This window comes from Limanda limanda, chromosome 2 (assembly GCF_963576545.1).
Source record: "Limanda limanda chromosome 2, fLimLim1.1, whole genome shotgun sequence".
In the NCBI taxonomy this organism is placed as follows: domain Eukaryota; kingdom Metazoa; phylum Chordata; class Actinopteri; order Pleuronectiformes; family Pleuronectidae; genus Limanda; species Limanda limanda.
In genome coordinates, this window is record NC_083637.1 from 24,838,226 (window position 1) to 24,968,367 (window position 130,142).

General features: G+C 42.7%; 1 protein-coding gene across 1 annotated transcript; it reads left to right on the forward strand.

Moving 5' to 3' along the window:
• The first annotated feature begins 14,483 nt into the window (after nucleotides 1–14,483).
• Nucleotides 14,484–94,914, forward strand: xylt1 (xylosyltransferase I). Its single transcript, XM_061091418.1, has 11 exons — nucleotides 14,484–14,762; nucleotides 58,104–58,710; nucleotides 65,924–66,096; nucleotides 66,826–67,028; nucleotides 72,837–72,917; nucleotides 74,300–74,516; nucleotides 75,003–75,179; nucleotides 78,081–78,346; nucleotides 83,963–84,161; nucleotides 90,551–90,884; nucleotides 94,512–94,914. The coding sequence occupies exons 1-11, from the start codon at nucleotides 14,484–14,486 to the stop codon at nucleotides 94,832–94,834; spliced, it is 2,859 nt and encodes a 952-aa protein (XP_060947401.1). The 3' UTR covers nucleotides 94,835–94,914.
• Nucleotides 94,915–130,142: the final 35,228 nt, after the last annotated feature.

Below are 130,142 nucleotides of genomic sequence, written 5' to 3' on the forward strand. Positions count from 1 at the left end.
GGACAACATGAAGAACTAAAAGTGCATATTCCACATTTGTATCAGTCATAGCCATGCTAGAAGCAAGGCTGTGGCTAGGTTGACCATATCGGACAGACGGTCAACCACTTTTGTGCTGACTGAAATATCTCTGCAATAATGTGAAATTTTGTAGTGACATTTAAAGTTACCAGAGAATGTGTCGCATTGATTTTTGTGATCTCAAACAATGACCCTTGAGGATGGCATGAGGATGGCATTGTAGTTGTTTCATAAAAATCGTTCCCACTATTTGATGCACTGCCTTCATGTTTCATACAGATATTGAAGGCCATGAATTATAATAATAATGGTGATCATTCCATTCTGCAACAACATGCCACATTTTCATTTCAATACATTGGTTATAACCAAATACAAACAGATCTTATTTCATTCACGTCAACCGTAACCAAACATTAGTATGTTAACAGGCTAAACTAAGATGGTCAACCTAATAAACCAAACAAATATCTCTATAAACCAATATTGTACTTAATCACAGCCTGATAGAGTTTAGAGGGTTAAGAGAAAATAATTTTCACAATCCAAGGAAATTGTCGAAAGCACATTGTGCAAGTGCATTTAAGGAGTGTCCAAATCCACTTATGCTGATTTCGGGCTCAGAAAGGATCGCAATCAATCAAGTATGTGTTTAGGGTTTAAAATGCAATAATCAAGGCTGTCTTCTATTCACTCAAGAAACCAGGTGTGTTTGCACCTTGCCAAAATGTTTTTCCAGGAAGTAATAAGAGTAGAGGAAGTGGAAGGCACATTTTGCACATGCGTATGTACCTGTGCATATATCTTAATCAACTTCATGTCAAAATAACAATGAAACACTGCAGTGTTAAGTGGCTTTCCACTGCCTCACGATAGCAAAGCACCACTACGAACTTGACAGCAAGCTGAATTCTATTTCAACATGTTGCTGGACATAACAATGACAACTGCGTGTGTCCGAAATTAGCCTTGAACCACTTTGAACCAAGTGTAAAATGAAGCCTTTCATCTCTTTTTTTCCTCACCTCCGAACAGACCAGTAATAAAGCAATATAACAAAAACAATGTGTAATGGTTGACATGTTGGGAGACCACCAGCCGGGTTGTGTGAAACTGTCAGGTCCAAGTTGCTGCTGCCAACACTAGAACACCAGGAGCTGCTCTGTTAAGTGCTTGCTGTTCCACTTTGGCAAGAAATAGGAGAAAAAACAAATCAATTATCACAACAAAAGACAACTGTGACTCACTATATCAGTTAGTTATACAGGTCTGTTCACATCTGCCCCACAGTCATCCATCCACTATTTTAAAATTACACTATTGATTAACTAAGTGTTAATTTCATCAGCATTTAATCTATCTCTACTGTATAAGTGTTTTAGATATATACTTTTTAAATAGCATTGTTCATGTCCCATCCTTTGAACATTTCCAAAGTATAATACCAGTGTAATTTAACTTGGTTCCTATCGCCCTTATTGAAGACTAAATCCATGGATGTATTCACAGTCAAACCTCATTACATTTTGTTAATGTGCACAGATTACATATGATTATGTTGCTCCACTGCTAATTAAATCATCTGAATAGAACGTGAGCTAGAAATGCCCTTTTTTCTTGCAGGCCATGGTTCTAATTCTTCCCCATTTCCTTTTTCAAAAACCGCTTCTCTTTGTTTTATATTCACATACATTGGCAAGATTCTGCTGTGAATAATATGCCATTTTAAATTAAACTTATACTTCTATGTTGTTTCATAAAGCCACTGCACATTACGTTGAAATACATTTTTAAAAGTAGCTTATTTCTGCAGGAATTGGATCTGCTTAAAAATGTTATGCATATTTGTGCCTTCATTCTGAATGAAGTTTTGTTTTGCCTTTTTACTGCAACTCTTACAGTGTGAAATAAAGTCAAAAGGTGAAACAGATATGGATATAAAAATGAGAGAGAGAAATACAGCACAAAACTTCTCTGCTCCAAAGGTGTTGTTATTTATTAACTGTGTGATTATACCATAAAACATAAATACACATAGACATTTATAATTTTTTGCAGGTACATTTTCTTAACCACAGGCATCTGTGACCCTGAGGAGGTAAGATGAACCTGCAGTGGAGCAGACAGCAGTACATATCTTCTGAACACAGCAAATACACTGGTGGATTGAAGGCATCAATAGGTAACCACCCAAATTAGACTGTGCTGTTCCTTTACGGTGCAGCACACCAGATATAACTCTCGCCACCCGAGCAAGTCAACAAGAAATTTCACTCGTCTAAAAAAATGTCATTCTGCTGGCAAGAGTACACAATCTGCCACTTTTGTTGCCTAGCAACAAAAAATGTTATGGATCTGTAAAAGTGATGTGCTGACCTTCTACTAACTGTACAGTGTTCTTTGAAGAGGACACTGGGATCCAGGTCAGCTGCTATGGTATTGACATTACCTGCACAAAGGCACATGAAAAGTCAAATCTGTCTGATTTCAAACAACAGAAAAAATATCTCTACTCTGATGTGCAAATATGTTTCTACATCTTTGGGTCTTTTGTTTTCCTCTTTACAGAACATGTGGTGTTAATGCACTGTCTCGTAGAAAATTTCTCTTGGCTGACTTAATTTTTCCTTATCCGGTTGCCCTTCTGAAGCTGTGGTTTGCACTGGATGGTCTGTTTTCCCTAGTGGTGATTTCAGCTTTTTACCTGATAAGAAATGCTGCGTTCCTTCAGGATAAGCTGTCTGATGTGAGAAAAGCTTGGTATCCTGGAATCCATCCTTTTCCTCGGGAAAACATGCTCACAGTCATACACATGTGCACATTTGCCAGTGGAATCTGACAATCAGCCTCGTGCCTTGGGGGATAAGGTAACTGACTTCAGATCAATAGGCTCAGCTATTAAATGAGCAAATCACAAAAGTAAGCTGTCACCAGTGGGCTAAATGGAACTGTCACAACATGTCTCCAAGAGGTGAAAATATTTTGGACCTCTCAGTAAGTTTGCCTTGATCTTTGTGAGTCCTGGATGTTGTGGTATGTGCTCTAGGACACTGAAGAGTGATAAGTACTAATATTAGTTGGTCTTGGTTTCTACAACTCCCCTTGTTGGCTGCTTGCTTAGCCACACCCCCCGTAGTTACTGTTGCTATGCATTTTCATATTTCTCTTTTGGCAAATTTAGCCATAAAGAACCTGCGAGTATATCTATCTCTCCATCCATTATCTAAACCGCTTATGCTTTGAGGGTTGCCAGGGACTCTGGAGCCAATCCCAGCTGAGATTGGGTGGAAGCTGGGGTACAGGCCAAGTTGCCAACGTATTGCAGGACAGACATATAAGGCAAACAACAATTCATACTCTCAGGCTTTGGACTGTGGGAGGAAGAACCCCCAGAAACCCACGCAGACATAGGGAGAACATACTAATGCAACACAAAATCTTCATTACTTGGTTAAAAACTCTATAGCCAGTTGACTTTTCAATGTTTCATGTTGCTTAGTCTTAACACAAGATCCTAGTCAAATTTGGTGATGGATGGATATGATGTGGAGTAAGCCATGGTATCGAGGCAGATAAATGTGATTGACCAATCATGATCAATAATTTTTTATAGTGTATCAATTAAAACGGAGGAGACAAGGGTTTATGACCTATATACTTCAGCCAGACACCAGGGTGCAATCTAGAATATTTGACTCCACTTTATGGAGGGCAGTCATGTCGTCCATAAACTCTGATATAGAAGTGACTAGAAAATACAGAAATGCTCTAATACCTGAGATAGTAGGCAAGTTTACTACACATGCTAATGAGATGAATAAAGGGTTTACTTCATCCTCATACTTTTACTCTCAAGCATTAGGATTTGAGAGGTTTACAACTCTTGAGATACAGAGTCACTTAGTGTCTAATGCACATTATTTTGATGAGGTGAAATCCGTATGGTTGCTTAACTGTGATTGGACAATCACTGTCCAGGGAAGGGGCTCAATTCCAACAGCTAATTGAAAAAGAACCAACATGACTTCAACTAGATCGTGACATTTTCAATCTCTGACAGAGAGAGTATAGATTAGTTTCTGTAGAACAGTGTGAACACTGCATGAACTTTTTAGCAGGTCTTTACAGTTACATGAAATAGTCAACAAATGGTTCTTCCTGTTCCCACTCGTACAGCAGGATCTGCCGTGCAAAACCCCCGGCCGCTGCCATAGTCTCGGTGTATCGCAGTGGGAGAAAAAAGGCTCCCTCTGGTCTCCTGGGGCATCGCTGTCAAGGACACCTGTCTGCTGCTGTGTTTCTCTGTGTTCCGCCGCACTCCAGTCAGCACGCTGCCAGATTATATAAAACACTGAATGCATGAGAGTGTCCTACAGCAGGATGCCTAAGGCTTCACCAGTCATGCTGTGCAGCGCCCACCCGAGTTTTTCTCCCTCCTGTCCCAGACTCACTCCACCAGCTGGCTGCTCATCTGTCTCCTGCTCTCCTCTTCCCTGTCTCCCAGTTATGTGAACGTCAGAAGACACGCGCACAGTGTGTGTGAGGACGGGCTGCATGCTTGCATGAATCTCCCAGAGAGTTACTCTGGACAGTCGGTGTGTGTGTGTGTGTCTGTGTGTGTCTGTCTCCCTGAGTGACAAAGAGGTCGGTTATAATTAAAATCAGCATTTGTTGCCGCAGGGAATGGTAACCATCGTCGTGGCGACAGTCGGCCCACTCGGTCCCCTAAGCAACAGAGCTCCAGCTAATGAGAAGGGAAGACATGGCTCTGCTGCAAAAGGAGCAGGAGCTGTTCTCTTTCTCTTTTTATTTTTCCTTTTCTCTGTCTTTTAATCACTTTAGATTGTGCTCATAAATGCTTTTGTTTTTCTGCTCCCAGTCCTTCCCCCTCATCTATCTCTCTTTGTGCTCTTTACTAATTTAGCAGCCCAATACGCAAACTGGCCGTGCTTTGATTATGTTTTCTGTTTTCTCTCCCATTTTTACCAACTTCACACCTTCTTTCCAATTACATCTATTTTTGTCCTTCATCTCACTCTTCTTTCATTTTGCTCTCATTCATGGCAGTGAGTGCATCTCCTCCTCCCCTGCTTCCTCCCTTCCTCTTTCTCATCCCTGTCAGGATTAACAACTTTACATTTATTTAATTTGCACCATCTCTCTCCTCTCCCTCATTCATTTATGAAAGGCTCAAAGATTTTCGGACAGTAGGTGAGCACATAAAGACATTTGAAATTCAACACAACATTTATCTGTCTGTGGTCTGCAGCCTTATCTCTGTAGCATTGGCTGTTTGCCTGCAGAAATACCACCAAGTTCATCATTTCTGCTGCAATTCAAATGCCAAAATACTTTCAAGGAGCTATATGACGAGAATACAGATTAAACACTTGATCGTGGAGGAAAGAATACTTAAGCAACTCTTCTTTGTGACAAGTGCCGCAATCCAACAGCATTATGCTCCTCCCCACCTAATGTATGATGGCCTGCAGTTAAGATGTACAGAATACTGTTCCATATTGTGCTGTAGTTTGGATGGACGTGTTCAATTGCGTCTTTGTTCCAGCTCTGGGCCACAGCAGAGGTGGACGGGGATAATTGTAGCAAACAGTTGGGCTGAAAATGAATAGCTATTGCAAGCGAACCACATGCAATCCTGAAAATGGCAGGAATGTCTAATTGCCTTGTCGATTCAAGAACCACAAGGTCAGCAGCTCGCACTCTTGAGAGAATTATCTTCCTGTGGCTCCTTTAGAGTTGTTATTTTGGGCTTTGCATAATATGCTTTGTCTGCGTGTCTGTCAAGGCATTCCTGAAGATGAAAACCACAGTGTGGTGCTCAAAATGATAACCTCTTTTTTTGTGTTTCAGCAGCCAGTAAAGTGTGTAAATTCACCTCCCAATCCTAGGCTCCACAGATGCAAAACTTGTGTCTTGTGTTTAAAATTTGCATCTAGCAATTTTCTTGTTTTACTCCCTCAATTATCCTATGTTGCCCTTCATTCAACATCAAACCAACTATCAATTTGTCAGGAAGCAGCAGCTTTTGTCTGAGTCAGGTCTACAATCTTACTTATTCACCTCAGTGGTTTGTTGCTCTGAAACAAAGGACGGAAGGACCAACATGACTTTCACCATGAATAGCTTTCATTAGTGTCCTCAACATTATTACATAAAGTGTTCTTATGTTCTCTTTCTTTAGTATTAAATCACATCCTGAACTCCAAAGCTTTCTGAGCATTGGTTTGATAGAAGCAGGAAGCGGAGGTATCCAAGGTTGAACTTAAGTGAAGTAAAGAAAGAATCGTGACAAACCTTTTTATTCTGGAGTTGACTCAGACCTGTTAAAAGGTTATGTGGCAAATATTGATGCTTTATTATTTGTATTTATTTGTGTGTGTGGGCAGTTGTGTAACGGCATCTCAATCTGCTTGTGTGTAAAGGAATCTGCAAATTTGTATTCAGAATCTGTGCGTACGGAATCAGAGTTATTAACAGGTAAAAAAATCATCTGTAAATGTCGGATTTGTACATATGTAGACAAATCTGCAAATGTGTGGATAGAGTTTTAAGTAAGAAGTGTTTCACTCTAAGAGATGGAAATACAGACAATTCATCAGGTACGACTCAACCACCGACTGCAAGGCAGGTCTCTCAATTGGCAGCTGTTTCATTTGAGATTTTTGCTACACTTCTGACATGGTAGATCTGCATCTGTATCCACAATGTTATAACCCTAACCCTGAACTGAATATGACAGGCAAAGCGGGCGTTTAAAAAGATAATGTCACTTAACCACGGACATGTTTTCAAAGAGCCTCATTGACAGCAGCCATCATACCCAGGTCAGGTAGTGTAGGGTTAGGGTTTTTTTAACAAATCTACAAATCTGATTATGAACACAACTGCAAATCTCACACACACACACACACACACACACACACACACACACACACACACACACATAACTCAGCACACACACAGACAAATACTGCTACAAAATTTGTCCCATAAAACAAAAAACATTATTTTGGCTGATGGCCTTTAGTAGCACAAAGCTCAATCACTTATTCAGCAGCACAGAGTAAACATGATAAATGCTTGGAGGAGGCAGTCTCCTCTTCCAGTCACCAGTGCATTGAGTGTGTTGTAACTGTCCCTTGTGTGCCAGATCTTGGTAAATGGAAAACAATCCCTGCTGCAGTTTTCTATGTACAGCAAACGAAGCTGCAACCTCAGTCTCAAACAGAGTTGTCTGTTTTGAAGGATTAGGTGAACCAATGTAACAGCTTTAACATCAGCAGGCTCAAACCTTTTACAACAATGGCTCTTGTTTGTCACTGTGTCACAGTTGTCACTCAGAGTAGGGGGGGGGGGGGACTGTCTGCCCTCCTCATCAGAGTCTGGAGTAGTGCGTCTGGTCTTTAAAGCTGCACTAATCAATATTTTTATGCTTGCGACAGCTGAGGCCAGAGGCATGATGTTTTCCGTTTGTCTGTACATTTGTCCGTACAAATAGTTCATCTGTCCATCCCATTCTTGTGAGCACAATATCTCAGAGATGACTTGAGGGAATTTCTTGTCATGTCAAAAAGGTTAAAAAGAAAACTCACTAAACATGTTTCTGACCATAACTCAGGTATTCATACTCAAACTAGAATGGCATTCAGTGGAGAGCTCCGCCAAGAGTCCCCAAAATTCAAAATTGCTCACAATATCAGTAAACCACGCTGGATTGTTTTTCATCAAGATCTGTATTATTCCCTGGGACATTTGGTGAACATTTTGCTCCCTGTTAGCTAAATGTGTAGATGTTTGCTTACAAATTTGGCCAGTAAATCTTGCTTGAGCCAGGCATGTGGAGTTTTAAATATGGGATAACGGAATACGAAATGTAGGTGAAATTTAGAGCGATTCTATTGTTCTTCGGTATCCACTGTCCTGAAGTGTAGCCAACAGCAACTTACAGTTTTTCTCGATTGCTTAAGCACGATTTTCAAAACAGGGCCGTGTTTTCAAAACACTACACACAATTAGTACAACCACACACCCGATTAGCAAAACACTACAGATCCTTTGCAAAATTAAACACTCTTGTAAAAACTATACACTTCTTTTTAAAAACCACACTTTGTTACTATATGAAACACACGTTTCACATTACTATAATCTGTTTGCACGAGTTACACTCTGCTGTGATAAACCTAAAACACTTTTAGCACTTCTACTTCCCTATGATTAGAGTAGGCTACTATCAACAAAGTACAAATATAATGTAAATTCATCAAACACTACACAAGACCAATGTTGCAGACTGAAGAAACTCATTTATTTCTCAACACGACCAAAATGTTGACATAGAGATTCATAATACTGTAATTATTGTAGTTCAAAAAAAAAAAACAGTATACAATAGTACAGTAATTTCACAGGAAATGGTAACAGAAGTGCTGATAGTGCATAGAATACAGTACTGTAAGCAGTGACTGAAACCGTGCAGATGTTTTTGATATGATGATATTTTTACAATACCTATTTTCCAGTCGAAATGTTCTCATCACACTTGCCACTGTATATCGGCTTAGATTTGGCTGTACTCGCAGTCCAGCCTCCCTCAGCGTCAGGCCGTGGTTGACAACGTGGTCAACCAGTGTTGCGCGGATCTCATTTGTTGGATTCGGTCCTCTTTGAGCACCTTCTTGTCTTCCTCTTCCTCTTCCTCCCCTTCCTCCTCCTCCTCGTCCTCCTCCTCGTTCCCCTCTTCCTCCTCGTCCTCCTCGTTCTCCTCGTCCTCCTCCTCCTCCTCGTCTTACTCTTTCTCTGACTCTTTCCATTGTGCTTGGAGAACGATGAACTCACTTACTGCTTTTTATAGTGCTTACACACCTGATTGTTGTGTCTACAATTAAGCAAACAAGTGTTTGCACACCTGATGACTGTGTTGAACCAATTGGTTGGACGGTGTGGTAATTTGACAGTCAGTGCTTTGGTATTGCAAAGACGTGACTTCATGATAGATTTTTGTGTGTAATGTATGTTAAGTGTGTTTAGTGTTTTGCAAATCACTGTGTGTAGAGTTTTGCAACAAGTGTGAGGTTGACAATGTGCTTATAGTTGTGCAAATATGGGCTGATGTTTTGCTTCTTGAGTGTAAGGTTTTGCTAATAGTGTACTACTTTTAATTTTATTGTGTAAGCAATCCAAAAAAACTGTAAGCAGAAGCTGCAGATTTTCCTAAATTCTGAGTCACACATCGGTGCAGTTGTCAGCCTGGCATCGGCCGCAGCCTCCTCTCAGGGTGGGCTTTTGTTTTGTGGGTCAAATTGTTTACAAGTAAATTATAGTCTTTAGTGCATGAATTTACATGATTTTACATCTTATTCAAATTATAAACGTTCTACATAATCATTTCTAAATGTTGAAACTTGTTCTCTGGCTCCTCTTTATTTACCCAAAGACCTGGCAGCGTGAAACAGATGTTTGGGAAATGACTGAGGATCTTAGGCTGATAAAAGATAGAGGCTCTGAGTAAATATTATCGCTTGTCGTCATTGTTTGCCACCAGGTAAGTTGGCATTTGGCCAAGCGCACCCTGCTTTTTACCAAACAGACACTTATACAAAAAAATATATAAAGCTGTATTAGAGCTGCATATATACAATAATTCATTATGAACTGTGTACCAACAGTCAAGGAGATGATGGATAAGTTGCTTGCAAATTTGTGATATAATATTCAACCCGATGAATGAAAGGAATTCATCAAGAACACAACATGTTGGTGTGCATAACACACACATATATACACACACAAATAAAAGCTGGAATAATGTGGATGTCTATATGAACTGAATTTTCCAGACTCATGACCTTTGGCCACTGAAATCGAATCATTGAGTCCAAGAGACAACTGACAAAAGACATTTCCTGAAACAGACTTGAAATATCATGTTCAAGAGGCTATAATGAACTTGACCTTTGACATTGACCACCCGAATAGTTTAATTCATGGGTCTAAGTGAACAAGTGCCAAATTCAAAATGATTAAATTTATCTGTAAGATTACACCTTCAAAAAGCAAAAGGAGTTGTGTGGGAATATTTCTGCCAGGCGGATGTTCCTGACATATTACTAAAATCGAATCAGTTCATATTTCAATCCATGTGAACGTTTGTACCAAATTTGAAGAATTTCCCTTGAGGTGTTGCTGAGATGTTCCATTCATAACACCCAAAACGTGATTTACAAGGTCACTTTGACATGGACCTTTATGCACCAAATTCTAATCATTTCATCCGTGAATCCAACTTAACATTTTTATAAAATTTGAGGAAATTCCATCAAGTGTTCTTCAGATATCCTGTTCACTACAACGAGACGGATGGCTGGACAACCAGTACCCACCGGCTGTATCCAGAGCGCCAGCAGAGTATAATAATTATTGGCAGTTTGATTAGAACATGCACATTCATTTTTTGGGACTCCCACTGTTAACATCAGAAAATGTTCTTATTAACTAATTTAATTAATATTAATATCATTTCAAATGGATAACGCTGTCAGCATGAATATTCGAATGCCCAAATACATCATTATGCAGTTCAAGCTCTCCGATAGCTCAGTACATTGAAGCATACGTAGCACTGAGTGATGAGTGGTCTTTTCGGAGAAGTGCACTACACCATGATAAATGTTATGATGCAGCCTGGATGTGGCCATGACACATAACCTTTTTAAGGCCCATGATTGGCTGATTCAACGTCTGGGCAGACATCATATTAGTCCTCATTTTACAACACTGTGGAGTCACTGGCATCAGTGCTTGAGCCACATTAAACCTTCGGTATATGAAGAAGATTATTTTTTTTTTTCATTTACAAATAAAAGTATGTAATAAAAGTAGGATTCTTTTGATAGGAGTATATTGTATTCATTTAATGAAAGGGCCGTGGTCTTTGGTTGGCACCATGAATGACATCTTGTTAACATGCACCAGGCAAAATTATAAGAATTATCTTATTAAGTATAGGTGCAGTATTGGGCTGTGCATCTGCGAGAGGAGCTTTTTCTGTCTCTGTTACTGGTGGTGTTGGCTTGTATGAAGCTCAGGAAGCTTATTTAACAAGCATCTCTGAATCACTCCGCAGAACTGAGCTGAAAGTTTGATTGAACTAAAAATATTCCCAGCTCAGAGTTGGACTTGACAGTTATTTATGAAGCTTCATACACAATCGCTCAGGAAACGGCAGACAGTATCTTGTGAGTCTGAATGATATAATCATTTTTAACACATCGTGTGCTTTTTCTTAGTAATTAACACGTACAGTCAAGACTAACATCAGATCTACAGACTCTATGCAGATGCGGTGATGGATTTATTTCCTTTGGCTCCCCTCCTAAGACTAATTCATGTGAAAGTTCGGTGTGGATTCATTACAAGGTGTATCCTCTGCGCTACAGAAAGGATTTTATGTGAGCTGTTCAGGGACAAATCCAAGAAGACCAGCAGTTTGAGAAGCATCTTTTTAAATCATTTTAAGAGGCAGAGAAGTGATGAATAGGAATAGTGCCGATGGAGCTCCAAGGTGCAATAAACCCAGTCACAGCTGTGAGGGAGCCAAAAATATCACTGCTGTAGAACTCACCACCAATTCAATGCAAAACTGCAGGAATTTGTTTGTGTGGAGCAGGAACAGAATTGTGTGTTCAGTGTTTTCAATATCATACATTCTGTATTCCCGCACTACAATGCAGCTAAATGTGCAGTACTTCTGTCAGAACTTTAATTGTATTGCAAATTCATGTCTGATAAATATATTTTTGTTTTCATATGTTCCTCTTTTTCTCGATTGTGTCTCTCACAATCAGCTCTTGATCTTAAATAGACTAATCAAATAAACATTGATTAGCTAATTCTGAGCTATTGTTGAGCATTTTTGCCACATAATGGATGTTGGAACAACAAGGTCTTTTTATCAGATGACTTGTACAATGTCTTTTCTGTGTGTTCATCGTAGTGCATGGAACCACATTGGATTTCCTTGTATCCATGACATGCGTATTTTCGGGTTATAATACATGAGGCTCTCCGAAGAATTCACACCAATCGGGGGCTTTTGTTTGCGACTTGTGTAACTCGGGGGGGGGGGGGGGGGGGGGGGGGAACTGGCAAATCTGGCTGAAAATTATGTTGTGTGAACAAGGATTGAGCTGCTTCAGTTTCAGGGACCTGCTGTGGCTTCACGCTGCATGGCTCTCTGTCACACTGTCATGACTTACTCGGACACTCAAACAACTATGGTTTTCATACTATGACAAAAAATCTGCAGTGAAAGGGCTTATGAAGGAGATATAAAATATTGATTGCGACCTTTATTTCCTATGGAGGTTTGTGGCTCCAGTTAGAAGCCTCAATCCACAGCAGTCCGGTCTTTTCTTTAAAAGTAAATGAGGTAAATTGGTTTTATTCCTGTGCTTAAAAATGAACAAAGTGTCCGTCTCTGGCTGATTAAATCGATTTGAGATTTTTGATAAATGATTAGTTTAAGCAACAGGGTGGCATTTTGGTTGAATAGGAAAAAAGTCAATCAGATCTTTATGGCAATTATCGGCCATGTCTTCGGGCAAATCACTTTATTCCTAGCAGCTCCACTGCACAGCTGTAACATACCTCCCGGAAAGCAGGGAAGAAAAAATATTAATATACCTCTTGGATTCCAGCTGGGATCCAGCAAGTGGGGTGTAAATGGAGATAATGTTTCCAAAAACTTACAGAGAAGACAGAAATTCCACAGGGTAGCATAGTTTAGAGGGGGCCCGAGGAAATAATATATCGGGGGACCCAGAGTTCCTGTAGCTACACCCCTGTATGGACAAGTTAATTCACTGTCAAGAAGCCCTAGAGGCCCAATGATAGTCTATGATAATAATAATGGAACAGAGGCGGATCCAGGGGGGCCAAGGGGGGTCACAGGCTCCAGCTGAAATCGGTTTAGCCCCTGCAGTGCCCCTGTCCTGTCCTTGGTCCTTTTTAAAATGAACTAGTAATTTACTAAAGATACTAAAGAAAAATATGACAATTCATTCAGAATAATGTTTTCCTACACTTTTTTGAAGTACTAATGTTCTTGAACACTGCTAAATTGTATTTGCTAAAAGCTATAGAGCTAACAGTAAACAAGGACTGAGGCTATATCCACATTACACTGTTTTCAAATGAAAATGCATCAACTCTGCTAAAGTTTGGAAAGGTTTCTGACCCTGTTTTAATTTGAAAACTCAAGAGCTGTGTTTTAGACTGGATGGGCAGAAACGGATATGTTTGGAAACGATGATGTAGAGTAGACCCATAGGTCCATTCGGTCATGACGTTACCTTCCTTAATGCAAAAGAAAACAAAAGGACATTAGCTGCCAGTGTTAAACACAGCGTGGCTAATCATCCTCGAGCGTTACTGACCCTGTTGCCTTTACTAAAAGCGATTGTACAATTTAACTACGCATTTTACAACGATACAACTGTTGACACGAGTAGAACATGATCTATTATTCAAGCTATCTGCTAGAATTCTGCATCTTAAAACCAAAATGCCCAGTGCACGTGAGTGGTCAGGTGACGTGCGTCTGCAGGCAAATTAGTATAAAACTGATATGGAGTCAAAACACTTATGTGGACAGAGATCATTTTAGTTTGAAAACACTGTTTTCAAATGATATTGGAGTAGTATCAATGTAGTGTTAACTGTCACCTTACTGGATCAGTAATTGTACATGGATGTGTCGAGGGAATTTCACCCAGACATATAACAAATGCTGTAAGAATTCACTGAATCAAACACCACACATAGACAAGTACTTAGTTTTCACTTGCAAGGGAAGTCCGCACCTCTGGTGGGTCGCAGCCCACTTCAACGGTACTTCCTGTTCAGTTTGAAATCAACACTGCTTGTGTTATATTGAGAGCCAGACATGTTGTTGTAAGACTGTCACACTTTGCATCAGCAGTACATTCAGCACATGATAACTTTATATACTTCTAACAGGATGTTGGCCCCTCTGTGTGATTATTTAATCCTAGATCCACCACTGTAGCGGACATGGCCAACACCAGCATTTGCGTGTATTGGATTCATTATCAGAATTTCTATAGAGATGAACATTAGGTCCAGCGTGTGTGTGTAGTTTCTCTGACACAGAGAGGGGACACCGTGTCTGTCTGTGGACACCCTGTCACCCAGCTCCACCACACGGGGGCGCTGTGCCTCTCCTTCCCCACTTTCCTCCTCGCCTCCGCCGCCGTGCAGCTCAGCCTCCCTCCCTCCCGCTCCTCCTCCTCCTCCTCCTCCCTCTCCTCCTCCCCCTCCTCCTCCTCCTCCTCCTCCCTCTACTTGCACCGCTTCCTCCCGCCGCGCTGCGCACAGCCACAGACGGCTCCTCCAGCTCCTCCAGCCCCGGTGCGGAGACGATGGTCGGCGGCGTGTGTGCTCGCAGGCTGGCCCGCCGCTCGCGGTCGGCGCTGATCGCAGCCCTCACGGTGCTGCTGGTGCAGACCCTGATCGTGTGGAACTTCAGCAGCCTGGACTCCGGCGAGGACGGAGGCGCCAGCGTGCGGGAGAAGAGGGACCGGCTGGCGGGCAACAAAGCCGCGGGCAGCGACTACTTCCAGCAGCGGGTCCAGCAGCGGCAGCATCTCCCTCCTCCTCCGCCGCCAGGGAGGGGGGCGGCTCGCCACATCCAACAGCCGGTAAGACCCGCCGAGCCGCCGCCGATGTGATCATGTCATGTAGAGAGAAAAGAGAGAGAGAGATTGTGCTCATCGTGGCCGGGGATGGAGCCCGGAGCGGCTGGCACTGTATGTATGGGCAGGCGGGTCCAACACGTTCCCGGAGCCGAGCACACGATCACACGGCCTCGGCTCTGAGGGGAGCGAGTGCCCGGGTGGTTGTCAGCCTCCGCCGGCTCCTGGTAGGAGGTGTGAGGAGGCGGACGAACCCCCGTGTTCCCCCCGGGGAGGATGCTGAGGAGACGGGCATCCTCCAGCTCCAGCTGCACCATGCCAACCGCTGGGGGACGAGATGTGAAGTCAGCGTGTAGTTCACTCCAGGACAGCACGGCACGGCACGGCACGGCAAATCCCCTCCGCGAGAGAGCAGCCGTGGAGGTGTGTGGAGAGTCCGGGTCCCGGACCGGGGCCGGAGCTTCTACCTGTCACGGTCTGTGTGGTGTTTAGAGTCAAACACAGGAGCTGCACGGCTCAGCAGCTCCTGGGAGAGAGAGAGAGCAAGGCCAAACTGAGACATAATCTCATTTGCCAAGGGTTTTTGCTTTTGATGAGTGCACAGAGATTAGGCTCGTCTGTTGTCTGTGGAAACGCAAACAGTTTTATTGGTAGTGGCAGAAAACACCAAAGGTCAAGATGGATGTGATGGTGGAGCCAGAGCACACATGCACCCCCCCCTGCACAATGAGCATCTTTGCAAAGCAGAAGGAATAAATTAAATTACACACATAGCCTGTGGAGCTGGGTCCATTCTCAAGCGGAGCAGCTGATGCACAGTGGAAATTTGAAAAAATTGCCCACCACCCCAAATCTGAAATGTTTATTTGCAGACTCCTTCGCTGACTGACTGCTCCCTGCGCCCCGGAGGCTTACACACACCGAGAAGCTTTTTGTGTATTTGTACAGTGCTTCTGCGGAGCATGTGATTAATTTCCCCCAACCTGATGTCTGGAATTAAATTCTCCAAAAAATTGAGCCTCCCGCTCGAATGATCTCTCAAGCAGTCAGCCCCCCCCCCTGCCCACAAAATGAATAAGAAAAGAAATTGGACGCATTTACTCCTGGCAAGCTTGCTGCATTTCCCCCCCCCTTCCCTTCGTAAAAGCTGCCAGCCATTCAAGTAGAGCCCATGCTCCTCTCCAGCCACCATGCAACCAGCAGATAACCGTCTGCGATGTGGTGTGATACACTGTGGCCTCGGCCGCACAGTCACTCACTCTGAGCTCCTGCACTGTATCATCTGTCTCCTCCGCAGATTTTACTGTGACTCACTCACTTCCTCTGCTATAGGACCCACACTCGTCCCACCTGCCGGCTTCTCCACAGCACAAAGTCACAGCAAGGACGGCTTCCATTCGGGCCATTTGTTCTGTATACTTTGACAGACTGGGAATCCCGTAGTGAAATATCGGTGTAATATCCCAGCAATGCTCCTGCAGGGACTGTGAGGTTTGTTAGTGAGTTTGCATTAGAAGCACTTTAGGACATTAGTATTTATTTCTCCTTGTGAGGAATATTTGTAACTGTAGGACTCGGCGTAAACAACACAACGGCAGCTGTGGACCGGTTGTTGTGTGACAACCTGCTCACGCTGCGTCAACACCCATTTGTGCAAATATGTGGTGCTATTAAATCACACAGTGGATGTGCACCCTTGATCTTTCAAAGAAGGGCTTACCTCCCCACGGGCCCAAAGCACTTCACACTGCCTGGATAGGAGAGTCAGTCCACCAGCCAGTCAGTCAGCAGGCCTGATGCCAGCCTGTCCACTCTCTCTCTCTCCCTCTCTATGCTCCCCCCTCAACTCTTAACATTCAACCATATAGTCGCCCTCAACTGCTTAATCACTGCATTTTCATTCTTGTGGGTGGTGTGTGTGTGTGTGTGTGTGTGTGTGTGTGTGTGTGTGTGTGTGTGTGTGTGTGTGTGTGTGTGTGTGTGTGTGTGTGTGTGTGTGGACTGGCCCGGCAGAGTGGTCCGGCCTGAGGGTGACGCATAAGCGCCAACTGATGCTCTATAGAGTCTATACGATGCACCACGCCTGACAGAGGGGAGCGCGGCACTTCCAGGATAGAATGAGCCAGAAGCTACAGTGTGTGACAATAGCAGCGTCTCTACGTGATAACTTGTGTCCGACGGAAACATTATGCGCAGCCCAGGATGTGTCACCGCAGCAGGCAGGAGCTGCGGTCGTCATTAGTGGTCGTCTCCTGTTGTGTCTTTTGAGGAAATGGTGAGGCCGAGCATTTGGATGTTGTTGTTGTTGTTGTCGGCCGACAGATTCCACAGCTTGTTGTTCACCTCTCACTTCACTATCTATATATATAAGGACATGGAGAACTTGAAGTTAGCTGGGAGTTCCCACCTGTTGCAGATGCCCCATCACAACTTCCTACTTATCAATTATTCTGTCTTGTTTTGCCTGACAGTGCATGGCTCTCACAATTATAATTAATAAGTGCTTATTAGGGTAGCCCCGGTAATGGATGGGAAAAAGTGCTATTGTGCTGAAATTAAACCAATCTACCTTCGACAGGAGACGGAGTAAAAGCTTTGAAAGGCGTCTGACTCCGAGCTTCACATCTGGTCGTCAGCATTTTCTTTCCATCTGCCACGGTAGTCATATACTGTCATGAACCCCATGTGCCCAGCGGGCGTCCGGCTCACACATGTTGAGTTTTCCTGTTAGTCATGGTAATACATGTAACATTACCTCTGATGTACACTTTTCCCCTTGCACAGGGTTTTCCTAAACGCTTTCCTACGGTTCAGACGGCAGTTCAAATGGTCTGAAAACACACGTTCACCTCAGGTTTCTTCTCTCCATTGTTCCACAGCATGATGATAATACTTACACTACAAGCCTAACCACAAAATATGACACATCATCTCATTATATATATCTTCACTGCAGTTATTTTCCCACAGTTGTACGCTTGGCTCAGGGCTGATTTATACAAAGAAACGCGTGCCAGCGGATATTTTACTTGAATAGTTTGTGACTGCCAAATATCTCGTTCATTTTGTCTCTGAGAGGAAACAACAGTGCAGCACGGCTCCCGGTTCGAATCCCAGCTCGGCAGAGGGTCTTTATGTGTGGAGCTCGGATGTTCTCCCTGTGTTTGCGTGGCTTTTCTCTGGCTTCGTTCCACAGTCCAGGGACACGCAGAATGGAGTTATGTTAATTGGACACTCTAAATAGACCTTTGGTGTTAATGTGAATGCGAGGAGTAAAGGTTGTTTCTATTGTCTCGCTGGCAACTTGTCCAGGGTGTTCCCTGCCTTTTGCCCAATGTCAGCAGGGACAGGCTCCATTTCTCCCCCTTGATCTGCAAAGAATATTAGACCATGGATGGAGGAACTTTAGACAATAAAAGAAGCTAAAAATGTCAGTTTTCTAGCTTTCCACTTGACCATAACTAATATGATATTAATTATTTCGTGTAATTTAAAGAAAACACTTATTGTGACATAGTTGTGGTAACTTTTGTTGCAATGTTTTTTGGGAACTTGACAAGGAAAAGTAGAATCCATTGAAAGACTATCAGAATTAACACTAAAGGGCTTGAAAATGATCCTCACATGCTACCAAATCACAATGCACTTCACATCTGCTTTTCATTTGGGAGCTTCGCTTGAATCCGTCGCTGCTACACCAGCCTGTTCTCCAACCACCAGCACAACCACGACATGATTCATCCCACTGTGTCCATGATCACAGTGCTGACTCACACACGCACACACACACACACACAGACACACACACACACAAACACACACACACACACACACACACATACCAAACTCACACAAACAATCCAAAATTATGTAGATGCAGAGAAGCACCCACATACACTTACATATTTATAGCAACACATACAGTCACATATACACATTGTATAAGTAGTTTCTAGGAATAGCCAGACAGTGAAGTGCCACGACACAGAGCGGGACAAGGGGGCATACATACAATCATAGGTGACACAGCTCCATAGCAACAATGTCTTTGAGTGTGAGTGTGTAAACACAGTGACACCAAAAATCACTGCTTTAGAAGGATTAGGTCTATGTGTGTAGCATCTTATCTACCTTCTTATTCCACTGAGTTGAACATGTCTTCTTCTACGTCCTCGGGTAAACTACACCGCGTTCCACATTATTATGCAGATTACACTTTGCTCAGATTTTCCTAAATAGTAATGCACAGCCAGTCAGTATATTTTTCAAGTCATCAACTGTTAGAGTATAATTCAGATTTTATTGAACAAACCTCCCAATGATAACAGTATTTTTTTCAAAAATAAAAAACTCAAAATGCAGTGTTCCAAATTATTATGCAGAGTTTCTGAGTTTCTGAGTTTCAAGATATTTTATAGGTTGTAAAGAACTAAAAATGGTCATTTGTTGAATTTGCAGCATTAAGAGGTCATATTTACTGAAACCAAAAAAAGTTTTAATCAAAAACATCTTAACAGGTCAAGTTACATGTCAACATAGGACCCCTTCTTTGATATCACCTTCACAATTCTTGCATCCATTGAACTTGTGAGTTCTTTGATAGTTTCTGCTTTAATGTCTTTGCAGGATGCCATAATAGCCTCCCAGAGCACCTGCTTGGATGTGAACTGCCTTCCACCCACATAGATATTTTGCTTGAGGATGCTCCAAAGGTTCTCAATAGGGTTAAGGTCAAGGGAAGATGGGGGCCACACCATGAGTTTCTCTCCTTTTATGCCCATAGCAGCCAATGCCCCAGAGGTATTCTTTGCAGCATGAGATGGTGCATTGTCATGCATGAATATGATTTTGCTTCGGAAGGCACGGTTCTTCTTTTTGTACCACGGAAGAAAGTGGTCAGTCAGAAACTCTACGTACTTTGCCGGGGTCATTTTCACACCGTCAAGGAACCCTGAAGGGGCCGACCAGCTCTCTCCCCATGATTCTGGCCCAAAACATGACTCCGCCACCTCGTTGTTGACGTCTCAGCCTTGTTGGGACATGGTGGCCATTCACCAACCATCCTCTACTCCATCCATCAGGACCATCAAGGGTTGCACGGCACTCATCCGTAAACAAAACAGTTTGGAACTTAGTCTTCATGTAGTCCTGAGCCCACTGCAACCTTTTTTGCTTGTGAGCTTGGTTTAGAGGAACGAATAACAGGTTTAAGGACACTTGCAAACCTCTTGAGCATCCTTCATCTTGAAGTTCGCGAGACTCCAGAGGCACCAGTGGCTTCAAACACCTGTTTGCTGCTATTCAATGGCATTTTAGTGGCTGCTCTCTTAACCCTACAAATTTGTTTGGCAGAAATCTTCCTTATTTTGCCTTTGTCTGAACGAACCCGCTTGTGCTGTGAATCAGTGACAAATTTCTTCACCGTCCGATGATCACGCGCAATTCTTTTGGAAATATCCAATGTTGTGTTACCTTGACCAAGGTATTGCACTATTTGCTGCTTTTCAGCAGCAGAGAGATCCTTTTTCTTCCCCATTTTGCCTGAAACATGTAGCTTGCTTAATAATGTGGAACATCCTTCTTAAGTAGTTTTCCTTTGATTGGGCTCACCTGGCAAACTAATTATCACAGGTGTCTGAGATTGATTTCAATCATCCAAATAGCCCTGAGACACAATACCATCCATGAGTTTAATTCAAAAACTAAAAAATGAATGTTTTTGACCCTTATATCCAATTTGCATAATAATGTGGAACGCGGTGTACAGCTGTGATCACCAACTGGGTCAAACTGCAGGTCCAAATCGTCGCCAGATAATTTTGTCTATTTGAAAATTTTGATTTCATCATATCGGACTGACATCATGGCCACAACATTTATGGAATCACTTCCTCTTCTTTGTGAAGATTGTGTTAATTTTATAACAGACCTACATGTACTGTATGACAAAATAACAGTAGCCAGAGCTTATATTACAGAGAGGAATCTCAAAAGGTTTTTTGGCGTGGTTTGGTATCTTTTGGTGTAACTTTTTGTAAACTTCTATTATCATATTTCGTGTCCTGAACATCCTTCATTCAATTTGCAACAGCTCAGCCCTTCTCTCATGTAGCGTGTTCCTTTGCCACTCACTGTCGACGCTGGTGTTGTATTGTAGCCCAGCGACTCCATCAGTGGGAATTGGTTGTTGAATTGCCACCCCCCCGAAAGTAAATCACGTGGCGGGTCCGGACATTTGAACATACATAATTACAGTCCAGGGGCGACCAGAAGATGCGCTACTGTGTGATTTACAATTTAAAATGTCCCGATCATTACGCCAATAAAGTGTTACTCTGTAAAACCTGTAATGAGGGAAAGTAAAGTACAGCCTGCCTATCAGTCCGTCCATCTGTCGTTATTTCACGCACAGCGAGCTTCTTTTTCAAGTGCTGCTAGTCTCGGAGAGAGTTGGAAACATTTTCACATCTGAGGGAAGAAGTATCCACCTCAGACTTGAAAGAGATGCATCGAAAAAACCCGAGACACTTTGATGTTGAAGGGTAATTTGTATACATGACACCATCTGTCTCCAAAACCTGCAATGGAGAAAACCCCCCGCAAAACATTTCATTATTGTCATAATGCAGTGTCGCGCTAAAACCCTGTCATGATGTTTCACAAAGCTGATCCCGCTCACATGCAAAATATCTGTACCAGCGTGGAATCCGAAAACTTCAGACTGTATGTAGTTTGCAGACTGAGAGTTTGGGTATCCATAGCAGCGCAAACATCACACGCTCACACGTCCCTGCCGAACGCTCCGTCGAGACCGGGTGCGAAATGTTACCGCCGGTCTCTTCAGTGTGGTATCCATGTTGTCTGTTTGCAGCAGAGACCCCAACCCTTTCCCTGTCCTCCTGTCTCTTTGCTGACTGTGTGTAAAGGAGGAATATCTATTTGACAGGTGTCAGGATGTTAGAAATACTACACACACCTGCACACACACATGCACACACATACACACACACTCACACACACACACACATGACTTCAGAGAACATTACATTGACTTACATTGATTTCTTGGAGACTCCAATCTTAATCATAGCTACTACTACCATAAACCTTACCTTAGCATAAACCTAATCTTAACCCAAACATAACCTAAACGTTGACCTAACCTTAAAACATGTCTTCACCTTAAAACGTATTGATTTACAGTTTGGGGGCTTGCTCTTTCCCCAATAAAGAAGACAAGTCCCCATAATGTCCCCATAATGTGACCCTGTAAACCAATTTAGGTCCCCACAACGTGTATAACCTGGACCCTACACACACACACACACAAACAGGTTTACGCAGCTACTGTATCTTTTATTAGCATTTTGCATTGGCATCCATTGTAGAGAGCCTATCTAAATCCTAGGACACACACACAAACACACACACACACACACACACGCTCACACTTTGGTATGACTCAAGCAGTCCTGTCAATTATGCAACGTTCATTATTGTGTTATATTTAATCGGGTTAATGGATAACTGCATCATCAAGTTAATAGCAAACAGTGTGTTGAGGGTTTAACATCAGCCCAGTAGTGTATGTACACTACTCTACATAAAATATATCTCAACAGGTCGGAAATTTAATTTAAACTCTTACTCTGCCAAATCTGATGCTCATTACCACGGACGCAGTTTAATCAGCATTCAAAAAGCTAATGAACTTCAGCAGAGGAGGCTTCAATTAGACTGGTATCTACACTCATTCAACAGCTGCATGTTTTAATTTGAGCATTTCATCAAAAAGGCTGAATGTGTGAATAGCCGTGCTGGAGGAGAAAGGGACGTTGCCTCAAAGATGCAGCATCTCAAATGGGACAATTTGCTTCTTTTTGTAATGCTCTGTGTAGTTATAAATTTAATATTTTCGGCTTTTGCTGGTGCAGCCTTTCTAGTCATATTGATGAAATGATTAATGGAAAAACTAAGGTTAATCAAATTTTAATTAAAAACATGGTAGTTGGTGCTCCCTCTTTGCTGATACTGTCATGATTGAGATCCACTAATGAAAGACAAAAACTTACCAAAAACATCTTATCAAGGTCACCGTAAGACCCTTGTATGCTGCTCATCCCTGTACCATTCTTGCAAAATGAAAAATTATTTGTCGGCTGGTTTGATGCTTGTGGTATTTAGTTGGCGACTTATTTCCATTTTCCACTAAGGCAGTTCAATGGCCAATTCAAAGCCAGTGCCTAATCTTATAACAGTTTTTTTAGTTTCTATAAAAAGAAATTCAAGTTCGACCCTCGGACCAACATTTTGCTAGAAGGAAGAACTGCTTACGCAAAAGGGCGTAGGGCAAAATTATTGTGACCAACAAAACACATAACACAATCCGAAACATTGTGATGAACAATTATAAAAAACAGAGGTTGTGTCTTGTGTAGCAGGCAAAGACGATTTAATATTTTTTGATGCCAAAGTGAAGCAGCCCAGGGACAAACCACCTCCTTGTTCTGTGGTCATCAGCTGAACTAGAGGGAGCTTCATGAACAAAGCCTGTGGTGGAAAATCATAGACATAAAGAGTGAAATATGCAGTTATGTAATGACGTGGCTTTTTGGTGGCCTGTGAAAAAGCAAACTGTTTTTATAAGTTGGGGTATACGTTTTTTTCTAAAGCCAGAAGTTACAGCCTTAGTCACAGAACAGTTGGCTCCTAGCTCTGTGCATTCTTGTGTTTTGGGGGCGTAGCTTTGGCGAGAGAGCTGATGAGAGGTGATGAAATATGTTGGTAAGTGTAGCCTGCTCTCGCTAGCTGTTCCAGGATCAGCTTTATAAGGTTCCAAAGTTGAATTAACTCTGAACCAGCCCTATAGTCTATAGTCTGGCACTGTCACCAGGGTCATCTTGATTGTAAAGGGTGACAGTACATGAAGGCCATATCACAGATAGAGAAGATGCCTCATGTCTTAATTGAAACTGTATGCTGTATTATCTAAAGTTCACACTCGTAATTTCCACGGCTATACTGTACGAACATGGGAACTTTGTCTGAAAAGGGAAACTTGGTGACATTTCAAGAGAGACCTTCACAGAAAATCACCTCTGAGTCTTTTGTAACAGTGCTTTTACAGAGTGATGTGCATGTCTGAAAGGGATTTAACGAACACATAACTTACCACCCTCTTGTCCTTCGTTAGACTGTGTGAATGCTGTGTGTGGTTGTGTGTGTGTGAGTGCGCTTTGTGCTCAGCATGACATTTCTGTGTGCCTCATCTGCAAAACTTCAAAAACAAAGATCATAACTACTGTACATCTCTGCTCTGTCAAGTCTATTCAAATTACCACCAATTAGAGCTGCATCACTCACACACACACGCACACATGCACACACATACACACATAAACACACACCCCATCCTGACATCACCCACGGCTGCTGTTGCAGATGGTTTCATTCCCCAACACATTAATAACGCATCATCCAGATGAATGAAGCTATATAATACCTAGCGTTGCCAATAATCCCAAAGGTAAGAGGCTTAGCAGGCAGCCCTGCGAGAGAGACAGAGAGAGAGAGAGAGAGAGCTGGCAAGACAGGGCAGGGGCCGAGTTTGTTTTATCTGAAGTTGGGTGCATGTGGACATTAAGTGCAGGGCTAAAAGGCTATGCGCACAGACACACACACACACACACACACACACACACACACACACACACACACACACACACACACACACACACACACAGGTTTGGACTAGACCAACACCATATGGAAGAGTTAATAGACCAACTCCCCTGCTGTTTCGTAGTTTCAGGATTATCCCTTTAAAAAGAGATGCTGTATGTTATAAAAAGGGATTAGTGCCAAGTACTGTGAGATACACTACTAGAATAAGATCATGTTGCATAGATCATGATAGATGATAATCACATTAAACAGCTCAATAGAAAGATATATTGTTTTTAAAAATGGCAAAAAAGCATGAGTTGCAGATTCCAGGAGCCTTTGGGGTTAGTGTTAGAAACAATGTAACATGGTTCCTGGTTGATTTGGAGACACCAGTTGTCACTGCTGGTGACATTCAATTCGGTTTAATCCTCCAGGTCACAGAATCTGGGGGCCATCATAACAAACTATTGTTGTTTGAATAAAAAAAGGCTGGCACTCATTGAACATTTTCATCTTTCTGCGAGCATATGATCTGATTTTATGCTGCACATGGCATCAGTCTGCGATCAGCAGGGCACAGTGAGCCGAGTTGGTTACCTCGCTGAGAGGATGGAGGTGTGAAGCCTGTCGCCTGCAGCTCTTCATCGTAACAGCTCACTGTGGCTGCTCCTTCTCCTTCCATTACTCCCTGCAATCTTTCAATCTGATCCTCAGTCAAAAACTGCCCAATATGACCCGTGTGTGGTGTAGATGCATTTTGATGAACAACAGCACTAGGAGCAAATAATATCACAGTCCAACCCACTTTTTATACTAATATTGTACATACATGTAAGTGAAAAAAGGAAGCAGAAATTCTACTCTGCAGTTGGTTGCTTAGTTGCAGAAAATACTGCAAACAAAGAAGAGCAATGGCAAAAAGTAAGAGCAGGGATGTCTTTGCGTCGACCTAGAATAAAGTGGCACTATTAGCTACAAGAGTTAAGAACACTTGTATTTCGCTCTGTGTTTCCTTCACCAATGGTTGTTGAGTCGTGACTGATAACACCTAATCAGGGAGGAAACATTGTCTGCGACATTGTTTTCCGAAAGTCTCCATTCCTCTTTGTCCAGACTGATGCGCAACTCTGCAGTCCCTGTTTCAGGGGCATGAAAACTCCAAAGTATTACGCACACCAGTAAAAACAATGAATTAAAGCTGCAACAGTGTTTGTCAGTGATGGTGAGATTTGGTGATAAATGACTTAACAGACGTTTATTTTAATACAAATCTTTATCTTTATCACATGGTTAGTTGTTCCAGACAAAATGACCCTGATGTCTTCAGGTTAGCCTCCGCTAGGGCTTGGTGATGTTAACTGTATAACAATACGTGTGTGAATACAGTTGCTTGTGATGTGATTCACAAATTATGTGGAGAGTTGTATTAAAGGGAAGATAGTGTATTTTCTCTTTAATGGAGCGTGAGTGGATGTTCCCTTCACGGTGCTGCTGCCGTGCCGGGCAATGGGACATGATGAGATGCTGCATGAGCACGTTCCCATCAGGTCGGATCGCATGCAGCGACAGTTGCATGTCCCTTTTTCGCTGCTGATTTCCCAGTCTTGATCACAGTGTGCACCAAAGCCTCCATATAGTTCCTCCTGCAACATTCCCTATGAATAGCCTCGTGTAGGGGATCATCAGACAGCATGGAGTGGGTTTGTCTCTCAACCGTAATGGTCACATCGCATCGAAAAACACTTGACAGCCCTGTCGTCGGGGGAAGCACACGGCAGATTGCCCACTTCGGTGAAATCGCTGCAGTGCTGCTACATTGACATGCACCACGCTGATCCACGTGTAACACGCAAATGCACATGAACATGCAATCACACCCACACAGACTAATGACACTGAGCGTGAGCCACTGCTTTTTCTATCTCCTCGACGCGCCATACACTAATCCCCATGTATTGTGTTACTGTAATAAGACAGAGTTAGTGACAGGAAGAAAGGCGAGTACGTGGCAGTTCTGGTGAAGACACAGGGTGATGACACGTCGGTTGGGTAGAGATAGGCCCTGTCAGGGAAAGCTTTTGTCCTTCCAGTCCCGTGGAGGAGCAAGAGCAGAGGAACTGACAGTGGTGCCTTTTTCTTCCTCCTCCTCCCTCTCCTCCTCCTTTTTTTCTTCTGCTCACGACTGGAGCTGAATGCCAACAGCCCAAAAGACTTGTCTCTATCTGTGTCTTAGAGACAGAGGGAGAAAGGAAGAAAGAGAGGGAGATGGAGACAGGCAGCGAAAGCGAGATAGATATGCAAGACAGAAGAAAGCTGCATCATGGAATGTTGCGGGGAGAAAAAAAAGAAAAGATAAACGTCTCATCCCTTCTACAAATCCGACGTCGACTCAAATCCTGGCGTAATCCTTAGGGGAACCCGGTTTGGTTTGAAGGCTTGTTATAGTAGCTAGGCCCTGGCTGGCAGAGACTGTGCGGTTGCAAACCATTTCTGGGAACTAGAGTCCAAATGGCCTCCTCGCATGCAGGGAATCAGGTCTGTGATTCTTCCCTCTGTTGGTGTACTTTAGGATTTAAACGTAAGCTGATGTGAAGACGCAGATCAAATGGTTTTATCAAGCATCTCTTAATTGGAGCTTCTCGTTCAGGATTATCCTGAGGAGGTTTAGCAAATCTACCCAATGATCCCAGTTCTCCTTTGTCACCTTCAACAACGTTGTGATTGCAGTGGTTTAATAATTCACCCTGATGGACATTCGCATCTGACACATACAGTGTTTCTATGCATTATCAACATCTGTATAACGTATTGAAGTGGCTGATGCTTTTAAATAAGAAGAACTTTTGTTTGATTCATGATTTCGTTCAACACACACAAACATATGTCATCCACAAAGGAAGAAAAATATGAATAGAATAAAGAAAGAGACATTTTCCATTTGATTTAATATAATGTAATGTTGGATATAGAACTATGTTTGTGGTCTTTGTCCCTTTTGAGAAAGCTTTGAACATCCGGTAAAATTGACCTTACTAACTCTAAAGTAAGATCATTTCTGTATGGCTGCCTTGTGTTTAGACGTTTTTATCCTTTGTTAAATGGATGGTGGGTTGGAGTTTGCACGTTCTCCCCATGCCTGCATTGGTTCTCCCCGGGTAGTCCGGCTCCCTCCCAGTCCAAAGACCTGTCGGTTAACCCGCCTCTTGGCCGATGTCAGCTGGGATTGGCTCCACCCCTTATCTGTTAAAGGATAAGATGTATAAATAATGAACAGATGTTAAATATATAATGAATAGAATATTTTGCGTAGAAACCTTGAGTATCATAAGTTCAGACAATATGATGAACCTTTAAAATGGTGTTTGAAATGTGAATATTTTACTCACCACATCGAACAAGCAAATAAACAAACATGACACGAAAAACTGACAAATATTTAAATTTTCAAATTTTTAAGATAATACATTTTTCATATGATTAGGTTTAGAGTTAAAAAAGAACATGAAAGCAGTGAACCTGAATGACAGTTAACTATAACTATAAAGTCGCTGGACCTAAAACTCAAACAATAAGCTGAAAGATGATAAAATGCTCTGCAGAGCTTAAGGGGAACTGCAGAGGAGGTAATTCTCTGTGGTTTCATCATTGCACGTGACACCTTTCTCTTCTCACACAGTGATTTGATCCACTGACTGTATAAAAATATTGATTGGTTGCAGCTTTAAAGCCACATCAAAGGAAACAATGGTAACACTAGTATCCATGTGGTAGATATTGTGGTAAATACAGTAGTAACCTGGTGTTTGACACAGCTACATAATTGTAGAATATTCAACCCCTTCCATACTCGTACCAGTATGTAGTATGTGAGAGAATCAGGGTTTATGGTCAAGGTCACGTTGATGAATCCCCCCCCCCTTGAGGTCAGTGAAGCGGTTCAGCTGAGGCTGCTTTTGCCTCGGGGCAGACACCGTGCGGGACGTTTCAGGGTACGCTGGAGACAGCCGGGATGTACCAGTTAAATTGTACAAGCTCATACACACCTGCAAACATCCACACGAAAGCCGACACGTCCGTGCACACACCCACACACTCTTCAGAGGCCCCCTCTGTGCTGAAGGCGCACACCTACAGAATGCATTAAATCATAAAATACTCTCCTTCCTGCATCACAAAAAACACTCACCCACACAATCTTCCTCACACACACACACACACACACATAAAAGCGTGCAGATATACAAAGGCCTCTATCTCTCTGCTCCTTCCCCCGTTGCTCATGCAGCACATTCACATACTTTGAGGGTAAATAAACTTCAGGAGCATCGTGGACCACACAAATAGCTGCTCTTCAGTATTCATGCCCACCCATCAGGACCAGCTCGCACTCATTACTGAACAGGTGTTTGCTCCATCAGCAGTGCATTTACATCCCGCCTGTCCTTCCCCCGCCCGACACCACTTTTAGCCGATCCCCTGCATGCGTCTCCTCCACCACTTCCCTCACCCTCTTCATCACTGCGTGCTCCCTCTCCTCCTCGCCCCCGGTCGCCCCTCTCCCTTCTGAAGTGGGGCTGTCTCACCGCACCGCTGAGTCGTTGACTGGTCCTCCAAGGCGCCGCAGGCCTCCCAAATCAGCTTCAATGAGGAGCCCTGCCGAGGCAGTCGCTGTCGGGAAGAAATTGCGCTGTAATTGAGCTGTGTGATAATAATATGTTCTTCTCACTGATTTCTTACCAGCGGTGAATCATCAACACCATCATCATCGTGCCATCACATCAGCAACGCTCCGCAGACGCTTCCACGCCGCCGCCGCCGCCGTCGCCGGAGTTGCCCCCCCCTCTCTCACTCGGTTCACGCTCGCCCTCTCTCTCTCTTCGTCAATTGCCGTCGTTCCACTTATTTTATTCCCATTTCCTCTCTTTCTTTGTCTTTTCTCTCGCTCCGTCCTCGCCACTATTCGCTCCTCTCATCCGTCTCCAGCCCTCCTTCCTGTTTCGGTTCCATTCCATTGAACATAAAGCCTCAGAGGTATACGGAAATTACAATGTATGAGAAAAACGTTTCTGTGTGTGGAGGGCGGGTGGGAAGCAGAGGAGAAGATAATTAGGGCGGCTGATTGTGTGAGCACAATGTCAAATGTTTTCCGAATGCAGTTAATACAAGCTTCACAAGAAAGCTTCGCAAGCTTGGTAATTTGTCTGAAATAGCAAATTTTATTTTTACAATTTGAATTTCAAGCATTTTAATATTTAACCTATAAGTCCTCTCTTTTTTTTTAACTCTGTAGATTTGACTCTGTAAGAAAACATTCTCATGTCTGCATTCCCACACTCACAGGCACATACAACTTAATAAAGGCCTTGATGACAGCTGGGGGAAGTTTTGTTGAAAGTGAGAGAATTGGTAAAACTGTGACCGATTGATGATGGAAATGTGGGCATATATAGATAAAATTCGAAGAAAAAACACAAGAGAAAAAAAGCATGATTAACCCCCCCACACACACACACACACATCCCCCCCCCCCCCCCACACACACACAAACATGCTCCCAACCAGCTAACCTGCATTGGCAGCCTGTCAACCTCTCTTGCTTTCTGTTTAACAAGTTTTGTCTTTAATGCTCTGTGTGTGTGTGTGTGTGTGTGTGTGTGTGTGTGTGTGTGTGTGTGTGTGTGTGTGTGTGTGTGTGTGTGTGTGTGTGTGTGTGTGTGTGTGTGTGTGTGTGTGTGTGTGTGTGTGTGTGAGAGAGAGAGAGCGAAAGCCACCATCGGGGGGGGGGGGGTTACACATGGCTTTCAGTACTTTAACCGTCCTCATGAGAATGGCCTTTCCATAGAAGAGAACCATTAGGAAAATCATTGACTGCTTATTGGTGTCAGCACTCTATATATGTGTGTGTGTGTGTGTGTGTGTGTGTGTGTGTGTGTGTGAGCTCAAACAAAGAACAATACCGCTCTTTTTTCTCTCCGTCTATTTCTCTCTCCCCAGAATGGCTGGTCTGGTTTCTTTTTTTAGGGGGGGTGGTGGTTAAGGCTTGTTAAGGTTTTTTTTAAACTCTCTCTTTGTCCTTAACTTACCCCGGTAACTGTTGTGAGTAAAATCTATTTTTCCCTGGCAAATAGGCCAACATCAATGTTTTTTATGCAACTCTCAGTTTCTCCACTGGATCGATGAATGTGTCTCACGGCATTCAACCAGTACAAGTATACAGTATTTTATTATTATTTATATTATTATTAGCAGTAGCAGTAGTAGTAGAAGTAGTACTTGGTGCAGTCCGGCATAAAATATAGGTCCTGAATAGAAAACTATTAGTATGCTATTATAATGCAAATCACAATCAAAAGTAGGATTTTACTGTTTTATGGTTAAGCTCTCTTTTGTATCCAATGGCAACTAATGATTATTTAATTCAATAAATGATTGGTCATTTGTAGTACTTCTGAAAATATTGCAAAAGTTCTCAAAATGATTATCACAGTAGTTGCCAGGTTACTGTAGGTGAGAGACGGCACAGCCGCACCGTTCCTGTCTACACCTTCACCCCCACTCTCCTATTTCAGCCCTAAAGCATGGGAATGTGTGTGTGTGTGTGTGTGTGTGTGTGTGTGTGTGTGTGTTTCTTTATGGGCTAAGATCTATGCTGTGGAAAACAAAAGCACATTTTAAGGTCAAATCTTAAATGTTCCCAAGTGTTTTTGTAACGGATAAAATAAGTTTAAAGTGTGTTCTCCTTTTGAAGCCACTTTGCATCGTCATTAATTTTTGGAATATTCAAAGTAGGGCCACGCTGTTGATTTTTTGCTCACGCTGCTGGAGGATGGAGATTATCGGTCTCACCATTTTCTCATATAGCTGCAGAATGTATGTGGAAACGCAAATGTCTGAGTCAGTCACACCGGGCATTTCCCTGCCAGCCGCCTGGTAAAGTGCCCGGAAAAAGGTTTGATTGAGCCGATGTGAGACTACAGCTGTAGCTGTCTTACCTGTAGAGGACGCAGACGAAGATGTGAACTTAGAAAGACAATGAGATTTGAGAGCTTTCGGAGATCAGGGCTGACGCCGGTGTCGATGGGCTGTTAACAAAAACACTTTCTGCTCTCTGCAACAGAACTTATATTCCTCCTTCCTCCTGCATACCCAGGCGAAAAATGTTCCTGTTGTCGATCTCCTGCTGCGTTCTTCATATCTGGAAGGCAAACTCCAGAGTTCATGCCCGACATTATCTTGTGTCTGTATTAGCACCTTGATCTGGTGGTAGTTTTACAATACCAAGTCTATATGATACAATATTTTCTTTTGTGACAGCAACAAATAGGCTAACATACTGTACATATATATATATATATATGCAAAAAATAGTAAAAACTAGCTACTGTATAAGCTGTTACTTCAGCATGGGAGAAAGTTTGTCTCTTTATTAATATTAGCCTCTTGCACATTAGTATTAGCCTATTGCACATACACATGTCTTCCAGAGGAACACAGACACAATTGTCTTAACTGCTGAGAAAGATTTGGTCAAGACAATTAGAATTGAGTCGGGGCACGTCTGCAGGCTGAGCACTCTATTCTCTATTTGCCTAAGAGACACAAATGACTGCAATTTACCAGCAATAGAGGAGGACTGTAATGAGTTGGTAACTGTTTGCCTCATGTGAGCGTGTTGCTCTAAGGTGGGAAGAAATAATCAAAGGACTAGGACTATATTTTCACTGGCATTTTGTCCAGTGGCAGCAGTGGAGATTAATGAGTAGGAGGCGTATTAGCGTCTCAGAATTATTCTGCCACCTTTTTTTCATTTTATTTTCCTTTCTTTTTCTTCCTTAATAGAGTCTGCATATAGCCTATGTATATTACATTTGCTGCAATTATTCCTTTTAATTGGGAGGTCGGTGGTTGTGATGGTGCGTGGTACCATTAGCAGTGAATATGAACTTCCATGTTTGTATGCAGGGACAATTAGTACATTTACATTCAAATTAGCACATTTGTTGAAAGATTTCTTCTCTTCTTTTTGAGAAATATAGGTAATTTGTTAGTGTTGTGCAATGTGTTTATCCTATCATAATTTTGAATTCAATATTTTCATAGTTCATTAAGAAAACCAGACCGTGGTTCTTTTAGCAATGAGTAAATTATTATATAATAATTTGATCTTGTATGTGTCTGGCTCTCTGTCCTCTCTGTACTGTCTGAGTTGCTTCTGCACCTGAGGTTAAGCCCCCTTTGGTTCTGGCTGCCTGGACATTGCCGCTTTTACCGCTCGGCTGGATTTGGCTTCTCTATCTTATCACAGGCTCTTTGATATGAGAGCCACATGTGATAAAACTTATCCCCCGTTATTACCAGTGTGAGACCTTCACTTTGGTGGACATCCTCATTACACCGTGTATCAGCCTAGTTTTTTCGGTGTACCGACTGTGTGGCTCGAGTTGAGCATTAACCTGGGCTTGTGACGGACAATTAAATATATGCTGAATGTGTTTTCCTATCATGCTGGTGTCTCGGCCGTGCTTTGAACTTGACGGTTCCCTCATGACCTTGGTGGTAGAACTTGTCAAAACAGTCTCAGCTCAGGGTTCGCTGACTTTCTGACATCGACCACATGTGCTCATTTCAGTCTTGTTCTCAAACTCATCCCCAGCCTATACGTTTTTTTTTGTAATGAATTTAGTTGAATACAACTGTACTCTCTCCCTGGATATCTCAATAGACCATTTCTGTAACATTCCAAAAACCCACCTTGCCCTTGAATTTGCTCAGCTGTGCGGGCGTCAAAACCTCTTTTACATTTGTTACACAACTTTTTCCATTCAGAGCAACGTTAAACACCTGGGCCTTAGGTGTGCTTTTAAAACCTTGGACCTAATCGCATGGGCTTCATCAGCATGATGCCGTCTGCTCATTTCAGTCATTCAAATTTAGATATTGAAAACCTCCAATTGCACTGAACACCATTTGCTGATGAGAATGTGTCCAAAGCTCCCGAATAGAATAGAATTTTGACCTTGAGTTGAGATTGTGATATTTACGTGGCCTGAAACATCGCTTGCAAGTCCTTTTCCAGTGGTTTCAAAGCATTGATAAAATGTTTTCTGCATTTTATCCTTCATTGTAAAGATTCCCTACATTGGTGGAGGCACAGTACGTCATCAGTCAAGAATACTTGTTAAGCACTTTAATATGAATCCTATTTTACCTACCCCATGTATGTAAGTATAGACCGGTGATACCTGGTGTAATTCCTTTACATGTATTTGACTTGAAAGAAATTAAGTAAGGACATAACCCCCAATGTGCTGTAGCGTATATACTGAATTATAAATGCAGTGCCTGATCTCCAAAGAATCCAGAACAATGTTGTGTTACTTATGTTTAATGGATGAGGCCATTGTGAGTTTATGATAGCCCGTGGCTGTACACACTGTGCATGTGTGTGTGCGCGTGTGTGTGGTGTCGGTATTACTTGTGACATGGGGACCTTTGTGTGTTTATAGAGTCTCCTGGGGACTGCACATTAAAATTTAATGGTATGGAGTTTGGTTTTTCATCCCCACACGGAAAACATGTTCTAAGGTTAGGGTAAGAGTTAGACGTGACTGTATAGCCGGGTCAAATCTGGAGAATTGGCTACGGAGTTTGACCGCAGTTTTCCTTTCACAAGTGCACAACACAGCAGGAGGTTTTCTAAACCGACAACGGCAACATATTCTTTGCATTATTCAGGTGAGAGGTGGAGCAGCTGGGTGCAGCAGGTAGGTCACGTGTTTTTCTTGACAACAGACAGCTCTTATCACCACAAACTCTCAAGACATTTTCGTCAGTATCTTCTACGTTTATGAAACTGCTTTTTTATTGGCAAAAATTAGTTTTTAAAATTTTAAAGAAGTACCCCAAACCCCCAAACCCCCATGCGGTCAATCCAGCAGGGGCTCCCCTGCTGTGTTCTCGCATCGAATTCTCCTAAATTTCTACGGATTTAATAGTTGGGGGACTAGGCTCCACAGTCCACAGAACTGTGTTGGGGAACCGTGGAGGAACTGTGGAGTTCAGTGCATGTCCGAAATAAGCTTTAGAGTGAGAGTGAGAGAGTGTGTGTGTGTGTGTGTGTGTAAGTGTGTGCGTGTGTGTGTAACTGGGGTGGGATGAGGATATATGTGCATGCTGCATTGAACATCAAAGGTCAGGAAAGGTGATAGTTATCTCTGTCTCTTTTTGTGTGTGCGTGTGTGTGCCCGTTTTTGTGTGGTGCTACACATGGCATGTCAGCCTGCAGCCGGCCCGATGATTCAGAGGACACAGGCTGCATGACGTGCTCTGTCTTTGACCCTTCTCCACTGCAGCTGTTAATACAACACTGCAGCTGCGTGTTCCTTTATGTCGTAGTTTGGTGCTGATGAGGGCAGCCATGGAACTAAATGTGTATATCCGTCATACACTTGTCAATATTAGTATGCAGTCATTGTGAAGGATATCCACATTTTTGTGTGTTTTTCACATCGGTGCACAGCTGTGTGTATTTAGCGCATGCTGGGTCACCCCAGGCCCTCTGCGCTGCTGCTTTGGCTCCCAGGGGCCCCAAAGGATTTTTTTTTGCAGGGATATGCTGACAAATTAATGCTGCCGGACTGGCTAACTGCTCCTTCGGTGGCACTGTCCACAACATACTCTGAATAGCAAGCGATGGCCGTGAGCACTTTCTCTGTCTCTTTGTTTCCCACGCACACACACACACACACATACCCACACAAACGCACAGAGAGAGACAGAGATAAAACGAGAGAGAGAATATGGCTGACATCACTGAGCAAATCCAGCATTTCAGATGGGCCCAGCTTGAGGAAAAAGCCCCAAATCCAGCCTAAAATCTGGATCAGAAAGCTAATCCTCACCTCTGGGGGATCTGATCTGAGTCGCTGCGGGGTATGCCTATTGGCCATCGCTCCATTCCTCATTGCCTTCTCTTATGCCCTCTTTTTCTCCCCTTTTTTTTCTCTCTCTCTCTGGTTTGCTCTCAAATTTTGGACAGCTGTTTCACACTGTGAAAACTGAGGAAAAGTCGCTTTAATTTAGCCAATAATGCCCCAGTCTGTGCATCTGCTCTGTCAAAGTGATTAGTGCAGCAGAAGCTGTCTTTACTATGGTGACATGCCCATATGGTTTGCGTATGTAGCCTACTAGTAAGCATTAGGCTTGATCTGTCACTTTGTATTAGAATTGGTTTTACATGGTAATATAATTGTTAAATCCTTCCCACAATACAGTGGGTGTAGGGAGGGTTTGTGTATCCGATTCAGTAACACATGCTCACATATAACCATCCAGGATGAGTTTAACTGGTAAACCGAGGCAATGGTTTTCCACAAAGACAATACATATTATAAAGAGCTTATTTTAGTGAATTTGTGTGTTTATGAAGGGATACCGGTTAGTGATTAATGTTGGAGCCCATCAGGAATTGTCTGTATATGAATTTGCATCTTAGGGCAACAGCTAATATTTGGGGGCCACTGTTGTACATATGGGAGACTGAACACCGAATGGCCCCTCATAGATGTTGACTGTACAAATTGAAATTCGCTTTGGATAAAAGCCTCAGCTAAATGACAGTTATGTAATGTACAGAGTGGTAGTCAGCAAAAACATACACTGTTTACATTACATTACATTTCATTTAGCTGATGCTTTTATCCAAAGCAACTTACAATAAGTGCATTCAACCATGAGGGTACAAACCCAGATCAACAAGAATGTTTACAGTCCAGAATATGAGTCAAATGTTTCTCCACACAAAACACAAACAGTGATACTTTTTGTTGGTGTTTTAGGTCCAGACGACATTTTGGCTGATCTCTAACATATGAAAGCAGATAAGTAAAAAATATGCCGATGCAATTCATTCAATGTGTTCTGTCTGCTACAGACAGTTTTCGACCTGCAGGCAACCCACCCTGCTCTAACGGGATCAAACTAGAAACAGAAACCACAAGGCCTCAGGCCCCAAAACCTTGTCCATTGCCTACAGATTCAGTTTGCATATTCACATGAATCACGCTGAAGAGATGAATGACTTGGTAACACGAGACACATTTTATGCCACGTTACAGTGCTGCACAAACCCAAACATGTACAAACAAAGCAAACTTGCATTCACAGTGTGACTGAACCCAGTGAACCTCAGCTATCCCTACACGGCTCAGGAAAGGTACTCCTCCTCGCTGCATCGGTCACACACACACACACACACACACACACACACACACACACACACACACACACACACACACACACACACACACACACACACACACACACACACACACACACACACACAGAGGAGGCTCTGTGTGGCTCTTTAACAGTTTCCTCTCAGACAGAGCAAGTTGAGTCCCGGCCTGGATTCTGTTTGCCACACAGTGCACCGCTGTAGCCTGCTATCCTTGCCTCCATCTTCCAGGCCTTCAGCTATACCAATAATCAGCTACCCTCCACCACTTGCCAAGGCTAACCACATAATTACTGCACTCATCTGGCCGAGTCTGCTCTCGATGCAGTGCGGAGGCATGATCCTGCAGTCGGAGAGAGCCGCTTTAGCCAAACCCTCGAGCATATGAGACTACAAAGCTCGAGCTCAGCCCTTATAACCCTCGCTGCAGTGTGGCGGAGATAGAGCCGACATTCTCAGCTTATCTTCCTCAGAAGGTCATGGATTAGTAATCCTTGGGCCTCGTAGCGATGTAGCCTAGCTCTGACTCATTCTGGTGGATCGGCATCCGGAGCACAGTCAACACACCAGTATTGCAGGATGAAGTGCTCAGAGTTGTGGTAGGAAAAGTCTGATCGGAGGTGGTCGGACTGCGGTGGAACAGGATCTTGCCGGCGTTCGCATTGAGGACTGAGTCGCTCTCTGTCTCTAAAGCAGGAGAGGAGAGCAGCAGGAGAGGAGAGCAGAGGGACTGAGGCAGATATCGACCATGTTTTGGTGTGTGTGGGGGAGGACAGGTGTGACTGTGTGTGTGCCTGCTCCCATCTCAACTGTGTTCAGAGCATGTGAATAAGAGTGGACAATGATGACATGAGTTTCCCCTGCCTACTTCCCGTCCCCATAACAGGAAAAGAAGAAGTATAGACAAAACCAACACAGGAAATACTTTAATTGAGCAGTGCACTTATTCATGAAACATCGGGACTTTCCTGTGCATATCAGAGAGCACAGTGGGGCTGTACAGACTCTCAGATCTAAAATAACTAAATTTAGTGAGTCAACTTAATATATAATCAGTTATTTCAGTTGGCTTTTTTTTCTCCACCTCTAATGATCTCAGTGTCTTATCATCTGGAAGACAACCTCCACACGTCTCAGAATATTAAAAATACAACCTTTTTCAGTGATGGCAAATTATCCTCCATGTGCTGTTAGACTGAATAAATGGTTCAACACAGGTTGTAATCTGTTTGGGATTAATAGGCCTGATCTGCTTTGAGATGAGATTAAATTTTTTTTAGCAACAGAAGTAGATTATGTTTAGAGAAATATTAGTGAATCATTTAGCCATATAGTAGATATATAACCCAAACAAATCTGGGAACAGGATGTTTTATTGTGTCATATTTACATAACCTGTGGCTTTGCCTGTCTCTGTTTGAACTTGTGGAGCAAACCACATACGACTAAGGTAAAACACTGGTTGATAGTTTGCAAGTTGACTGTTTGTATTTGTCACTCTTATTGGATCACCTTAACTCATGGCCGTTTGCTGCGTAATGTAAAATATGTAATTGATGCGTTATTTGTGTGATCATGATTTGCATCTGACTCAGGTCAGGTAGACAACTCCCATGATCCTACACTGCTTCATGACATCAGCAAAAAAGCTTTTGTTATTGACTAGAATAAGAGACCCCTAGAGGCCGAAGTTAAATATAGTTTGTTTAAGTAAAGCATGCTTAACAAATATAGTTTATTTGAAGAGTGAGTGAAAGTGAGTGTGTTGCTGTGATGACACCACTCACCTACTTTCCTTTCAGCTTCTAATTTAAATGACTGACATTTACCTCTCTTACGTCTCTTAAAGTTGCTATTGAAGGCACAACAAAGACTCATTTATATGTAGCAGTAGACTGTTCCTCAATCCAATCCAAGAAAAACATCATCATCCTCATCATGGATAATAAGGTTTAACTAGAGCCAATGGTGCCACGTCACAACCTGAAGGCGCCTGAGAGCCGACAGCTCAGCTCAGTGTGTCGGGGCCTCACGCCTACGATCGTAAAAGTGAATTGCAACCAGAAAGGTAGTTGTGTGTTAGACCCCTTCAGCAAAACAAGTAGTCATAGTAAATGTCCTGCTGGGCCGATGGAAAGCGTGTAAAAGATTTCTGCCTTGTCAGACGCTTTGTAGAAAAGTAATTACCTCTAGTTTCCATTGAGGCTGGAGATAAGCCAAGACTGCTGGCATACTGAAGTCCAACTCACAGAATATACACTCCTCTGTTGTAGGAGAGAGAAAACAAGCTCACGTACACAAGCTGATGAGAAGTATCATAAAGTCTAAAGAACACACTTGTGCAGAATCTGAAGTTATACATTTTCCTGCTGCGAGCACTGTTCATACGGCACAGACACTGTCAGTCGATGTCAGGTGGAACAACTTCATATCTAAAAGTTTGCCTCACTGTTTTTCTTTTTCATAAATCCCGTCGTTGTCCTCCACCACAGAGACACTGAAAAGAGATTTCTTTATTTAAGGCTATTCATTTATTTAAATCGTGATTCAATTATGTATTCACCTCTGCAGTATTTACTTTTGGCAGCAGCAGGATTTAGTCAGAAAAACCGGCGCTTGTCATTAGGAAGATAACCCGCTGAGCAAAACTGTCAAGTGCAAAAAAGGAAAGAAAGGAATAGGAAGAATGAGAGACGGAAGAGGCAAATGACAAACACGATGAAATAAAAAAGTTTTTTCGGAATAACACTGCGTGGGAGGAGATTTGGAGTGACCTAATTAAAATGCTGGAATCCTGAGAGGAATAAATTAAGAAAACGTCAGTTAGGCTGAGCCGGAGGAGGGGAGATTAAGAGGCGCAAGCTTGAATACTGTCTGATTTCTGCTCTTCTTCTCTTTTATCGCTGGTGCATGAGAACATTGGCCTTTAACAACAACACAGTGAGCTGGTGCCCTTGTATTAACCATGGGAGTGCACGTAGAACTTTTGCAGACACGTGAAAAGAGAAAAGGAACGGTGCTGCGGGTTGAGAAAGTTTGAGAAACTTCCTGGGGAAACTTTGAAATGAAAACGGAAATCTGAGAAAAAAGGAAGATAGAGAGAGGCAGGAAGCTGCAGAGCTTCATCAAAATAGTACAACCCTGCGGTTTAAGCTGCTTAAGGTTTCCACATCATTACTGCACAGGTGCACTATGAAAGTCTATTATCATCATCCACCAAACATCCTCATTGGCTCCCACAGCCATCCCAAATATATTCCCTTTGTGCGGAGGCTCCATATGGGGCCAACATGTTTCTGCTGGGCCGGGCAGGACGGGACCATACGGGCGCTGTCAGCCTGGATGTGTAGCGTGTATTAGAACAGATGATGGTAGTGGCAATGTGTCGATTGTCGGCACACAGGAGGAAGGAGATGGGCTGAACAATGAGGCAGAGTGCAATGGGAGGAGGAGGAGGAGGAAGGGAGGAGAGGGAAGAGAAGACAGCTGGTAACCAAGATTGCTGTTAGTTAGGGTTGACTAAGTGACATGTTGACAAACGCCAGATAAGAAGACTCTGTACAACACAGATGAAAAAGGCGAGCATCCTCTGATGCCAGTGTGCTTCAGTAAAGTACAAGATCTTTGATTCCTCTTCTCTTTGAAGTGATCCATTGAAATAACGTCATGTGGCATGCATGAATTTTAGCAATGGATGGAGAAAGAGAAAGTGTCTGGTGCAGCATCCCTAATCTTGAGACTTCACAGCCGTCATTGGCTTTCACAGCTGCTGAATGTTCCTCGTGCTTTGACAACGGGACACACCAGTGTGCACTCTCACACATTGTTTGTGCAATGAGCTCTCACTTTAATTTCAATCTCTATCAACTCGCAAAGTTGGATTTCATCAGTTGTGACAGTGAAAAGGATGATACCTCTAATCTATTGGATGATAATCGCTTGCAAATGAACGACGGTTTCAGTTTGACTTTTTTCAAGTGAGCAAGGAGATGAAAGGCAATTGCCCCCCCGATGCATTTTAGCGCCACATTCCAGCACTCAGACCCACACTGTGTAATCCAGACTTGTAGTGTTGGTTCAGAATGTTATTGCTGAACTCCACAACAACAACAGATCATTTGTTTCAATCTAACAATAGATGGTGGAAACAAAAGAGGATTTTTTTTTTCCACAACTGAAAAACCTTGCGTCAGCTGGGGGAGGCTTTACATAATTTCTGTCATCATTCCTCACACCAACCTTAAAAATCCTGTGGGCTGTTTCAGGTTGTGTGGTTCTCAGCTCGCCTGAGCAGCACCAGCAAGACTGTGTTGGTGGCTATTGGTGATAGTGTTACAATAGCTGTGGGGCTACACTCTACTTAAGTTGTCACGCTTGTATAGACCAGCAAATTTCAGAGTGGAGAGTGGTGGTGTGTGCTAGGTTGAAAGAGAGAAGAGAAAGAGGGGACTGGAGGATAAGATGGCAAACATGGTACCTGAGGGGAGAAGCTCTGACCGACTGCTGCGGCCACAGTTGGTTTTTCTCCACCCACCTGTTGTTACACACTTCTGTTTGCCCATTCAAATTGAATATGGACGTCAGTCAGGCCGCCTCTCTATCTAAACCGTTGGATGAACATTTTGTGCAGACTCATGCTTGAGGATGGGGCTTTTGGGCCAGGGATGAGTCCATACATGTTTTGGTGAGGATGTGCTCAAAGAGAGAGATCCAGGAATGTCTTATTTCTTTGCTTAACATTGAGAGATAAGGCATTTTTCAATATTTTTGTCAATTTCTCATGAAATAACGGATCAGCACCTCTCACAGAAGTCATTCAATCTATGGTGGTGGAGGGGGTCCCTCTCATGTGCAACAGATTCCAAGTGACTGGTAAAATCACTGAGGAGTGAAAGACTTGTTCTAGCGTAAGGGAGAGAACTGTATCGCATATCAATTGTTATATAGACAGTAACAACTGTATTGACAATAGAACATGTAGTTGAACTATCAAGATTTTTTAAACACAAAATATGATTGGAAATGTTTTTTTTATGCTTGGTGGAAAAGTTAGCACATAGGAAATAAATTGTGATAAAGAACAGGAACACTCTCTCAAACACCTTGGCTTCACAGGATATGCTTATACTTCTACTGAAAACAAAGCAAAACCAATTAACGCAATTGAATTAATAAATAAAGGCCAAAGTGTGAAGAAGGAAGGTTATGGGATATTGAGTCAGGAGTGTGTAACTGCAACTTCAATTAAGCTGGAGTTAAAAGAAACATACACTCTTGTTTTTATTAACAGAAATGGAATTCTAAAGAGGCTCAGTTGTATTTGAAATGCTGTTGTCTGGAGGAGCTCAGACAGCCTCTCTCGCTCTCTCTCTCTCTCTCTCCAGTTTCCCTTTTCTCACTTGTGTTTTTTAATCATCGTTTCTCATTTGCGCAGTTCTCTGTATCTTCTCCTCTGCTGCTGTAAGTCTGTGTCTCGTACGTCTCTCTTTGCCTCTTTCTCCTTTTTTTATGCTTCCACTTCCTTTCACACAGTAGCTCTGTTTGCCTCTTCACTTCTCCTACTGTGCGTGTGTGTGTGTGTGTGTGTGTGTGTGTGTGTGTGTGTGTGTGTGTGTGTGTGTGTGTGTGTGTGTGTGTGTGTGTGTGTGTGTGTGTGTCTTTTCCCAGTGACATTTCCGTGCCAGGTGTGACAAATGGCAGGCAGAGAGGAAACATTTATTCCCTGTGGTGAGCTTAATTAGCCTATCAGCTAAGCCTTGGCAGCAGCTTGTTTTGAAAACCACACACACACACACATACACACACACACACTAGCCTGCTCGCAGATTTATCCTCAAGTAAGAATCCAACAACAAGTGCACATTCAGACACAAACACACACACATAGACATGCACACATGCAAAGAAGGAAAATCACTTCAGCACATGAACCGCACAGATAATTGGACGGTACAATTAAACGTTGTCTAAATCACAGCTCCAATCCTTGTTTTTCTTCTCTGGCTTCACATCCACAGGGACTCAACTGTAGCCAACCTCATCTTTTCTCTATTAAAAGGTTAAATCATTTACAAATTACAGCTCTCTTCCAGCAGTTAGCATATGGTGGGTGTGGAGAGGCCATGCAGGGCCAGCAGGCAAGACTGGAGGAGAGGCGGCAAGGAGGAGACAGCATGTGTATCTCCATGTGTGTTAGTGTGTGTGATATTATGAGCATGGTATCGCATCCACTGCAGTTTTACATCATATGCCACCTGTGTGCATCAATGTGTGTGTGTGTGGAAACATCTGTCCACCTGTACTTTTGTCCATGGTCGTGCCAAACCACACATGTGTTGCTGAGGGTGGGAAGTTTGGACAGTGGGGGTCGGGTGGGGGTGGGGGGGTAAGTGTTGTCAAGCAATCTTCCAGTCAATCAAGATGGCTGTAACACAATGCTGCTAATTACACAAATGCAAACACACACAGGCCCATAAAGGGTCTTTCAGCTGAAGGAGCGGTGCACAAGGTCCTTTCTTTGTCTCTTTGCTCCTCAATCCGTGGACAAATTACAGACATTATTGGCTGCAGAAGAGACTCCCTGACTACCTTCGGCTTTTTCTCTCTCACTCTGAGCCCAGGCCATGGATTTCTCCTGAGCACCCCCGCTGCGGAGAAGGAAATGAAAGCCCAAAAATGTTGCTGATGTGTCTCCACGCTAAGCACTGGGTTTTCGGGGCTTTGATGCCAGCCAGGTGGTGGAGGGGATATTAAGGTGCCCTTTAAGGGTAGAAAATGGGGGAGGTGAACATTGTAATTTGACCAGACTGTGTTATGACTGTTTTCGGGTGTGGCCTGGTCCAGCATCCCTGCTGCCAACAAATGGCTTTTGATGTCAGGGTTAAAAGGTTTGGCTGGATTGCTTGGAGAGACTGCATGCTGTTCTTAGTTGGGCTTAGTGCTGGAAAGACAACAACGAGAAGAGAAACACAGTGCATGTTGTTCTCCAGCACCTCGGCAGTTATGCTGATTGGACAGAGTTGCTGCAAAATTGGATGTGTGCTTGTAAATAATTGTTTCAAGGTGTTAATATGTTATGTTCACAAACTTGAGATTACCTCTGGGACCGTCATAGAGAGATCACATGCTAGTGGGAACATGCATACATAGGGTTTTTTCCAGACAAAACCAGTTTGCCTCTGTCATTGTATCAATATAGCTGCCTTTCATAATCTCTACCATTGTAAACTGGTACATACAGTTCTAGTGTCTAGTCAATAATTCGACCAACCCACGGAGTCTCGAGTATGCAGAAAGGGATATTAACACCTTGTCCTACATAACAGATCGTATTCCAGTTTCCTGGTCAAACAAGTGATAACAAATTATATGTGACCCATTAGTCAAGGAAGATAATCCACTATTTCTAGTCTGGGTTTGGCTTTTATAAGTAATGTATCAGCTAGCTTGATCCATTAAATTTGAAAAATGAAAGGCCCATAGAGATATCTGAAATCATAAACAAAAGACCTTCACTTGAATCCCTCTCCTTTTGATTTCCTGAATACTAAGCACAGGAAGTGCATTGCTGCCTCCCGCATCACATTTTGTTGTTTGCAAACAGAAAATGTTGTGAATGTCATTAAATAGAAAATGTGAAGACGCATGTTAATACCAGGTGGCGTATTAAGACCTGTCCACAAGTCATGGAATCGCACTGGATGCATTTTATCGCCAAATATGAACTCCTTAATAGTGGTAACAGTTTAGAAGCAACAAGGATATGCTCATCACCCTGACCTTCATTGACCACCGTGAATTACAATTTACATCACAAAAAATGCTAACAGCTCACCCTAACCCTCATTCATTGTCCCGAGGGGAGGATTTCCACTGACTTCGATAATCCTCTGAGTTTCCCTTTTGCACCACTGTGAGGTTTATATTTATGGATTGGATAGAAGTAGCTCAAGAATCGTTGGATTGAGTGCCCGGAAATGTAGTATAGAAAGGAATTGTAATAACTTTGGTTGGGTGAAAATTACAACTTGTCCAATTTTTTTATTTATGACCAAAGACCTGCAAAACTAATGGCGTATCCATCAGCCTCAGTTTTAATACTCACTAACTTGGTTTATATTTTATTTCTAATAATAGAAGAATACTTATCTTTAAGAGCTAGAGCCAAACGCTTTTAAACTAAAATGGACTGCTCTATAACCTTAATGTACCTCCAGTCATCTGCTACAAATGACTTGAGCTAGACTACTGCTTTAAAGGGACAATGCTGATCAGAGGGAAATGATGCCTGGATAAAAACCTTGACTTGTTAAGAAATTCTGTTGCAGCAGTTTCATTCCATACAGGATTATAATTAATCATTAGCTCCTTTGATAAATACTGTTACTGTAATTGTTGCAAGAAGGGAAACTAATTCGGTCACAAAGGGACTAAAGACTCATTTTGTTTATTAGCAAAGCCAGCGTACAAAATGTTCACCCGGTAAACATTATCAGTAAGCTGTAGATTTCTTTCCTTTGATCCTTAAAATAACTCAGAAAACGGCCTAAAGTCTTAAATCTCCTTCCTGCTTCAGGGTGTGCTGTGCTGGACACTGGGCCCTTCAATCATTTGGAGGTTTTAATGATCTGGGTGTCAGACCAGAAGATCGTATCAGCCGTCTCCGCGCTCATTATTGCTAGCTTAGGTGCTTCACTCCTCACCTTCACTCTCTCCACCTCCCCCCGCTCTGCCTGTAGCCCAATGATCGTTATCTCCCACAGATAAGTCAGATAGACATTTGTGACTTTCGAAAGTTATCAGCCATATTTCTCTCAAACTGTAGATTGGAGACTGGACTTTATTTTTTTTATTTTTTCCTTCACTTTGTGTTTACCGAGCATGACTGTACAAACCAATGAGGGTAACATAGCTGCTCTCATAACAGTCATTAGTTGGTTGCATTTGTTGTTTACATGCAAATCCGTCCTCATGATGTGACTCCCAAATGAATGAATTATAATTGTTTGGAAATTTACATTCATGACAAAATGTTGAACTGCTTTAAATGCAACAGGAATCAAGCAAATGGGAATGCAACAACTGGGCCATTTACACTTTTGGAAAACACTTTGTTCTGCACCCTGACAGATGATTTCACCCCCAATTCTCTTGACAGATACCCAACCAACAACTTTCTCCCCACTATTCTAAAAATGTTTAAATCCTAGGGCTATGTTTTCATTTTAAATTGGAACACCCTTTGTCCACACAGGCACTTAGTTCCATATCAGTAATAATCCCGACCTGAAATCACATCATGTGAGCATTCATGTACACGGGCAGATCATCCACTCTGCAGCTGGTTAATACTACGAATGAGAAACAACGATAGTAAAAAAGCATCATCTTTTCCAAATGTCTCAGTTTTTGTCCGTCATGTCTTCAAACTGAAATTAAGCCATTGTTACTTCAAAATTTCTGTGTTATTGTTTCTTGTAATTGAGCGTAGACGGCATATGTAAATGCAGCAACAGCGATTCATCTAAACCCAAAAGTCAGAGTGCTATTGGGTCCTGATTGGGTCTTATCAGTAATAACCTGACAAAGTGTTTTCTAAAAGTTCCTCTCAGTAACAGATCCACCTGATCATCAGTCCAAGCAAAAAAATCCTTGGACATCTGCTACCAAGCAACCAGCTGTAGACTTGCCTGCTTCCTGTTTGCACCAGGTGACACATGCCCAGTGTATGTTCATAGTCATGTGTTAATGCGTTTTGAAGGTAGCCTTACCTTTTGCCATTGCTTTTCCTCGTTCGTAGCATTTTCTCCTACTAACCGACCAACGGCAGAGTAGACAATCTGCTTCCTGTTTGTGCATGACTTTTCATTTGTTTTCAGAGAATTGAGATTATTTCCAATTCAAAGTTAAAATACAAATTTGGACAGATAGTTTTCATATAAGAAAGCTAATTTAAAACTACAATATTTTCCTCTCCTGTTTACCCTTAACTCTACCTCTCTCTAGTCTGTAGCTTTCAAAATAACCTGCTGCCGTCGGTGCAGTTGGCTGATGGGACAATTAGGCTCCTAGAAATAAACCTCCGGTGATTAAAATTGTGTCTCTCTTCCATCTTTTCATCTTGTTTATCACTCCACCATCAGTCTGCTAGCGCACAGAAATGATATTCCTTTTCGGGTGTTAACAGAGCAGATAGAGCTCTACCCTCTGTGCGTAGTACATATTCTCTTTGTATTGGCAGGTCACTGGCACTTTATGTATTTGCACAATTGTGTTCCCAGAATATGCCTCTTAATGATAGTCTGCTCCTGATGTAGCCGTGCAGCGTTCTTCTACAGAGCTGCATTCATCTTGACAATTGCATTCAAATGAGACAGAGAGAGATGACGTGTGACAAGACTTGAGCCTCATTTGAATCCACGTTAATGCGTGGGGAGAGGTATGTTGTGCATCTGAGTCACCAGACGTACTCGGAAATCAAAACATAATTAATAAATGTAATTAACAAGTGCCTTGTGTCCCCATGAGAGCAGATGTCTAATAGGAAATATATCAAAACAATTTAAAGCGATCCCTGGGAACTGTTATTACCTTTGATAAGAAGGTAATGTTTCTTTCTGACGATCCCAGAAACCTTGAGCTTGACATTTAATTTTGAGCTTTGGAAACAGTTGACAAAAACAATCTATAACTCTCAGCCACGTTAGCATACTTCATCAGCACGATAAAAAACGGTTTAATGTGCTTCAGGGCTCAGTCACAAGACAGCAAGTGGATATTGAGTTGGGTTTTGTTTTGACAAATCATAAAACTGTGAGTAAAAGTTGGTGGAAAGTTAGATCAAGAAACATGAGAAACAGGTTTGAATGCAGCTCTGCAGATTTTGATCCATGTTTTTGGAGCAAACTCATAGGAAATAGAAAGTGTGTTTGCAATATATATACGTAGCTGCTTTCAGACATGCACTGGACTCACTGGCTGTATGTGAGAACTCAAAAGTTAGAGTCAGTTGCTGCGGACTCTGCAGATTTTTCTCTTGCTAGCCCCCAACTAAAGAATCTACTAACATGTGACAGTCGCAAGCGGATGAAAAAAGGTTTCATACACATAGAAGAAACTAGAAGTTCTGCACATGCGAACAGAGAAAGGCAGACTGAATCCCATTTTCCGGAGTTTATGTCTGAAAACGGCCCATGTGTGTTTGCCTGCTAGTTAACATTAATGAAATTTTGATCTGATGATGTCATAAGTAAAGACGCGAGGTATGAATGTCTGCACCAAATTTCATGGTAATCCGCTCGATTAAATAGTTACTGAGATATTTTCTCCAAAAAACAGTCTGATGTTCGGGCTACCAATAAGAAAGATTGTGCTGCCTCGGTCGACATTAGGATTCTCTGTGTGTCCTCTTGAGTTATATTTTATGTAAATAGTTGAACATTTGGAGAAGAAGAAGTAATGCAGTATTATTTCTCCAGTCAAGCTGGTGTTTTTCTTTATTCATGTGTCGCATAATTCAGTGCTTCTGGAGTCGTGTGCTACAGACACAATTTCTGGTTGCATTGTGAAAATGAAACCAGAAGCTTCCACCATTGTGATATATTTGCACATCATTAGCATGCTGTACTCATATTTACAAACACAGGAGTGACACAAACACACACACACACGTATGGATATTTGCACCCTCATCCAATAAAATGGATGACACAGCATTTGAATGGATTTTGCATAAAGCACAGAGATTGTCATTTTCTGTCCCGCCGTGACTTAAAGGGACTGACCCCGCCGACCTCCGCACCAGGGTCACTCTGGGGTCATGCCGTGTCACTGCTATGTCACGCAGATGCCTGGAATCTCAGCTATGTTCCCTGACACTCTCACCACAGACCTTACATCATACATTGACATAGTCATTCCCACAGCCCATTCATGCAGAAGAAAGAGAGGGGATGGGGGTCTTTCTAATCACTGGTCTCTTCCCCCCTCTCTCTCTCTGTTGATCTCCTCCTCTACTCCTCTTTTCTTTTGGTTTACTTTGTCTTGCTATATCCCCTCCTCCCCCATTTACTTGTAATCTCTCTAATACCTCTTTTTTCTTCTACATCACTGCTATTCTTAACCGCCAGTATTTTTGGGCCTCAGTAAAAATTCTGTGAAGGGCTCTTTATCTATGGCACATACACACTCTCTCTCTCCCTCTCTCTCTCTCACACACACACACAGACACACACACACCCCTTTCGCACCCCTATAGATCAGCTGTAGGATCCCACTGTGCTGTCCGACCACGTGGACTCAATTCACAGAAGGGACCCTCTGTTGCGGTGCCATTCAGCAGAGGCCCATGATGTCACAGGGAAACCGCCTTCATCTCCCACATACACACACGGACTCTGCATAGAGACGCGGCTCCTCCCCCACACCCCTTTCTTCTCATCGCCGTGGTGAATGGAATTGCATGGCTGTGCAGTTCAATCACTGTCAAGTGTAAAGAAAAGGGGTCTCTTGTGCAAAATTTCATGATTCACAATTGATTAAATAGGGGTGTCATTTCATGGCTGAACAGGGAGGTGTGCGGAGACGAGGGGAGGGGAGGGAGGGGAAGACTTTTTCATGCCCTTGTGAGAGATATGGCTCAGAAATGGCTTGATGGGCCCCATTCAGAGGCGGTGATGTAAAGTTCTGGGGTTAATTCACAGTGGAAAATATGAGCCCGGCATAAGAGAGAGGAGGGGGTAAAGGGACACAGCGGGGGGAATTTGCCGGTATCTTCTCGCCTCGTCTTGCTAACAGGCTTTCATGCCACTGAGAGATATAGACCTAATACACTGTACGTATGATTTAGATTCCTGTTGTCATCTGGAAACCCCCAGGGTTCACCCAGCAGGGAGAGAGGACAGGAAGTTGGTTTGAAAAGGAAAGAAGACATTTTAGATCATTACATTGTATTCCACAATAGGACACTGACTACAACAGTAATGAGGTTAGAGTGATATATTTCAATACTGTATTGGGTCGCAAACCTCTGAATGTGACCGGTGAGGTTTCTCGAATGCAGCGCTGCTATTCTTAAGTCAGAACTTATTTAAACTTGGTAGGAAGTAGTAATGCAAAACATTTGAGCCCCTGGCACTCTCATCTTTACACCTCAGCCAGACGTAGCGTTATTACAGTTTCCCTTACTTATGTTTATAAAGTCTTTCTAATGGATTGCTCTAATAAAAGAAAGTGTTTTATTTCAGAATTTCCCTGAATCAATATATAAGTCTTGTCATATAATCCACGCATCAGAACCTTACAAAAAATATCCTAAGCCAGCTGCAATTTTTTCTTTTTTGCTGAAAATACAGTGTACTGAGATGGATTTGCAGCATTAGTAGATGTTATCAAGACTTGCTGCAACGGAGATGTTTCATGCCAGAAGTTGGGAATTCCCAGCTGATAAGTAACAATCTGTGTTACATTAAGAAAGCCTGTTTTGTCAGAAGTTCATGACTACAGATGATGTTATGTATTCATCTAGACAAGTTATCTAAAGCTGAGGGTCTGGACTGTCTCCACAATTTGCCCTTCACACACGCACAAAGCAGTCAGATGTTCTCTGCTCATTCACACTCACAACAACACAGATATCTCCAGAGTGTTATGGTAATGGTCTGTATTGATAATTGAGCTTTTATAGTCTTGATGACCACTCAAAGTGCTTTACAGTAATTTTTTTGCCATTCGCCCATTGGAGACCTGCTTTATCCCCTCAGTCACAGCTGCCATAAGTGTTCAGGTGAGGGGCGGTGGAGCAGACAGACATATAATTATTTTGATATACAAATGGTGATTGATGGAAATAGAAATCATCGTATCCTAAATGCACACTTGGTTCTGTGATGGATTGGATAAGCACATCGCACTAATTATCTTGTAAATGAAATGTGGTGTAAATTGCTGACCTGGAAATTTTTTCTAACCCTAACCCTAAATTACAATACAGTGGCATTCACTGTTTTTACTGTATTGTTTGAATATTATAAATAGTACACAGGACAAGTTATCAAAGAGAGACGTGTGTGTGTGTGTGTGTGTGTTTTGAGTAATCCAGCTAAGTAAGCTGCTGGGTTTTCCGAGGGGAGAACAAGACCTCGTGAGACTCAGGCAGACCGGCTTCACTTTTGCCACATGCTTTGGGGATTTCAGCTCCGATGTTGTTCACAGTGTGAGCCTCCTTGTTGTTTGTACACACTCAGAGTAAATCTTTGAGGTTATTTGAGGTTGGATCTCGACCCTATTTCTCTCTTATCCAATTTATGTGAAAAAGCTCTGAAGGCCAATAATCTTGATTTCAACACATTTATTGTATTTTCTCATTTTCCCCCCCTGTAGCATTCTCACAGCTAAATTAAATTATGCCCATTAGTTGACTCATTTACCTTTCAAGCAGTTATCCAATGCTTTTATCCAAAGTGACTTGTAGAAAGTGCAAGCGTAGACTAAGCTTCAATTCCTGGATTCCAGGTACTCAAAACAGCCAAGAGAAAGGGTTTTAATGGATTGAGTGTAGAAAACTAATGTGTGATCATGCTAGATGAAGTATTATTGGCCAGGAAAAGTAAAGTTTTTTCGTCTGCAGGATGAAGCTAATTAAACATATAAGTGGCTGTATTGAATGTGTAGTGAGGTGACACCGAATCAGCACTAAGCTATGAACTGCAGTAAAGTATTTCTGAAACTAATTAACCTCTTTTATTATCTTTAACCTAACTCTTATTGTTTTTTATTCATGCTCGCATACTCCCTACGCTGCCTTCAGACATGCAACGAACTCCTGATAATCTCCTGACATTCTCCAGAGTGGTTGTATGTGACAATGAAAATGTCCGAGCGAGAGTCTCTGATCTTTCTTTACTGAATTTCTCTTAGCAGCGTCCGTGTAAGAACTCTGTAGAAAATGCCAGAATTTGCCAATGTGAGAGCATGAGATCCTCCGGAGGATTCATCGGGAGTCAGCAGGGAAGTGACGTTTATAACACGTGACGGATGAAAAATATACACAAATATATCAGGGTGAAAAAGTGGTGTCAAGATGTCAAAAGCGCATTTGGTGTTGTAGAGAAAACACGTGATCGCCGCAATAGAATTAATACGTTACGACCTGTCCCTGCCTGCTGTTCCACTCCTCACCTGAACCCTGAGGACATTTTTGTGTTTTTCAGAACGCGTCTGAGCCGACAATCTCCTGCTTCGTTGTAACTTTGTGAAGAGCAAACTTTGGAGAAAGTCCTGACCCAATTGTACGAAATACTCTGGAGTTCATGTCTGAAAACGGCTCTAGTTATGTGTTTTTCTTCTTGCTTAATACTATAGCACAATGATGTTATAATCCATAAATCCAACCACAGCAAATATCCTGTTAATACAAATGTTTTATCACTAGGGAAATTCTCTTATTTACTTTCTTGCCAAGAGTTAGATGAGAAGATTGATACCACTCGATTAGTTTAGCTTAGCATAAGCTTTCTTACTGTGACAGGCCTAATCCTCCTTTATGAGAAAGGCGTACTGGCACTACAGCAAACTGCATCTACTTTGTGCTAACCATCAGCCCAAACTACAAATATAAATAGATGATTCTGGGTTATGCTCACATATCAACAGGCCATCAGAGAACATCAGCGAGTGGGCTGAGCATTGGAATGGAAATACATTGTGAGGGAAGCAGAAGTCTTTTTTTAATTCCACTCTGGCCTTGAGGAAACTCATCAGGAAACCAGAGTTAAATCTATTTCTTCTTATGTATCTTTGTGGGTTTCATACAAAGTTTAGCTGTATTTGGAAAAAGAGACGTTTTGAGGAAGAGAAACTCATATCTTCCTTGTGTTTGTGCAGAAGTCTGGGCTTTTTGTGTTCTTGCCCAGTTCAAATCCATGTGTGCAAATATAGTCAGTGAAACCATATAATTACAACCCAAGACTGTCCAAAAGAAAGAAGAGGGATTCATACAGCAGTTTGTGAGATCGCCTCTGCCCTCTGGTCCTGGTGAATACCCACCAGTCTCAACCCTTGGTGATTTGTATCTGGAAGACGTTGATCTGTTGTTCTGTGGCTCCAATCAAAAGTAGCCGATTGCAATAATTTGTCTGATTAAGAAGATTCCCAGAAGAGAAGTACTTTAACTTATTTTACTTTTACAGCTTTATTTTCAGACAATGCCTCTTTTCACTGTCTCTTCTAGGTATTGGTCCACATTTGCACAAACACACACGCACAAACACACACACACACACACACACACACACACAAAGGCACACTCCCTTTTCACCACTTTGCCTCGGGGCTTGTCACAGGGCACACAACAAGAGGCTTCTGTGCATACCAGCCCATACTGTTCATTCAGAGTTGCCGCTAATCATGCATTCGCATGCGCGCACACATACACACACACACACGCACACACAAACATGTACACAAGTATATTACATGTGACTAGCATTCCTGTGGTTTTGGCCTCTGGAGAAAGAAAGGGATTGAAGGGATTGGCTGAAAGGAGGAAAAGAAAGAGAAAGTTTGCAGCGACAAAGGAAATAACTAGAGGACAAAATACAATGAAACCCCCAGATAGTGGAACCAACCATTATATCTATAACGGAATCCAGTTGACTGAAGCATCAAAAAAACCCTCTTCATGACTCATCTGTGTATCTCTTTACCCTGTTTCCAGCATGATTTTTTCTCATTGTCAGTTTCGACACTTTAGACCCTCGGAAAACCCCGGGCTTTGTCTTCTTTGCTGCACTTTGTAAATTATTTTTGAATAAGAGTGTTTGATACCTAAACTGTGAATCTACAGACACAATAAAGAAGAGCTGTTCTCGCCCCCAAACTCCGCTTTTGATAAACCACGATAAGTAAGACTTTCTAAGACGTCACTAAGCATTTAGGTCAACCCCGCTCCACCCTGGCTCATCTCTCCTCTGCTGTGTCCTGGGGTGCCAGAGCAGCTGTGAACTAAAGTCTGTCAGTGTATCAGTCTCCCGTGTCATGATGCCAGATGCCACATCTTGCTCAGAGTAACACAGGGATTCAATCCAGGTAATTAATCTGAGCTTGTTAGCCACATGGCGGGCAGGTCCTTGCGGAAGCTGAAGTTACTCAACACCCACCTAGTCTCCCAGTCAGTGGACGGTCTGCTCTTTACTATATGTTTACATGCAATGTATTATGGTCTGCATGCTTATGTGGAGAGAAGGGGTGTGACGATTCGGAAACCGAGACCAAAACCACAATACATCCACAATCTTATACTTAAAGACAAGATGACTGAACCAAGACACCCGGTTTGCCGCCACAGCTGAAGGTCAAGCACAGATTGTGAGCTCATTACAGCATTGATTTAAAATAAAAATGTCTTCATGTCACAATTGTCACAAAAGCGTGTAAATTACAAAATCTTTATTCCAATTAAAAAATAGGGCAAGGTGTAAACTTCCTAAATATTCCACACTACACTTATTGATTTGTCTTAAGCTTTGTGTGTTGCATGACAATCACGATTACGCCTGTGGTAAAAGTTAGTCAAGATTAATGAGTTTATGATGGAGAAAAAAAGAAGATGTTTGACCCAATCTGTGGATTTGGAGAGCCGTTACACTCCCAGCTGACAGAGTATTCGTGCTGACACACACAGTAGCTTATCTCAGCTCGCCTCCCCATAGGAATGATGTCTTTTAAAGTAAGGGTGCAGGGAGGATGGGGTGAAACTGATATGTGTTGCTACCTTGCTCTCCCTCGCCGAGCAACGGTAAATGATGGCATTAGGGAGGAGGTGAGGGGGCGGAGTAGATGAACCGCTTTCCTTCCTAGAACGAGGGATGATGCGTGGGTTGGGGGGAGTAGGAGGAGGAGGAGGAGGAGGAGAAAGGCGAAGCTGGACATGTGCTGTGAGAGAGATATGTGGCCCTTTTTTTTCTCTCTCTCTCTCTCTCTGGTGCACAGGAGATTGGGAGAAAGGGAGAGAAAAAGGACAGGTGAAATATTTCCCCCTGTGGCGGAGGAAATGAGGGAAAGTGGAAAGGGCCAGCTCTGTGTTGAGAAATGGACTGAACCATTCCCAACGGGGGGGCTGGTGGGGGTCCTGAAACTCCAATCCCCACAGGCCTCTCCTTCCCTCTAAATGTACCCACCACTGATGGATGATATTAGCACGTACCTCCTCTGCCTTTTTCTCACTCCAAAGCAGCGCTCAGAGAGCTCGCTGTTTGTGTGTGTGTGTGTGTGTGTGTGTGTGTGTGTGTGTGTGTGTGTGTGTGTGTGTGTGTGTATGTGCTCAGCCAGCACAACACATGCCAGGCAATCCTGGTTTGGCCTCCCCTTCACTCATAGCAAACATATCCCCTGCAACAATCGATAGCTACCCCCAGCTGCCACCTCCGTCTGCAGTCCGACGCACGCCGGCCCTATCTCCAGCGGCTGCCACTACTATTAATTCTTTGCCGCTCCCTGCTTCAGGGCCCGGTCCCCGAGATTAAAGAGCAACACGGCCACTGGAGTCCTTTGCTCACAGGAGGAGGGGGAGGAGTGGGAGGAGTGGGAGGGAAGAAGGGGGCACAAGATTGTTTATCCAGAGAAAAATCTCCTCACCGCCAGCTGACAAATACTACTCATTTCCACTCCAGGGCCACATGGGGCTCACCTCCTCTGATTCTTATCCGTGTCGATTAATTTGGAGCAAATCAACATCTTTGTGATGCTTTTAGGTAATTCTAAATGAAGTCAGGTCACACTACAATGGTGAGACGATTAATTAGACAGGTGGATGTTGTAATGTTTGGAAGGGGCTAAGCTACATGGACCCAGGTAGGGTAACTGAGTCTTTTTAGACCTTCTTAGGTCCTCGGTGGATACCTCCAGCAAGGCCCAACATTACCCTTCTGAAACCATATCTAAATCCATTGGATTGATTTTTATTTGGATCTGCACCAAATTGCCAACACTCATATAATAATCTGCTGTATATTAACCGTATAGCCCAATGGCAACCCACAAGCTTTTCTATACACTACAGAGAGACATGCCCCTTGTTTTCTAGTGAGTGTGAAAGCAGTGATAAGGGAATGTGTAGAGAGCGAGATTTCTTTGAGTTTTCCTGTTCTTTATAATTGAATATCAGCCAAAGCCTAAAGCCTATGTTTAGAAATATTTAAATGTTACATCCGACCAGCAGCAAAATCAAAACCCTGCATTAATCGTAATATCACAAAAGACCAAAAGAAACAGAAGGAACAAGAACCAATACATTTTTGGTAATTGGTAAAAAAAAATTGTAAAAAATACATACATTATTTATCACTCATCAAAAAGCTCTGTGATGAATTTATTGTGATATTATATTTGCTTGGTTTGACATTTTTCCAGGTTAATTGTCCCTCCCTTATCTTCTCATGTCTCTTTCCGAGGGACTCAAAGTGGGAGTATCCGTTTCCCCAGGGCAAACACATGCCACCTACCTTACTCACTGTCTCTCTCTCTCTCTTTCTCTGCCTTAAACACACACACTCAAGTGAAAATCCACGAGAAGCATGCACTGTACACACATAATCGTGAATGCACACAGACTCATTTTACCTCCGCAAACATCCAGCGACTTGCACTGCATGGATTAGCCTCCTAAAGCATTCCCTTTGAAAGTCGGCAAGTGGAGATTTCTTTTTAGGTGATCACTGCCCTAAGCAGCTGTTACACGCAGGATTAGCAGGTTCTGCCATTCAGACAACACGGTCTGTTTAAACTGGCTCGCTGAAGAAAGTAGAGAAAGACAAGGACGGGAGGGGAGGACGTGAGATGGGGTTATGACAGGCAGGAGCCGAGATGGAGCCAAGACTAAAGGGGGTAAAAGAGAGAGAGAGAGAGTGGAGAAAAGGAGGTGCGAGAGACGTGAATTGCGGGAACAGACGATGAGAGAAGGGGAGCGGGATTTGGAGCAGAAGGGATGAGAGGTGAAAGGAGCGGAGCAGAGGGGTGGAATCAGGATGTGTGAAGAGAAGTGTGAAGGAAAGTGGAGGCAAAGAGTCAAGAAAAGTCAGGAGAGGAGGGGAGAGGAGGAGGAGGAGAGGGAAAAAAAGGTATACACTTAAAAATCACACCTCTACCAAGCTTTAACAATGAGCTGACTTTAGAATATTGTTCTCGTTGTTTTTCATCCATTTTATCTTGTTCCTCCTCTACCACCTCCATCTTTTTCTGGAGTGTGAAAATGTGTCATCCCGCCACCTCTGTGTAATTGTGCTGGTACAAGGTGTTTGCGGAGAGAGAGACGGTTGATGGGCTGATAACAGGCCTGACTTCAGGGGTTGGAAAAACATTTCCATGCAGAGCACCTGGCATCTCACCCTGTGTCTCCCACACCTCCTGCTTAAAGGCTGTGTCACATGCCTCATATTGCATTTAGCACCCGCTCCCTCTCTCTCTCTCGCTCTCCTTTCTCTCCTCTTTTTCTGTGTCTTGTAAATGGTCCAACACATCAGGGATCCCTGTTGTTGTCATGAGCTCTATCTTTCTCCGTTTTGCAAGGTGTGGCGGCCGGGGCATCTTCCTTACTCTTCCGTTTAATGCATTGTGGCACATCTCTCCGGAACATGCTGGTGCTTCCCGGGAGCAGAACTCATGTCTCGTGTCAGCGCTCTTTTGCCTCGCGCTCCCCCACTTTCGCTCATTGCCCGTTTTTCACCCCCTCCTCTTTTCTGCCAGACCCTTTTCCGCTGCTTCGCTTTTAGCCCATTCTGCTGGAAAGATAGGGAAATTGTACATTCAGACGTTCACGCACACGCACACACTATCTCATGTATGCAGACACACAAACGCTGACAAGTGCAGCCTTTCCAGTCACACGCCACACCACGACGATTTCTTCACATTTCTCACATGGCACCAGTAAAAAAGGAAGCAACACACACGCACACACACACACACACACACACATACATAGACACACACACACACACACACACACACACACACACATACACATACATAGACGCACACACATAACACCCTCACAAACTCACAGTCAAATTTTCTCCCTTTATCCCTCCTTGGTAATCTGTTTACGGAGTGCTGGGCCCATTTGAGGGAGAATTTAATTGAAACCGGGTCTAATCTGATGATGGCACATCACGGCAGAGCCCTCAGCCCCTGCATCACCTCCGGTTCAGTTGCACCTTGTACTCCTCACACTCGGGAGCTTGCTACTTAATTTCATGCCTCACGCTCCAACGCAGAGCTGACCACTCAAACATGCCCCATTGATTGTTAATCCGACGTTTGATATGCAACATGCTCGCTCAGTTCTGATCTTGTTTTTCTTGTTTGTTTCTCCCCCCCCTCCTACTCTCTTCTCTCTCCCCCTCCCGATGCACCCCTTGTCTTTCTCCTCTTCTTCTTTCTCTTCACACCAGGATGGATATTACTCCCACCGGCCGAAGGAGAAAAGTAGAGTCGACAGCAACAACGAGAACTCTGTGCCCAAAGACTTTGACAACATAGACAATAGTAACTTTGGCGCACGCTCGCAGCCTAACCGGCAGTCTGTCGGGGCCACGAGCAGCAAGCAGCAGCGGGAGCACCTGCAGGAGAAGGCCCACGCGCAGCAGCAGGCCTGGCGGGACAACTCCCCCGGGCTGAGCCGCAGCTCCAATGAAGTACTGCCCGTCGGCCAACAGTCCCTAGCGGTATGGAACAACTCCTCCTACCTAGGTGGTCAGGGTGCTGTGGGAGTTCCACGGCAGCAGACCCGTTCCTCACAGGCCCAGCCGGCCCAGCAGGCCCATCAGGCCCAGTCGCAGCACAGACATCAGCACCCCCACTGGAGGCAGGTGACCGCAGCACCGCTGGAGGTGACCTACGACCAGCCGCCCAAGTGCGAGATCAGTGGGAAGGAAGCCATTTCAGCGCTCTCCAGAGCCAAGAGCAAGGAGTGTCGGCAGCAGATCGCCGAGGTGTACTGCAGACACAAGGAAGCGCAGTTAATGCCTGAGAAGGTCACTCGCTACTGCCACCTTGAGGGTGAGTCCATGGGTGTAATTACAATGATTGATTATTTGATTTTACTTAATTCAAATTGTTATTCCTAGGGAGGTTGAACAGTCACTTTGTATTCTGCACAAAAATCCTCTCACTGAATGGGTCGATATCTATCAAGATTGACTACGAGGGCACATCTGATTCAGGAGTATTGAGTCCAAATTAGTTGTTTTAGGTGTTGTACAGTGTCTGATGCCGCATAGATACCTCAAGATGCCTTCAAGCTCCTGAAAACATCGTGTAAATTCTTCCAAAGTCCAGGAGCAAATCTTTAAAAAATACAATTTATCGTAAATGGAACCTACTTCTGGTCTGTGCGGGTTTGATTGACAAATGTCCCCACATTTTGATTGATTGGAGCATGGAGGCATGGCCACTTAACACCAGTGAGAAAAGCATGGACAAGCAGTCAACAAAATGTTCAGTGGATGAAGAGGGACAATTACATGTGGTCAGAGGATGTAATACAACAAGGTGTAAGATATTTAACCCTTTAAACCTAATGTACAGAACAGAATCGCCCCCCAAAAACCTATGTCATGTTTGATACCCCCTAAAACCTTTTGACGTTTTCTGAAGAGCTGACAGAATTGCCAATGTTTGCAAAAAATAAATATTTCTCAGCATCTTAAGCAGACAGAGACTTGAAATAAAAACATTTAAGAGCTCAAACATCTAGCTTTCATTGTAAATCATGACCTTTTCCCCAAAGCTTGTGAACTTCTTCCTGCTCAAACATGTCTTTAACCGACTGAGCCTTGGAGCCTGTACTCTGCTTTAATATAGCTCCCCTCTCTTAAAGCGCCAGCCATCGCCTGAAACGCTACCTCCATCAATCAATCGAATTTCATTTTTATAGCGCATGTTCACAAATCCCAATTTGTCTCAATGGACTTAACAAGGTGCGACTTACTCTGCCCTTAACCCTCAGCAAGAGTCAGGAAAACTACCAAAAAAAACCTAAGAACAAGGAAAACCAACTTAGAAACCTTAGAGAGAGCCACATGTGAGGGATCACTCTCCCAGGACAGACCGAAGTGCAATAGATGTAGTGTATAGGTAACACGGTAACAATTCATTATCAAGATCCTACGTGATGGATGGTGATCATGGATCTCTGCTGCGGCCACATTGTGGATCTTTGATCATTAACTTGCTGGTTTAAAGCAAAACAAAACATACATGCTACATCTCCTATAATGCATTTTGCCTTTTCACAAGAACCTGAGCAAATCCCAATGTATTTCATCCGACACCTATTTTGAAATGATGATGCACATGTGTTACCGGGCTCTGAGGGGAGAAACACGCAAACATGACACCCAGGTAAATACCATGTTAGACCTGCATCATGTCTAAATGGGGTAATTATAAACAAATCTCCTAAAAGCAAACGTTAAAATGGGGAGAGGAGCCAGAGGCAGCAGTGCCGTTTAAATATTGTTCCCCTCAAATCAATTTGAAAGCAAAAACCTCCCAAAAGAATCTCAAATCAGCATATCAATGAGTTAATTAAGATTTTTTTAGCTTGTGTTGATTTTTCTGTCAGGCTCACAGAATGTACAAAACACAAAGTTAAACTTCCTCGGAAGAATGCTGACAGGTTGTCAAAGTTTCTCTGTATTTGACATCTCATTTTTTCCCAACTTATTTCCTCCAACTCTCTGCTGCTGCACAATACATTTTACGGCCAAAAAAATGAAAAAACAATATCTGCAAAGCTAAGTTCAAAGCGTCTCGACTGACCAGCCGGGCTTCAGTACATGGTAAAATATTTCCGGCTCCTGTAATTGCAGTTTTCGTCAAAGGCAAGAAAGCGTCTTTTTTGCTGATGTGTAATTGGTCAAGTAAATTGTTATGGAAAATGTGGATGCTGCTTGGATTCTCTCCAAATTGGTTTCCAATTTTCATTTGTTTTGTCAAGCTGGCCGCAGAACAAAGGTTCCAACACCCACCCACCCACACACATACACACACACACACACACACACACACACACACACACACACACACACACACACACACACACACACACTCTCTCTTTTTATCCTCAGAATTTATATAGATCTGCAGTCTGGTTGTGGAAGCAAAATCTGTTTGGGCTGCAGCCATTCGTTAGCTTGACGCATCAGCAACCATGTTTAAGTGAAAGGCACACATACACACAGATGCATTTCCACTCATGGGAGTGGACTGAATGCAGAATGGACAGCAGGGGAGGAGGAGAAAACGATTAGACATCCCACCTGTTGTACTCAGATGCCTTCCTTGGCCCTCGCTCATGTTTTTAGAACTGGAGGATGCACGGTGACTTAGCAACTTTTGTACATTCCTCTTCCCCAGTAGCAGGGGTATCGTCTGTCTGTGCCTAAGCTCCTGTCATCTCACAAAGCAACTCGCAGTCCCACTCAAACTGACAGTTTGATCAAAAGAGACAAAGAAATTGAAAAGGGCTTTCCCCCTGGTGGTTGGGCTGTAACAACACGACAGCTAAATTAAATCACTTTCCTTTCTTACTCCCTTTCTGCTCGCCTGCCGCCTGCCAATGTGTTATCTCTCTTCATCTTTCTCTCTTCCCTCCCTCTGTTCCCCTGCCCAATTCAAGCCCTAACCTTGTTAGCAGAGAATTGTCCAATTTGATTTGATCAGTATTCTGTCCTTGAGGCCTTGCTTAGATTAGCAATTGTGTTAGCTGTGGTAGCATCAATGAATAGCCCAGGAACGTGTTCAGTGTCGTTGCCTCCCCTATGATAACTTTGCTAATCATTAAATGACAGGTCTGTGTTGCTCCAGCAGCGGTGTTAGCTGGCACACAGTGACCTTCATCCCATGTAACGTTCACTTAATGGTCGTTAGATGATTGATACTGTATTGATACCGCAGGTTCTAATGGTTGGGCTGGATTTGGACAAAAGTTTCAAGTTTCGAGTTGATCACATCACCTGAAAATTAGACAGCAAATATTTGACTTTTGAACTGCTAAGTAAAATGAACCGGATAACATATATTTCCGAGATACAGATTTAGTTTGGATCTGCGCAGATGTGCAGACCCTCATAAATATCACCAAGAATTCTCGTTTAAAATGTTGAAAAATGCAATTAATTGCAAGAAAGTTCCACACCAAAAATGTATGTTTTCTTTCCTGAGACATATCACATCTTTCCACCAAGTTTTGTGGTAATCTGGCCAGTAGTATATGTGTAATCCTGAAAACTAACGAACAAACAAACACACATGAAAACATAACCTCCTTGATGGAGGTAAAAACTGCACTCTGAAGGCCTTGTACTGAAAATGATTTGATTACAAATCTTATTTAGAGCTTCCATAATCCATATTAATCTGGGCAAGAGGTCTGTCACCCAAATAACACCCAGCTATACTGTCTCACCTCTGTGATGCTTCATAGCCTCTGTTTGCTCATTATTTTGGTTTGTTCCTCATGCCTGTAACTTCACAGATTTTAGTCTCTCTTTCACCAGCTCTGAGATGCTAATCGGGACAGTGATTACTGCGTTGTATCAAACTCAGCAGTGCCATCCCATAAACAAGAATGACTAGTTGGGCTGTATTTGTTAGATCTGTTGTTTTAATTGCTGGCCAGAAAGTAAAACTGAAAAATGATTTGCGGTGTCCATTAGTGTTTTTTATTCAGTCTCCTCATTCATATCAGTTATCTGCTCTGTGATGGTTGTTGGAGCCAAACTGACACTTTGGAACAACTCTGCCTTGTCTGGTTCCAGCAGCTCGGCAGCAGCAACAAGGCTCCTTCACTAAATCTCCTTCTGACTGAGGCTATAGCATCTTAGCTGTTCGCTCACCACACTGGCCTGTGTAACACTGTCTTTGTCAGAATGTGGTCTTGTAAAAGCTGATTGTTGAGTACACTTACTCCACAGAAGAGCAATAACTTTATCCAAAAGCATTTGTCATTACAACTCATCCGGTGCAGGTTTCCAGCTGTAATGACCTTTTCCAGCTCTGCAAATGCTTCCCTGCAAACCATTTCAAGAACAATAATTAAAGTGGTAACCGCTTATAGTGATCACATTTGTACCGGGCCTCTCTCTCACACACACACACACACACACACACACACCAAAACAGACTCAGCTGACATCTCTGACCCGATACAGTTTAAATGAAGATTTGTTTGAAATGACCCTCCCTTATCAAGACTGATCACCATATAATGATTGATACTTTACTTAAATTAGTTAAATCTTTCTTCATAATTCAGCTGGTCTCTCACGCTGACACCCACACACTCACACACACTCACACACACAAACCCAAAACAACCAAATTTGGAAACTTCAATGCATGGAGACCCGGAGGAGATGGTTGGATACTCGGTTTGGCTCGATTCGGTTGAGACAGGGGGGAGAAGCAGTAAATTACTAACAATTACTTTTTTACAATCCAAACATGTATGAAAAGACCCAAAATGAACACTGTAAGCAGATTACCTGCTCACTTTACCCAAATGATCTAAACAGCATTTATAAGGGAACGATTCAGTCCCAAGCTTTTTGATCCATATAAATGGTTTATCACTTTATTTACACTGTATTTGTCCATTTCTCCTTTAAAGTGCAACATTCTGCATCTACTTTCCTTGACATTGGCCATGAGGCTTGTCAACGCTGACACGTAACAGCTACTTATGTGTTTTGTTCAGCCTGACTGTGACCTGACAGCTGAACAGCCAGAAGGACATGTTATCCTACTATTTTATGTTATTTTTTTTATCGCTGAAATTTACTGTTGTCATGGGATTTTATTTTGTGTCTCTCTGTTGCTTTCCTGAATTTATATTATTTAAATTGCCTCACTGGTTGGATCAAACCATCTCTTGGCCTGGAGACCAGATGCTTCCCAGCCCCTGATTTAAAGTCCATGTTTGCCAACCTGTCTTTGTGGATGGTTTTTAAGGAGCTCACACCGGCCTCAAGATGTTTAAAAATGCAATTTGGCACAAGCCCTTCGGGATATTGCTCAGGTCTTGTTCTAACCTCTCATATGAGCATTTAAGATGGAGGGAGGGTAAGAGCCTGAAGTTACACGGGACGATAGAGGAAGAGGCGGGAGTGATAGCAGATGAGGGAGAGGCAGTTTAAAAGATGGATGATGAGGGGAAGCATGATGAAGAGTGATGAGTTCAAGTCGAGGGCTTTAGTTTTTTTTTCATTTGGAATACGCCTGTGGTGTCTTCAGGGTGCAGGTCAAAAAATACTACACGTTAAGCTCCTCTGCAGATAAAAACACATGCTCGACAGTAAAATCGGACAGAAAAATGTAAGTTCACACTCATTCTCACACACACACACACACAAAGAGCAGTGCTCATTAGTTCGGCTAGCTAGCATAGCACACACTCTCAAAGTGCTTTGTGAAGCGACTGGCCAATTATCCGTGTGCAAAGCAAACCAGTGAACCATCTTAGCTGCCCACCAATTACAGTTCAATCTGATATGGCCTACAGCAGCTCCCCTCCCTGATCTGTCTCACACACACACACACACACAACCACACACACACACACACAGAGAGGGGGGGGGGGGGGGTGTTGAGTGACTGACAAGAGCCACGGCCAATTAGAGCCAAGGGAGCGTGTCATTAACCTTACCCTGGTGGTCAGACCTTTAAACACAGCCGTGTTGGACACCTGGCCTTAAATCTGAATCAATGAGATTAGTTGGACGGGAGGGGCCGTCTTACCCTCCCTGGCAACTCATAAAGAGGAGACATGTCGGACACTTGCCCTTAAATTTTGAGTAATTACAGGACCCCGGGCCAGACACTCAGAGGAGCCTGGAGGGTCTTTTTTGTCTTTTTTTTGTCTTCTTTTTCTTTTCTTTTCATTTTTTTGCAAGAACCATCACCTCAGGAGTAAACACCCCCCACACTTCAGTATTCCCTGAGCTTCCTCTACTCTATCACAGACAGGCTCTTGGGAACTGAAGTCCCAAATTACAGTCATTAATCTCCTTAAGGCACATCCTGTGAACAAACATGTCTCATAAGCTGCGTGTACACATTTGCTGTGATAACTGCAGATTCAAAAGAAACAAACAATTTTCTGTGGTAATGCTCGGGACACTCGTCGGTGAAGCACAGCCTTGAGAAAGGTTTTTTTTTTGGTTTGAAGTGCAAGTGTTTGTTTTCGAGCGGTTGAGGCTGGTACGATGTTATGTGAGGTCACCAGTGGCTCTCCGGGGGTTGGATTATAGTTCGATAGTGGCTTGGCACGCCCTGACCGGGGCGGCGCTCGCTTGTTGTTATTTCTGTGAAATCCAAGGCATCTTGGGAGTTTTACCGGAGAGGAATGATAGCGCACTGTCAATCTCTGCTCCACCCTGGAAGCCCCCCCCCCCCCAGAGAGAACGCTTACAGGACTCCTGTGTGACCGAGGATAGTAGTTACAGTGTGTGTTGTGTTTGGTAGAAATTGTCATAGTTCCAATTCAATCATGTAAGAAAAGGGATGAGCGAGCCGGGGCTTTGTGGTGCCGGCTCATGGTTCCACAGCGAGGCTGAAATAGATGTATGACTGTCTTTTCATTTATTCATGTATTTATTAATATTTTAGTTGCAGCATGGCTTCGGTTCCCTGTGCATAATTGTGGCCAGTTTGGCCTCCTGAGAACGACTGATGTATTTCAATGAGGCAGCAGAGAGCAACACCTACACTTAATGTCATAATATCCTTGTCTTAACATACAAGAAGGCCTCTTGATTGGTCGTTATAAAACAGGTACTTCCTCAGATAACATTCACAGAGAATTTATAATTACCCACTGAATTGTGACATAGCAGTTCATTATTATAAATATGCTAATCACCTCTCAAACTGATACTTACTGTGTTGCTTAGCAACCTTGCTGTTTAGCTATCTCCGTTTATTGTTTAATTAAAGAACAACATTGAATTATCATTTATGACTGTGTTCATAAGGCTTTCAAATTAGCTTTCTTTGTTCCTTGAATTTATTTCTAACTGCTCACCATCCTGTAATGACTAATAGCACAACCTCTCATAACTTATCAAATAAAGAGCACATGTGATTTTATAATCAAACAGCCACGGGTTATTTGCAGATTGAGAATCCATGCAACTGTGTGAATGAAATGCAGATGAGTGAACGAATGGAGCACATTAATATTGACTGTGTTGTCTTCATACCTGCACAGGTAAAGCCAACGTGAATGTCCATTGGGATGAGGACTCTGCTGAGAGTTTCCCATTAAAACCAGTGAGAATAGGGTTCGTCTTGGTGGTCCACGGACGAGCCGCTCGCCAGTTTCAACGCCTCTTCAAAGCCATCTACCACACCTCGCACTACTACTACATCCACGTTGATCAGGTGAGACACACTGAGCAAACGTGACCTGCTTCTACACCTGCACTGGTCTCCGGTTAATCTCCTGAAATTATCCAGAGGGGCTGTATGGGAGAACCCAAATGTCCGGGTGAGAGGCTCTGGAAGTTTTCCAGGAGTTTCTCCTGTCAGCCCCCTAGTAAAATCTAGTGAAAAGGCCAGAATGAACACTTGTGAGAACACAGCAGGAGATACTCTGAAGGATCCTCCAAGAGAGGCTGGCCGCTTTAATCATGTTTCTAACAAGCGAGAGGTGCAAAAACTGAAAAAGACAAAAACAATAGAAGACTCGGTTTTTGGTGATAAGTGCAGACGCCAGTGTTGCTGTAAACAAAAACTTTTGATCTCTGCAGTGGAATTCATTTGTTAGTCCCGCTGCCTGCCTGCTGCACCAGCCCTCACCTGAAAGCTCCAGAAGGTTGTTGTTGTTGTGAGTGCATCTGACCAGAGAATCTCCTGCTGTGCTCCTCATGTGTGGGATGGCAAACTCGAGACCCCGATGCGTCGACATTCAGAGTTCATGTTGAATACACCTTTGAGGTCCTCACTTATATGAAGCCAGTCAGACTCTTTTTAAATTTGGTCTTTGATTGATTTAAAGTAATTCCATTTATTTGTTTTTCAATCTCATTCACTTTTGAAATATAATCTCTTGATGTCCCACAGGATACTAATCAATGTTTGGTCACATTCATTCATCACTTTTCATTTCAGCGCTCCAACTACTTGCACAGGCAGGTGCAGGCCCTGGCTGCACAGTATCCCAACGTGAGGGTGACACCGTGGCGCATGGCCACCATCTGGGGCGGTGCCAGCCTGCTGACCATGTATCTCCGCAGCATGGCTGACCTGCTGGCCATGAGGGACTGGAGCTGGGATTTCTTCATCAACCTCAGTGCTGCGGATTATCCCATCAGGTAACAGAGCAGCATGTTGCACCACAGTAAAGACTAGAGGGGTAGGGCCTGAGGGGAAAGCAGAATTTCTCCCAGAATTTTAAGTGTCCATTAAAGGTAACAAATCTTTGGATTGGACGTGGTTTTCTCTTTAAAAATTCAGCCGCACTTCATTTACAACAATAGTGGACAGCTCTCGCCAATAAGGGGGAAATTCAATACACACAGGTCCAAGCTCCTGTGGTTAACTGTGAGCTTTAAATACAGAGTCACTCCAAACCAAACAGATCAATGAAGTAGAATCTCAATCGCTATTCGTTCACATCTTCTCTTCCAAGCCCCTGCCTCCTTCCTTGCCTGCACTGCATTGAACTGGTTACATGATGAACTGATTACAGTTTAATTGCCCTGGGTCAATATCTATTGACTTTCAGGGTCTGTTGTGTACTGTACGGCCCGAAAGTCATCTCTCCTTTTCCAAAACATCCCTTTGAAGAGGCTGTAAGAGGTCATTAAAAGCCACAAAGTCTACTTGAACTGGACATGTAGCATGGAAACAGGAGGAGAAATTTCACGAGTTGAACATTTTTTTTTTTTTATGTGAGTTTATAGTCCTCTGGGAGTTCAGGGTCTGCTGGGTTTTTGATGTAGCTCTGCAGCAGCCAATTAAAATCCCCCTATTAAGGAGAGAGTTATCTCTCCTGCACAGCCAGATGTCCACCAGTTGAATTTAGACAAGCTGTAATAGCCACTGGCGAAACGGAAGCTGGATCTGATGTCTCCACAGCAGGAGCCAGGATGCAGGGCCAAATGCGGATGTTGTGCGTGGACGGGTTCAGTCTTGTTGTGTTTAGCCGTTTTCAACATTTCGATAAACGCTGCTGACATGTTGTCTACTCACGTGCCTGCTTTCCTGCACCGGTGTGTGTGCACGGCTGACTTGAGTGTGTCTCAGCACTTGTCTGTGTACATGTGTGCACATCTCTCCTGTTTGCGTGTCTGTCAGCGCATGATTAAGGGTATTTGCGAGTGCATGCGCCGAGACTCTGTTTCCTTCCCATCTTTTGCCTCCTCATTTGCATGAGGGCTGAGAAAAGGGCTGACAGTGGAGGTTTTAAGCCCCATCTGTTGGGAAACGAAACGATTGATGGAGCGAAGGAGCGAAGGAGGGAGCCGAGAGGCAGAAATGACAGGGAGAGGGACGCGGCAGTGAGAAGAAACAGTTAGGGAAGGGGAACGACAGGGAACTGCATGTTTTAGAGACATGCCATATGAAAAAATGGAAATTGCACACTTGTATCTTTGCTTAGCAAGTGCCTTTGTGACCACAGATTGGATTTGACCAAGTCTGCACGCTGCATATTTGACTGAATTGAACTTGAGAATCTGGCGGGCGCGGGTTCCAGCCCTTGTAAGAGTGTCCTCGAGCAAGAGACTGAAACCCAATCAGCTGACAATCCTCTCTGATGTCTTTGGAAAAAGGATCAAGTGAAAAGAGACATTCTTCCCCCAACAAATAAACACATCAGCATTACATCATCATTATGAAGTCACTACAGGGCAGTAAAACATGTTGGCATAAGCACGGGCATCACTTTGGAAAAACCTTTTCATTACTTATACTGATTCGGTTACATTTGTCCAACTGAAACTGTCCAACCTGCTCCGTAATGTCCTTACAGGCTGGGCCCAAATGACACTCGTCATGGTGCAGTCAGGAATGCGGGGGGGCTCCCCTGCCCTGACCACTGCTGTTGTTATCAGTGGGCCTGGAGACGAGCATTATTTCCCCTCTAATTCCCTGATAATGTCTGTCCTGCCGCATGGACGGCTCTCAAAGGCAAATCCAGAGCCCCTCACACCAGCAGAGGGGCTGTGTGTCCACGGGGAGATATACTGTGTGTGTGTGTGTGTGTGTGTGTGTGTGTGTGTGTGTGTGTGTGTGTGTGTGTGTGTGTGTGTGTGTGTGTGTGTGTGTGTGTGTGTGTGTGTGTCCAGAGAGAGGCCAAAGGATGAGTTACGCGCTTGCTTTGCCAGAGAGTACAACGCTCTTTCCCTGCTTTTATCTACAGTCTCCTTGCTTTTACCTCTTTTTTCTTCTGTAAAGCCCCTTTCATAGACTTTATTGCAGCTTTTAAGAAGTCGGAGCTCTGTGAGACAATGAGTGGCTGCAGGCGCCATATCTCCTAATCTCTTCCACTTTGTCATCTGCATCAGGGGAAATTGTTCTTTTTTTTTATATCTTAGCTCTGCTCCATGACTGATAGGTGCCATTTCCTGCAGTAAAGAATGAAATCTTTATAGCACTTAGAAATGAGCCAAACCATTTGAGAACGTAAAAAAGTTAAATTCCAAAGTTACTGAACTTTTTGAAGGTTTTTCGAGGACCAATATAACAACTGTGTGATCCATCTCTCCTCTGTTTGAGTGTGAGTTCATAACCTGACAGCCAGAGTGTTCAGATATTCCCCACTGGGATGGTCTATTAAAAGTTCTCGTTATAAAAAGGGCAGATTATGAATTTAACAGTAAGACCATGGAAGTGTAACAGTGGCATAATGATGATGTTTAATTGGCTATGATATTGAAAAGGTGCACATTTTGGTATGGGAGGCGGAGTGGAGACTCACAGCAGTGTGTGAGTGTAACTGTGAGACTGTGAGCAGCCACAGGGCTGACAGTAAGCAAATTAGACCCAGTGGATGGGGTGACCACTCAGGTGGCAAATGTGGAGCTTGACATGAATTCCCCTTGCGCTATGTGTGTGTGCGTATGAGTGTGCGTGCCTGTCTCTGTGCATGTAGCGTATATTGTATTGTCAGTGTGCGTACTAGCAGATACACAGCATGCGAGCGTGTGTGTGGGAAGTAGAGACAGAGAGGGCTGTGATGTGTCTGTACAGCACATCATCAGTTAGGCTTTATGGCTCAGGACCTCCTAAGATAAGCCCCCCAGGCTGTGAAATTGCTCCTTCAAGAGAAAATGACATTAATATGCGCTTGTCCCTCCCCCCACTGATCCTTGAGCTTTTTACCAGAGCCTCGCTGCTCTTTCAGAAAGCCAAGCCAAGCCGTCATGAAAAGCTCCACCACAGATGAAATGTTAGAGCCATTGACTAGAGCAGAGCCTGCAGAGCAAAGCTTTTAGCCTGTCTGGCCCGCATGTGAGGAAGTAGACTGCTCCACAATGTAAGAGCAGCGTGAAGTCATTCATCAAATCCACAGATAGCACAATCTTTTGAATGATCCTAAAGAGTTTGAACAGCCTGCAGGGGCTGAGGAGCTGACACCGAGAGGGGCCAGGGGCTGTAATTGATTGGACGTGACCCCAAAAACTTTGATGTTGGAGCCTGACTGTGTAGAATGATGTATATGCAGACGATAATAGGCAGTTTTCTCACTTATCTGCTGATAGTTCCCCCCCTTCAGTGTGAGTTTAACACTTATTACACTTGCGTATGAGCAGGATTGTGTCACATCACAGCTCTTCTGGAAGGAAATTAACAATCAGCTAACACGTGCATCATGTGATAATGTGAAACCTCCAGTGCAAATACACTGAGAACGAACTTTACAGTGAAGTGGAAATCGTAACAAGAAGAGGCTGAGTGAATCAATGCTGCGTACTGCTCCGAATTTGAAAATAAATACATTATACATACAAAATGAATCTGTGATGGTCAGTGTTAATATTGTGGCTGGGACCATCTTAAAACAATGTATGAGAAACACTGAGAAGTTCTTTCAGTTCAGTATGAAACTGTAGCGAATCAGATAATGTCAGATGAGGGGGCGGTCCTCCCCTCCTGGAATGTTCATGACTGAAAAAACATCTATAAAAGTTACAATTTGAAATGACTGGAGCATCTAATCCATAAATGTTACTTATTATTTATTTTATTTAACATATGATACTGAGCTAATCTACCTCATTGGACCATAATGTGGGTGTGGATGGATTGACAGTGAATTCTCATTGGTGCACAGACACAAGTACAGAGTCCTGTTTACTTTCAACCAGTGTGGAGATCATAGACCAAACCAAACAGAAACTTCTTACGTGAAAAAAACAAACGTGCATGTCCCCAAAGTAAAAGTCACTTTTTGAGGCTCTGAGAACATTTTACCGAAAGAAATCTGGATTAAACATTCATAAAACTAAGAGTAAAAAACCACCTTGTTTACAGTTCTGGGTGTGTAAGAGTGCTGCAGTCATTTATAATGGTGGTCAACAGGGAAAAAGCTTTTTGTGCCAGTGGGGAATTTTTCATAGCACAACCAGGTGAACACTGGGGGAGCAGCAAGTCTGAGTGGAGGTGTCGTATCCAGTGCTCCTGTATCCACAGTGTTGTTATGGAGGGTATTTATATAAAATCATTACAATATCGCTTGAGGGGCCAAAATTATTTACATAGCATTTTATTATTATTATAATTATTATTTACATTTGTTGAAATAAAATCGTACCCCGCAGCAAATCAACATGAAATCATATGATCAAAGGGTAAACATCTTCAGTTATATAAGATAAAAGAAATCATTAAAGGTCAATCAAGAAACTGTATAGAAATGCTTATAAGAAAAAGCAGAAAATGTAAAAAAGAAAAAATCTGGAAAGTTTCTACAATGTGTGTTTTCAGAGGGGATTGAAAGGATCTCACTTACTCATGCAGCCACAGTTCCTCAGGCGGGTCGTTCCAGCGCCTCGGGGCCTGACTGAAAACTCTCTGTCCTCTTTAGTTTTGAGCTGTGTCCCTGCAAGAGATGAGAGACCTCTGCCTGAGGTTTCCCAACCATGTCTTGGTTTATATGGTCCCGAAAGGTCATAACTCTAACTGGGTGAAAATGTCGTGTGAAACTTAAAAGTTAACACTGAACTAAATTCGAAAACACTGAAGATGGAGGTCAGTGAAGCTAAAACCAGGACTGATGCGATGTGTCTTTAGGTTCTGGTTAAAAGGTTCTGGACAGCTGAGCTCTGCACAGTGTGGAACTGAGTGATTTTTGTCTAATATTAAAACAGACAGTTGTAACTAGGGGAGCACTCAGTAGAGTACACACTTCCACCAAAGCCCAACAGTCCCCTTATTAAAATTCACAAGATCCAGATTTTTAATTGGATTTCCACCAAATTTCACACACTCATAGATTCAGATATCAAAACAGAGCCTCCTTAACAGAGGTTATAATCAAGGCATTAATAAATAAAAGCCTGCAACATGGCCTCTGTGTCTTTATCAGTAAGAGAATACAATTTTTTTTTTAACATTATTTACACGATATATATCTAAGATGATGAAAACTTGATTGGATCAGCTTTTTGGTGAGATGTTCAACATTTTGATAAATATGAGGCAGACGACAGTAATGTATATTCATTTTTTCCCTTTTCCTTGAAAATAAAACACCAGCTGTGCTAGCCTTACGCCTGCCAAAGGTCAGAGTTGGGTTTATATGATGGTTGATATATATGATGCTGCACTTAGCTGCTAAATTCCCAGATATTACCCTGTGGAGTTGGTGGAGATAAAAATCGGAGCTAAAAGAGAGTTAGTATCGTTGGCCAGATACAAAACTCCAGATTAATGATCATGTTCAATGGTGATGATATGTCAGTGCCCCCTGGTTTCACTGCCCTCAAGTGGCAGAGGAGATCATTGTTGTATCGTTAAGGATTTTTTCCACAGTAACAGTAAAATTAATTTGCCTAATTTAGCCCCAAAGTCACATTGTTTCCTTTAGCATGGCCAGAAAATATCAAGGTTGTGCCTCTAGCTCATTCTAACCCTGTGTGTCCCTGTCCAAGCTAAGTCTGTCTCTTTCATTTCAGGACCAATAACCAGCTGGTGGCCTTCCTGTCCAAATACAGAGACATGAACTTCATCAAGTCACATGGCCGGGACAACGCCAGGTGAGATGCAACTATTTTGTACAACTAATTTAAAAGTTTTACTTCACCCCTAAGTTTTGAGCGAGGTGGCTCTCCTTTGAAATTCAGGAAATACATTTTAAACGCAGTGTTGGGAGGCGTGGCTAAGACACGCCTAGCCCCCACCCACCTTTCACTCACACACACATAAATTAGCTCACCACCCACCCTTGATTAGAGGTCGTAGACGTAGAGACGTCAAGCTACGTAAGTATTGGCTCTGAAAGGTCCAAGATTGTTTGAAACACTAGGTGGCATGTTCAGCTCATCTATTTAGATCTTTTATAAATTTAGTATTAAATTTAATATTAATACCAGCATTATCTTTACACAAAGAACAGTCATATAATTTAGTTTACAGCTCAAAACACGTATTGTTGTGTATTATCACTTGGATCTCCCCACAACATCGCTGGCTTATTGTTTCTCTATGATAAATTGTATTTTTGCGGCACTCACACACACACACACAGACACAGGGAGCAAACTCCTGCTCCCATGGCGTGGTCACCGAATCATGACACCATTAGCCGCCATCTGTGGCATCATTAATTCACCTTCTTGCTGGGGTTAGTTGGCGAGGTCACCGCCAGACCGTCCATCTCCGCCGAAACCCTCTGCTTCCTGCCTTGTCACGCCACCGGTGGAAAACCAGTCGCCACCGCCACCGACTCTGAGAGCAAAAATACTCCAGAACACGGGAAGATGAGGGAAAAGAAACAAACATCCAGCATGGATGCATGAGTCAGCGTGACTCAGCTTTCTGTTTGCAGTCGCAGTTTTTATTCCGTGCTGTATGATGGAGTGGGTTTCGTGCCTGATTTAATTTTATATTAACAACAGCAATGAGCTTGATAATCGACCAGTGTATGCTTATGTTTGCATTAAAACAAATAAAAATGCATAAGAGAATAAACATCCTCTATGTATGTGTATGTGAGAGAGCTCCTGTGAAGCACAAGGACAGTGCATCAACAGTGTTTGTCACCCGTCGGATAACAGAGGGAACATTTTGACCTGGGTGGCCTGAATTTGACTCCCTGTCTCTAACACTCGATACGTTCACAGGAGTAACACCTTCATTATGTATGCAGGGTGTCGCTCCTCTTACTGTGGATAAACTCATCTCGTGACAAGTGTGAGCAACGTATTTGTCGAGTCACTTTAGGCCTCACACGAAACGACTGATTCTCCTCATCCACAAATTTCCATTTAGGGAAAGTAACGATAAAAAGGAAAAAAAGCTGCAGATACAGACCACTTCTCTCTTAGACTTTGTTTATTTTTCACAATTAATTAATTAACTATGTGTATATTTAGCTGTCAGTCTTTGACATAACTCTACATTTATGTGTGTTTATCAGGTTTATCCGTAAGCAGGGTCTGGATCGTCTGTTCTTCGAGTGCGACACCCACATGTGGCGGCTGGGCGATCGTAAAATCCCAGACGGCATCTCGGTGGACGGCGGCTCCGACTGGTTCCTGCTCAACCGCATGTTCGTGGAATATGTGATGAACTCCAAGGACGACCTGGTCACCAACATGAAGAGATTCTACGCCTACACACTGCTGCCTGCCGAGGTAAGACAGCCGAGAAAACATGGTGATTGAACAAAGGTTCCCTCTTCGCGTTTTTCTCCCTAAAACATACGCACACACACACACACACTCTTGTCTGTGTCTGTAACTGTGTGTGTGTATGTCAAGTGTTTTTTTAACCTGTGACTGACAAGTGAGCACTGCTCTGTTATAGAAGCCGTAGACACTGTTGCCTTTTGGTGTCTGTGTTAGATGTTCAGGGGAAGAAGAAGAACATGAACATTAATCATAAAGTGAGGTGAAGGTGTAAAGGCTGACTTGGAAAATTGGATGTTTATCAAGAGCTGCTGTGAAACTCCATTCTCAGCTCCAAATCTATATTAGTTTGTGTGTTCTGGCGGCGTAACATAAATGAAAAAATAAAAGGAATACAACTTTCTAATTTCCTTTCTTCGTCTCTCTGTCTCTGCTTCCTCCCTCCCCGTTTTACCTCGCTCTCCCAATCCCCTTCTGTGTCCCGCTTCCCAGTCCTTTTTCCACACGGTGCTGGAGAACAGCGCCTACTGTGACAGCATGGTGGACAACAACCTGCGCATCACCAACTGGAACCGTAAACTGGGCTGTAAGTGCCAGTACAAGCACATCGTGGACTGGTGTGGATGCTCCCCGAATGATTTCAAGCCTGCAGACTTCCACCGCTTCCAGGTGATGAGAACACACAATCTTCAAACTTCATCAATATTAAGTTATAGCTATTGAGAGCGACTCCATCTCACATTACAGATGTTCATAGCTGCTGATACTTTTGTCTTTTAAGGTAATGTAGTAATTTTACTTTGTGGTACCAGTAATTATTCTTCCACCTCTGCATATGTCATGATAAACTACTATACAAATTACACTTGGGGATAACAGTAAAGCAGCATCGGTAATTGGTGACTCAAAACTACCATATTAAACTACACACAGCCTCAGATAACATAATATTATGTTCGCCATGATATTGTAGAGTCATTCTAAATTTTAGAATAAATTGGTTACTATGGATAACCAATGTGCATGTCCACAGAGACATGCACATTGGTTCTAAAACATGTGGACATGCACTCTCTTCTTTCTCTGTGTCACAGCTTGGACCAAAGACTTTCTCTTCTCTGTCTCACTTATGTCCAAAATCTCACTTTTAGCAGTTTGATAAAAACAGGCCCTGGGCTTTAAAGCTCCTCTGGATTAAAGGTCTTAACTTCAAGTAGATGTCCACCAGAGACTAACCCAGTAGACCTGATATCAAAATGAAAAGCATACATCGTTTTGGAGGATGTTTGCTGCACACACACCTCAGTGCATCATGGGAAATCTCCGGCAGTAATCTGTAAATTCTCTGCCCTCAAGGTCTGTCCTCTCACCCTCAGCATCCAGCCTGTTCCCACAGCTTTCACAATCGCTACGTGCAAAATTATGTCTCTATTAGTGTGACCCTGAACGGGGAAAAATAGAATTAATAGTAATTAGATCCTGCCTGCCTTGGGTATAAAGGGGAGAAGAGGGTTAGTTAGCTTTCCAAATTGAAAGTGAGTGATTGGCAGTGACTCCGAGACCCCCAGAGGATGTCGGTATCGCTGTTTGACTTTTAATGGGCTCCCTCAAAGTAAAAGCTACGAGATGAATCGAAAACATTCTGCACAGTTAAAGACCCTCTCGGTGCTGTGGCTCACTCGGTCTCTCCCGTCCCTCAAATACCAGTCAAAGCTGCATCCCTGACCTCAGTCCACTCTCCGCCGGACCTCTCTGCCATCTGTCTCGCCTCGGTCTCTGGCTGCTCAGCGCCAACACATTACCACAGGTCCTTGGCAGGGCTGCAGGGTCTGTCTGGCACCCTGGTACCAGTGAAGACCAACCCTGGGAACAAAGCAGCCTTTCCAGAAAGCAGCCAGGCCCCCGGTATTTATAGGATTTAATATCCCTTTGAGAGCGCCATCTAAGTTTCCCTTTGAACATTAGCAGAGGGGGAGATAGAGACAATTACAGTGGGCTGGGATTTGGTTCTGCAGATGAGAGGAATAATTCAAGGTACAACTGTTGAGTTGCCCCACGTGGTGAAGTGAGCTCACAGGGGGGGAGGGGGGTTCCTTCTGGAGAGACTGAGAGAGAGTGGTGCTTTTTGTCTCATTGCATCATTGTTAAGTAATGTGTTTTAGGATGAGGTGCATTTGGGAAGTCAGGCTGTGACAGGTCGGTGCTTTCAGACGACGGGTCAGAACGAACACTATCCGGGAGCGTGTCTACACTTAAACCCCCTCCTCCTCATTTCTTTTGATATCTTGGGCCAATCGCGGCAGACTGATGCAATCGTCTGGTGCCGTGTGAAGGAGCACCAACATCCCACAGTTGCCAGTTTCAGCCTGAGAAAATGGCAAAGTATCAGAAATTTGCCAAAGCTTCGTTTTTTTTTCCGCAGATAGCACCAAGGCGTTTGGTGCTGGGTAACTATCTGTAAACAGTTTTGTCACTGCGACTGAGAAGAAGTCTTTGTGTTTAAACCAAGCTGCGGAGGCGGCAGATTTCATGATGCACCATCAACCACACGAGCAACAGTGTGGCAGGGACAGAGAGAGTGAGACAGAGATGGAGAGGTGGAGGGCGAAACACACAAACACTGTACAAAGAACTGTGAAGAGAGAAATGATGAATGGAGGGAAAAATACAAAAAAGGACCGGTGTTAGATCAGCCTCTGATGTGAGGCATCTTCTTCTTGGTCTATCACCTCTAACTGTGTCAAAACTTCCCGAATCAAACAGTTTTTCCTGATCAACTGCAGCAAGTAGCCCTTCATCAATACTTTCATTGATAAAGCAATAACCTTTAAAGACCTCTCCTGCTACATCAATTGTTTTCTCCACAAATTTTCCTCGGCAGCTCCTCGTTTCTTCCTTTCACTCTCTGCTCTGGATCTGGAAAAGAAATAGATAAATAACTCAGAAAAGAAACAGTGTCTTTTCTCCCTCCCATGAGACGGGGTATTAAAGTTGGGCGGTCTCCTTGTTAATTATCAATTATAGTCAGTGCATTGTGTTCACTGGAATACATTTTAATTGACTCATAGGAACCACAGAGAGCAATGGTACCCAAACTTTTACTGTTGTGAAACCTTGAAATGAACCAATGTTCAATTGAGACTTCTAGTAGACGAAGGTAGACAACTGTGGCCTTGGTCGACCAGGGCCTTTCTGTGTAGATGTTTGCATGTTCTCTGCCGGGTTCTCTCTGGGTTCTCTGGGTTCTCTGGCTTCTTGCAACCTGGGTGTACCCCGCCTCTCGTCCGATGCCAGCCGGGATTAGCCCGGTTGGGAACCCCTGACAGAGACCTTGTACATATGGACCATTTGAATTTAAAGTGCATAACAATGAATTCACCTTATCTGCTGCATTTGATCTACTCTACCTTCTGTCGTCACATTCTCTCTTCTCTGCCCACACGTCACTTTCACACACATCACATGTTTCCCTCCTGTCATCCTGGCACAAAACCAAATCTCAATTTTCTCCTTTTTCTCCTTTTTGTCTCACCCTTCCCTGCTTTGCCGTTCCCATGCTTCCCTCTGCAGCAAACTGTGCGACCCACCTTCTTCGCCAGGAAGTTTGAAGCCAGCGTGAACCAGGAGATAGTGAACCAGCTGGACACCTACCTGTTTGGACCCTTTCCTCAGGGAATGCCGGCGCTAAACTCGTACTGGGAGAACGTGTACGACGAGCCAGATGGAGTGGCCAGCCTGTCGGACACGCAGCTCACGTACTTCCACTCCTTCTCTCGCCTGGGCCTGGCCAGGGCTGCCGCCTCGCTACAGGGTAACCCAAAGGATCACAGCTGCAGGTAAACACAGGCAGATTCACCTGTGCAAATACTCTTTGTCTACTTTTCTACATCTGCGCACACATCACCAGAGACCTACATGCACCTAAATGCACAGGTGCACCTCACTTTGATCATACTCTCAAAAACTGCACATGGTGGAACGAGAAACCACAGAATGTATTGAAGCCTGTGGATCTCTGCTGATGTCTCTGTCTGGGATCATATGTCATGGAAATAGGATAACAATGAATAGTGCCAAATAGCAGCAGAGAACTCTGGGTAATGCTTTTCATTTTGTAACGTGATATGTTCCTCTGTCAGTTTATCCCTGAGATAATGAGGCTATGTAGGTCATAGCAGTGAAAGCTGTCCCTTCATGCCAGCGTATGATTAGTGGCGATTGTACGAATTCCTGAGTGCTGTTAACATGGGTGGTTAAAATGAAAAGGGAACACCACACTATAGCCAAACGGAACATTACAGCTCCCTGTACTTCAGTAAGTCCAGCAGCATATGGTGCAGGAGCATTTAAGTTTCCCATTCGTTTATTTGCACGCTGATGAAGCCCAGTGATTAAAAAACCCTGACATAATAAATCTGCTGATTCAAAACACAGAGCAAGAGGTGCAAACTGCTTGTTATTGTGACACGAATCTCCATGCATCTCATAGAAAGGCAGCTCAAAACAAAGGATAAAGCAGAGAGACACAACAGGAAAGAAGAAAAACATTAATATGACACTATTCTTCATGATGGCAATAGACATTAAACCTTTTACACTCTTGAGAAAGGATATGACAATTTAAATAAAACAAAGAATGAAGGAAAACGCTTTATGAAGGCACACCTTGTTCTGAGCTGCTTTACATTTTGTTAGTGGTCATCTAAGTCATGCCAATTCCTATTGGTCTACTCAGGAAAGGTTCACAAATCCTCAGATTGACCGACCGATCTGGACTCCGGACATTCTTGTGAATATTCTCCTGAGTTTTTCCTGCCTGCCCCCTAGTGAAATGTCCGGAGAATGTCAGAGTGAGCTCATTGGAGAAAACACCAAAAGCTCTTGAGTCTCTCAAAGAGATTCAAGAACTTTTGGTGATAGGCACCAAGGATTTGTTATAAGCAGAAACGTCCTGTTCTGCCTCCTGCATGCTCTACTCAGGCCCCCCCCCTCGCTTGAACGCTCTGGACATTTTCCTGTTGTTATGAACATGTGTGACTTGGACACTGTCCTGCTGCATTCTTCATGTGTAAAAGAAAAACTCCAGGAAAATGTCCAACCAATTTTCCAGAGTTCATGTCTGAAAACAGCTTCATAGTTGAAGAGGAGGAGGCGACATAAAGCTATCATCGAGTGTCATCTGAGATGGTTTTCTCCCGGTGAGTGTAAGTGTGGCACCTAGTGATTAGTACCCCACCACCCCTGCTGCATTGTGGGTGTTCTGTCCTGTGGGTAAAGCCAAGCCGAGAAAGAAGGAAACATGTTTCCATCTGTCAAACCTCAAAACCATCTCTCCACTACAGCTGTTTCTACTCATACACCGCATCTGTTAAAAAAGAGAGCGAGAGCAGACCATGGGAAAGGAGGCTACATGTACGGGTGCGTTTGTGAACATTAGTGCATTTATGTATTTTTCAGAACGCTGGGGTCTCCGCATTGCTGTCATTGCCAGGAAATGAGCCAGTGAGAAAAAGCATTTCCAAACAAACCTTACAAACAAGCCAGTATTCTAACGTTTACATGTAACTGTTTTAAATTGGCTGAGAGGCCAAAGGTCACTGAGCAGGGAAATTGAAAATGTGTGCATGTGTGTGTGTGTCTGTGTGTATATAGTCTAAGTTTTGTATATGTGAGTGTTTAGGCCGTTGCCTCAAGAATTAACCTGTTGATGTGTCTGTGCATTCATGTGTGTGTGTGTGTGTGTGTGTGTGTGTGTGTGTGTGTGTGTGTGTGTTGCTTCCTTCTAACATATACACAATGACTGAAGTGTTGCCTGATATGTGGGAGTTGTCTTTAGGCCCTTGGGTGAATTTCAGGTCATGTCAGAAGTTTTCTTAAGCAAACTGCAAATCAAAATGCCGTCTATAAGGTGTGTGAATGTTGCATTACAGTGTTTCCCATGAAAACAGTTTGATAGGGTTTTCCTGAGAATAAAGTCTTTAATTGCATTCTAATCGTGGCTGGAGTCAATAGAACACAGACTTTATGAAAAGATTAATAACACAGCAAAACATGTGAAAAGAAAATCTTGCATGATGATACCTGGTGCTAGGACTAAACTTCAAATTCAAATTTATAAAACTTAGCAATAAAATGAGTATCAGGGAAGAATAAACCTGTAAACTTCCCCAACATTGGCACATTTCACGTCTTTTTAAAAAGTTGATTCCAAAGTTTTTAAGCAAATGTCTAATCAAAGGTTTAAAGTTTTTCTTCGTCACTCATTATTTCATAATTTATCGTAATATTTAGGAAATTGTAACGTTGGTCAGACAACTGCATTCTGTTCTAAGCGGAAAATCTATTAATAATTGATTAAGTTATTATCAGTGGGAACGTAACTACCATTACATCTGAGTCGCCTTATTTTTCAAACAATAATTACCTCTCCATCTTTGAGAACCAGGTTTTCTAGCATCACTTATTGCTGCTCTGAAGTTATTACAACGCACAGAGTCAGACCAGGTACTAGCCATACTTGGTCTATGATGTCATATGGTCATAAATTGATCACTGTAGCATTACTGGGTGGAGGACATGAATAATACACGGTTTCTTTTAATGCTCTGTATAATACACAGACATGAAAATAATCTTTAATGTGCAACAAGACAAGTATATGATTTGGTCAAAGAGCTGCAGTGAGACATTGTTCAGAGGAGAAATAAAAGCTAAAATGAGTCTGCGAGTTTCTATTAATTCAGCCTCAGTCTGGTATATAGGCCTTATAATTAAATAAACGATGTGTGTGGTGCGACTGCACAGGGCCTGTCTGCCTGGAGCCTTCTTATTTTTGTTTTATTGATCAGGAATTTTACTGATGAAGCCGAGTAATTAAATCCAATCAAGTGTTTGCTTTTAAGACCAAAGCAAGTCACAGCAGATGAGTCCACAATGGAAAAATGCAAATGTCTGCAAGAAGTCCTGTTCTTTTATCTCAAGCCTGTATGTGTGTGTGTGTGTGTGTGTCCGTTTGTTTGTGTCTGCGTGTGTGCACCACTGGCCACATCAACTCAATTGTCAGTTTAACTAAAACTAATGCAGTCTAATTCAACAGTCCTGCAATAAAACCTTCTTTTTAACAGTTTCGGAAAAAGTTCTCAAATATTTTACTTAAGTAAAAGGACATAGAAATAGGCAAAATACACTCAAGTAAAAGTACCACATTACCTTCCCAGCTTAAGTCAAAGTAAGTACTTGTTTTTAAAGCATTTAAAACAAAAGTATGAGTGTAGTCAATTCTCTAATGCAACGTCTACTACATCATTAACTGTGCCTACTATAGACTTCCTTCAATATTGAGAATAATACAGAGTCTTGTCATGTTAAATGTGAAAGTTGCCGATGATGCTACCAAAAACACTGGGGGTGTAATGTGACCTGTCCTCTCTGATTGGATCAACGGTCTCCACTCGTCTATATTATGCTTGATGCACTTAGTGTAAGTGGCTTTGGATAAAAAGCGTCAGCTAAATGAAATGTAATGTTATGTAATACATTACTTTTAAAAATATAGAAAAACAATGGGAAAGTAATGCGGTGTAAAAGCTGAATAGTTGAATAGAAAAAACTGATATTTGCTGAAATTTGTAGTGGAGTAAAAGTGAAAAATACCTGAAAATAAATCATATAAGTATAGTCCAGATACACAAAATATATACTTAAGGACAGCAACTCGGCAAATGTACTTGGTGACATCCCATCAGTGCTTTTTGTCTAAGAGGTGTGGATGATCACTTTGGAGGGCATGTTCTTTGCAGACCGCATTAGTTTTAGCTAGGTGCTGTAAATAAACGAACAAGTGTGGCTAAGTGTATTTTGCATGCCTGGAGCATTCAGATGTGCTCCCTACAGATGGATGGATCAGCCTGAGAGTGAGACGGGAGCAAAAGAGAGGAAAAGGCCACAGAGAGGGATTTGGCTCTTTATGAAATCCTCTGTGACTGGCCTGGAAGAGACTGTGGAGTAAAAGCTTGAATGGAGCTTCTGTGCCGGCTACGCCTTGGCCCCCTTTTCACTGCGTCTCACACTGGCATCAACACCACATCTCTTTTGGGAAAGACAGGGCAAGGGGGGGAAGGAGAGCCGAGGGACGAGGCCCAGAAAGCAGGATGAAAGGAGGAGAGGGGCAAAGCGGGGGGAGGCAGATGGGGGAACAGAGAGGAGAAAGAGAAAGAGGCATCAGGGGAGGAGTGAGTGTGCACCGCTATCCTTTTGGGGTGTAAATATTTGCTGTTCTGCTTGTCAGGGTCGCATTTACTAGGACGGGTTGACTCTTGGTCCTGTAGTAGAATACTGATGAGGCCATGAGCACGAGGGAGGCAGCGTGCACGTTTGTCTGTGTGTGTGTGTGTGTTTGTGTGTGTGCGTGCGCGTGTATGTGTGTGTGTGTAAATAGGAGGAATGAAGACTAGTAGAAGGAAGCATAAGAGACAGAGGATGAGGAAACTGGGTGAGGGGGGGGGTGGCAGAGAGCAGCTGTGCAGTGTTCCCCAGCAGTGCCCACCCTCCGCCCTTTTTTGTTTTTCCAGAAGTCACTCTGGCCGGCCCTCTGCCACGTACGAGTCGACACACAAACAGAACAACAGACTAATCAGAGGGGCAAGACCTTCGTTTGGCTTCAGCTGACTGGATGACCCAGTTCAACTTTGTTCAGCAGACTTGTGATGTGTGTGTGTGTGTGTGTGTGTGTGTGTGTGTGTGTGTGTGTGTGTGTGTGTGTGTGTGTGTGTGTGTGTGTGTGTGTGTGTGTGTGTGTGTGTGTGTGTGTGTGTGTGTGTGTTCAGCGCTCTGACTAATCTGAATCTGCTGCCAACGCAGCCCATGACTGTTCTGTAATTCTCTGTCGCGAGCAGATTGCTGTGGTCTCGACCGTCTTGTGTCCTCTCTCTCCGTCCCTTCTACTTCACAACCAGCGGCAACCATCACATTGTAAAGCAATCATTAGTGTGGAAGAAGTTTATTTACTTACTTAGAAGATTTCAAAGGTAACCCAGATTTAATTAGGTATTCACCAGCCCATTACTTATCTTTTATCTACTGTAATAGTGTGTGTAAGCATAATAATAATTATAGTCACCCATTACCCAAGCGTACATGCAAGTAACGTTTAAAGGGAATCATCAGTATGGTCAACGCACGTCTTTGACCAATTGGTTTTCTGTTAAAGGTCACTGAATTAATGTCCGGCGTGTCACACACAGAACACATCGACTCCCCACTAACCTTCACTGCGAGCATAAATTAGCATGCGGCCACATTAGCATGTCCATGGCTGCCCCCTCCAGAAAGTAACCAGAGGGATCTCGATATTCTTCTCCTCTTACAGCGTATGCCCTGAAAAGTGGCACAGCGGGTAGATGAGCCGATATCAGGTTCGCTAATGGATTCCCACTCTCTCCATGCTCTGCCAGGTACTTCCCCATGGGCCACCCGGTGTCGGTGCATCTCTACTTTCAGTCGGACCAGTTCCAGGGCTACCTGGTCAAGCATCACGCCACCAACCTGGCCACCAGCAAACTGGAGACCATGGAGACCTGGGTGGCGCCCAAGAAGAACTTCAAGCTGAGCACGCCTGCGAGCAGCACGTTCAGCAGGTTGCAGTTTGCGGAGGTGAGTCAGCAAATTTGATCGCCGGGTATCACATGTATTTTTCATTTCCATTTCAGTCACTGGTTTGGCACGAGCAACAAAACATCAGTCAGCGGTTACCAGTGTCAGGAAATGAGCTCCATTAAAATCCTAAGCACCACACAGGAAAAACACAGCTATTCAGCATGTAATTAGAGGTGAAATATACAGCTCATTGCCATGGTGAACTCATATTCATTGCTATGGCGACCTTGCCAAGACTCAAAGCACTGCATCTCCCCACGTTTAAAATTGTGCCTGTAATGGCCTTGTAAAATGTAAATTGATTGAATTCATCTAAGTTTATAGGGATGAGCGCATCCTGTGCTGCTTATTTGTTGTTTCCTAATAGAACGTCTTCTCACCTTCACACTGGAATGCTTCCCTTGATTGTCTTGTTATGTTAATCTGTGTTTCTGTTTACCACAAGGCCTGTTTAGGACACAGCCACTCGGGTGTGATGTGACAGCCACCGAGTGTCTTCTTAAAAAGGACAAAATTAACTGAGTGAATGTAAATTGACCTTTTTCTCTGGTTTATCATGCACAGCTTGGTCGGAGGCCGAAATGCCAAACGATTTGTGAAAGGCTTTGTTTGCGCCTTTGGATCACAGTCACACACCTTGACCCTGTACGACCTTTTCTAACAGTCTCAGAGTAAACTCAAAAGGCATCCAGATTCCTCGGATCCACTGAGGCTACATCCATACTAGTGGTTTTTATTTGAAGACACATAAACTTTGCTACACATTTTAGTTTGCAAACTTTGATGCTGTTTTTGGTCTGGATGGGCAGAAACGGTGATGTTTGGAAACGTAGACACTCACAACTTGATGATTGGGTCCTTTTGGTCAGGACGTGTCCTTCAATGATTCGTCAGGCCCCTCTAAAATAACCCCTTAGGGAGAAAACAGCCTGCATAAGCCTCAGCTACCAGTGTAGAACGCAACATGAATAATCCTTTACAAGCACAGTTTATCCTGTTATCTTTGCTCAGTTGAATTTTACAATTATACAACTAATTACATGTGTAGGAGACAAGCTGTTATTTGAGCAATATGTAAAAATGTCCAAGTCTAGCTGTGTTTTCTTCCTGTTTACACCGTCACCCGCATACCCAGTGTACATGAGTGGTGATGTGGTATGCGCTTTCATGCATGTTGGTATGGACGGCTAGTTTGATAACGCTGCTTTCAAAAGGGAACGTAGTAGCATGGATGTAGCCTGAGCTCTGTGCGTCGAGCCCATGAAACCATGAGTGACAGAGAAACGATGTGAGCTGTGGCCTTTATCTGGATGCTCAGCCCAAGGAAGCGTTGGCTGTGTCGAGCTGTGTAATGGCTGTCAGTCAGTCGGTCTGTCCATCTGTCAGTCCAAACCAGAGCAGAAAGAGCTTAAGTTAGGCAGCACGGCGTAGCTGTAACAGCTCCGTCATTTTTGTCAACTTAGCAGATATGACCCGTTACATTAAAGCTATACGCTGGAGTTTGGTAGATAAACCATATGGTCGGCTTAACAATGTGTTTCCTGTCCTCCTTGAGATATAAAGGGAGACAGATATGTCTTTCTCTTCACTCCACTGCTGCCTCCCAGCTGCCTTTATAGGCCCTTTTACAGCATGATTTAGTGTAGGACCACTTACAGCTGGCACTGTTAAAATTAGTATTTCACCTCAAGTCAGATTTGACATTGAGAAGTATATTATGCTGCGTTGAATAAATCTCAAACAGTAAAATGACTGGCTTTGACTGATGGTTTAGTCCTTGCTCTACCACATACACACAAGCACATCATGGTAGAGGATGTATAGAGGGAGACAACAACAGCTGGCATTTTGATTTATCCTATAAAGCAACTTCACAAATTAAAACCTCAAAAATTACAAAAGAGTGGAATCAAAATGTGTCTAAAAATGTAGCAGGAGACACCAGAAAAAAATGCTGTTTTACATTTAATACTTAAAGATGTTCTGTTATTGGGTCAAGACTTGGAAAAACTGTATATCCTCCCATGGTCCAGATCCAACCAGTCAGACAACTTTTTAATACTTCCCCATTTTTAGATTTTATTTTTACAATTTTTTATCGGATCTGTATGTTCCACGCATCTTTTATAAACCACTAATGATTCCCCTCTCGAAAAAATTGGAAGTAACATTTAAGTTATTTGACATATTTTATCAACTTACTGAAAACACACTGGCACCTAGCGTGGACAGTTTAAGGGAGAGCTATTTTTTTTTCTTGTATGTGGCTGTGACTGCTTCCTGTTCCACCTGCAATTCAGAAGGTTCCTGTTTAGAATACAATTTTAAAGTGAAGACATGTTCTGCTCGGCGTTGGAGTGAACGTATAGTCAAAATGTATTGCTGGAAGAAAAGACACTGGAGTTTTTATGAGTGACCCCCAACCCCTTCAAAAGAAAGCTTCTTGGCTATTGAAACCTCTAAATATGATTTGAGACCCCTACGAAATTCTTTAATCTTTTTTCTAATATGAAAATAGTGGTCTTTAACTGCTGGCTAACAAATTGTAGAGCACTGACAGACATGCTAACTAGTGATCTTAGTCATATCAGCAGTTTACCGGAATTGATTGACATTGTGAGGAAATGTACTCATTCATAAAAAACATAATGTTAATATTACTTTAAAGTTTTTACAGTCGATAAGAATGTACTGAACACAACCAGTTAGCTTAGGATAGATACAAAATTGAAAATGCAGGAAACAGTGGTTTGTAACAACCTATAGAACCAAAATGTGTTCATTTTCCCACGCGTTGATTTTTACTGGCAGAACAAAAACAGATGTCCTTGAGCGTTAGCAGTGTAAGTAGAAATACATTTTTTGACAGGCTACCTGCTGCTGGCTGTCGATATGAGGATGTATTCCCCAAATCTTATACTTCCTCTATACTATACTTATTTTATCTTATTGTCAAACTGTTTCTTTAGGTCTGTATTGATGCATCTCTCAAACTCTCAGCTTGCAGCTTCGACTACATGGTTCCATCTTCTTTTGAACACATTATATCCTTGCTGTCAGTACCTTCATCCATGGCTCCACAGTGTATCTTTATTAGGTGGCATCCATCCGTCTTACCCATAATCCCTCAGTAGTGTAAATGATGCCCTGGGGGAGTCTTCTGCTGCGTCTGGTGAACACCTGGGTTTTATTACCCCCCTCACAAAAAGGGCCACTAATAAGTCTCTGTACAGAGCTTCAAGGGACATTTGTGCCCTGTGGTTTTAATCAGGGTCAGATGCAGAATGGGACTGTCCACGCCACTGCCTGATCAAACTGACCTGTCTTATTGAACGTGTCAGACTTTCGGCGCCGGCAATCCGATGACGTAGATGAACAAAAGGTTTGCAAGGTCGCAGTGTCAGAAAGAAGAAATGGAAAAGAGATGGGTTATGAGACGGGAGCGTTTTATGTTCTCTATAATGTTGGACAGGGAATTGAGCAGTGGATGAAACAAGGAATATGAGTAAACGACATGATGAGGCAGTGTTGAAGAAAAATGTGAAGAGGCCACAATGACGTTGGCTGAGCAGCATTAGTTCCACAAAACCGTGTTCTTCTAAGTATAGCTATAAGCGAAAGAAGGTCATAAGCCTCAGACTTGGTGTGGGCCATCAAGGCTTGATTGAGTATTGGTCTTAAGTTAAAGCTTATTGGGTAGCAGCAGCGGCGAGGGACAGGTTGAGTGTGGAGGTCATCGTAAGCTATAGGCAGAGGCTGAAATGGGCCAGAAGTTAAAGAAGAAAGAATTTCTTGCTTCTCTATGCTTCCATTCTCACCCATAGATATACCTCAGATTGAATCACCAAGAGAGTGTTAAACTTTGGGAATGTAGTTTAAATATTCCAGCAAACTTTGAGCCAACATGACGAAATAATGCTGCGGACAATTTTTTGTGTGGGCATTAGGACCCCAAGCTCTGCATAAGGTATAGAATAGATCAATGTATAGCATTTCAAACTTTCTTGCCGGAATAACAGCCTCTGTCCAGTATTTCCGTAGGCACCAGGTCAGCATCGGTCAACAAATTGTGCGCGGTGAACCCTTATTAACCTGTGTGTCCATAGAATATGCATGTATTGGTGCAGACAGAGGAGAGCCTGTGTACGTTGCCCACTTGTCTGGCCTGAAGCTGTTTTAAAAAGTGAAACTTGCATTTTGCCAAATAATCTACAGGCAAGAACAAGAAGCAGGTCTCTGGGGGTTTCACAACTCTCACTTCAGTCTGCAGACTCTCTTCCAGTGGATTACAGTGAGATTCCTGCGTCAATACTCCCTCCATTTCTTTCTCGGGCTTAGAACAAGAGTGCTGCCAATCAATTGGGGATGTAATGTGGTGCCAGCGAGTTAGCCTTGAATAAAGTAATGAGCTCCAGAGGTGCCAGACAAGAGAGTTGATTAGTCATTTAAAGAGAAGAGAACCAAGGTCCACAGGGCAGAAATGGCAGAGGTCAGTCCAATAATTGAGATGAGAGTGAGGTGTCTTTTACGGAAAGGCTAAGACACTCACACCCTTTCTCTGTGGGGCTCATTTATTCAACTTGTGTCTATTTATACTGTACATCGCAATCTCAATTCTCACAGGAGGTAGTACAGAATCAGTTCCAGTCAGTCATTGATCGTCCTGCGGGATGAGGCTGTGTTAATCAGCCACTATTGTGAAGAAGAGCGCTTCCTAAAGCCGCCGTTCCTCTCACATTTCTGCCAGCACGCCAGCCATCTTTCACTGTCAGTACGTGTGTGTGTGTGTGTGTGTGTGTGTGTGTGTGTTGCCTCCTTCTTTATCACCCTGTCTCCACCATCAATCGCAATCGCTCCACATTTCTCATTTTGCATACCGCACGGTTTTGCAATGGCTGCAATCCAGCACACAGAGAGATCACACCTCTTCAGTTACAGTCGTCACCACTATGACGACATTAAATTACACTTTTGTTCCTTTCCTGTTTCTCGCAATGTAGTCTCTCTCTCTCTCTCTCTCTCTCTCTCTCTCTCTCTCTCTCTCTCTCTCATTCTCCTTTCTATCTCTCTTTTCTTGCCATACATCTTTGTAGAGAGATCGGTTTTCTTCTGTTTACTCAGCCTGTAATTCTCGGTTCAGTCTAACAAACAAACCAGCAAACTTGTGAACACTTATCGTTTATTTTTAAATCTTACAAGATGTAATATCTTAAACTGGCTCGTTGGTCCATTGGCAGCACTCCAGTTTGTTAAAGGCTTTCAGCTATTCCCATGTTCTGCAGCCAGGGGCACCGTAATGTATTTTCCTACTAATTCCACGAACGTCTGTGTGTATGTATGTGGAACTCATATCAACGGCTTCACACTTGGCAATCTGGAGATTGCTTCCATTGCTTAACAGACTTCTGAAATACCATGTATGAAACATTTAAAACCAGTTCAGTTAATCAGCAATCAACGTCCAGCCTGCTGACGATAACAAAGTGACAGTATACTGTAGCACTGTTTGAGGAGGACTCAATAATGATAATGAATAATTCTGAAGTAGCATTAACACAGGACAAGAGAACAGCCCATTCCAAACCTGCAGTTTAGAACAGGTACTGCAATAGTATCTCATAATTCACTAAAGTAAAGTTTGACTTTGATATTATCTGCTACATTTATCATCAGTTTGTTTTTTCACAGCTGTTGCAGAGAATACATCCTTCTCAGTTTTTATGGAAGCTTCAAAACCAGATTTTTGATATTGTTTCCTGCCTTGACTCTCATCTTTTCCTGTCACAAAGGCTGCGGTCAGATATCCTCACTGCCTTCCTCTGTTTGGATTGTTATTTTTCATCGGTTGTACTCATCCTCACTGTATACTAGTTTATCTTTTACACTAATGCTGTTCACACCGGATACTGGTGGCCATTGCCTTCCATCTCTCTTTTTATTGCACTGAAATGTATTCCGAGGGAGCACAGGGATAGACTTAGTCAGAGAGCTTCCTCAGCCTCTCTATCTTCACAGATCATCGAGTAACTATGGACAAATGTGCAGGATGAAACAATCAGGCCTGTCAGCTTGTGCCTATTATAGGATTATATAACGTCAGAATGGAGGGCTGGGATGCAGTGTGGTGCTGTTTGATGAAAAATGCTTGCTGGAGATTATTTCCCTGGATGATTCGGTGTAGATATTGGTTATCTTGAAAGTATGGTGGTGCATGCACTGAGAGAGTTACCTATTTATGATCACTGTGCACAATATGCTCTAAGTAGTAGGAGGGAATTTATAGATATTTATCTCTTGTGCTTTTTTCGCTTCTCTTCGTGTCTCTGTTCTCACCCCATTCCGTCACTCACTCTTTTTCTCCCTGTTCTCTCTCTCCCCGCTGTCAGATCGGTGCGGAGTGGGACGCCAAGGAGCGTCTGTTCAGAAACTTCGGCGGCTTAATGGGTCCCATGGATGAGACGGTGGGCATGCAGAAGTGGAGCAAAGGGCCCAACGTCACCGTCACCGTGGTGTGGATCGACCCCACCAACGTCATCGCCGCCACCTACGACATTCTGATCGACGCCAGCGCAGAGTACACCCACTACCGCCCGCCGCTGAACCAGCCCCTGCGGCCGGGGGTGTGGAGCGTGCGCATCCTGCACCACTGGAGCCCCGTGGCCGAGATGAAGTTCCTCATCGCCCCGCTGTCCCATCACAAACACCAGCCCATACGACAAGGTGAGAGAGAGAGAGAGTTAAACAGCGCCTGCGGTTGCCGTGAGGCTTATTTGTACCTTACACTCGCCATTTGTCTCATCTTAAGCATAATACAAAATGACTATTGATTGTGTTATTTGTATAAACAGCCCAGTGGACATATTGCACTGGGATAACAAGCACATAAGGTGTCACCCTTAATAACAAAACACTTCACCACACATCTAACTTCAGTGGAAGCTCCGTTCTGCACATAGATCTGAACTGTGCAATATTTGTGAAGCTTGTAACATTTATTTGTGGTTGACTTGTTGTTCATATGAGGCTGGATTTTCTTGCTACTCAAGGTTTAGTAGTTTAAGAGCATTTACTCCAGGACTGTGAGCCATTTCGTTTTTATTTTAAGATTTTTTAAATTTGTTCTTCCAGTTTGTGGTAATTATAACATAAGTCCCTCTCCACGTCAGAAAGTGATTAATCTCTATAAACAGATCATGTGAATATATGGAATCTGTAGACGAGGGACAAGAGTTTGTTGCTGGAAGCCTTCGGGTATCTGTTTCTAGTTTGACCAATCACGTTTGAGCAGGCTTTGGTTGTCCGCAGGTGAACAGTCCATGTGGAGAGCAAAAGGTGGAACACATTGACTGAAATGCATCGCTACTGTCTTTTTAATGTATCTGTATTCACATGCATAGATAATTGTTTATAGAGATTAGCCAAAATGTCGTCTGGAATCAAAACGATTTGTGTGGAGAGACTAGTGGGACGTGGCCTTGCATATCTGCTGCCGACGCCGGAAGCCCCAGAGGCTAATTTGTTGTCAGACGATAGCTGATTGGTTTTGAGATTTACTCACAAAATCAACATCTATGGTGCAACCGTTTCAATCGGTTTCCAATTTAAGTTTTTTGAGTTTTCTAAAACAAGTTCATGGTGCCCTGTATTGAGTGAAGTGTTTTAGTCCACAGAACGCTGTCAGAGTTTCAGGGTTAAACAGCGTTGCAGCCAAATCCAATACAATTAAATTAACTGGTGACCATTTCTTCAAACGTAAAAAAACAACTGAAAGAAAAGCCCTGAAATCAAATTTGACTCGAAACAGCCAATTCTCATTTTCTCAAGAAAGTTTGAAACACTAGTTGGCAATATGAGACACGTTCAACCTATTAATGTAGGTCTTTTATAAATTTGGTCTTAAATTTGATATCAAACCAGTGTTAATGTTAATCATTACTTACTTTACAACTGAAAAAACGCCTCTAAGTATCTCTTTAAGTAACATTTTTTATATTTGTAATGGAGTAATTTTTTATTATGTACTACAGTTGTGTGGTCTTCCACCACTGTGTGTACACAATATGTACGCACTCAAATTAAAGTGAGATTTGAATTCCCACCCTTCTGATTTTCAGACAAAAATGTAAAATTACAAGCTTTAAAAGGACCATATTTGTTGTTCATTATTGCAGAATGGAGGCCTCAATGTGGCCACTTAATGTACAGGCTCAATTTAGCTTCGATTCCCAGTAGCTGTCTCCCTTAGATCAGTGGTTTGTGTTCAGGATGTTGAAATTGAAAACACGGAGCTCGACTGTGGCTTGTGTTGAGTGAGAGGAAGTTTATATTCAGTTTCCATTCGAATTATTTATTGAGCAGCCAGAGAAACATTGCATTCACTGCGAAGTAACAATTTCCAGTTTAGCTAGACGACACAAACACACACACAGACACACAAACACCAGAGCCTTGTGTTTGCAGTGATGCCCTTTCTAATCAAGCCTCTGGGCCTCTGCAGACCCGGGTTGTTTGTCATAAAGTCACCCCTAATAACCCAGCGAGCTGCTCATACATACTAAACAGAGTGTTAAACAACAGAGCACTTAGCCCTCCAAAAACAATGACACAATTAAGTCAATCAGGCAGCATGGATAAGGGGCAGGATTGCATTGTTCTAGTCCGTAAGCAGCCGGTTTGCTCCGAACGTCACATGAGAGTTGAGTCGTCGGCTCCGGCATAATTACGTCTTTCTCTCTTTAATAATCTCCCTGAGCCGTTTTAATGTCGACGAGAGGCAACAAATAAAGTTACGGCTTTTTGTCTCTAACCTGAGTCTCAGTGGGGCTGTGGGGGTTGAAACTTAAATATGAATCATCAGTATGGGTGTTTAGTAACGTTTGCATTACAGTTATTCTTTTGCTTCTCATTAACGTCTGACGGTTGAGATTTGCTTCTAACGTATTCGTGTGTGTGTTTCCAGCAGCGTTGTAGCTCAGTTATTAGATCAGCTCTGTCACACCCACTCAGCGCCTGTTTGATTGGTGCCTCTGTCGAACAGTAATGCAGCAGCTCAGTAACAAATCCGGCGTTGCTGAAGGTCACAATGTGACGTTTTCCTTGAAAGAGAGGTGGAGTAAATGGAGAGGACGTAATACAAAACAGAGCTAAAAACCTGAATGTTATAAACATCATGAAAGAAGAAGATTGTTTTTGGTAAAAGTGAAGAAGTTCTTTTACTCGTGTTAAAGTACCACAATGTAAAACTTACTTGATTGTAAATATTATCAATTTCCTTGACCTGCATTGTCAAAAAACAGTCTGTATATAGAGTAGATGCTGCTGCATTAGTCGGTCAGTGAATTAAGGACTAGCTACAGTTACACTGTGTTTTAAAACGACACAAATAGACGATTCTTGTGTTACATTAACCTCGGCAGAAAATGACCACTAATGACCGCTTGTGGCCACAGAGACCACAGCTCCTTCTTCCTGCATGCGTGCGTGCGTGGCTTAGCGGCTCCATCCACCCGCCTTTAATTTACTGGCATGTCTGGCACCAGGTTTCCCTCCTACACGCAGTGCAAGTTAAACTTTATGGCATGGCCCTCCACCAGCATTGGCAGCAGCAGACACACACACGCTCACACATGCACACAGACACACACTCACTTCCATACATAAATTGTACAGAAATGACTCGACAGGAAGGACTTCATGACACACACTTCTCCTACAGAGCTAGCTTTGGCAGGAGTTGAACAGCGCCCTGCGATGGCGGAGCACCTCACGTCTGACGGCATCTTTCTGTCACCAGAGCATGAAAAGCGCTGATGTCTGCAAACATGTGGGTGTGAGGGGGTTTGTGTTCCACTGCCACACTTAGAAGGCCTGGCTGGAGCCCCAGTTAGAGGAGCTGTGAGGAATTTACAGCTCCACTGGAGCTCAGGGCGGAGAAGGTGTTTCAAGGAGAAGTTATGTCTGCGTTTCCTGTCTTCCTGCACAGCTTCGCCGTCATGGGAAGAAAGAATGAGTGTGCGTCTGGGTATTTCTGACTGTTTCCAAAAAGTCAGCATTGCAGTGACTTGACAAACCACATCAAAGCCTGGGCTTTAGGGAGTCCAGGCAAAGCAAAAAAAAATCAATCCAAGCAAATTAGCTTCCAGTTAAAGCTTCTCAGATAATAATCAAGCAAATCACGTTTATGCCTTGTTATCTCATGACTCCTTTTTTCTCTTTTCTCCCTTTCTCTGCAACCTTGTCCCACTCTGCAATCCTCTCGCTCTGTCTGACCACTGATCATCAACTCTCCACACATCTCCGTCTCCTCCTCGCTGCTCTTTTTCTTTCTTCCTTCCCACGTTTCCCCAGAGGAAACTGTGAAGCTCCACAACGGGCCGGCGAAGAACAGCTACATGGAGCAGAGTTTCCACGGCCTCAACCCGGTGCTAAACATCCTCGTCAGCCCGGGCTCCGTGGAGCAGGCCAAGAGGAACGCGGCGCTGACCGGGCCAGAGCTCGAGCATTGGTTGGACAGCCTGGTGGGCGAGCTGTGGGAGGCGGCCGACGTCTGTGCCGTGGGCCCCACGGCCTGTCCTGTCATGCAGACCTGCTCCAAGAGTCCCTGGAGCTCCCTGAGTCCGGACCCCAAATCCCAGCTCGGAGCACCACACGCAGACGGGCGTATCAGGTAGCAGTGAGGCCTCCAGCTGGACGGGAGGCCACGGCACAGGAGTTTCACTGTTGATTTTTATTTATTTAAGGGGTTTGTTGCAAGCCAGGGAAGGAAAATTGCTCTTCCTCTGTCTCGGGGGGGGGGGGAAGAAAACGAAAGGAACGGTGCATGTTTTTGTCGGGGAGGTTGGTGAGGGTGTCTGGACAGAACGCAAAGAGAATGATTTTCAGATCCTCCCGGGAGGGTTGCTCCTTTTAGGGGATTATGCTGGCTTTGCTATTTCAGTTTCTCAGTGTATTTATTTTTCTTCTCATGGCTGAGTTTTACTGTGATCAAACGTTGCAATTTTCAAGCGTCTATTCTGCTGCTGAATGAGTTATGAAGTCAGCTTTTAAAGCCCTGCACGGGGCACAGCGGTCATGTGAGTGTGGATTGTCGACACTGGTAGCAGACTAAGATCTGCTGCAATAAGGCCTTAGCTGTAAAACCTGTTTGAAGAGGAAGCCTGGTACTGGATTAAACGTGCCTCCTCCATGTTCAGGTCAGCAGAAACCAATCTGGGCGTTCAGATGAACCCGAAAAAGTCAAAAAAGTTTATTTTGATACGACTCACACGCAGCACCATTGGAGAAACTTTGAACAACAAATATTTTAGCGTGATTAAAGCTACTTTCTTTCAAACCTCTGAGTTTCTGATAGTCAAGTGACTCGGTTTGTAAATCAGTCGAATAAATTGGCAACAGCAGCACAACTTCAGTGCCTGATCAGGACGTGGAACTGTTGTGGCTGAGCTTACCATCTGCTGCTGCCACATTTCCTACATGTTGGATAAAAAAGAGAGAAATGCAAATACAGAGGCCTTCATAGCATAATTACAACTATCTGGATTATAATAGAAATGTAATGTAGGTCTAAATTCATAAATGCTTGATTTGTGGCTGTTGTACATTAGTATTTTAAGACGTAACATTGCCATAGCGTAGTTTTCTTTAATAAAACCCAGATGTTGTGACAGGCAGAGGACGAAGAGATTATTATTTTGTTCGTTTTAGACTTTTTTTTTTTTTTTTTTACCAAACTGCCTCAAACTTGAAACACATTAATCTCAAGCTGACCTTAAAATTCTCATCCTTATATTCATAATTTTTTACTTTTTTTCCAGTCATTTCAATGACTTTATGTTGTACATAGTTATACAAGAAGTCTCAAAAATTGTGTGTGAATGGGGGGGGGGGTTGAGTCCATGAGTCATGAGTCACTATTTATTTATAAGTTTATATTAATACTGATATTTTTAGTCAGTGACTAAATAACTGCGACGCTGCCTTGGCAGCATGATAAATATTTTTTTGTAAAGAAAAGCCGCCTTTATTTACAAAGGCCAACACCCCAAACTTATACTGTACCTTTGTATGGCCCGCATCTGTGTGTCAGTCAGTGTTGTCCTGTCTAAATAGATCTCCTCGTCTTGGTTTCTTACAAGGCTGTTTGCCAAGTGCATCACACGAGAGAGCTACCCTGACCTCTGGGGTCAGAGGTCAGCTGCCTAACAACCTCACCAAACAGCGAAAAGTGGAAAAAAAAGAAATAGAAAATTACTCCTCACGAGCGAACACATCCGACAACGTCTGGATTCAAGTAGAACCTGCTGTTATTTGGTGTTTTACGGTTCAGTTTGAGAATGATAGTGAGTGGTAGTGATCTTCATGCTGTGACAATAATGTACAGTTCAAGTGAGTATTATTGTGTCTTGATTGACAAAATGCATAACTCATCAAATCGGGTCTGAGGCACCTTTACATCTACATTTTAAGAACCTTTTCTGCCATCAAGACAATCTCTGGACACATGACACAGTTGACTGGGGGAGCCACTGTACCACAACACATCCTGAACGTGAGGTACGGTCGCACATTTGTCTTACTTTGAAATAAGTTTCGTCTGAAGCCAATTTGGATTTCAATCTGTGATTGTCAACATTGTTTAGCCACTACTCAAGCTAAGTGAGTGTTTCTGCTCCCGCTAATTAGGAGACATTACTGTTCATTAATGTCAAGTTCACCTTGCCTCAGTGTCGGATGTGTCTATTATAATCGCCGTCACTCCTTCCCTCTCCAATCGACACTGTTTCTGGGCTTTGGTTGTAAAGAACTACTTTTATTTTCCACTGGCCGGCCGCTGCTGCCATCTTTTGACTTAAAGTGCCACCGTGCTCCGAGTAATTACTTCACACAATACATATGACTATGTAAGTTCAATGACAGTTTTGGAAAAAAGGTGAATTAAGATGATAAATGTTACTCAATGTGAAAGTCCTATTTTGTAACAAAATGAATAACAAATGAAGAAGATGTACATAGGTATTTTGTATTGAAATATTGTTTAAAGCCGTATTGTACATGTAAATACAGATGTGGTAAAAATGACATTGAATTATTAAAGACTTTTTAAAATGTCGATAATTGGGCACAAATGAATTGATGGTGTTTATTGATCAAAGTACATAACCTGTTTCAGTGTTTTTTGGACAACAGCCTTGTCCTGTTTCCCTCTCAGAGAAAATCACATGCCAGATTGTTGTTGTTCTTGCTGGAATGTATTGTTGAGCAACTGTTGCACAAATTTCTCTGACTGATGTTCCCCCCCCTGCTATTATCTTTATTTTTATTTTTTTTCTGGGGAGGCTCTGTGTGCCTTAGCTGACTTTTAGAACCTTCTCTGCCCATAAAAAGAAAAAACCCTGATTTTGTTATTTGTTTTTTGACGTTATATGAAGAATACCACGAGTCTGTCAAGTGATTCACTGGTATTGCAACACCAAAAAGATGTCTGCTGTTGTATAAATATCATCAGGCCTTCTGTCTTTATCAGCTTTTATTCTTTTTCTTTCTTTTCTCATCCCTCTGTGGGATTTGTTTTGTTGTACTTGACTGGCTTGTTTTACTTTTCTCTGACTGCTTTTTGGAAATAAAATTCTATGGAAAATCTACTCATGTGAACTCATGTGCTCCAGCTGTAGTTTATGTTAACAACATGAAGCCTCACGTCTCTCCAAGTTTGCAGATACATCCCACATCCATTTAACTGGGAAATATAATACTGTGAAAACAGTATATTTTCATGCGCTCATATAAATTTCATTCAGTGATTATATATAATGTTCTGGAGGCCTAATAAGTTTGTTTGCTTGTGCTTGGATTTGCTCTGCTTGTGCTCAAGCTGTGCACGTGCACTCAGATGTTTTGATGCTCGCACTCAGATTTCCTTCACTCCAGCTTTAGCTCATTTCCTCTGGCTCACGCTGCTTCTGTGCGCACATGAAACGTCTCACTGATTTCTCTTCGTTATCAAACTGTGTAAATAAGGCCACGGAGAAGAGAAGTGCACGAACATCACCCCTACAGGATTTTTAAAGTAAACCTAACACACTCTCAGTGAAGGTGGATCAGTTTAATTTGTAAGCACTACTGGAATTTTGGCACAGATCTGGACAAAGAGACTTTTGTGAGCAATTTTTTTTTTTTTTTTAATCTTTCTTTTACATTGCAAGTTTTTGACAATTTCCTCTTACAGAAAATCAGACACATTCAGGTAATTGATAACTATGAGTGTGTGAAGTTTGGTGCAGCTTGACTAGATCTAAGGAGACTGTTAGGCGGAGGTACACGCGCTACTGACTGTCATTCCAGTTTAAAAAATGTATTCTATTAAAGCTGCACCAATGGAAAAGTTTGCATGAACAATCTGAGTCCCTGTGTAAAACCTGAATGTTGCCACATGGAGTGACGAATCCACAGAGGATTATGGCCACTCAGTGTTACAGAGATGTTCTCCACTGTGAACTCTGTTCGCCTCACAGTTGGAAATCCTTTTGGGGTTTTAACCGTCACTTCATGCCTTTAATATTTTCCTCAGCCAGACTGAGGAATAGCTGAATCTTGAACTGTGGGTACAGCTAGTTGCTCCCATATGTTTTCCACCAAATTAGCTTAAACAACTGTCTCCTCGCAGAGATTCTCAACCAACACCCACGTCCTGACAGAGCTCCTCAGTGTGCAGCTACAGGGAAAGTCTTTAGAGAAAAATATTTCTCACAAATGATGGCTTCCTGCAAACGGGACGATCCTATGGTCCAATAAATTTAGCTCTGAAGTGGAGTTACACTCGTTCTGCTGCAGCATCTGATAACAAGAGCAAAGAACTGCCAGTAGATAGTGTGTTTGCATGTGCTTGTGTGTGTGTGTGTTTGTGTTTCCCGAGGAAGCAAGTGTGTAAGTCATTATGCCAGAAAGCAAGAAAACATATTAACACACATGTTTACTTACACACACAAACACACACAGGTGGGTGTGCCGGTTAAGGCAGATGAGGAGGGCAATGTACAGACATGTGCTGCTGAATTTCCCGTGAGGATAATCGCCGCCGTGTTTGTTCAGTTACAACGTGAAACGCTGAAAGCGATCCTGCTGATGCTGGGAGGAAACGACTGGGATTAATGGCAGGTAAACACTGATGATTATTTTCAGCTTTTAACTCTGGCTCACCGACACACGTGCGGCTTCATTAATTAGCACATGGAGAGCAGGGGAATGCATGTTTGTCACCCCTGAATACATTTACTGTCACATTATAGTTAACCAAATCACTTCCTGATTCACAACCTGCACATATTACACCTAAGAAATCCCACACTTACATTGAACAATAATTTAGATAATTTTCAAGATGAATGATTGAGTGGGTGAACAATAAAGCCTAAGAATAAATATAATTGCCTCCTAACTGGTTTAAGAAAAAGTCCACCCATCAATTATCTGTATTGCTTATCCTCTGAGGGGACTGTTAACCCTGAGCCAGATCCCAGCTGGTATTGGGTGAGAGACGGGACGCACCTTGGACAGGTCGCCAGCGTATCACAGGGTCGACGTACAGAGACAAGCCACCATTCACAATTCCTGATTCAGTAAGGTTCATATTTAAAATCATTCCTTGTTTACTTTTAGCTCCATAGCTTTGAGCAACACCACACATTACATATTTGTTGAGATATTGTTCTTCAAAAACAAATATCCTATTTATTGTTAGTATTGCTAGAAAGTAACTAATGTATTAAAAAAAAAAAAAAATCTGCTGATAGGACAGGGGCACTTCAGGGGCCGAACAGATTTCAGCTGAGCCACGTGCCCCCCTGGACCCACCCCTGGATCTGCCCCTGATTAGTGCACCAAATGTGTATTATTGTCAAAGTTGAATTTCTTGAGTAATCATATAGACTTGGTGTTAAGTGCTGAAAAATAACACAAAATATGTCCCCTGCTAAATTGTATATAGTTTACTAGAATCTGAAACACAGGTAGCAGTATGAATCTCTGAGTGACACCTAGCCACTTAACAAAATCCCAACTGTTAAGTCTACACATCTTCCGCCGCAGACTAAAGACACATCTCTTCCAACTCGCCTCGGTAGAAGAAGATGGTCTAACTGTGACTCTTGGAGAACCTCCAGAGCCTCTGAAAATTCAACTTTAATAAGAATTGTGTTTGAGGTTATTGTCATTAGCGTGTTTTAATATTTAAGGTGATTTGAGTTTGAAGAGGAAGGGCACAGAAATAACCTAATATTACATTACATTACATTTCATTTAGCTGACGCTTTTATCCAAAGCGACTTACAATAACTGCAATATAAAAGGGTTGGGGGTTAAAGTTCATGAAATAGTATTTTACAATACGATAAACTGGGGTGTGCTGCCCTCTCCCTTTCTTTTCTCTCTCTGTCTCACCCTGTCTTGCTGTGTGACTGTGAAGATTTATAAATCTAATACATAGAATCATAATCCAGCATGAGCACATCCCTCCTCTCCCCTTTAATAATATTTAATATACTTAAATCCAATGTAATATGTGATTGGTTATACTTAAAGTCAACAGCTCCCCATCTAATATTGAGATATTTGATGATTGATCTCACCTCTCATCCCTCCTCCTCTGTGCAGCCTGCACGTCGGAGATACTGAGCATCGTGATTTCATATTTCCAGCTGGCAAAACTGTTCAGCAGCCAAACTTATCTCGTAACCAAGTCAGCATCCTCGGGGTAAACAGAGCACAAAATATCCAAAAACTCACGGCAATTACAAAATTGACTTTCAAGCTCCAAGCAAAGAGACAAAAACAACATGTAGAGGAATATTTGTTCTACACTTATTGGAAAAAATAGGCTGCTGCTACAATGGAAAAAAGAAGATGTTTTTTAAGAGATATGGTGTCTAACACAGGAGACTATTTATGTGACGCATATTGTTTTACGTATATATTCCCTGTAAAAACAGCTGGATGTATAAGCAGATACTTCCGTATGATTTGGACTGTGGTGAACACTTCTGCTCTGCCTTTGACTGACAAAAAAAAAAAAAGCCACTTTGCGTTTGGAAACGATGAAGACTTTCAGTGAAGCTTGTGCCCATTTAACCGAGAAGCTCACAGTCAAATGTTAATCTATGAAACCATCAAGTGTCCATCTGGCCACTAGCACCAGGCAGCGTGCCAACACACAGACGGAATAATTTTTTTATGCTTTTCCATGTTTGAAGAGTCAGTCACTCATAAATGAAAAACCTGATACATTCATATCAGGCATTTCTCGTTTTGATTCATGTATACTGGAACCATGCTTAAATTTAAAACTTGATGTTTGCCAATGTTATGTTTGGTGTTTATTAATTTCTGGCTCTTTACACATCAAACACGTCATCCTTTATTTACTTACTATACACACACACATTCAAACCAGCCTGAGCTTGGGTTGTGACCTGCATCTAAATGCATGCGATCATATTAATGCTGCGTCATAAAATAACCAGTCCACTCTTGCTCCGCAGGGCAGGGGTTAGAATCCTGTGGACAGAACAGATGTGAAGGAGGAAAACTTCTCTAACAGTGCAAACTGGTAATTTCCTACCCAAGCACACATTTAACTTTGGAGAAAAAGACATTTTAAATACTATGAATTCGTTTTTTTCAGTTTATTAAATTAAACACATGTCTGCATTAAAACAATAATGGTCGCGTCAAATTCTAATCTCATGAAAAGACCAAACGCAGCCCTATATACTAAATATCTAAATGGATTATATTATTGTATAGCTTTTTCTTGTTTTATCAACTACACAAAGTGCTTTACAGTACAAGCCATATTCGCCACACACATTCATACAGTGTCTACACAGCCTTCAGCAGCAAATTAGAGGTCCAGAATCTTGCTCAAGGACACTTTGGCATGCGGACTGGAGGAGCTGGGGATCGCACCACCAACATTCTGGTTAGTGGCCGACTCCCACTACTTCCTGAACCACAGCCGCTGTAGTCAAAGCATTAACAGGAATCGTGAGCCTCTACCTGTTTTTGAGTGTTTTGCATTAATCTAGTGTAGAAAATAGTTCTCAATATATACATTTTTTACTCCTCTGTGTTAATCTTTTTATATAAACCTACAGTGTCAAGCTGTTTGCAGAGATTATTTTGCCTCATTATAAAATGAAACGGTATTTAATGTACAGTGTGTGTCCAACACATGGTCGCAAAGCTGATTGACCCAAGGGATGTTTTTTTGTCTTTTCATACATGAGGACAATAGCAAATATTTAGAACATCACCAGCCTTTATTTTCAACTTACATTCATTCTCTAATCCTTCCACAGGTGGAAACATGAGAGAGAAAGGAAATAATGGAGGGAGAGTGAGTGAGGAAGAGGAGATTTGACATAACAAGAAAGGTTCCCTGTGGCGGACTGGGACGATAATTTAGGACGGTAATTCCACTTCTTTACAGGCCAACCTTTTCACGCAAAGCACCTCTAAATTTGTAGGCTTACCCTTTTTGTTGGTGTAACACTTACCAGACTAGAAAACTATTTTGTGGCGCAGTAACTCACTGCCCCTCTGCCATCTTTTCAATGATGTCATCTTTGTCCAGTGCCAGAAGAATCTCCTTGTTGCCACAATGAAAACAATGACAATATGATATTTCCAAGGACTTTTACTTGGAAATTTCACATCAGATTGTCCTTGTCTGGGTGACAAGCTGAGGTGTGGAACTGTCATTGTGAAGTAAAATTAGTCTGTGTAAACAAGTACTTATACTTATAGCAATCTGAATTTAGAGAGAAAATTGTGAAAATATGGTTTCTATAGCTTTTACTTTGATATTCTGCATCAGAATGGCCTTAATCTAATACTTGTTAGATTTAATTTGTGTATTTTAATGAATTAATACATTTTGTTAACTTATGAATTAATTCATGCATTTAAAGATTGAATAAAACTAATGTCCCACTTGCAACTGCGGTCATGGGGTCGTTTGTGAAAACCTGGTCACGCCAGCCACACTGTGAAAATTTACACAAAATCTACTTGTTCATATTAAATATTATTCAAATAAAAATCCGAGAGGTGACACAGATATTCCCCCTCACTCCTGATCATGGTGACCTCAATTGTCTGCATGTCAAGCTTCAGCAAATTTTACTGTAGAAATTATGAGAAAATTAAAAGGCAAATTTGGCAACTTTTTCATTATGGCACTCATAAATTGTTCATATCAAATATACTGTTATTCAAAAAACAATCCTAGACATGTGATGCAGATATTGCCCCTTACTCTTGATCATGGTCACCCCCACTGTCTGCATGTCGAGTTTCAGAAGGTTTTACTGTAGAATCTTTGAGAAAACACAGATATATCACCTCACTCTTGTTCTCTGTGACCCCGTGTGTCATTATTAGGGTTGCAAAATTCCGGGAATATTCAAAGTTGGAAACTTTCAACGGGAATTAACGGGAATATACGGGAATTAACGGGAATATACGGGAATTAACGGGAATATACGGGAATTAACGGGAATTAACAGGAATAAACTGGAAATGTTGTGGGTAATTTATACTAACTGTATTTACCTTGTCATATACAGACATAAATATAAACATTTTGTTTTGTCATAGGCTGATTTGAGCCCTGAGGAAACTTTGGGCACTTGACTATATGCTTCTGCATCGTTGTGTCATTCTTAACATAGGTCTTTGCAGAGTATTTGCAAATGTACACAGCCTTTCCTTCTACATTGGATGGGGTGAAATGTCTCCACACATGAGATAGTGCACGTGGCATTGTTCTGTAGAATAAGATGAGAAAAAAGTTTGTAAAAAAACACTAATGCAATGCCAGAGATATAAATAGTTAGCCAAACAATTAGATTCGTCTGTAAACATATTTTACAATTGATGGATAAATTAATGGAAATAGGCTAGATGAACAGATGAACAATCCTCAATCAGCATGCTAATATATTTCACCAGTAATATCATTTAAACTTACCTGACTAGTCCTGCACACTACAGCAGGCCTCAATAGCCCTGCTGTAGAGTGAAGGATGCTGGGAGTTATCTGTGCATGTGATGGAAGAATGCACAGTGGAGGGTTGAAATTCAACGTGCAGCGTGTGCTGCATTCCATACATCTTTAAAATAGTGTTTTGAATGATGTTTTTATTGCTCAGCGTTTAATTTGCGTATTTTTATTTTTTTTTCAAAATTCCCCAAATTCCCGAGCTAAAGTTCCTATGGAAAGTTTCCGGAAAGTTTCCACCCCTTTGCAACCCTAGTCATTATGTCAAGTTTTGCCAGATAAGTGGATCTGAAAGGTGTGTAACCTCATTCCTACTAGTTTTATTACAGTTGGTGAAGTTATCAATTCAAAGCAGGCTAAAAAGACCATCAGACCAGGGGGAAAGGCCACGGTGCTCCCGATGTGCAGTCCGCCACTGGGTACTGTATCGATCCTACCGGAAGATTACTTTGCCACTGCAGCCACACATTTACTGTACAGCATATCACATCACAGGTACTGGATAGAAACAGGGGACATTAGACCAAAATACAAGTGAGTGATTTATAGTTTGTCATGTGTGCTGAAACCTGCTATTTGAGAAAATGGGTGGCTAAGCCTCAGACCTTCTCAGTGAGGGAACAGTGAATCAGAGATCTGAGTGATTCCATCAAGCTCGCCCCTCTCCCTGCCTCTCATGTCTTTATGCCTCAAAGTAAGAAGTAGTATCCAATAATTATTAAAATGTATATGTAATGTACTGTAATGACAAGGTGATGACTGTGTTGTTTACAAACTTGATATTTTTATCTCTAATCTTAATTCTATTCTCACTCCCGTATTAGTCAAGAATGACAATTATGGAAAGGCTGGATGGAACTCCTTAACCTGGTGTGCTCAGTAAAAACCTGTTTTGTTTTAAAGGTCCCTGGCTCCCTAGTGCATTGTTCCACCAGGATCCTTCCAGTATGACGGATGGCCAGTCTAGCTATGATTGAGACTGTAAAAGAATGTGGGGGCAAGCGGACATTACTTTACATTGCTTTCTGATTGGTTAATGAGTATCTCGTTCACAATAGCAGCACAAATTTATTTTACTTGCTTGACATTATCATGTATGACTGTGGCGCCGCAACCCCAGATAGGGGAGAATATGTTATTTGGCACTGAAAACTTGAAGGAAGCAGGAGTAAGTGATCAAAGACATTTTTTTTTACAAAAGTGTACTACAATAGAAAGACAAAATGATCGGTGGGAAATCCAATGAAACGTAAGAAAAATGCATTAGGTTACTTTATATTTATATAGTACTCAAATGTAATCCAATGAAGCACATTTGACCCATTCTCTGTCACCTTGAGTCTGCCCAGCCCTCCCTCTTTCTCAGAGACCTGATCTGTGTAAACCTGTTGTCACTCTCCCTGATCGACGTTCTGATCTACAGTCTATATACTGCCAGTCAGATTTATTCTCTTATTAATGGAATGTGATGGATTTTGTTCCTGGTCGTATCTGTTCACTTTAACTGCTGCTTTGCATCACGTAAACACAAAAGCTTTTTCAAGTGACACTGCATTTTCCACCAACTCCCCAAAATTCAGATTATTTTTATCCCAGGACACTATTGATGTGTCTGAAATTCATGCAGTTTGAAGACTTGGTGACAGCTCAGTGGTATATATGCATTTTTTCTTCCATTAGCAACACTGAATACACCATGGATTCCACTGACTTTATGAACTCCTCCTCTCAATGTGCGGCAACAACATTGCCAATGTTATTTGCTCATGAGGTTTAAGGATCTACACCGGGGCCTGCAAAACACTACGGCTGAGATGAGAATCGATCTGGTTGGGGAAACTCCCATCTGAAGCCACCAACACCAGCCACTAAAGGATTCAAACGAAATGGAAATGGTTGGGCTTTCATCACCAGCTGCCTGGTAATGACACTTATTTCTTCTATTTTCTATCCACTGGACAGAATAATGACATCATCTTTCAGGGCCAGCATGCTGCTGCTACTCTGTGGAGAGCAGCACGTCCGCTGAACACCAGAAAAAGATCCTTAACAGTCAAATCGGATTTGAAGCACATCCATGCTGCTCAGCTCCAACTTATACTGCCAGGCTGATATATTTCCAGCCAGGCAGAAGATGCTTGTAAGCTGGAGTGGGTGCTAAATATTTCAATAACAGCACACAGACAGTGGGAAAGAGAGCAGGAGATGAGGCAGGGCCTGGTGCTAGACATTGTGGGAGCAGCGGTGAGGGGTGACAGGTTGGTGTCGGTGTTACATGAGGCAGTGTCTGAAAACATCAGTGGTCGGACGGTAAAGGCCCCACGAACGCTAAGAGCGAGAAGTGGGGCAAAGCCATGCAGCACATTGATCAGAGAGGCTGGAGGAAGGCGTCTGTCGAGCTTCCACTCATACACCTGCTGGTACAAGGTGTGTGTGAGCGGGGGAGAGGCAGGAGGAGACAAGCTTTCACTCTTACAGACAACCTGACCACAGGCAGGGAAGCCCAGCTGAGAGTAAGTTCATACACAGACGTCATACATTTATGTATGGAGAAGACGATTGGGAAGTGTCTGCAGAGATCTGCTGTACATCAGGTAGACACGGAAAAAAAATAAAGAAAAAACTGAAAAAGGCTTTTGAATGTTGGATAAAGATCTGGTTTTCTTTGAATCAATAGAAGTAGCTGCGGTTTATTATCGTGCGGGCGGGTTTTAATGCATGCATTTTAACAGCTGGACCTAAAATCAGTGTGGAAACCAACATAGAGATACCATGCTGGCAGATTGAACCCCTCTGCCTCCATCACTAACCTATGTGCTCTGTGTTCTGTGCTAGAAATCTGTCTCTCACACTCATGAATAAAGATTACACATAAATAATGGGTTTGTGCAATTTCATGCCATTTTTATAGCATCAAATATCGAATTAAAACTAAACTTATTGGGAAAAGGAACACTTGAACAAACATCAGAGTTCTAAGAGCTGCCTTAAATGATGTGGAGGAAAATTCCACTGACCAGTGTCTAAGGTTGTGGAAATCCCCTGACTAGGTGTCTCACTGCTGTGACCTTGGCAAACAGGGAGTTTGCTACAGCCGACGGACACAGCAGATAGACACAGTGGAGGATTTCATGTCTTTTTTCATATTACGTTTTATGAAGCACCTCTTTGAATTAGTTCTGGCTTGTCTTTTTTTCATATTGTCTTGTGAAACGCCTCTTTGTATAAGTCCTGGCCTTTTTTAACTTGCGGCTAGTTGTTCCATTTTGAGCACCCGTGCTTGTTGTATAAATCTGCAGAGCTTATTATTATAAAGTCTCAAAAGCAACTTCGGTCTGAGAATTTCATTATTTCAAATCTCAAGATGATTTTCCATCACAATGACATACGACATCATTGTAAATAATTAATTTCACCTTAACTATTTGGTTTGGCCCATGTCCCATTGACCAACATGGAGACGACAGTGTTAGAAACCTGTATTTCAGCCAGCCACCAGGGGGCGATGGAGATGCTTGGCTTGACTTTTGGGGAACAGTCATGTCTTCCATCTTTGCACAGTCAGAGTTTATCAGGAACCATTAATGATTCGAAAACATGACAACAAGGTCATCATCATTCTTCTATTAACATGTTTCTCTAAGAATGTAACCATTTGAAACCTGGTCTGAATGACAAGTAGCTTGTTATAGCTAATATTAGATATTGTTATGTGACTGACGAGTTTGTTTACTCCAGCTCAGTAGTTTTAGTCACATTCACTCAACTAGTGGTTTCTTTTTTTCTTTTCAAGATCTCTTACAAATGCCCAATTTTATATGTCCTTGTGTTCAAACCATAAATTGTATATGAAAATGGATGACAGCTCTCTAAAGTGAAGTCAAAACATCTTGATCGCCCTCTGGTGGCTGTTTGAAATACAGTTCTTAGAATTCCATCTCCTCCATTCGAACAAGGACCAAAGACCAGAAATTCAAAGTACTGCTAAATTATGGAGGCCAACGTCCACAGCAAATGGATTCTTCTCTCTCACAGAAAACACTGCTCCTGAAAGACCTTGTTTTCTTTCCTGGCTTTTGTTTCCCATTTAGCATCTATATGTCAAATGCCTGGCTAGCAAATAGTTTGGTTCAAATGAATATGTCAGAATCCAAGGCTATTGTTACCAAGGCTGTAACAGTGTTTACAGCTGATCAGAAAGCCTCTGGGTAAGGGTTGGGACATTTCCGACACTCACTCTAGAACAATAACAAGAGAGCAGGCCAGCTGACCAATCAACAGTCTGAGATTTTTGGGGAGTTGGTTCAAGAGAAATCCAGCATTTCAGACTTAGGGTGAAAAGAGGTGCTAAATTACAGCAGGCAAATCTTGTCAAGTAGACGCCTAAATTAAAAAATGGGAACCTGTAAATGAGCCCTTTAAACTGAAACATCTGTTCAGGAGACAGACAAGAGGATGTTGTTTTTTAAACAGCTTTTATCCCAAAACAAAACAGCTCTTCCCCACACCCACTCTGTTGAATTAACATTTTAGGATTATTCAGTCTCAGCCTAACACAGTCATTGATTCCCCTCGAAGCAACGAGCCTGAGGTCGATTTTAAAATGCTGATCAGCTCGCTGTGTATTTGAGTTGAGATGTGCAGTAGAAATAAGTCAGGAGGAGGGAGACAAGAGAAGGAGGAATAGGGATGGAGAAGGAGAGAGACAAAGGACGGTGTGTGTGTGTGTGTGTGTGTGTGTGTGTGTGTGTGTGTGTGTGTGTGTGTGTGTGTGTGTGTGTGTGTGTGTGTGTGTGTGTGTGTGTGTGTGTGTGTGTGTGTGTGAGAGAGAGCAGGGCAACTGAGAAAGAGACAGAGACAAGGAGACAGCTCCCAGCAGAACTCTAAAACAACAGCGTGTCTTGCTGACGGATGATACGCAGAGGCCGGCTGGCCAGCCATGCGAGCAGCCCATTCCCTCCTGAACAGCCCGTCACCGAATAGGATCCCCATCAGCAGTGCAAGAGAGAGGAGAGGAGAGGAGAGGGAAGAGAGACGAGGGAGAGAAAAGGTGGGGAGGGGAAGGTCAGGGCAGGAGAGAAAAGGGTACAAGAGAAAGAGATGAGAAGAGAGGAGATGGCACGACACATAAGGAGAAGACGTAGATTAGTGGGGGAAGAAAGACGAGAGGGAGGGGGAGGTGAACCAGAGAGGAGGCTAGGGAGATTTGAAAAGGGCAGTTAGGCCGACTTCCTCAATTATTCATTAAGAAATCAATACAAGCCCCATGCTGCAGGGAGGGAGGCAGAGGGAAGAACATGAGAGGAGGAGAAGGTGGATGGTTTTAATTTGTGATCAGTTATTTCTCTGTTGGGATGTGTGTGGTGTGAGTCACAGCCTTACTGTACTTTTCCTGACGAGTTGGCTGTGGAAGGAAATGGATGTGAGTGTTGTGTCGTGAGAGGTCAGACCGTCCTCAGTGCTGCTTCACTGCAGAGATCCAAGCTGTTTGCAGACCATGTCCTCTCACCTGGGCCTGGACTCTCTCCAGAGTTTGCAGTTCACACATGAAGAAGCGGCAGGAGATTCTCCGGTCGGTCGTGTTCATTCAGCTGCTCACATCATGTGTTGTTGTTTGCAGCACATCGACACTGGTGTCCACCCTCATCACCAGAGGCTCTTTTTTTTTTTTTTTACTTATTTTTTATTTAGTTTTCAACAAAACAATATGCATTTTCAGACAGTTACTTTTTTTGTCCATTTTTCAACTGTATACAATATAGTGTTATACATGGTATTCAGGTACAGTGTGCAATGCATAGAAAGAACAACAAACACCACCAACAGAGCTCACCCCAAGAGAAAAAGAGGGGGGATAAGAATAAGAATACATGATTGATTACATACATAATTTATTAAATTAAAAGAAGAAAGAAAAAAGAAAAAACAAGTAAAATGAAAATAAAACCAGGGATAAAGAAATAGTAATTGTCCACTCCAGAATAAAGTATCATAGGCGCTGTATATGTTTTTCAGAGAGGATGGTGCCACTCAACCAGAGGCCCAGAGCAAGATAAATTAGTACCCCTCATTGTATTAATAACGCAGAGACAGGACCCCATAGTTAAGACAGACTTTTGGAGCCTTAATGAATATGTGATTTGCTCCATTTGATCTGTCCCATACTTTTTGGGTCCATATATTGTACCAGAGGCTCTTTTGACATCTTCGTTGGTGTCTCCTACCTGCACGGCACAGCTTTTTCATCCTGAGACATTTGTATTCATTTTTCTTTTTTTTCCAAGTTTACATCTGTTGTGTGTAAGAAACGTCATCATCACGCCCACTCGCATATGGAGTTTTTACTCAGGGGGCTGGCAAGAAGACCCCGGAGAAAGTCCGGAGACCCTCGCTCAGACATTTACTTCTACGCCTACAACGACATTGGATAATGTCAGGAGATAATCTGGAGTCCAGTGAATGTCTGAAAGCAGTGAAATAGAGTTGAGGGAGAAGTAAACAGATGTAAAACTACGTCATGGATTTCTCTGTTCAGTTGTAAAGCTTCTGACATGCACGAGAAGTAAAATGCATCCAAGTGAGGCCAAGAGTCGTCGGTATGGGATCAGAACTGCCTATTAACCCCCCCCCCCCCCCGACTCATCCTCTCCTCGCAGCCTCATCTCCAAACTTTCCCTTTGTGTGCTGTGGCCACCGGGACCCAGGGGTAGGTAGATCTCTTAAATGTCATGAAGACTGATGGCAAGTGTGTCAAAGTGTGGTGACATTACTGCCTCTACTCTCCCTCTCCCTGCGTCAGGCTTGTCTGCCTCCCGCGCTGACATTTCGCCGGCCGTGTTTACGTGGGACTCACCGGCCAAAATGTCACTCCAAGATTTATAGCTGTGAACACTGGCTGCTGGAGCGGAGAGAAGCTGTGTGCAGCCAGGTAGAGAAAAGCATCGTACAAATGAATTTGAGCGTTCATCGGCTTTCTGTCTTCTCACTTTTCGTTTCATTTATATTTTTTACTTTCATCTCCTCCTCTTTCCCTTGATATCCACTGTCGTCTTCTCTGTGTTGTGAAATTCTCTTCCCCTCCAGTCCCGATTTAATTTTCTGTTGTCCAAAAAAACTGATTCCACTCTCATCTTTCAGTTTCATTTTCCTCTCTACTTCTCTACATTTATCTTGTCACCAACTTATTTTATTATTTAATCTTAATGAGAGAAAAGTTCGCATTTAAACATGTTCCCTCCTCAGTTGCTGTTTAAAGGATGTATTTTTGTTATTGCCATAAAATCCCCAAAAAAAGTATTTTCCCAATACGACTGTGCTCCACAGAACCAATCGTTTAAAAACTGTTCACATGTTGCATTACTTCACAATACATATTGCGTTTCCTCGTATATACTTTTGTTTTATCTCACAGTAGTTTCCTGTTCAAACCATGTAACATTGTCATTTAATCACCTGTATCCGGCATCTGTCCTGAGCACAGTCATTTGTTTTCCGAATGCATCTGACGACATCCAGCAGATCACTGTACTGTGAGAACTCTTATTATAAGAACTCGTTTAAGTTTACTTTCACTAATAATATAATCATGCCTGCTGACCTGCTATATCAGCATCCTTCACACCCAGTTCAAAGCAAGCTGGTCCATACTGAGGGGTTCCGCTGGGATACAAGCAGACATGGGCTGCGAATTAGACTGTGAATACAGACTGGAGCCAATTTCTAAATGATCGTCAGGTTTGAGTCGGTCACGTTAGGCAGACATGTCTGACATGTCAGACAGAAAAATGCGTCCTGAGCCGCAATCTACTACGTATGGCTCAGAGGGAATAGAGGAAGAAAAGTATTGTGCGGTAACGCCAAAGTATTACGAAACAAGTGAAAAGTATTAAGAGGTAATGCAATAAGGTAATGCAAGTGGCTTTGTGGGAAACTATAGTTCAGAGCAAACATATCGACAGGTGTCAGATATTTGTCATATTTTTCGACTCAGCTCCAGGGAGTGGGAGAGCAATGGAGCTGATTTTCAATGAGTGGGTCCCAGATCTGTTTATCTCTTGCACATGCAGTCAACAGTCAGTGCGACAGCTTATTTTACACAGTTTATTCAAATGACTCCTTTGTGTCTGTCTGAAACCTGGATCTTTATGTGGAAGTTTTTACTGTGGCATAGGAGTCTTAAATAAAACTGGTGACATTCAGCAAATAAGCTACTTTCCTTGACTTTGGACTCTCCGGTGCTTGCTAATGATCGAAAGCGGGGAAAATGTTCCAACACTTCACTGATGATGTGAAATGTCTTCATTTACCATCCCTGCGTGACCATGCGTTTATTCTTGAAATCAGTCTTCTTCAGTCAATCTTATCTATTGACTTTTTTACCTTATTCCTTATTTTTCAGCTTCTCATCTTTTCTCTTGAGAACTTGAGAGCAAAGGTCGGTCATTGGAAATGTAAAATGTTTTCTCCTCTATGGCTTGGAATGCTGGGGCATGGTAAAAGGCCACATGAACAACATCAATGCCTTCCACAATGAATGCCTCGTGAAAATACCCAGCATGGGCCTAAAAAGATCTCAAATGAAAACTTTACAAGAAGACTAAATCCTAGTGCTAGAGATCAGATGTCTTCAGACTGGACGAGAAGCACATACCAACGACCTAACCCCTAAGAGAGACACCTCCTGGAAACCGCAAACAAGGTCGGCCCAGAACAACATGGCAGGGAACTCTTACATGGGGAAACCTAACTCGTAGTCCAGGACAGGCACAGATGGGCAGATCGTCGATGTCTTCAAAAGACTAAGATAAGATTCTCTTCTATTCTCTTTGAAAAACTCTCCCTTATAAATCACCACCCCCATTTTCCTGGCCATTTGAAATGGTCTCACTTTGAGTAATGGAAGGGAATTTGTGACAACAGTGTATCTGATAACACAGTTTCTCATGGGCCTGTTTTATTCTGTTGGGGAGAAACAAGAACTATACGACAGACAAATCTAAAGCTCACACTTGCTTTACGGACCATTTTTCTTCTTTTTTAACGTTCCTGGTCAGAATAACAAGGTTTCAGTGAAGAGTGAGCAGTCAGAGGGGAAAATGACCTTTCAGGTGGTTCAGTGTCACGACCATGTACCACATAACTCTGCCCGGTGATTCCTGTGAGACAAGAAGTCACGTCTCAAGGGCATTGTTCTTTCCCTCCTTTATGGGTTCCATGAAAAACGTCCCCTCTCCCGCTGCTGTGCCCCAGCATGTCGTGTGTGGCCCATATAACAGTTAAGAGGAACAACAGCCGCAGCCTATGTGCTAACTGTTTGTACACACATCATATGTCATGACACGCTGAGTGTCATCATGGCGAGGTGGGGACATCAACTGCCTCTCTGGGAGCGGCTGGGCTGTATAATGTGTGGGATGCATCATTCCTCAGCCGCTGCGCCAACCTCCAACCAGCACAATCTCTCAGTGTGAGGAGGTGATCTGTCATGCTGGCAAGGAGGTGCACCGAGTCCCACCGAAACGTACACTGACTTATTTCTTCACGTAATTGACTAAATCTCAGTGACACCATGTGTGACTGGTTGCTCTGGGTATGTAACAGCACATGGAATATCAGTGAAAAACAGCCACCTATCAACCTGGATGTCAGTTGGATGAAAAGGAATTTTTGACGTGATACAACCGACTCTGGAAAAGTTGTCATGAGTCCATGAGGGCCACATCAATTTTTAACACATAATCCTCTAATAGCAGAAGCAGAAAACGATTACAGCAACTGGAAGGAACAGGTTTTCAGCTGACGGCTTTGTGGCGTACTATAAAATGAAAACTGTTTATTTGCTTTTCCTCTAAATCTGCTGCACCTCTGCTGGTTGTGGTTTTTGCCCCTGTTTCCTCACCCAGTTGTACAGACCACACCCCTAGATTACCAGGACCTCTACATCACTGCAGCGAGATGAGAAGTGAATCAAACCTGAGTAGAGTAAACTTAAACAACACTTTTAGCTGCTATTAAATATGTATTGAATCAATATATACACTGTATGAAGCTATATAAAGTAGTTAACACTGGCTCCCTCTCAACCTGCTACAACAGGGAAATGCTTTTGTAAATATTAACAATAATAGAATACAATGTACAATGATATGATAAAGGATTTTTTGCAGAAGCTGATTTGAATGGTTTGATTTTGAATGGTGGAAATTCCTTATGATCTCCTAGCTACCTGAACCAGATGAGCTGCTGCTGTAACAAATACACCAGACTCTGTTCAGTATTCTTCATATTTTAAAAGTTTCCTCACTGAATATTTGAGATAAAAACTCATTTTTTTTAACAATGTTGCCATCTTTTCAACTGATCTACTGGTTTGCATTTACTCTAATTAATACAGTGGCTAAACATCTCAAATTAACTACACAATATGCCAGAGTTCTATTTATTGACTTTAGATCAGCTTTCAATACAATTAAGAAACATATCCTACTTCACAGGCTTCTGGATCAAGGTTCAGAGAGTGGTTATATGTGGTGGATCAGATTCCCTCACTCCCCAAAAAGAGTGTCCTTTAACGGTCCAGAATTGACTATTTAAAACACAAGCACACCCTAAATTACCATGATATTGCCTTTATGGTTAAGATTATGCACCAAAGAATTCAGAACCAAGACTCAAATTTAAGTTTATTTAAATACGTGAACGATACGGCTCTTGTCAATCTCCTGCATGAAGGGAACAGTGCAGGAGAAAGTCTGCACTTTATTCATGTAACACCTCTAACACTCTGGAGCTAATTATTAATGCAACTAAAGAAATGGTTATATGAAGTAAACACTACATCTCACTGTGAACCTCTGACAGTCAAAGGGCACCCTGCTGAAAAGGTTGACAGATTATGTTTTTAAGTGGCTATCGCCTATCTACTCATGTGAGTCGGATTTGAATCCATGGCTTTTTTATGATTGAATATTTTTTACTTTGTTGTATTGTGACTTTTATTCAAGAAAATCATATGAGTTTTTCCACTACTACAGTTTAGTCAGTTTGTCAGGGATACATTTTAAGTGTCCCAGGGTGGTGATAAGAGTGGGTTGTATTAATCCTTTAAAGCCAGACTGTTTAAACTTTATCTACCTCACAGTATTCTTATTTTTTCTTGTAAGCTCTCTTACCCAGGTCATATCTTGACCTCGCTGCAGCAACAACACAGCTCAGAGCAGAAGCTTTGTAAGGCAGACAAACATCATATCCTCATCCGGCCCCGTGAGGTGTCTGCTCCCTCCTGACTTCCCTCCCCGGCAGCCGGCTCTACCGGTGTTTAAGTCCTGCCTGATCTCCAGACGCACAGGCCCAGTCAGTGGTGATGAATGTGGAACAGGGCCCAGCCCGGGCTCCTGCCATTACCCTGTGACAATTTATTACCCTTTATCTGTGGGCACAATTAACCCCGGCCCAGGAAATAGGGACTTATCAGTCCTTCATTACCAGGACCTGCCCATGTCCCCATCCCTCTCTGTCACCTGGCAGACACACACACACACACACACACGCTCACACACATATTTTAACGTCTATCTTTGTGAGGACACTCATTGACATTGTGCATTCCTGAGCCCTCACCTTTATACCTAATTCTAACCTGAACCTTATAAACCTCAACTATCTTTTTTTCATAGATTGTTTTTCTATTCTTATTTCCATTTCTTATTACATTTCCCCTTTGTGCTACTACTTCCTTGGGCTGTTGTGTCAATTTTCAATTTCGTCTAGATCTTATCTCATCTCATCTTGTCTTCCCCACATACTGTATACCATCATCATGAGACAGATATTCAAAGACACCTAGCTGTGATTGCAAAAAATCTTGGTCTATGAATTAAGATCTTTGTATTTAGAGGTGTTATATTCGCATAACTTTCACAGAGGATAGGACATCTATTTTTAAATGTGTCACATGATTACAATGGAAGTTATTCACTCACAAAGGGACATCCATGGAAATGAAAATGTGCCATCTGCTTCGGTACCCAGTTCCTAAAGTACATTCATGCTGACGCCTGAGTGACTGATACAGGGTGAGTTTGAATAGAATAGAATAAAAAATAGAATAGAATATCCCCTTTTTATCTAAGCCCTGTCCTCCTTAAACCAGTTAAAATAGCAAAAACACAACTAGACAAATCCCTCATATGAAATAATCAAAACAGTTCAAGCTAAATTATTGGTGTAGAAAACCTATCGCCAATTGAGAGAAGCTGATTGAAAACATATTAAATACAAGCTTCATCACAATGATACAATAATGAGAAATCTTTATTTTATGCAGTCTCACACCCCAGTGTCCACATTGTATCAGTGTATTGCTCTCAGCTCTTCAAGGCAGTAACATAATCTGTAGGAGTAGCTTTGTGTGAATAATAGGACTAATCTGTCAACATTATCCAAGCATGTCTGGGGTATATCCTCCTGGTGTGCATCCAGTCGTCACACAAAAGCCCACGATGTACCCCACAGGCCAGGTTGCTATTCAGGCTGATTCAAAGCTAATCAGTGCCAGCCTATGAGCAATTGTCGCTGGCACCGACAACTGGCGACTGCTGACATTTTAGGGCTGCACCGATCGCACTGCAAAATGGAGGAGCGGCGCACAGAGCTACGGTCAATCAGGTCTGAGGTGAGCCGTGCTGTCCTCCAGCCAGGGCCCTGTCCAGGCTGCTCTGGAGGCACCAGGTCTCTGCAGTCACATAAACTGCTGCTTGTAAATATTATGTAAGAGTGTGGAGTTGACTAATGAATGCAGGCCCTGTCCTGTTGGCCAGGAGCGGGAGGAACGATGACAGCCAGGCTTAACAGCACAGACATTTAGGAGAGCTGTTACGTATTTGTATGTGTGTGTGGGTGTGAGTTTGGGAAGTGTTTCTTATTTTGCAGCCTTGCAGGCTTCAAAGTCAGCAAAACTAACTTTATGTGTTATATAAACAAGATATGTTGGAGGATTTTTTATTTTTATATATAAATAAAATCTATCTGCCCTTTGCTCTCAGTCTTTTATTCATTTGACATCAGCCAAGAAAAGTCTCGGTATCCATCTTGAAAATGCTTACAGCCGTTCCTGCTATAGGAGACAGCCCTCATGTGTGCGTGTGTGTATTTGTCGAAATACAGTACATTACAGTCGCAGACAGTATCTGAACTGTTAAGCTGGGGGGTTGGGAGGGGTGGGGGTAGCTAAATGAAAAGCCGGGGTCCGTGTGGGAGCTGTCACCAGAGATGCAGTCGCTGGAAGCAAAGAAGAACCAGGAAAAGCCAAGACTCCTGCGGCGAACAGATAACAACATAAACAAATAGTCCCAGTTCTCCATCCCTCTTACCTTGTCTCTGCATCATACATTCAACTGTATGGTGTTTATGAAATGATTGAATGAGAGGACACGCATTTCAAACTGTGCAGAGCCGACACATGATAAAACCTGTAGCCTCATCTTGACCAGATTTCTGGCCTTGAAGGAATCTCTCCGATAAAAATGGTATTACCTCCTCCTCCTCCTCTTCCTCCTCCTCCTCCTCCTCTCTTTGTGCTGCAGACAGACACAGACAAGGATCTAAGAGAGCAGGCAGGCAGTCATTTTGAATAAAAGGCTGAATTCAGCGAGGAGCACATTCAAACCCAAAAGGACCTGCAGCAGCAGCTTGTTATTCCAACACAGATGTTTCCTCAAAGATGCAGTTTTGCGAGATGTTAAGTTCAGAAAAAAACGATCAAATGTCATCGTGGAATGAGCAGGATCGACACCAGGCGCTGCTCCGTGCCTTCATTATAGAACACTATTCCCATCTTCAGAGCTTTGTAAATCTGTGACTTGACAGATACAAAAGCAGCATCTTAAAGCTTATAACTCCTTCTGCCAGAGGCGCCACCACTAAAACTGCAACAGCTTGTGTGTTGCTTGGTTGTCTTGCCAGGAGAGGGGAAGGGAGCAGGCATCAAGGCGCGCTGGAGGCAACGCGCCCGAACAAACGTCCACTGGCAGGCGGCGCTTTCTTTACAACCTACAAACTGCATCTTTAAGCAAAGATTAGTTTAAGGATTACAGGGCTGGATACTTTTAGCTCCTTGAGAGTGCTCAATCTCTTTCCTCAGAGAGTTTTCCATCCTCCCTTTTCACTCATCCTTTATACTCATTAAACAGAATGGAGATGTGTGATAGACCAGGATGGGAGAGAGGGAGAGAGAGAGAGAGGGTGACAGAGAGAGAATTAGATTCTCTGACACCCTGCTAATTGAGCGATCTCCTTTGTGCCCTGCCCAGCCTGCCAAGTTTTAATTAGCAACTAATCAAATCAATATGGAGGCTGCCAAGCGGAGAGCGAGGCACCTAGATTGTGGGATGGCTGCCTGGATCACAGCCGCCTCTGCCCTTTTGCACCTGGACGTGGTTTTTCATGGCTCTAAGTGATCAGGGCCAGTGGTGCCGATGGTGGGGAGATCTTTATTTTGGGAAGAGAAAGATGGAGTTATCCTGAGACGGGCGGGGTAATGATATCTGGCATCACCCAGCTGCCTAAACAGAGAGAAACCCTGTGACCGGACAAAGGCTGTCTCTTGAAATGCATATTTGCACGAGAGGAATCGGTGTAGTCAAAGTGATTTTTTTTTATTTTTAAACATAGCAGCTGTGTCCACCTTCCAACTTCTGATTCATGCTAACATGTGAGCGTGAATACCAGGAGTATCCATCTACTACTTTCAGTAATCTGTCTGTGTGTGACTCATATATCTTGAGGACCGTCCATCATATCGGCTTCCCACCTGCCATGTGTATTATTAAGGGTCCAAAGAAGGGCAGTTTTGGATTAGTTGTGATTTGGACAAACAATACATTCAATATAAGTAAACTTTGATAAAGGGTGAAAGCTGTGGTCGGGACGCATCAACTTTAGTGACTTTGTCGATCTCGACAACAGTGTGTTCACCACCAAGTGCAAGAACAGCTGATTCTCCAGTTTGGGGTTCAGCGTATTGAGTCGAGCTTCACTGAACTTTGAATAAACAAGTGAACAGCTTTTTGTGCAGCAGCTGTGGTGAGGCTTCAGTGTTCTGCAGAACACTTTGTCAGGATGAAAGCTGCCACCGGCATCACCACAGAACAAGTAAACAGCCCATTCCAAACAGACGCGTTTAGAACGGCCACTGCACTGGTTCTCATCAGAATGACGCATCAGTGAGGAGGGTGCAAAGATGCACATCTTCTCTGGATTCACACACTTTTGCAAATAACTTCTGTGATTTGTACTTGACACATGCATGTACACACACACACACACACTTACACACATACACACACACACCTTCCGTCATCTCACTGACACACCTACCCTCCAGCATCCCCTTGAAACGTGTTAATTACAGAGAAACCTGATGTGATGTGTTGTGCCATCTTCACAGGCACCCACATCCACTTGAGATGAAAGGCAGGGCCACTTCTGCTCTCTCGTCTGCCTCAAGAATCTGTCAACACATCTTGACCTCCCCTGGAGGCGTCCAGCTGGGCCTGACGTCTTCTAGAGCCTGAGGGCCCCCCCGACTCCTACAGCTGCTCTGTCTCTCTTTGACAAACACACACAAATACATAAACACTCAAACGCACATTTATTTAAATACGTGCACGCATAAACGACAAACATTCACATTTGCCCTGGTACATTAATATCCTTCCGCTTCCAGTCATGTGCACATGTCCCACTGGGCCTCGGACCATCAGGGTTCTTCAAATACAAAGTCAAAGTGTTTCTGGGCTGTCATGGATAAGTGTGTTTTAACAGGATGATGTAATTGGGAGGTGATGTCACTTTTTACAAAGCATTTAGTGTTGACCCGGCTCTTGCAACAGGTTACATGAAGCAAGACTTTGCCTGAGGTCCCAAACTGAGGGGTGGCCCCAGGCAATGACATTTTTTAGAGAAGCCACGTAAATGCTATGATCAGCTAAGTACAGGAGACAGCAATGATACCATGATTATAAATCCCCATTAACCAGGCCCAATGCCACTATCTCCGCCAAAAGCTCAATAATTTTAGAGAATGTGGGGTTCTGTTTTGATGTAGGACCCCCCCACAGGTCCCTTTTGCCTGGGGACCCTTGAAACACAAAGTCTGGAGAGGGCATTGGCAGCAGTGCAAATTACAACACCCTTACTCCGCAGCAGAGTCTGTTAACATGGAGTTCTGTTCATGTGCATCTGTCACTTGCTGGTAGACGCTTCATGTCCCTGAACACAAAACTCAATGTCACAGGAAGCTACTCTCGTTAAAGCTTTCACAAGAACTGTTGCTAAATAAAGGAGTGGACAAGAATAAAAAACTGAGAAGAGCAGATTGTTCTGAAGCAAAGATAAGACGGTGGTGAGGTAAAGAAAAAAAAAGGGATGCCAAGCTAAAAACGAATTTGACTATCATTGCTTTTGGAGATAAAAATTGTACGTAAGGATTTTATTCTGTAATGACCCTGAATCCTCAGATTGCTTGGAGGAACGTTGAAACCATTAACATATTTAGTATAAAACCCTTTGCTATTTAGAAAAGTCTGTTTTATTTCCATAACTATTTTCATAATCTTTGACAAGAATAAGAAAGGCTGTGTTCAGTGGGCATAATAGAAAGACAACATGTTTTAGCTTTGCGGCGCCGAGAACACGCAGCCTTAAAGAGGATATTTCACCACCTGCTGATAATAAACTGGCTCGCATGTTAGCAGATGGGAGCCTGGAGACGCCACAGAAAATGTCTGTGAAGTATGTGATGCATGGAGAAGCTACGGACTTTAAGGAAGTGGAATTATTCATTTTTTACAAAGGAAAAATATGATTATAAGAATAATAATTATAATTATAATTTTCCAATTCTTGTGGATTTTATCAAATGCTGCAATTAGATGCGATGCCATACGATAACATGTGATGCAATGCACACCACTGCAATCAGATCCGATGAAATTGACCTCACTGAAAAATTGGCTGCATTAGAGGTAGGGTTGGTAATTCTCATTAGTTGAAATCCTCTTCACGTCCTGATAGCCATTGATGAATAGATGGATGGAAGATTCTGCTGCCGTGGCCCTCGCAGCACTGAAATAAACTTGACCAATCATTTGCAGGTTTTCTTTCCCCATCACCAACCGAGCTGCCTGTGCACAAACTGTCTGTGCTCTCACTGACCAGACTCTGCACAAGTCGTACAGACAGACATCCTGAAGCAGAGACGATAGTTGGAAGTTAGAGAAGGAGTCCAGGAAAAGTCTTCTTCTGTGTTTTGGGGGCGTAACTTTGTCGTGGGAGCTGATGCGAGGGGGTCGGGATGTATCAGTTGCATTTCTCCGAAGTGCAGCTTACTCTTGCTTGGCTTTTCCAGGATTGCCAACCTATAGCTTTAATCATCTCTTCACACAGTGAAGCTTAGGGCAGCAGGAGGTCAGGGTGTTTAGTTGGGAGCAAGCTTGTTTACACTCACACAGGAAACCAGTTCTACCAACCCCAGAGCAATGGATCTGTCCAGACTGAAATATCTCGATGAATTTTTGATGGATTGCCATGAAACATGCGGCAGATATTTATGTGCTCCACAATGTGAGCTGTGAAGAAAGTGGTGACAAGAGAGATAAAAGCTTGGAAAGCTCATCCAGCATAATCATCATCAGAAAAAAAAAAAGGTACAAATATGATGGAGAATTTGCTCACTCAGATGCTTTGGCCCTCTTCACAATAAAGAAGAATAAAGACACTCACTGCCATAATTAAATATTACATTACACTTTGGTCCAAAGGGAAATGCCGTCACACTCAGCAGAAGCGAGAGGTAGATGACACGGTAATGGTAATGACATGGTAAATGTTATTCCTGCTAAGCATCAGCGTGTTAACATTTAAAGCATGTTAGCGTGGTGACATTAGCACATGGCTTAAAGCACAACTGTGCCCGGCAGCCTCGAGAGCAGCAAACTCTCAGTCTGGTTTTAACCCTTAACCACAATCTGTCTCTTTCCTCAACCAGGCAGCAACAGATCAAACATCCTGACTGTAATGGTGTTTTTTGAAGGGGGGGGGGGGTTCTTCCAAAGAGTGTCCGATCGGAGAACGTTCATATGGATCCTTTTGGACGGCAAAATATCCATCAACATATTCAGTCAATTTAGCTATTTAGTTTGGATTAACTTATTAGATTCAGTAAAATGTGATGTGAAATGACGATTTTACATGAACTATTATTACTTTCATCATTAATTATTCAAGCCTGAACAGTAATTGGTTCTTCCTCTGTGATTTACTGTGGGCCGCACCGTTCATCATCCACATAAGAAGCCGAACTGCACCATAGTGCTCAAGGTGATCTATAGCGGACAAATGAGAGGCCTAATTAATAACAGCGGCCTGTCGCTGGCACCTCTTGGCCTTGTGGTTATTATATGTGCATTAACAGCTTGCGTTCATTGCCTGCTAATTAACCATTGCTTAACACGTAGTGAAGGGTGGAGGATGGATCCACGGCAGCAGCAGCAGTGGCGGCGGTGGGACCCCCCCCTGTAAGCCACCTATAAGATGGGACCCCAAGAAGCACGGTGCCCTTGGGGACAGCCTGGGACTGCAGGGTAGAATGGATGGCTGCGTTCACGACCATAAATTCAACGCTTCCCTAACTATCTCATTCATCATATGCACACCAGACTCCTGCACACTGTGAACACACCAGCACCAGTCCTACCTCCCTGCTTCGTCCTGTAGTAAATAATACAGACTGAGATAGGACAGAGAGTGAAAAACACGAGATAAGTGTATCAGGGAAATGACCATATGACAATGCACAGCCCTCTATTTCTCCTTGGAGTGTGTGAATTCATTTGTACTGGGGCGGGGACACCAGTTCTTCCTCTCTCTTACTCCCTCTTTCTCTCTCTCTCTTTACAAAATATACATTTTCATATCTTTCTCTCAGCTGGTCACCATTTATTTCAGAATTTCCTCGGCTCTTTGTAGATATGGGTTGTGTTGGAGCTGTGCTGGGTGGTGGAATAAATCACATGGCTGCTGCAATGCAGAATATGATCTCATGCAACACCAGCACGGTAACAAACAAGACGTGTTTGTGTTGTTGCAGAAGCAGCCTTCCCTGAGACTACATGTGCAACCTCGTAAAATGAAATCACTTGTTGTTCCTGTTGTTTTCACTGATGCAACAGTTTATTTTCTGTCTGGTTTTTTTCTACTTTCCCTGAATGTCATTAATGCAGGTTTATGCAAGGGAGGATGGTGCTGATTAAAGTTGAAACGATTCCTCTGTTTTGTCCAATTTTCACGAAAAAATGATGAGTTGCCTTTAGGAGACTAAATGTGCAGCGAAATGCAAGCACCTGCACTTATGATGTAAGAGCTTGCCGAGCAAAAATCTGATAAACAAATGAGAGCAGAGCAAATGTAAAGTTATGACTCAGAAAATTAACTTTTCATAAAAGCAATAAATAAGTAATTATGATTAAATATTAGATTACAAAAATCCCAGCTGTCGATACATTTATGTAAATATTAATTTACAAATTTGTGATTATGCATTTAATCATATTTATATGGAGTGTGTGAACATTTTATATGAAGGAAAACTTCATCATTATCGTTTTCTCTAAGCTCTTTTGCCTTTAAATTCAGCGCTCTTCTATGTGTGAATATTTGATATGAGTTCAGATTTTTGCTCTAAACATTTACATATAAAGTCTCTGTAAAATCTACATGCATTAAGCAAAAATTTGAATGTGTTTTCTTTTTCAAATAACTCTTATAAAATGAACCAGGTTTGATTTCCAACTGTTTGTTTCAGACGATGTGTTTAAATCATAAAGCTTTATTCAATTTATACGTGTACAAGCTAAAACTTAAACATATATAGCTTCAAATCACTTTTACATATCCCCTTTCAGTTTTCCATTCGTCTGTGTTTTTCGCCCTCATTTCTCTGTGACCCTCTAGGTGATTTATGGTGGCAGAAGACAGTGTGTAGCTGGGTAAAAATAAATATCTTTCTTTTGAATGAATCTGCATTTTACAATTTTGCTGCTATTCCAATATTAATTCTGTTATCTCCGAATCAATCATTATTAGTCTTGCTGCTCGCCAACCAGCCCGGTTACTTCCTGTATTACATCACTATTATTAAGTACAGACTAATATATCTGAACAAGTAGGGGCTCTGATGTAGCATTAGCAATTTTGTGTCAATTGGACAACTTAATTATTAATTGTTATAACTTAATTTTCACACTGATCAGTAGGTGGCGCTATGACCCTGAACTAATATAAATATATGGATGTGTTCAGGTCACGATTGTGATCATAGGTCAGTAGTTCTGAACCGGTTGGATAATTCAGAGTGGATTTACAAAGTACTTCCTGTTTCATGGCAAATCAGTAGGTGGCGCTATGACACTGAGGAAATAATGACACATAGAGCTGTTCAGGCGTCTCTGATAATGAGACAGACGTTTGGTGGTGATAGGACAATACAGAGTGGAGTTATGATAACATCGTGTCCTTCGCCAAAGAAGACAATGTTGTCATTGATGTGCGGCAAAGTTGATCAGTCGCCGCACATCAATGTTTACACGGTTTGAGGAAATGTCACAATTCGGACAATGATCCAATGAGTTGACTGAGCTGTTTTGCACCCAGGAGCAGTTCATCAAAGTATAAAACATGTCACTTCCTGTAGCAAGCAGGGGGTGCTGTGATTTTAATTCATAATTTCTGTGTAGCGCCATGCCACGATCACACGGTGTGATGAAAACTCGAAATTCAAGGTAGTTTATATCTCTATCTTGTTGTGATGACACTCATGTCCATATGAAATTGATCTGATGAAAAACATGGGACAAGTACGTCAAAGAAAAAATTTAGAAAACAGCCAAAATGGCCACTAAATCCAAAAGCGCGAGCTTCCTGTTTTCCCACTGCACCTCTAGTCTAGTCAAGATACTCCTGGGCTACGATTTATGAGAAGATCGGTGAAAGCTACCTGAGGGGCTTTTCCTTAGATGGCGCTGTTGAGCCATTTTGCCACGCCCATTTCAAATTACTCCAGAATACAATTACTTTTTAGGGTTTTGAATTTCCTACAAAGTTTGGTAAGAATTTGAGCATGTCTAGGCCCTGAAAAAGCCCAAAAGGGAAACACAAACCCTTTGAAATACAATAGGGCCTCCCACCGTCGGTGCTCAGGCCCTAATAATAATCATTACAATTTCAATAGGGCCTCTCACCATTCGGTGCTCGGGCCCTCATAATAAGAATAATCCTTTCAATTTCAATAGGGCCTCCCACCGGTTCGGTGCTCGGGCCCTAATTAGTCTTGCTGCTCGCCAACCAGCCTGAATGCAGTATGAGGTCCGGGAGCTGAAGAGAAGGAAACCCCACACAAAGACGTGTTTCTACTGCCCTCAAGTGTTCGCCAGAGGAACCGTAAGGACAGAGGAAGCAGAAAGGAGAGCTGGTATTTAGAGCAGCTAGTATGTAAAGTGATGCCATAGCAAAGGACTAATAACTTTCTGGACTCCCGCGATAGGCCCTCAGTTTTATACGATAGTGGGTGGGATGTTTGCACGAGGACCTCGGTATCAACTGCCAAATGTTTTCCTCCTGCCAGGAATTTGCAAAATTCAATTGCTCCACTCGAGCTCCATCACCAGCACACTGGGAAAGATCCCCAGGAGAGGACAAGTCATTTCACAGGGCGCTCATTTTTCACCAAAGAGAATTACTCCAGGCGATGGAGATTTTGTCTGCAGAATGACAAGGGGTTAGCAGGCACAACGCAGATCAATGTGGATAATGGAGTGGTGCTGTCTCGACACCAGGGAAACACATAACAAAGTATGTGTTACAAGTGACCAGAGCTGAGAGTATTACCTCAGGAAAAATGAAAAAGAACATTTCAATCCATATCACTGTGGACCCTTTTTAAAGGGTAATTTCACCCATATCCTGATTACATACAGTCAAGTGATGCACTTATAGCAGAGAGAGAAAGGGGAAGAATGGATGAGACAATAATGTTCAGTGTTGTTGCCTAGCGTTTTAAATTGGGCAAAAATGTGGTTACATTATTGTAAATGTAACAGTCTACACTACATGTGTGATTGTGTTTAAAACCTGACTCACACTGGAAATGCTCCTGGGTTGGAAATGAAAAGTTTTGATTGGCTACATAACAATTAGGTTAAGATGGACAGGTAAAGTTTAACCCTAGAACACTAACGTAAATTAGTAACACCATCACTAACGTCGGGTACATTTTACCCGATATAATATACCTTCTCATCAAAATATATGAATGTACAACAATACATGGCAATTTGAAGTACTCTTCTTTTATTTCCCCCTATACAAACGAAAAAAAGGTATCATGGGGGGACCTTATAAAAAGGCTCTAAAATGTGACAAAAATTAGGGAGTTGTTAAAGACTAATTCCAAAAAAAACAACTAACGGAGCTGGGAACTTGTTCTTCGGTCCAGCAGTTCATGGGACATATCCGATGAAGGCACAAATATTTTACCCTCTATCACTAACGGGGGAAAATAACCCGAACACGTGCTTATTGAAAAAAACAGGGATGGGAGCAGGGAAACTAGCCGACCTTCTATGACGTAAGTGAATAGACTGAAGCTACCCAAGGACCACGCCACTCAGACAGCAGCAACACAATTAAAATCCCATGACCACACTCGCTCGGGTAAAAATCACCCGACGTTAAGGTTAGGGTTAGGATTAAGGTTAAGGTTAAGGTTAAGGTTAAGGTAAGGTAAGGTTAAGGTTAAGGTTAAGGTTAAGGTTAAGGTTAAGGTTAAGGTTAAGGTTAAGGTTAGGGTTAAGGTAAGGTTTAAGATAAGCTTAGCTTCAGGTATAGGTTCGGGACAAGGTGGGGGCCCATCTTTTGGGGTTTTACAGTTCTAAATAAAGGTACACAAGAACAAAAAAACGAATAAAACTATCAAAGGTCAATCTGGTGGCCAGGCTGGAAGTTGGTCCTGAAGGCTGCTGCAGGTGCAGGTCAGAAGGTCAGACCAACATGTAGAAGGGAAGTGCCATTACATGCTAAATGGTTTTGTGTGTGTTGGTCATTCAACACATGAACATGTCATCATGTGTCATCACGTTTTCATAAGTACAATATTTTTTGACTAACTCGTTCGACAAAGGCGCGCAGAGGCACGCCCCCGTTGCTCTCTTGCTCCCCCTGCTCCTGGCGCTCTCTCTCTCTATCAAAGCGGGCCAAACAGCAGGCTTTTTGTTTCCGTATTAATGTATTCTGTTTGTTTGGTGAGCCGCACGCCTCCTCGTCTCCACCACAGTTGTGCTTTAAAACCCTTCAGGGGTAACGGAGGGATCCAGCTGACAGATGGTGAGGGCTGGAGGAACGTGTTGGAGGCTGGCGGGAGTGTGGACCGCGACCCTGGGATGTTACAGTGACGCACACTGTCTTCAAACACACTCCATCACTGAGGCACAAACAGTGAGGGAGGCCTCGCAAGTGGATCAGACTTCAGGTGTTTCCCTCCTCCAGCCAGAGCAGTATTCCCTGCTCACTGCTCCAGCTGTGTTTATACTGCATAACTCCATCTAAAGTGTGTTCATGAAAGATGGAGGAATGTGTTAAATATTAAACATTGACAGTCAGATGAATATTGGATTCATAATGATGACATGACCTGTTAAGATGTCCTGGAAAACAAAGCTGCTTCAATTGTAGATACCAAAACAAAACCAGGAAACAGATTCTAACCAACCGATACATATGAAACTTGGTGGAAGGGTGTGATAGGGATCAGGGAAGAAATTACATTTGGTGCAGATCTGAATCTTGGGGCGGATCCAGGAAATTTTTTTCACTTTTCTTTTCACGGTCTGGTTAACAGTCGTCCTCTAACCAGAAGGTCCGTGGTTCGATCCCCATCTGGTCTTCCTCATCTGCGTGCCAAAGTGTCCTCCGGCAACATGCTGAAACCCGGATTGCCCCTCATAGGAAAAAAGTGCTGCCAATAGATGCACTGTATGAATGTGTGTGTGAATGGTTGAATGGCAATTAACTGTACTGTAAAGTGCTTTGAGTGGACCTCAAGACTAGAAAAGGGCTATATAAGTACAGAACATTTATAATTTCATCTTCCCGCTCCTTACTTTGTAAAATGTCATCATTAGTTAGTCAGACGTTTTAAAACTAGCTCATATGTGAGTGCTTATTGTCGTTAAAATAGATCAGATCGATTAGATACAGATATTTAACACATAGTTGAGTGATACGGAAACAGAATTCTTACTAATCTTATAATGCATTAATGCCACTAGGGTTAGTGTTAGCTCACTACAAGAAATTTGTTCCAAAACCCGATTTTCTCATGTTTCTCTACAGGGGAGTATTTTATTTTCCTTCTGTAGTCTGACAGCTTTTCAGGTCATATCTTTTCTGAAGCCCTTATAGTCTAGGTTCTGGGGAAGATTTGTATGCGCTTCATTTAGCGGAGAATATCTCAACTGCTATAGACTAATATGACCCCATTGAACAACGTGGGATGTGTGCCAAAATCTCTATCTGGGATGAAAGTCCTGAAAATGACCACTATAGGTGACACTATTATCACTTTTCCTTTATAGATAACCTCATCAATTTCTACCAGATTAATGTTCATATTAAGAGAAATACTTTTTGTATTACACTTTGTCTCAAAAATTAAATAATATATGCAAATTAGGCAATATCTCATTAAATATACGTACATATAAGCTCTTGAAGCTACAGATTTTCTTAGGTGATCACAATGTTTAAAGTGAAGGAATTCTGGTTTGATATTTCTAATTGTGTCTCTGTAGATGTCCAGGGTGGATGCTGTGTGTGTGTTGCTGTTATCATTGGAACGTTAACTTAAAGTGAAAAATACAAAACAGCAGGTTTATTCCCTGTTGCAAGGTAACACTTCAGGTCCAGGTACTGGTAGGAGTCCAGGTATGGGGATGATAATGAGAGCTCATTTAGTGATAGGATTTTTTACAACTACTGCCTCTCTTGCATTTGCAGTACTTGCAACAACGGATACCAGCTACCCGACAGGGACATCCATTCTTGTGTGCACACTTGCCACATGAGCAGGGATCTGGCAAACCTTCAGGTTTTGAGATTACAATCTCAGGGACTAATAAACTGCCCTTTCTTACAAAACCATAAGCATCTGCATTTAAGATTGAGGTGGCGTCTGTAAATGGTGCTCGGACCCAAAGCTGCTGTTGATAATAGGCTCTTTGTATATGTTTTCTTGCATTAGTTGAGGTGCAAGCAGTCCTCTCAAAGTCCATCTTGAGGACATTACTATCGAACGCAGCAATGCGCAGGTGGTCAAATGTCTCCATGTCTGTTGATGGTTTGAGACACTTGACCAAGAATGTTTCTGCCATTTGTATTGCACTCTCTGTTAGCTGTGGACAGTTGAAATTGAGAATCAGAGAAGAGTTGCCTGGTTTGCGGACAGTGTTCTGAGCTGCAAGTTTAGTTGAAATTTTGCTGGTTGTATCACACCCAGTCGCGCATGTAGTGCTGGGAGTCACTGTGTGAGTTCGTCTCCCAGCGCTTTGCAGATATCATGAAGTGGTAATATTGATCTTTTCACTCCTGAGTTGCGGAACAGCCAGAGCTCTTGGAGGCCAAGACTTCTCCAATTGACTCTTATGTGGTATAAAAGGCACACAAAGACATCTGTGTCACCCGATGACAGTGTCAGTGATGTAGATCCTGTACGGTGACTTAAAATGTCCTGCACATGGAACATCATCCTGTCATCAGCTTCCTCGTGTGTGACGTTGAGCCGAGGGAATGGAGTAGCACTCGCCGCTGACACAATG

Bases quoted from the DNA above. Each gene is read 5' to 3' on its own strand.
- xylt1 (XM_061091418.1), top strand. From the start codon at position 14,484: ATGGTCGGCGGCGTGTGTGCTCGCAGGCTGGCCCGCCGCTCGCGGTCG. The intron at 14,763-58,103 runs GTAAGACCCGCC...TCTTCACACCAG, and splicing joins CTCGCCACATCCAACAGCCG to GATGGATATTACTCCCACCG. The intron at 72,918-74,299 runs GTGAGATGCAAC...TGTGTTTATCAG, and splicing joins CATGGCCGGGACAACGCCAG to GTTTATCCGTAAGCAGGGTC.